This window comes from Meriones unguiculatus, chromosome 1 (assembly GCF_030254825.1).
Source record: "Meriones unguiculatus strain TT.TT164.6M chromosome 1, Bangor_MerUng_6.1, whole genome shotgun sequence".
NCBI lineage: Eukaryota > Metazoa > Chordata > Mammalia > Rodentia > Muridae > Meriones > Meriones unguiculatus.
The window spans coordinates 111,866,789-112,010,967 of record NC_083349.1 but is presented as its reverse complement, the minus strand read 5'-3'; the positions used below and the strand labels follow the sequence as shown (position 1 = coordinate 112,010,967).

General features: G+C 41.3%; 1 long non-coding RNA gene and 1 other non-coding gene across 2 annotated transcripts; one reads left to right on the top strand and one right to left on the bottom strand.

The window, feature by feature from the left end:
- Positions 1–73,904: 73,904 nt before the first annotated feature.
- LOC132646809 (uncharacterized) lies at positions 73,905–139,552 on the bottom strand. The gene is made up of 4 exons (XR_009585106.1): positions 139,348–139,552; positions 131,359–131,435; positions 130,648–130,785; positions 73,905–74,205 (listed from the first exon to the last, which is right to left on the bottom strand). It is a non-coding gene; the product is annotated as an uncharacterized LOC132646809 (long non-coding RNA).
- Positions 129,313–129,419, top strand: LOC132652060 (U6 spliceosomal RNA). Its single transcript, XR_009589552.1, has one exon. It is a non-coding gene; the product is annotated as a U6 spliceosomal RNA (small nuclear RNA).
- Positions 139,553–144,179: the final 4,627 nt, after the last annotated feature.

Below are 144,179 nucleotides of genomic sequence, written 5' to 3'. Positions count from 1 at the left end.
GAAAAAAAATCGGTGAAAGGTGCTGTGGGAGCCTGGGGTTTCAATAAATATAGTATGAGTCTACTTGCTGTTATGTTTGTTTTGTATATGATTCTGTGTGCCCAGAAGTTATCTTTGGATATAGCTAGACTAAGAAAACCTTCACCTTAGGTCTCTGGTGTTATGTTTGTCTGTGAATAAGGACCATCCATGGTTTTACATCCTTTCCCATCTGTGAGTCACTGAGATCCAGCCCTGCATTCTAGCTTTCCCATACTCCTATGATCACCAGCCCTGCAGCCCTGAAAAAAAAAAAATGAGGTCCCTACTCCTGGGAAAACTAGCAAGCCTTTAGCAAACAGAAAATCTTGCTTAGTAAAGGTAGGAGATTCCTCAAAGGCTTCTAACCCTGGTGCAGGCGAAGGGGCCAGCCTACATTGATCTACTATTAGCCATAGGATACCACCTGCCATATGTCTCAGCCCTGCCTCAAACCTCCAAACAGCCCTGGCTATCTTTCTTTCCTGAAGGCTAAGTCAGGTTGCCAAGTGTGCTGTATGATGATTTCTGGGGAGACACAAACAAGTGTCTCCTTTCACCAGATAGGGAATGGCAAACCAAAGAGATAATGACACCAAAGTCCAACTTGGCAAACCAATGAATTTAGGGGTTACTTATGGAAGTATAGGCGAGGGGTAATTGAGAAGGTGCTTACAGAGAGCACGCATGACTAGAATGCAGCTACATCACCAAAATTTCCACCACAACCTGGTAACAGCCCACAAAAGCTGACCCCTGTTGCTCTCTGAGTGACTTCCTGGCCTCTCCACAGATCTAGTAAATACCCAGGTCAGTAGATTGTGAGCACCAAGTCCCACTGCAAAAGAAGGAAGTCTTATATGAGCCTAGATCCAGCCCAAGTGATTATTGCTCCTGGGATGGGATGAGTCTGACCCAAAAGTAAGGCTAAGAGCATGTAATAAGTGGATGTGATCATAAAGTGATGGTTACAGAGGTCCTTGGCTCTTTTAAAAGACCCCAAGTTCTGAGGCAGTTTTTCCACCTCATCTCTGGAGCAAAAGCAGTGGCTTTCCACTCTGTTTTGGTAACGTCTTCTGAGAACCATTTGAAAAGTAAGTCATAAGAGAAATCGCCCTTTTCTCCTGGAAAAACCTAACTGAGACACACCCCTTAGAAAGGTTAAAACCAAATGTGACAAGTACTTAAAAAAAAAAAAAAAAAACAGCCTGGCCTGTGCCACTTGGAACAACCTGCTCTGACAGGCCTAGTATCCCACATCTGTAAAGTGGGAACAGCTGAGCAGAATCCACTGTACTTCGAAACAGCTGCTGCCAATGCCAGAGTCCAAACACAGGTATCTGCCACCCTGAGTTCTCACTGTGGGATCCCTGCAAAGAAGATACCTGGGGATCAAACAGCAGGTGCAAATGAGCTTTTTGCTTGCTCCACTGTGCCATGATAGCTTAAGGGGTGGGCCATTTCCAGAGGGAATGCTCCTTTGTCAAACTGACCTCACGGGCATTAAGTGTTCTCCCAGTATCCTGCCTTTCCTAATTTGGGGGCCATTTCTCCTTGTTGTTCCTACACTGATGACTAAAATTAATCCCTGGCATTTCCCAACAGCTAAATCATCATAATCAAACTCCGCAGCTGCCAGATCTGCTGACTCAAACCCCCGATGTATTCATATGGTATTTGCTGGGTAATTACAGAATAGAGGTAATTATATTCATGACTCCATTACTTTCATAATTCTAGAGACCCAGAAATCAAAAAAAAAAAAAAAATCAGAGCCCAGAGAAGAAATTCCTTCACTAGTTCCCCTCACCCACTTCCTTATCTTGTTTGGCATCTTCATTCACATTAACCTTTTTTTTTTTTTAATCTTCTCACTCAAAAGTAGCAGCTCCTGAGCCACTAGCATGGTAGGGTAGGGGTTTGGGGGAAGAGGAAAATGATGAATGAACCAAATAGCCTATGCTTATGTAATTTCAGACTTTAGATCACCTAAAGCAATATACATTTTCTGTGTTAACACTTCCTTGACTTACAGCTTAACCATGTGTCCCCCACAATGGGAGCTTCACCCAATGATTTCTAACCTTTTTTTTTTTTTGTCATGGTTTTCAGATGTTTTCATATGGTCATTCTGGGACCCAGGTTCCTTCCCTCTTGTGGCTCTCCACTCTGAAATGCTCAATGGTTTCTCCAAACAGTTGGCAGGCAAGGGTTTTAACTCTCCTGACTCAAATACAATTCTTGTCAATTCTAGCCACATTTCTATTGTCCACAGCTCTTCATTAGACCCTGTCTAAATGCAAGGTGCTCATGATTGCAGTTCTTGCCTTGACAAATACTTTTTTCTCAGTGATGGCTCTGTGAATGGAAAGAAACTCATGTGTTTTGGAGTCCAGCTGATTACTTCTGGTGGCAGTTTAAGGTTCATGGAAAATAAATGACCATCCCAGGGTATTTACAAAATAATGGGCTACGGCCTGGTATAGGTCAGGAAACACAAAGTGGTAAGACAAATATTCTAAAGAGACAGGCACAAAGAAATTTCACTGTTCCTCTGTCAATTCAGATTTTTTTTTAAGAGCCCATTACAATGGGTCCTTCCATCATGTCTGGGCAGGGCATTTAGTTCCCTTTATATCCTTTACTTCTGTACTCAACCCTTGCTCATGCTGCCAGTGGATTTGACAGTAGTGTCTCTCAAACTTCTTCCCACAGGAAGTCTTCCAAAGACTTCTGTCAGGCCCCTGCTATCCACAGTTACTCAGCTCAGCTAACTGAAACACTCATACAGCGTGGGACTCATGTGTCCAACAATGGGGACTAATACCAGCAAGGACTCAGCCACTGGCCAAAGGGTCAATCAGGACAACCACTGAACCTCTGCAAACTAGAGAAGAAGGTAGGGTATGGTGTGGTAAACCCAGAACTTGGGGATAGGGAGGCAGGAGGATTATCATGAGACTAGACTATGGAGTAAGACCCTATCTCAAAATAGCCTAAAAGAAAATTTATCCTTGGCTATGAGGGCAATGCTCAGTAGTCAAGATGCTGAGAAGGTCTTTCCCACCCAGTGCCATCCCTGAGGATTCTTGTCTCAAGCTTAATGGAAACAAAAGGCAGCCAGGTGGCCGGGAGGGATGCTGAGAAAGCGGCAGGGGGAAGGGGAGCCCGAGGAGAAATGACAGCAATTTGTGGACACTGAAGGGTTAAGCTCGGTTGCTCTTGAGGCACAGTGGCACCACAAGAAGCCACAGGGCACTTGAAGTGGGGAGAGTCAGGAGAAGGACAGATGAGCACTGAGGCCCAAAAGGGGAATTCACAGGGGGCCAATGAGAGCATGTAAGATGGGACTGCATGGAAGATCCCCAAAATGGGAGCCCCCCCACACACACACACACATGTGGAATACTCAAAAGCATTCTTTGCAGTTTTTAAAACTCAAACTTAATGGCTGTCCTAGAGTTCTCATTCTGAATTTTCCACTTCAGCAGTTTTCTTTCTGTTTGTTCCAGAAAAGGGATAGAATTAAGTTTTATTGTGCTTTTTACACTTGAAAAACCTCCACAACCAAACACAGCAGCCCCACCTCTGAGTATCTATCTTTTTTTGTGGCTGGTCTGGGCAGCCTATGAGTGGGGAAGCAAGGGGCAGCCTGCATACCTGACAGGCTATGGCCTGGGTGAGCGCCTCTCCAGGGCCAAGTTCTCCCCATTGGAAGGTAAGGAAGATAAGCTGAAAAAGGAGCATTTTCCGATTAGTGAACCATCTTCTGAGGCATAAATTGACCTTGTCTGGTAATCCTTGGGGTTTTTAAACACTAGTAGAACATCCTGGTTGTGCTCTATTGCAATTTTGTTTTGTTTGGTTTTCAAAATGCAACATTTTGAAGCATCCATCAATAAACAATCATAAAGAACAGGCCTCACATCTTTTTAAAAAATTCCTCTTCGGAAGGAAAGGAATGGGTCTTCTGCTGCCCCCTGCCTCCTTTTGGAGACTTATATTCCAGGTCTTGCTAATTTCTACAACCACATTATTCCCCACGTAGCCTTAACCGAACTACAACTGCAGCCACCTAGAGAAAAGGCCCTGAAAGGACACTAAATACCAGGTGAGTGGTCTCCTGGTCCACTCAGAGACATCAGAGTCATGATACTAACCAGCAAGCAAGAGCACCAGGCCTCTAGTTACACTTGCAGTGTGTATGTGTGTGTGTGTGTGTGTGTGTGTGTGTGTGTGTGTGTGCGTGCACAGTGTGTGTGGATGCATATGGATGAAACCCAGAGAACTATCTCAGGTGTCATTCCCCAGGAAGCATCTATTTCTTCTGATACAGGATCGCTCATTGGCCTGTAACTTGCTAGTTAGCCTAGGTTAACTAGCTAGAAAAATCCCAGGGCTCCACCTGTCTTTGCCTTTCCAATTCTGGGATTATGGGCAAGTGTTGCCAAATGTGGCTTTTTCTACATAGCTTCTGGAGACTGAACTCAGGTACTGATGCTTGTAAGACAAAGACTTGATCAACTGTGCCACTTCTCAATCCTGGACCTGCAGTTTATTCTTATGATTTCACTCCTCAGCCCATCACCTACCAAGAACAGCTCATGGGAAACATGGAAAGACTATACCAGGCAGATAGAAGTATCAAAGATCGGGAGTGATGAGGCAGGAAATCTAGGCAGTCGCAGTTATGATAGGCTGAGTAATTAATTCTTCAACACACAACTCCAAGACTTTGTAGGAGAGTAGAAGGCTCCCGGAAGGGTCTGACGAGAATGAATACCATGGCAAAGCTGTAGAGCAAGCTGGCATTTACACTGAGAGAAAAGGCAGAAGAGAATGAGGAGATGGAATGATAAGTGAAGCAGCCAGCTGGTCCTGAAATACCATCAGCGGGCCAGTGTGTTAAAGAAATACGTGGTACCTACAAGGTAGCATGGAACACACAAAGAAGGGGGAAGCTGTGGGGAGCAATGGCATAGATATCCCACAGCAACTGAAAATAAGTGGCTGTGAGAGGAGACGTCACACAAATGACACACCATAGGGTGTGAGGATCCCATAGCAATGACATAGGATCATGGGTGCTTAGAACAGGCAGAGCAAAAGGAGGCATGGGGCCTCAAAACCCACTTCCTGGTTTCCACACAATAATCCTGAGACCTGGATGGGCTTGGGAAGCTGCTTTAGTAACAAGTCTATGCAGTGCTGATAAGGCCGTGGCGTGTCCAGGACTGTCTTCAAGAGCCTATCCTTCCAACCCGGTGACCTCCCCTAGCTTCGGCTGTCATTTTTCCCCCACCCCTTCCTGTGAAGTTCCTAGCATCTGTCCTTGCCCTGCTTTAGGGTCAGCAGACTCTTTCATTACTCTGAGTTCAGCTGAAATCTGGCCTCAACCATTTAGCCTCAGCCAAAGCAGGCAGTAGGGCGCCTGTCCGGCTGGGGAGTTGGGAAGGTCTGTTAACCATGCTTTCAGAGCACTTTGCGATGCAGAGATGAAAGACGGCTGAAGAGAGCAAAGTACAGCCATTACAATCTCCATCTTCCTAATTGAGGAAAATGAGGTTATTTCCAAATCCTCTGTGATGCAATGGGAAATGTGCTTGATAGGCCCACATTGATGGCCTCTCCCCTCCCATACTTCATGCTTCTCAGCACTGAGATTGCTGGATCAGACCATGAATGGACACTGCACCCAGGTTAGAACACTGCCACTTGGACCTGCCCAGATACCTGGAGTTACTCGTGATACACTGGTCCCAAGAAGGGCACCCTCCACACAAGACATCAAAGTTGGGTGGCTTCATGTGGCATGGAAGTCCTCCTCCTCTGCACTGAGTAATTGGAACAAAACGACCCAGGTAGTTTAGCTGTAACATCAAAGCTGCATATAATAACCTCACAGATGAATTCAACAGTGAATACATTCGCAGCCACTGCTCAAGTTTGAAGTATGCTGCAATTTTTTTCAGCCTCAGAACCAAGCAAAAACGAAAAAGAAAAATCACCAGCCATAGCTTTCTTTATTAACCATCTGCTTCCCCTTTCAGGCTACAGTGAAACTGGGGGTTTATGGCCTTTGATGAATGAGGAGTGAGTCTGGGAATCATGCTGTAGAAGGGAATAACCAAGAATAAGACAAGGGATGGGGGAAAAATGACAAAGGTATGGATATGATCCCAAATACAAATCCTGGGCCTCCACAGACCACCATTTTATGACCAGATTCTTTAGGGCACAAAGAGATAAACACCAAAACATTAGTGAAAGGCCAGCATGTACCTGCCTAGTCTCACACCTGAACAATGAAGACACAGGGTCCCAGGGACTCACTGTCTAGCCAAACTTGCCAGCTGGTGACCTCAGTTTCAGTGAGACAATAATAGAGAGCAATAAAGGAAGACATTAATCTCTACCTCTGATGCACACACACACACACACACACACACACACACACACACACACAAATCTTCTGCCACATGATGATTTTGATCTAGCACAGTGGTTCTCAGCCTTCTTAACACCTCAACCTTTTAAAACAGTTCCTCATGTTGTGGTGGCCCCCAACCATAAGATGCTTTTGTTGCTACTTCATAATGTAATTTTGCTACTGTTCTGTATTGTACTATAAATATCTGATATGGCAGATGTCTGATGTGCCCCCCCCCAAAGGGGTTTTGATCCACAGGTTGAGAAGCACTGGTCTAGATGTTCAGTTTCGAGGATTTTCTTTGCTTTAACTGTTTTTACTTTATTGTGCTTACCGTAGCTTTATTGATGTGATTTTGTTTGGCTGTATTTTTCCTATCAGGGGTGAGTTCTTAAAAGCTTGTCAGTTAAATCTGATTATATCCTATATAAACCACAGTTACTTTTTCCCACTAATACGTAGCTAACTTGATAATGTGCTTAGCAGAAAGCTGCGCGCGGCTCACTTCTCTTCCCTGACGTGAGGGCTGCACTTCCATCTGCACTCAGCAGGTACTTGCCCCGTGCACCCTGGCGCCAGTGCTCACACACACACACAGGCATTAAGTGAATTAAATGCGGTGGATGATGAAAAAGCTCCTCCAACAAGTAAAGTATTCGGAACTCTATCAGCTTCTCTAGGGCACTCTGAGCCTCTCCAGGTTACCTCCGGAATGTAGGGGATTTACGAGGGATTAAGAGAAACTTCAAAATCTGTAAGAATGCAAGACAACAACCACTAATGACTGAGAAAATAAAACTTGTTAAAGTAGGTTAGGAATATGGTCACGTGGCAAGAAGCAGTTTTGAGTTCCTTTTTTTCTTTCCTTCTTTCTTTTTTGCTGTCAGAACACATGTGAAGGAGCTTTTGAGTTTGGAATGAAATCACTCCAATCTAGTGTACTTCTTCACTGCTTTATTACTAAAAACAAAATAGCTTGTTCTTTCCTCTCTGCCTCCACATTCTTGATTGCTGCTCTGCGGTCCAAGCGCTGATCTAGGTCAACTCCCTGTTCAACCTCACCTCGTACCTGTCTTTGTCCAGTGCGTCTCACCCTTGCTAATGCCGCAACCCTTTAATACAGTTCCTCATGTTGTGTTATCCCCCAACCATCAATTATTTCACTGCTACTTCATAATTGTGATTTTGTTCCTGTCATAGGGCATAATGTACACATTCTTGGAAACAGAGGGTTTCCAAAGAGGTCTCAACACACATGTTGAGAAATGCTGCTTTTCTCCATGGCTCTCTCTCCTAACTGCAGAAACATGGGGTGAGGGGTCAGTCATGGTCATCTGCCCACCTGCCACTCCCCCTCATCAGCACCTTGCTCTCTTAGGTGGCATCTTCATCTTCCCGATAGCAGGCAGGCTTTGTTTCACTAAATGATTCCCACATCCATAACATCTGCATCTCTTCCTCCTGTGATCATTTTGCATGTTTCCCAGAAACACAACACTATTCATCCTGTAAGGCTCAACTATCCCTTCAGAGGACACAGCATTTTTTTTTTCTGGCCCTCTTAAAGTAATCCTTGCTCTAAGCACCTGAAATTAGACCAAAATGCAATTCTCACAGAGTTAGAATTTATGATTCATGGGGAAATCTGTATTCTCTCACTGTCATATACTCTTTCTGTTTGTGTGTGTGTGTGTGTACACATGATCATTAACACACATGTGCAAGTATGTGTTTCTGTGCATTTAGGCACACGTGAGGGGCATTTGCATATGTGTGCAGAGCATGTGGGCAGCGATCAACCACAGGTGCTTTTCCACAGGATCCGTCCAATTTTGTTGTTTGTTTGTTTTGAGAAAGTCTCTCTTTGCGATCTAGGGCTCTCTGATTTGGTAAAGGTGTTTGGCCAGCAAGTTTCAAGAATCTTACTGTCCCATCCTCCCTAGTTTTGGGATTTCAAATGCATGCTCTATACCAGCTTTGTCTCAGCCTTCCTTCAGTTTTGCCTTTAGTCACAGGTTTTTTTTACCAGCGGCCTAAGACTACTATCTATCCCAATATCATAGATTGTTAAGGACAGGCTCTATGGATTTCTATCCTCCCAAACAGATTTGGTACAGGTTTGGACTCAATTAACATTTTGGAAAGAATCCACTTATTTCAAAAGTGCAGCTCCAGAGAAGAACCACTGCACTGAATGTCTTGGGGCAGAGAAGAAAAAGAACTTGCCCCTTTGGAGCCCCTGTCATTGTTCTTCAAGGGCGGATCCCTCAAAAGGACCCAAGGAAGGTTTTAGGGAAACACTGATAAACTAGTAATGCAACAGTGGAATACTAAGTGACTATGACAGGACTGTGCAAAGCTCCCTGAGAGCACTGAGGTTTTCATGGGAGACATTCCCACAGCACAGGTCCCCCCAACCACCGCTTCCTCTTTTAAGAGCCTCTGTTTCCTTCTTTCAGTGTTGGGCTGGCCACACCTAAGAATTTGCTTCTTAGGATTTCACTGACCCTGCCTGTCCACTGGAGGCACCATTGAGATACTGTGTGTCCATGATCTGACTTATTCAGGCTGCAGTAAGTTCATTGTTTCTTCCCACTGATAAATCTAATGTACTGCTGTCCATGTTCATTTCACTTTAAAGTGCTTCATCTTAAGAAAAGCTGTGGCCAAATCAACTATGAAAAATACCCATATATCATCACCCAAAGCAGCCTTCCTGCTGCCAGACCATGTCAGCTAGTCTCCTGATTGTTCAGAAGTGACTTGTCAGATAAAACAGCTCACCACTGAGGACCACCTTTATGTACCCAGAGACCTTAAGAATAGTGATTTATCAATCCTGGTTGCATTTTAGAATCATTTGGGGTACCTTAAAAAACTACACACGTCTGGGCCTTAACCCAGATTAATTATATGATGAGCTGCAGAGATAAAGAACCGACACGGTGAAGAATGACATTTGCAGAATCTTTGAAAGTAAAATTTTTCTTTACCTTGCAACAATTTTTTTTTAATGCAAGGCAACTGACCTCGAGTTCTCTATAAGCAAAATGAGAACAGTCATAGCTAACGTTTGTAATTTCTTTTTTTCTATAAAAAAAATGCCCCTGATCATCACACCGGGGCAGAGGAAGAAGCAAAGATGTGCACATGCATTGTTCTACACGGAGGGCTAAAGTGCAGCTCCATAAGGAGCTGGATTATGTCCTACTGAAAGCCAAGTGTTCAAGCTCTAAATCACAGGAGCTCAAAATGTGACTGTAGTTGAAGACAGAGTCTCCAAAGGCAATGAAGTGTGATGTCATTCTGGTGGGCTCTATTATGTGGCTGGAATGCCCTTAATAAGTGAAGAAAATTGGGGCTAGGTCACAAGTAAATAGAACATAATGATAAGGCCTGCCAAGGAGAAAGGGCTGGGAGGAAAACCTCCTCCTATACCTTGAGCTTGAGCTTTGACCTCCAGCAGTGTAAGAAAACTGATTCTGTGGGCTAAACTATTGCTCCATTCCATGGGGCATCATTCTAGAGGCCACAGAAAACTACAACAGCCCTTGTCTTCATGAAGCTAGTAACAGCCACAGGAGGCCCCTCCCAAAATACTTAGAAGGAGTTAATGACAAGACCTTGACTCTGGGAAATAGTGGAGACCTTTGTCCAGAGCTGGGAGCACACAGGGATACCTTTTTGTCAGGAATTCTTTTGATGGAGTCTTACTAATAGTGTCTTTCACAAAGAAAAACCCATTTTCTAAGAACCCCCAGGTCACACGCATCCCTCAGGGGCCTAAGAACATTAACTCTGTCCCCAAAGGGACTCCTGGTTTCCCTTGTAGGCCCCAGCCGTCCCCTGGACCTTGATGTGAGGAAGAACGCTGGTCCCTGTCTACCAGAGCCGCCCCCTTGCTCTCCAGAGATGAGCTCCATTCAGACAGCATTCAGCAGCTCCCCGTGTGGGGTGGGACATGAATGAATACTCTCAAAGGAGCGTCTTTATCCCAGAGCCTGAAACCCTAACAAAGAGGGCATCTTCACCTGTGAATTAGCTTGATTTTCCCAGCTGCCTGCTGCTGACTTCTCCACCAGAAGGCCCTGCCTCTATACATACTTCCTCTTTCCTCTCAAAGCCAAAGCAGCATTCTCCAACCAATAACGAGGTTTTTTTGGTTTTTTGTTTTTTTGTTTTTTAATATGGGGAAAAATGTTTTGGGTATGAAATGTCCTCTTTCAGCAGGCAACTTGAAAAACGCCCTTCCAAAGAACTGAGTTGTCAGTATAGACATCTAAATGGACCTTTATTAGAAACATAAAAAAAGGCTACTTAACACATAATTGGACCATTCTTCATGCTTAAATACACTGTTAAAATGGTGTCGATAGCTAAGTTAGAAACCCATGCTAAAAAGCAAATGTTTTATCTGCGGGCTCCATTTTATGGCCTGGTAAGATGAGAACACATCAATTTCCACATCTCTCAGGAGATGATGGATAGAAATGTGTCCAGGTACTTCTACACCATTCAATTTTCCCTCTCAGATTGACTGAAATTAGCTAATGGAAAAGTCACTCAAACAAGATCATCCAAAGGCTTGCTCCAAGTAGAATGGAGAGATGAACTCAGAGCCCCTTCACCCAATGTGATCCCATTTCCATTTCCTGCCCTAATCCTAATGTTCATACCACTGTTTATTATCAACCAGTTTATAGATCTCCAGTTAATATTTGCTCAGGGCTTATGTTGATTTCTCAATACATGCAATTTTCTGGTTTCATCTTTATCTTCAAGGATTAGATTGGATCGGGCCGCCTTGCAGTAATTTAGTTTTTATCTTATGCCTTACAGTTTTATGTTCTTGTAATAGCACTTGCTTTCCTTTTTTATTTAATTAAATATATCTTATTTCACAACTACAGCATTTCTGTTTCGAGTTTATTTATTTAACAGCTGGCAGGGTGCTGGTGTTTTGTAGAGGGAACCACGCTGGGTATTTTTAGACATTCAGAAGTTGGGGAATGCACCAGCTGAGAAGAGAGAAGAAAAAAAAATCTGAACTTGGGAGATGAATGCTTGGAGATTAAACTTGGATTGCTTTGGCTGCATGATGGAGTTCCATATATTATGTCCTTAAGGCAAAAACAGAAACAAAAATAAACAACCCCAAAGAATCTAAAAGTATGTCTAAGAAAAAAGCTTCAAAACCCAATCTTTGACTCTCTGTGGTATAGGTGGCTCTGTCTGCTGGCTTGGCCATTACAGAACACAGGGTATGGCTTATGCCTTGAGAAATTCATATATTCCACTTGTGGCTCTAGAGATCTGGAGGCTCTCCTGATATCTCTATCACACAGCTCCATTCAGCTCTGTGGGTAGAAAACTTGGGTGAACACAGATCGCACTCAATAGACTTATAGCCTAGCTGGGCATGGTGGCAAATGCTTTTAAATCACAGCACAGAGGTGAGCCTAGTGTCTGAGAGGTTCAAGCTAGCTAGAGCTACACAGTGAGATCCTATCCTAAAAGATGAGAGAGGGGAAAGAGGTGGTGAGTATGGGAGCCTCCAAGAAAGTGTTACTGCCTATAAATAAAAAAGGAAATTCTTACTCCAGGCTTGAGGTAATGGCATCACAATACCCCAGGGCCTAGGCAAATGAAGGAAGACATCCAGCAGTGTACCATTTAATGAGGTTCAGGTCTTGAACACTAGCACCTCATTTAACTCACCCTGGTTGTAGTAGCTGGTGGTCTTCTCCTGTCAGTGTTGCTTCTGCAGTCTTGACCACCTCTGAGAACACAGCTAAAAGCCATTTATGGCCTCCTGTAGCCCTCAAGCATTGGAGCATTGGAACCAATAATCTTCTTCGATCTCGACCAAGAGGCCTCTGCTCCACGCTATTCCTCATGAGACCCATTATCCTCTTTGGCGATCCAGGGAGGAAAATTGTGGAGGGTATGCCGATGTTTTCTATGTATCTGGTTGGCCACAACCTGAGTGTCCTCTGCTATGCCCTCCCTTTGCTTAGGAGCCACTCCTCCTCCTTGAAAATAGCACGGGACCATTATGTCTTACTGCTTGAAACAGAGGGCTTCATCTTTCCAGGCTAGCCCACCTTCAGGACATCCCCAAAAAATATGGTTTCAAAGCTCAGTCTCTGAAAACAGCAGCAACAATATCAGTTAAGGTGACCTCAATTCCATAGCCACATGAAACAGTACTCATATTTAATTAACCTTCCAGGAGGTACTGATGCTCAATAAAGTTTAAGTAGCACTATTTCAACGTAAACAGATAAAGCTGAAAATCCATGTAACTTTCTAGCTAAATGAAAAAAAAAATTGTAATTACTCTTTATGGTGAAGTTCAAACTTACAACCCTGGCTTTTCAAGTACTTTACAGTACATCTTCATTTATGTGTTTGGCCACATAACATGATGCACTTAGCATACCTCAAGTTCTAACCAGCCAAAAATAATACCTATATTATTTTTGTAGAATGATACCCATAGAAGAGTTCAAGGTCCTGGGGATAGATTAGCCATGCAAGAGCAAAAGGCTTAGGAGTGGGAGAAGAGTTGCACTTGTTGAACGCCACTCACAGCCACTGACTAATTTCCCTACAATGTGTAACTAAACAATCAACCTCCTCCCCACAAAAGAAAGAAAAATCTCATTCATCTGCTGATGAAAGTGAGAAAGCCAGAATGTCCACATTCAAAAGCCACTGTGAAGAATACAAATTCCGTGGCCTTAATTATTTAATGAGAAAGAAAACAGTCAGGTCCAAAAACCTGTCCTTGCCTATGCTACACTGAGCCCAGAGGCCAGTGCTTTCATAGCCCTCTAGAACCTAGAGCTGAACCAGCCCAAGCCCATCCTGCAGGTGCTTCAGTAGTTTTCTTTTTTCTCATTTATTTTACCTTTTTTTAAACAATTTATTCATTATATATCCCGATTAAAGCCCCCTCCCTCAACTCCTCCCAGTCCCACCCTCCCTCCTTCATCCCCCCATCCCCTTCTTCTGATCCACTAAAAGGAGGAATTCTCCTCCTCTGCCATCTGCTCATAGCTTATCAAGTCTTATCAGGACTGCCTGGATGGATCCTCTTCCTCTGTGGCCTGGTAAGGCCACATCGAGTCCAAGGGTCCTTCTCTCAAATGCAAAGAACCAGCAGCTCTGGTTTTGCTGACTCGGGGTGTGTAGAGTCAGCCACAGGGAGGACACAGGAGCCACAGGAGCCACAGAGCCTGGGGTAATCACAGAGTTTTCTCCAAAGACCCATCTTATACAAGTGTCTGACCTAGCATATGGGTCAGACACATCCCTCTGGCTTCAGAACATAGATGAAGTGGTCACATGAAGTTTTAGTAGTTGCAGAAAAGCTGCCATTTTCCTATCTTTGCATTCCAAACTCTGCCATGCACCATGGCCTTTTCTGCTAGAGCCCAGCATCTTCTCATTATGTAGGGGTGATGGGAGGAAAGGGAAGGGCTTGTTTTTGAATTTTGTTCTGTTCGACTCTGAGGTTTTCAAGGATGCTCTGCCTTTCAGATGTATTTCTGCAAGTTGCTGTTAATTGTGTTTTCAATTAGTTATGTTTAAAACATCTTGAGATTTGGGCAACTGAAATTGCAGTGCATTAATAATTATTAAACAGAGATTCTAATCCATTATTTATTGGATAAATTTTTAATACTAATGCAGAATCCATTGTCACTGCCACCATGAGTTTGGCCATTAAAGAAAAAGCTGACAAAAGGAAACTGAAGCTTTAGGGTTCATAAGGAAGGCCTGCAGAGTGGAGCTTCCTGGAGGAAGGATTGGCAGCTGCTTCTTTTTTATATCTGTTTGATCAAGGTTTTGTTGCCTAGAGAAAGGGGCCAGGAGTTCCCACATAGTAGGCATTCAGTCAATGTTTGTACAGGAATGAATTCACACATGCATCAATAAATGAATTTCAGAGAAATTAAGCAAGGAAAGACTCTTCAAGATCGAGGCTCCTTTCTACTTACATTAACAAGCACTTAGTGGTACACTCAGCTAGCTGCCCAAGCAACCTTGTGATGGATGAGAAAGTAATCCCTTCCCTCTATACCTGACAGATCATCGTAATACATATTTAAATATAATTATAATGCAGCAGGGTAATTTGAGTCAGCACCAAAGCTCATGTGAGGGTGTGACCCTAGCTTGGAGCAGTTCTAGAAGGCTCCAATAAAGAGATGACATCTCAGAGCCAGATGTTTCCAGATGTAAACAGTTAAAAAAGGGCAAAGCAGCAAACATATTTACCAGATGTGAAAAGACAGCATATCTGGTGCAAGAGTGCCTAGGTTTGAGATCACACAGAATTTGGTAGGAGAATAAGTAAGTGAGGTTGGAAAGGAGGATTGAAACAAGAAGGTGAGGACTTTGTTATCCATGATAAGAAGCTTCTTAGGAACAAAAAATGCAGGTGGATGTATGGTAGTTCAATCAGTCAGATTTCTTTTTTTTAATTAATTAATTAATTAATTAATTTACTTATTTATTCACTTTATATCATAGCCCCATCCCTCCTTACCTCCCAGTCCTTCTCCGCTATCCCCCTCCTCCATTGCTCAGAAAAGGAAAGCACTCCTTCCCATTCACCTCAGCTCACCAAGTAATATCAGGGCTGAGCATGTCCTCTGAGGCACAAAGTAGTGCCTCCAGTGGTGGAGTAATTATAAAGTTGGCAAGAGAGTCCACATCAGAGAGAGACCCTGCTCCCCTTACTAGGAAACCCACATGAGGCCTGAGCTGCCCATCAATTACATCTTTGTAGGAGGCCTACTTCCAGTCCAGGCAAGGTCCTTGGTTGGTGCTTCAGTCTCAGTAGGCCCCTCTTGAGCCTGGTTAGTTGTCTTTGTTGCTCTTCTTGAGAAGCTCCTGTCACCTCCTGGTCCTTTTCTCCTTCCCCCCACTTTTCCACAAGGTTCCCTAAGCCTCGCCCAGTGTTTGGCTGTGAGTCTCAGCATCTGTTTTGAGGCGTTGCCGAGTGGAGCCTCTCAGAGGACAACTCTGTCTGACTCCTGTCTGCAACCATTGCAGGCTATCTTTAATAGTGTCAGGGGTTGGTTCAGCCCCATGGGTTGGGTTTAGATAAGTCTACTAGTAGAGGGAGGGGAACACCAACCCACCCACAAAAACTTCGACTCAAAATTCACCCTGCCTACAAGATGTGCAGGGATAAAGTCAGAACAGATATAGCAGAGACTGGGGGAAGGTTCAACTTATGGCTGGCCCAATCCAAGATCAGTCAGATGTCTATTCAAAGACAAGCATACCAGCTTATGTTCTAGAGAAAAACGAAACAGTACGCTAAGAATATTGCCTAAAGATAGGAAAAAAAGAGGCAGGGTTGAGATAGACACTCTAACAAGAGGATAAGGAAGAAAAGGGTGTGCTTTCAACAAGGAGGGCTTGCTCACTATGTACACAGCTGGATTTATAGGCCTCCAGTCCTCATTATCTTCCATACATGCATGGTTCCAACAAGACCAGGGGGTGTGATGGTGGCCTTTTTAATTCATGTTTTAAGACCCCTTTGTTAAATTTAAGGCAGTTCTGGGATTCAGGTAGTATCAACAACCAATCCTCTAGCCCCAGCAGGACTCAATCACCAGCCTCATGTAGCCTTGCCAACTGGTAAGAAACAAGAAGATGGAAGGGAAGAGTGTGGTGCAATGCCCATGGTAACCCTCAGGCTTCCTAGGGAAGCCTTTCCTTTCTAGGAAAACCTTTGGAGTCCCTCGGACACCCAAAAACATAAGCCGAAGCCTGTGTCGCACAGATAAGCAATAAGACAAGATGGCATCTAAGATAAGAAGTGGCTGCTCCCCTGCCCCCACTTTGACAGAGGCCAGCAGACTCTAAAGCTAGGTTAGCAGGAGCAGGCAGAGGGAGTCACTGAGGAAGGTGCCCAGGAAAGAAGAAAGGGTGAGGTCTGAGGCAGGGCGAGGTCTGAGGCAGGAAGCTGCAACCATACTTCCAGCAAAATCTAGCACCCTGGCTTCTTGCAGTTTTTATTCTTCTGTTTGTCTCCTTATTGCTTTCTTAGACCTAAGCTTTTTCTGGATAAGAACTTGAGTTTTTACCTATGTATTCTCTTCAGTGCCTAGCTAAGGGCTAGGCAGATTGTTGGAAAAACACTTAAATGAACTCCTTTTAAAAATATATTTTAATTGAAATATAGTTATATTACTTCTCCCTTCACTTCCCTCCAACACAATTCCATGTCCCCTCACTCCAACCCTCCCATGTCCTCATCTCACTTTCTCTCAAATTGAGATACATATGCAAGCATGCACACACAGACACACACAACTACTGAGTATTTTTGTTGTTTGTGTATATATGATTTAGGGCTGACCACTTTGTACTAATCAGTTAGAGGGCTCATCTCTAGGAGAGATTAATTCTCTCTCTTGCTCTCTCTTGCTCTCTTAGCAGCCATTAACTGCCTATAGTTCTTTGTCTAGGGGGAAACCTCATGATATTTTCCTCCTCTCAGTTAGTACATCCACTGATACAGTCATTGTTCAGGCTTTTTAAATTTTAGGCAGCTACTTCTAGGAAGCAGTTTCACAGCAGACTTCCTGGACCTCTGTCTCTTACAGTCTTTCTGCTCCCTCTTCCACGAAGTTCTCTGAGCCTCAGCTGCAGGAGATGTGATGTAAAACCTGACCCTACAACTTTACCAGACCAGAGTAATGTTCTAGCACATTCTATCACTTATTATGTTATTATCACTTATTATCTTCATATATAGCTCCCGGCCCTCATGAAAGAAACTTTTCTTTACAGAAAAGGGAGACAAGTCTAGAAAGCCACAAGCAGATACAGTGCGGAGATAATGGGTCGTGGAGGGGCCCAGCCCCAATGGAGGAATGAATTCTTTTTTAAAAGAAACTATTTACTGCAAAATATTTGAGGGTTTTATAAATGAGTTTCATTTGCTTCCAATTCATTGTCAAGTTGACAATATAAATATAAAACAGTAAAATAGTAAAAAAAATATAAAATAGTACAATGTCAAATATTGCTAAACACTAGTATGTAATTTTCTAAATACAGTCCTCGTACCCAGGACAGGACAAAAACAAACAAACAAACAAACAAAACAACAAACAAACACCAGAGGGTCAAGCAGATACAAATTTGAAAGCCCTGATATGACTGTATGGCTTTTAAACTAAGTTTGTTTTATGGGTCAGTAATGTCCATGAATTCGTAAGAACCTGTTAAAAACACTCAGATTTTAGGAAAATTCTGTTTCAGAGGAAAATCTTCTGAACAGAAAAACTGTACTCAGCCCAATCAGGAAGATTCAAGATGGAACCAAAAAAATCAAAATGAGGAGGAGTTAAGTATTGATGTCACTGTTACTAATTCAGGAAGCTACATCTTTTTTAAAAATATTTTTATTTTTATTAATTACAGTTTATTCACTTTGTATCCCCCCTGTACCTCCCTCCCTTCTCCCCTCCCAATCCCACCCTCCCTCTTCCCCACTCATGTCCCTCTCCCAGTCTACTGATAAGGATGGTCTTCCTCCCCTTCCCTCTAATCCTGGTCTATCAGGTCTCATCAGAAGTGGCTGCATTGTCTTCTTCTGGAAGGAGAAGGAATGAACACAGAGTAGTCTTCATACAAATCACTACCTGGCAACGGAATCAGTTTTTGCCCATTAGCTATAGAGTATAGTAACATTAAGCCACTGCAAGAAACAGATCAATGTCACAGTTGGCATATACATCTAATGAGTTTTCAAATAATAACGACAACAACATGAGTAAAAAAAAATGGGATGATGATAGAGGTGTCACCTAATTTGACATTCACACCAGCCTTACCAAGTGACACTATCAAGATTACAAAAGTTAATCAGTCTTAGGTCTAGATATCATAGACACACCTTCTGTCAATGAAATATAACTGCACTTTCTTCTTTGTGTGGCTTGGGATATTTCTGATGAAATATTCTAGGAAAGTCTAGAAAATTGGTCGCTCTCATTCCTAGGTGAAAGCTGAGCTGGCTGAAGTTCTCCTTCACACAGACACGAGAGCTATGAAGATATTAGAGTCTCATTCACCCACATGCTGGAAAAAGGACCATGAGCCAATACTTGATAATCTACCTTAGCCTGCTCAGGAACACAAGCCTGAAGACAGTCACATGACTCCCTCTTATCACTTATATCTGCTCTTAGACCTCAGAGACAGAGTAGGAAGGAAAACCAAAATCCATCCAGGACCTAGGATACTCTCCATCTGCAGAGAATTTCAAACTGGCTCCATCAAACCTGCATACAGCTTCCACAGCAGAGAAACACCTGTTTGTGCTGGTTGTGTTTGCATTGTTCCACTTCTAATTAGGCCCATCATGCCCTATTACAGACAATGAAAGCAGTTCTCTTCCCCCCCACCCTTGACTATACTAAATCTCTTCATTTCTCCTCCTCTCCTCTGCAGTTAGTAACTTATGTCTGCTTGGTCCTCAATGGCCCAGTTAATATAGGCTGGATGGCTGGCCTTACTCAGGAGTGGTCCTTCCAATACAGGAGCTATTATACTTTGAACCACTTTCTGTGCAGTTTGCCATTTACATTTCTAAGTTTGGGAACCAAAGGGCCGGATTCTAAGGGGAGTCAAGATTGCTTTAAGGATGACCTTAAATGTCAGACAGTCCATCTTCCCACAGGCTTGGATGGATGAGCAAAAGGCTTATCTTATTTATTAAAGGGGTGATGCTTTTCCTGCTAGAGAATCACACTGAAATATTTATATATGAAATTATGTGGTTTATGGGGTTTGCTTCAAAATAATATGTGAGTTTGGGTGACGCTTGGGCTGTGGAAAGGGTGGGTAGTATGGATAACGGGTAAGGGGTGTTCAGTAAGAGATTTTTTTTTTTTAAATCTTTATGTATGCCCAAAATTCTCCATAATGAAGTGCCTCTTTTAAATCGCATGGCTCAGGCTTGGACGACTGAAGTAAACAGTCTTCATAAAAAAGGCAAATTTTTAAATAAATCCTAAGATGCACTTGGTGCTTTAATTCAGGCTATTTTTCATTCATTATTTAACCTGATTTTACTTACAGTCTCCATCAGAGGACTCCTTTGCATTCATCCTAAATCTTTATTTCAAAAACAATCCATCCAGGTCAGCCCCCCACTTGCAAGCCAGGTTGCAATTACAGTCTTTGTGTACCTTCCCCTTGAGCAGACTGTTTTCCTAAGCAGCCAACGAAGATCATGACTGACCCCACCATTCTCTCCGGTTCATTTTCCCCCATGTCATCTTGCACTTCTGTGTTCAGACAAGAGCAGCAAACAGAAAGGCAGTGATCACAGTCACATTTGTGACTTTAATCTCCTTTGAAAAATATTTCAATTGACTGGAATAAAAAAAAACACAAAAATCACTTTCTCCATTGACCCATACCAATACAGGACCTGCTGTTAGGACCCTGGGACTATATCCTGGTATCTCCGATTAACAGCTCATAACATACCTGAAAAGAGAGGCCTGTACCTCAGAGGAAGGAGGCTGCGCATGGGCCATATATAGCAAAGTCAATTATCCTAAACCACAGAAAAAAGTGGTTCAATGGAATTAACTCAGTGTTTCTTTCTAACCTGAGTTAATAGACCCTTCCCATCAACAGATCTCTGCCCATGTCTTAATCTGCCCGGGTGCCTTCCTTTTCTTGTAGAAATTTCAGCCATGAGAAATTTATTTCAGCCATGAGAATGTTATTTCAGTTTTAATCATTCTCTCTTCTTCTCCCTCTCCCCTTCTCTCTCCTCCCCGCTGTGTGTGTGTGTGTGTGTGTGTGTGTGTGTGTGTGTGTGTGTGCGCATGCACACCTGTGCTTATATGTATGGAGGATGGCGGTGGTAGGCTCTCTATTACAACTCCTGCACTTAAGGCTCAGGAAATAGCCTTAAAAAAGAGGCAGAAAGATTTTTAAGAATAAGAAGACCAGGAAGTCTACTATGAGACTGTGTCTCCTAGAAATTGTGGCCTAACTGACACCTTAATGATGACAATACCAATAGATATTGGTCCTTGCTTGATGCAAGGCTCACTGCTTGTCACTGAGTCTTCCAGGATAGCTGGCCCTTGAGTTTCTTGAGATTCTCCTGCTGTTTCCTCTCCTTTTGCCAAAGGACTACCAGGATTACAGCTGAGTGTCACCAAATCCAGCTTTACATGAATGGTGAGAATCCTAATTTGGATCCTCATGCTTGCCAGGCAAGTACTAAGCTACCTCCCTGTCCAGTTTCACATTTTATATAGTGAACTCTTCTCCAACAAAAATGACTTTTCTAAGATGAGTTAACATGCTAATTAAATGGGATGGTTTTTCAGAGAAATCTATACATACACACATGTACAAACTGGCATGTTTCTAACCTCTTAGAGTCAGGGTGGGCACCGACCATGAACCGGAGAATGGTGGGGTCAGTCGTGATCTTCAATCCAGCCACTTGCCATTCCATTCTCTGGGTTCACCCTTAGTGCCATGCTGGCCCCATCAGGAAGAGCCATAGTAGAAACTTATTTTATTTCTTTACTCTCCTTCTCCTTGCCTCACTGAGGATGAGAAATTGCTTTTAGAAGTGTTAAATGAAGGAAAATCACCAAGTCAGAGGCTCTGAACCCAGGAGAGAATAAGAGTAGAAAAAAGTATTTTTGTAACAGAAACAGACAAAGGGGACCAAGTTTCTCCTTTCAGACGATCTCTTCTCCCAGTTACATACAGCCTACCATCCACAGTAACACCCCAAGAAGGTCATGTTCTGTAACATCTTTTGGAAATTCTATCATGCACCCAGATCCTCTAAATCTCTCTCTCTCTCTCTCTCTCTCTCTCTCTCTCTCTCTCTCTGTGTGTGTGTGTGTGTGTGTGTGTGTGTGTGTGTATACATGTGCCTTGTGTGTATGTTACGTGTGTGTGTTTGAATTGTTATACAAGTGCCTGTGTACATGGATACACATAAATGTGGAGTCCAGAGGACAATCTTGGTGCTATTCCTCAGACATCATCCACCTTTATTTTATTTTATTTTTGAGACAGACTTTCTCACAGGGACCACCAATTTTGCTAAGCTGACTGGCCAGTGATCTTTAGAAAGCCTCCTATCTCCAATAGGCAAGTGCTAAATTGCAAACATACATCTCCATGCCTGGCCTTAAAAACAAAATCCAAACAATCAAAGCCTGGTCCTTACATTTGTGCAACCATCACTTTACCAACTGAGCTCAATCCCCAACCCCTGGGGAGATATATGCTCTATATCCACCTGGCACGGAAGTAGATAAACAGAAGAACCATGGCTGACCCTTCCTTGTGTATCAAGGACAGAGCCACATCAGCCTTCATCTTAGATTCCCATGACATGCCAATAAAGTCATTAGGTAAACAGCCTCCATTTCTGCCCCTGAAGTAGAGTCAGTGTGTGGTGTTTGGAAAGATGTGACATGCTTCAGCATCCCCTTAGGCAAGAGACATACCTCTTCCTGACCAAATGAGTTAATCCACTCTCCCTAAATTAAAGGATAAGGGCCAAGATGAGCCCCTCCCTCAGCTCTCACTTTCACACTAAGCCAACTTCCTTCGTATGGCTTATTCCCTTCCAAACAATTGCAGCCACTTCTGCTGCTGTTTGTGAGTACAGGGACTTGTGAGCATCACCTGGGTCTGTCTCCTTAAGGAAGTAACATTATTCTAAGAAAAAGCCAATCAGTATATCTGAGATTCAAGCTAAGAGACCAAGCCCCTACTCTTAAGCAAGGTTGGCTGACAAAAAAAGTTTGCACATTTTCCTCTAATTTTTGGTGATTATTTTTTATTTTTTTAATTTATTATAATTTGTTCACATTGCATCCCAGCTGAAGCCCCCTTCCCCACCCCCTCCAAATGTTGCCCTCCCTCCCTCCCTCTCTCCTCCCATGCCCCTCCCCCAGTCCACTGATAGGGGAAGTCCTCATCCCCTTCCACCTGACCCTAACCTATCAGTTTCTCATCAGGACTGGCTGCATTGTCTTCCTCAGATGTGCCAACTGGGATTCCCAACAGCCTATTTAAAGACTATGGCATTTCCTCAGTGGGCAAAGCACCTGCTGGACATGTACACTGGGCTGCAGTAGAACAGTGTAATCCAACAGCTCATAGGAAGCACGAGAGGTGGAGAAAAGGACGGTCAGAAACTCATGGTCCAGCTCTAGCTTAGCATATACAGTAGGAAAAAGTAAGCAGATCCTGTGGATGATGAGGACTGACCACCAAGACTGTAGTCTTGCCTGCACATGTGTGCTGTGATGAGTATCCACAGTTACATGCAACACACACACACACAGTACACATACACACAAAAAGGGGGTTGAAAAAAATATGAGGGAGCCTCGTATATCCATTTGGCAAGGGCTGAATTACAAACATATATCTCCATGCCTGGCAAGAAGAAATCTTGACACATAGTAGGCATTCAATAATTATTTTAGTTAATTAACAATTGAAAATAGGACAAGCAGAAAAACATGCTCAGTCTCTCCCAGTTCTTAGAATCCTGGTTTCTCCAAGGGCCACAATCCCTATGGGTAGTTATGGCCATAATTAAGTTTTTTTTATCATGGTAGTTCTATCTGATTCCATGATAGGTACTAGTGAAACTCACTCCTACGAAACCCTAGCAGAGTAGAAATAGGCTGCCCTACTCCTGTGCAGAAGCACATGTGCGACCCTCTTAGAATTCCCCTCTTAAGGTCCTGATGGGGATGAGTGCTTGGGAGTTTTCTGTCCTTCAGTGAGCACCCAGCCACAGGCAAAGAAAATCTGCCACATGATACCCCCCCAACACACACACATAATACAATGTAGGCTTCCAGCAATCATCCACTTCTATTGTGCTCAGAAACAAAACTCAGAGGTGTATTCAAAACCAGAGATCAATATGGGTCCCCAAGTCATGGAAATTATTCCTAAAATGATCACTGGTTCCAATTTAATTCCAACCCCACCAAGACCCTTCACTAAGGAAGGAGCGGCACCAAAAATAAACAAATAAATAAATAAATAAATAAATACATAAATAAAGCCCAATTATCTCATTATCTCTGATGTCCAGAAGGGTCAAATCATGGTTATATGTCTTAGTTATGGTTACTATTGCTGTGATGAAACACCATGACCAAAACCAACTTGGGGAAGAAAGGGTTTATTTGGTGTATACTTCCATATCACTGTTCATCAGAGGAAGTCAGAACAGGAATTCAAACAGGACAAGAAACTGGAGCCAGGAGCTGACGCCCACACCATGGAACACTGCTGCTTCCTGGCTTGCTTCCCATGGCTTGTTCAGCCTCCTTTCTTATAGAACCCAGGCCCACGAGGCCAAGGATGGATGGCATTGCCCCTGATAGGCTGGATCCTCCTTCATCACCACATCAATCACTGCTTAAAAAGCAATGCCCTACAGCTGGATCTTACGAATTTCTCAATTGAGGTTCCCTTCTTTGGGATGAGCCTAGCTTGTATCAAGTTGACATACAACTAGACAACACAGCATCTGTCTCGGCAAGAGAGCTGAAATATCACATCAAATGCTGCATAGCATTTGCCTGGGGATGGGGGTTGTTTTTCTGTTTTTAGGCAAGGTCCCTTATAACCCAGACTAGCCTCAAACTTGCTATGTAGCCAAGGCTGCTGCTGAAGTTTTGATTCTTCTGACCCACCTAGGGCAGGGATTAGGAGTGTGTATCACATGCCTGACTTATATGGTTCTGGGGATGAACCTTGAGTTTTGTTCAAGCTCAGAAAGTGTTCTACTTACTGGACTTCATCCCTAGTTTGGTGGTATTTAGGGTCATTTGTTTTTTTGTTTGTCTTTACAACTTAGCAGGAGCACTCCCTAATCTTCGCAGGATCCTCATTACCATCCTGTGTGGAGAGCAGGACAGGGCCAAGTTCCATCATTGTGTGCCACAACTGTATCGTTCAGTCTCACTGGAGCATCAGCTGTGGTCAAACATGAGTTGTTGATAAAGGTAGTTACAAATTCTGGTGGTGTTTCCATCTCTTCCTGTTGGAGAGTGCTTTGTCCTTCACAGCTACTGAGTTGCATTCTGGGCCATCTCTTGAGTGAAAGATCAGCAAAATATGCTTTTTCCCCCCTGCTATTTCTGCATTTTTTTTCTCTTTTTAACTTCCACAAGTGTTACTCTTCCCTGAAACTGGTCACCTGAGCTATCTGAAGAGAACTTCATAGGAATATTCACATATTAATGATATTTTAGGTGGGTTTTAAAAGTGCCTCTCATATGCACGGTATCTTTTTCTTGGTTAGAAAGTCTTCATACATTTCTTCTAATAGAATTAAGTTTTCATTTGCCTCTTACACATTCTTCAGTTTCATTATTTCCAGAAGTTAAGGCAGCAGCCTGAACTTGCCTTAACTTGCAAGACAGTGTGTTCGAGCACAGAGGACTACTCCACAGGACTCCTGAGGATTCCTTCATGCCTGTCAGGTGTGGTAATAGACAGGCTGGCTCACCTCACCGTTGGGAAACAGCAGTTGTCTCAACAACTGGCCATTATTTCCTCGTTCTCATAGTTTTTGGAAGAAATTTGTACTTCTTTTGTAACGTCCCTTTTAAATGATGCATTTAGGTGTGTGCATGCATGTGTCAGGGGTTGCGTGTGTGACACTATCTGTATGTGTGTATTAATTCCTCAGTACAGATGCCCTGACTGTGACTGATGCTAATAGAGACATCTCTTTTTTTTTCTTCAGTCTTAAAGAGAAACTGTCCAAAGGAGATATTGAATGCATACTGTAGGTTTGTAGAGTTAAGACTTCTACTCAGATAATTATGTTAAGCAAAATAAGCCAGATACACAAAGATAAGATCACGACCATCTGTCACACAGATGGGCTGTGAAAGTGTTGATCCCATGGAATACACTAGGGTCATCAGAGGCTGGGAAAAGTAGGACTGAAAAGAGAAGTTTGGGGAAAGGCAAATCCACAGATGCTGAGTCACAGATAGGTGTAAGAAGATGTTTGTGCTATTGTGATTGCAGAAACTATAACAAAGTTCATACTTTAAGCAGCTTTTAAAAAACACATTCAGTGCTTGCATTATGAAGAAGTAAGTTCATGTTAAACCTTATACAAACTATACTGAAATAGCACATAATATTGCATTAATATATGGGATCTCTAAGTTTTACATATGAGTTGAAATAATTTTTAAAAGACTTTTAAAAATCTTTTAAAAATCAGACTGATGAAATTTCTTTCTGTGCCTAATTTTCCAGGAGAGTTGTTATTATAAATCTGGTCTAAATTTTATCAAATGATCTTATCTTGAGTTTATTAATACAATAATGCTTTTTCTTTCATTTAATAATATGTGAGTCACATTAATAGATTCTCTGGTATCATGTCTGCCATTAAATTTACACATTAAATAAGGAGGTTCTGGGAATCTGCTTTCCAGCTAGGAGGCTAGGAGAAAGAGCTTTGTGAGTAGAGCAATGCTTCTGGACAGCTAGACAACTTTTCTGAAAATACACAAAGAAAAGGTAAAATCAATTTAGGACTTGAGGGCCAAAATCCTTGAGCAATGGAAAGCGGAGCTCAATCAGCCATGTTCCGAGGAAGGGAAATACACAATTTTGACACACATACCTGGCAGAGAACCACTGATAAGCAGCAAAGGGAGCAGCAGAGGTTTAGGTAATCTTGCAGGATTGGGTGGATAAAACTTGAAGGAAAAGAAGGCTAAAACATAAATGACTTGACAAAGATAAACCAGGCAAATACCATCCAAGAGAAGGCCGATAGTCTTGTATCAGATATAAAAATAATAATATACAGTAATTAAGGGAATGTAATTTTGGCACAAAGGTCAACAAATACACCAATAGAATAAAAAAGAAAACTTGTTGGAAGCAGCCCAACATGTACACAATTACTTGGCTTGGGACAAAAGTGCTCTCACAGAAGGAATGCTACTCTTTTCAGTACGTTATCCTGGACCAATAATAAAGCCACATATATCTCTGTGTGTACACAATCTAAACAATTAAAATAATAATGTTCCTGGAAGAAAGAAGAATTTTTTCATGACCTGAGAACAGATCAGACTTTTAAAATAGGATATTAGCATCACTAACCCCAATAAGAAAAGACCGAGAAGTCTGACTGTTAGCGTTAACAGCAGAGAGGTCACAGCATTTGTGTGCACAAGATGCACACAGATTCAGCCCAGACAAAATTCCAGGATGGAAAGGGGAGGTGGGTATGAAGCTTCACCCCCTAGCCAAATACTTATGGGTAGTTAACAGCCTCTGAGAGAGGGAGACTCGGTTTCTTTTAAGGGTAGAATATGTCCCAGCAGAAGGCCATACATGCAAGATTATATGGGTAGCACCAAGTCCTCTGGGATCTACTCCCTCTTCACTCAACTTTCTATTCTCTCTCTCTTACACACGCACCACCACCGCCATCACCACCACTGCCATCACACTACTCAGACTGATACACAGACACACTCATGCACACATAAATGTTAAAATGGAAAAGAAAAAAAATGCCAAACCTGGAAGTAAATGAAGAGTAACTCCAAGTCTCATGCACAGTAGACAAGAATGCAGAAAGCATAACTTCTCTGGGGACCAAAAAAAAAAAAAAAAAAAAAAAAAATGGTGGGCAGGATCTATTGAACTGAAGGACCTATAACTTTTACTCCTAGATAAATATCCAAAATAAATGCATGGTTGTATTGATATAAGCATACACAAGAGAATGTTCGAAACACCTGAAAATAATCCCAGTTCCAAAAAAAATATCAAACTGAGAAATAAATCTTAGCATGTCCAAACAGGAGTGAAGTAACTACTTATTTGCAAAATGATGCCAAAAGGCTTCTCATCCTTCCCCTGGTTTCATGTGGTGAAGAGATGCTCTCACCGGACTCATCATTGCTGGTAGGGTCCCTCTCCAGCTTTATTTAACTCCTAGAAGTTACCAGCTCCTAGCTCACACTCAAGCAGGTGTTCCAGACTGAGAACTGCTTAGCATGAGGTCTTGCCTCTTAACTGGTAAAACCCTATGGGTTACAAGTGTATAATACTTTAACTAAGGAACTTAACAGCTTCATCACAGATTGTCCCAAAGACATTACGCCTGGGGGAAGGAAGATGTTCTAGAACATTAACTGGGGATGCTGCACATACTCCCAAGGCCTCTAGACTCTACAGCCAGACATTCTGGAAAAAAAAAAAAATCTCTGACATGTCCACAAATCTGACTAAGCCATTTTCTCAGTAAGCACAGCTGCTCTCCATTTGGTTAATGATAGCCCATCTCAAATTTGGTGTATGCAAACAAAAGAGCCAGAAGGCCCAGCTCAGCATAGCTTGCCTAGGGAGGCATCTGAGCAGCAGACTGCCATGCAGTCCCTGATGGAAGCAGAATTGTGTGCACTGCATTTGCTGCAGCAAGGCTGGACTGTCAGGTGAGTGACAGGCATAGGTACTGGGTTTTGGGTAGGAGACAGGATGGCAGAGGGATTACAGGAAAAAAAAAACTAATGGCCATGCCAGCAGCAAATACCAAAGCCAGAGCAGAAAGGAAGAAAGAAGCACCAGAGAAAGACTGCAGACCACTAGTGCCAGGGTGAATTGTCATTATAGGTAATGTCCTTGGGTATCTTTGTGTTACCTCCTAACTTAATCAATACAGCGTCAATATGTCCTATTATAATACCTACTTGGAAAAAAATACTGTGTCTCTCTCTAAAATCTACCAATCTCTGTCCCCATGAAGCTTTCATTGAATCATTTGGACTTTTGTCCTTGTCTAGCTTGTATGCAATTCCATCTCATCACTGAGCTATAAAGGCATAAAACAACCGGAGGGGCCAGTTCCCCCAAACACCATTCCTATAGTGGAAGTGTCCATCATTGCCCTCTGTTTGATTCTAGACAGCGGACTGTGACCTAGAATTTTTAATTCCTTGCAAAATTGAGTGCTGATCAGCCTCCCATCTCTGAGCCAAAGTATTTCATTAACAACCACTGAGAATAGTCAGCATGGTGCAATCTCTTGAGGCTAAGCCTCTGAGAGGCTCCAATATGTTCCTTCAAATGACCTCAGACATTGCTTGATTAAATAAATCAGGTCTTTCTTTGAAAAAGAGATTATTTCTGGTGTGTCACATTTAACGCAAAAGATGAATCACAAACACTCCTTAATACAATAGCCATTTGGAAGTATCTTTAAAAAAAAAAAACTTTTCCTAGAAGCAGTATACTATTATGCATGCCACAAGGTCCAAATTCCATCAATACTTGAACATGAATTCCAGCCACCTCAAAGCACTTGCTACTGTACTCAATATTCTGTTGTACCCTTTGATGTTGAGTTCACGCCACAGCTTTTACCTGAAGAAACACTTCTTTCCATTTGTCAATGACCAAGTTATACCCATGTCAAAATCTATGTCATCCTTCATCCTGTCATCCTTCAAAGTAGCAATATCTCATTATTCCTCCAACTTCAATATCTAAATAGTTACTCCTTAAATAAGACACCATATAGAATATAGCAGAAAATACAATAAAACCAGATGATTTTTCCAAATCAACTACCTGTCATATATAATAGTAAGTACTTAACATTCTTTGATTCATTTAATTAACAGCTTTGTATATTTTGTCTTTTCCTAATCTTTAATGGCATCCTGTACTCTAAATAATCTTTCTCTTCTACAGTCCTTAGCATTTGGATCAATAAATGATCACTGAGTATGAATGAGTTGATGTAGGGATGTATGAACATTTGAATGAATGAATGAATGAATGAATGAAGAAAAGAATGAAACAAAGTAACCCTACTGTAGGCAGATTCTCTATAGACCAAGAGGCTGGGTTCCTGGGGTTTTATGCATATTATATATGACTTTTCTCACTCTATCCCAGATTCCAGAGTGTCACACAACAAATAACAAAACCAAGAGCTTTAATGTATGGATAAACAGTATGTAGAAAAACAACCTAAAGAGGAAGCCTATCATTCAGTTCTCTAACCAAATCAGAGACCAGCATGACAAGCTTCTGCCTTTCCTGCCTTCCATGCTCCTCTGTCAGAGCACCTGGAATCTTTATGCTTCCATTCTCATGGCCAGGGGTAAACTAATTCAAACAGGCAGGGGTATAAATGTGTCCTCTCCCAAAGGTACTTACAAGGCTTGCAAGTCAATGTTTGATGCAAAGAAGCTAAAGGAGTGACTTCAGACATCAGAAAGCTATGAAAAGAGTCTAACCAGATCTTACTGTGCTTCCCCTCTGTCCAATGTTCATATATCATTAAGTTTGCAAAAGTTATTATAGTAATAATATTAATATTGATTATTGTGTCCATATTGATAGTAGTTGTTATTAAATTATTGATATTGATATTAAAATATCTCTCAGTATTTTACAACAATTTTATTTGTATTATATCACTTAATGTTTCCATTAGATCTATTGAAAAGGGTACTCTTTCAGTCCTAGCTTAAGAAATGAGAAAGTAGCTACAGAGACTTTTCATTTATTCAAGATGTAAAGCTAGTAATGAGGATCAATAGAAATCAAACCCAGTACTTACAAGTGTGGTAGATTTTCAAAGCTACATGAAAAGATACTGATCATTTAGCAAATACAAAAGTTAGAATTTTAGATTTAACAAGCATTATTTCTAAGAACATGCTTTTTTATTAAATGTTACTTCAGTTGTGATGGCTTATAGCAATGAGGTTAACAACTCACAATATAGGTGCTGCTAAACAAGGATATGGCCTGAAGATGAGATGGTCCTTCTGTGTCCTAATGAACATCGGCTGCAGGAGTTTGCTGCCTTTCCCTGGCCAGCCATCCACTGTCCGTGGTGCTGAAGCTCAACACCTGCACATCTGCCATGGAATCAGACAAAGAAGGGTGTCTGAGATTCAGTCAGATCTTTTACAAATACGCCACTGTAACCCTAGAATCTCTCCACTGTCTCAAAACCTTCAAATTCAAGGAGGTAAAAATAAAGAAGACATAATAACTTTTGAATTTCATAACGCCAAAAGTTCTGTTACTTGGGAATATACCTAAGAAAAGAAAGCAGGAAATTTTATATTTGATAAACAGCAACACAGAACCAAATAAAACTCAAGTAAAAAGGAAGCTAAGACTAAAACTTCTAAGAGAGTTTGAAGCCACAGTACTGGCCAATAGAGAGTGCAGACACCAGAGCAGAAAATACAGGCTGGAGACAGAGTATGTCTTTATATCTGACACTGAATTGATTTTCAAGCCATAAAAATGTTAGTTAAGGCAACACTGACATGAACTAGGGCAAGAAATGGGGTGGGGGGAGCTTGGAAAATAGCAAGTGCAATTTCAGACTTATGAGAAATGGAATTAAAGTTAAGAGAAAGAAGGCAATCTATTGTTGTCCAGAAACTGGCAAACAGAGCGGCCACTGCATCATTACAGTGGCAACGACCTGCTGTGTTCATTTGTCTCTGAGCTGTCTGACCTAGGAGCTGGGTGATTTATCTACTCTCCACAGCTTCAGTTGGCCCAGGCCAGGAGGATAACTTGGAGAAAAGGGTGAGGGTGGGGGTGGTGACACCCAAACACCAAGCCAATGAACTCCATATGTCTTCTATTAGAGGGTATACTCATAAATCAGCAAACCTCTCACATTCGTTTCACACGTACTATAAACAAATCTCTGAGCTAGAAAGCTTCTGGTAATACAAAGATTGAAAAGGGCAGAGCCATTGGCCCCGAGGAGCTTACAATTTGGTGGCAAAGATTAAGCACAGAGAGGGAAAAAAATGGCAATATATGCTAGAGCATGGCTAGACAGAGGAGCTATCAGAACATGGAAGATCACTGACTTTCCTTGTTCAGAAAGTTCTGAGAGCAGGTACCACCGTAAATGAGTCTCAACAACAGGTAAGACTTATACAGTCAGGAAAAAAATGGATGTGAACATTCCAAGGTAATAAGGCTTTCACCAACGTCCAAGAGTCAGAAGTAGGTTAACTAAGTTTTCATGACAGCAGTATTGCCTGCCCAAAACTGAGCATCTGACTCAAAACATGGGTACAAGGTTAACAATGTGTGACTTATCAACATAAACCATGAGTTGAACCAGCAAAGAGGAAAAGGCTCTGTACATCAGGACTGAGGTGAATTGAATGGTTTCCAGTGTCAAAACTGAATTCTGAATTTTTGCTTTCAGCTGTATTGTTCCTCTAAGGTGGAAAGAAACATACAGATTTAGTGTCCCTTTACCCTCTGCTTCACCTGCCATCTGTAAAATGAACCAGCATAGCACTGTTTCCTCAACTGATCTAACGCTCATCCCAGCAAACAAGCAAATCTGGAATTAAGGACTAGAAATTAGACAGAGAACATGTTGCCTGCCTATACTAGATTCAGCAGTTCCAAGGAAAACTTGTAATCACAAACATATTATCATCCTATACCCATAATAGACCAAATGGCCTCACAAAGAAGACTCAGCGGTATGTCAATTTACAAGGCTGAAAAAGCAGATTGGAAGTAGAAAGGAAGGGGAAGCTCATGGAAGGAAACCTCTTGTTTCATTATTTTTCTATTGCCATGATAAAACAAGGCAGCATATGAAAGAAAACATCCAGTTTGGCTTTTGGTTTCAGAGGGTTAGCATCCATGATGCTGGAGAGAAGGATGCTGAGAGCTCACGTCATGATACATACCTCAGGGGCGCAGAACAAGAATGGGAATTACATGAGTCTTTTGAAACCTCAAAGCCTTGCCCCAGTGGCACACCTCCTCCAACAAAACCACACTTGCTAATACTCCTCAAACAGTTCCCCCGGGGACCAAGAGTTTAAACATATGAGCCTATGGGGCCATTCTCATTCCATCCACCACACCTAAAGAAAATTTGAACCCTGTAGAGACTTAGAAGTTGGTCATCTTTAAGGTAAATATGTGGAGTTCTTCCACCTACACGGACGCATCTTAGAGCCCATACTCTGTGTCTCTTCCCTTTCCTTTAACTCCAAACACAGTATCTATATTGTTTCTCTCTTCATCCCTCCTTGACCTTCACCTTGAAACAAATTAAACTGTAAACAAACTCTAACACAACCACAGCAATTATTGTTTACTTAAGACATGGATTCAATGGAGGCTTTGGCTCTTAGAACTTTAAAATACAATATTTGTACCACATCACCACAACATTTCTAAGTACTGTCATTAAGCATGAAGTCTTTGAATCCATACTTTATGCATTCAAATCCCACCTTTACCAGTATCATTGTTCTTGGCTATTAGGTAAATTACTTAATCTTTCTATGATTCTATATCCTTATAGTGATTTTAGCAAGAATACCTACACGATAAGGTTTTAGTAAGTTTTACATTTAAAGTCTATATCAGTTAGACATGAAAATATTAAATGTATATTCTGTTTCATTTCATATAGCACAAGTAGCAACAAATACTCAATAATACAGCAAATATTCAATAATTAATTAAGAATCTATATGCCTTGGTAATTGGGACTACAGGATGAATATAGAAGGTATATATTCACATTTATTAGGCTCTTGTGAAGAATATAGGCAAATAAGGAAAAATTATAGTGGTTGTAAGGGGCCTGCCCAGGACAAAATGAAGGAGGATGCCATGGAAACACACATACAAGAAAATTTAAAAATGTGTGAAATCATACAAGCAAACAGGTTAGAGTGGTTTGAATTTTTTTCACCTTCCAAGTTGCTATGTTGAAGTTCTGGCTTCTAATACATTGGAACATGACAGTATTAGATATGGGCTCTTGAAGAAATAATTAAGTTAAAACAAGTTTGCATGGATGAACCTAATTCTAATACAACCAGTGTCCCTATAAGAAGAGGTAATTAGGACACAAAACACAGAGAGACAATCATAAGACAGAAGGTAGAGATGGCTATGCAACCAAAACAAAGCAAACAAACAAAAACCTCATAGTAGTACATGTCAGTAATCACAGCACATGGGAGGCTGAACAGGACAAATGCAGCCAGTATGAGGCTGCTCTGGCTGCAAAGTAAAATCCTATCTCAAAAACTAAAAAAAACAGGGCCAGAATGGTGGTTCAGTGTGTAAAGGCACTAGTTACCAAAACTGAAGACATGAGTTCAATCCCCAGAACTCATTAGTAGAAGAAAAGAAATAACTCTGGCAAGAAGCCATCTGACCTCCAGATATGTACTATGGATCATGCTGGCATGCATGATTGCACACACACCAGCATGCATGCACACACAAAGTAAAACTGAAAACAAAACAACAAAGGCCATCAGTAAGCCAAAGAATGAGGTCTCAGAATAATCCAAGACTGCTGATAAGTTCATGCCAGACTTTGTCTTCTAGAAGCATAAGGATGTGAGTCACCACCTCTGCTTGTAGTACTTGTCACTGCAGGTCTAGAAAAGTCAAAAGTGGGGCAATAGGGGGCTTCATGGAGCTGTGATATTGCATGTGAGATGGAAGTGTGCAAGACAGATTATTTGGACAAGAGTAGAAGGTAGGAGGCTGGAAGATAAGGGTTGGTGCTACTCCTCCTAAGATTTTACAATGTATACATTCCAAATTCTTTGGGAACACATCCACACATATTATTAACTTCACTTGTCTTCAGAATGGCCTTGAGCTAATGGGACCAGTCTGCTTCATAAATGATCCTTGGTTTATCGAGATCTAACGGAAAGTCCAGAAAGTTAACTTGTCTTAATCGAATTGTGTTAATGCTTAAGATCTAATCAAAGAAATAAAACAGCTATATCTTCATATGCATACTGAACAGAACTCTGAATATTGATGTTACCAAACAAAAAAAAAATGTGTTTCCAGGGTGAATGCTTAGCATGAAAAATAAAACAGAAAAGCAGTTTAGCCAATAACAAACTAATGGGAACCAAATAATAACTGTCTGATTCAAAAAACACAGTAAGAATGATTCATATGACCCCCATGATTTAGTAAATAGATAAGAGAGGATGTGGTAGTGAAGAGTGTTTGGGGGAAGAGTGTGGATAGAAGGTGAATTTAGTGAAAACTGCCTGGAGGGAGACAGAGGTAAAACATGGCTCAAATCAATCATTTTAACCAAAGTCCTTAAACATCATCAGTCATGATCTGTTTGGTTCACTCTCCACACCAAATGCATCCTCCTTTAAAGTATGGGATATAAGCCTGACCGTGAGCTCCCTGAAATGAGCCTAGATGAAATTAACCCTTTCAAAATTACCAAAGTACATGTCAAATCATTACTTGGTGGAAAATAAAATAGGACATTTTCTGTTCTCCAACATCTATCTCTATCTTAAGTGAACTTTGCAGTACATAATGCTTCAGCAACAGAGCAACGTCCTCCCCAGAAAAGACCAAGACACCTGGCTTTGCTCAAAATCACTCCACCTCTTCTTTTGAGATGAACAAACTAAAGCCAGAAGAGCCTACTGATGTCAAATAAATACATCTGTGCTTGTTGCTGGAAAGTTCCTAATAAGGTTTCTAGGTGATTATTTGGTGATGGAAGGCATTTGGCTTACTGAGCCTGCCCTTACACACATCTCCACACTTGATGGACAACTGGCCTCCAATAGGGCTATTTCAGAACAGTCCACAGCATTCTTTATAGGGCTGTGAAAACAGCAATTACTCCTCCGGGAAAGAATGAAGACTCAGAACAACAATTATATTAGCTTCACCAAAACAAGGAGCAGTAGAGAGATGAAAGCTAGCATTGTCCAGAAGGAGAGGCGTGATTTTTTTTTTCTAAAATGTGTCAGGATAAACACTAGAGTCCCCATGGAGTTCCCGTCAGTGTGTTGTAGTTAGCTGTGTCAATGTAGGGGTGCCATGGGGTGTCACGTGTGGGAAATGTCACTAAGACAAAGGGCATCTGATTTTGTGCAAATAAGCTCGTAGTCACATCTGTATGACAGCAAAACTAGAGTGTGTGGGAGCATGGCATCGTTACATAGAATCTCGGGGATAGCCTGTTAATCACAGAAGAATAGCTCCCCGGGGGCCCCCTGTGCAGGGAGATGTCTTTCAGCCACATTGCGGTGTTGCTTTGGACTCTCACAGATTGCTTCACTATTCCAAATACTCCCTAGTATTGACACGTTACTTTTTTTTTTGATACATTGGTTGATTTTTGCTGTCGTGTTACCTTTAAGATTGCCAAAGAATTATTATTCCTTCCTAAAATTTATGTCTTCAGGACAAAAGAGAGACATCATCTGGATTCCTATGTCTTATCTGTCAAATCTCTAACTCAGGCCTGGTATTCGCCAATGCTCAGCTCAGGGCAAGATCCACAAGAAAATCCCATGTTAATATTGGAGTGGCTGAGAACATGTGACACTGCAAAAAGAAAAATCTCTCTTTATCTCAATGGTCAATGTCCAAGGTCCAGTGCTGTTATGAGGCTCTTTTTTATATACCATACTCCCTGTTTATTTAATCATATTTAACCTGCTAAGTTCATCAACATGGTATGCAATTTGCCCTCTAAAGTGTGAAAAATAAAGTGTCTACAATGATATAAAAACTCAAAACTCAAAGGACAGGAAGACAGAACTATTTTCAGTTAATGTCAGGCTGTTAGTGGTCAGACTAATGAATGCAAGAGTCTATCTGAGCACTCTGTTCATTTCCTTACCCACGTCACTGAATGAAGGAAACTAAGACACTTATGGGAAAGCAGAGATCTCTTTCATGATACAACACTCCCTCAGTCATAAACAGAGGCTGGATAATTGCAGATGTGTGTCCCAAACCATAGCTCTAGGTTTTAAAGACACACTGAAAATTAAGGATCTGACAAAGGTACCAAGAAGCCCTCAGAATGCCATCCACAGAGAAGATCTAGAAAAGTCCTTTGCATATCCTAGAGATAGATGAAGAGAAGAACCTTCGTGGTTTCTCTTCTAGGAGACATTTTTCTAGACATTTTCTCCTTGCCAGACTACACACACACACACACACACACACACACACACACACACACACACATGCTCAATACAGATTCAAAAGAAGCTGGACAAGTCTCATCAATCCTGATCCTACTCTTGCCTGATTACCCAAAATGAATAAAAGGCAATATATTTTTTACATTGCCTATAGTATTTATAGGTTAACTATTAATTGGAAAAATTTGAAATTAGTCATGTGCATTGTGAAAAAAAAAGCAATCACAGTAACATAGGGAATATGTATGACTTCTGAGGCATTGACAGATGGGCCCATCAAATGTCCTTAGCAACTTTAGGCACAAGTTGATTAAATTAGAACACTACTGAAAAAAAATATAGATAGCATCTTAAAAGGAAGAGAAACTTACTTTTCATGACCTTTACTATTGTTTTGAAATTTTGCCTTGAGCATGTATTGCCTTTCCAAACCCAAGATAAATAATTAAGACTACTAATTGACTAATTGTGGAGTTGCCTCTGTTTAAAAGCCACCAAGGCCCCGTCCTTCCAGCTAAAGGTTTGTTCTGGCCTGGGGATCTAAAAACCAAGGATTTGGTTTCATCCTTCTCATCAGTTTTTCCCTAACTTGTGCTTATAGTCCATAAACGCAGATTCTCTTTCCGCCATTGACTTCCCTGTCTTTGTCTGTTAAAGCCATGGTGAACTGGTTTTCTAATCTTCAAGGCTTACATACACAAAATGAATCCTAACTGTCATTTAATTCTTTCCATATATGTTGGATACAACTTGCTAGTCCTTTATTGAAGCTTTTGTTCCTATAATGACAAGGCATTTACCTGAACATTTGTAAGACATTACCTAGTTTTTGTACTAGGGTAAGGCCAACCTCATAGAACTATCCAGAAAATGTTTCTTCTGTTTCTATTTTTCTAAATGAATTGTGGTGCTGAGCATCACTCAGTGCTTACCATTTGAGCCAGCTGATTTCTTTTATCTGTTTTGAAAGAGTAGTTAACTATTATTTAACTTATCTAATAGGTACATAGAATTATTTGTCTTTGTGAAACCTTGGTAATTCCCATCTGTTAAGAAAGTTAACAAATAAAAAGCCCAGTCTCCAGCATGGATTACTTCTTTTGGAATTGTTGGCAATGAAATCTCATAGATTGCTTAAATATAACAGACTATTTGTACCACTCTTAGTTACCTCCAAAACCTTACAGTAAAATTCTCTTTCAGAGGACACCATATACTTGAGTTTTAGAACACAGAAAAAAAATCAAGCTGTTACTTACCTAGAAGAGGTATTGGAAGTGTATAACAGTCAAAGCAGTAGACTCTTGACTATAAGGAAGCAATGTCTTCTGAACACAACAGCATAGCTGCACATATGAATTCACAGTAGCTGAGACAACATGTAAAAACCCTCTGCAAGCCCAAGCCTCATCAAATCCCAGCATAGAAATGGGAGTAGGACACAGAATACTAGCTATGATGCTATTGTCAACTGTTATCTCCTGGGAATGGAGAGACAGTTTTCTCTAAGTGTAGCTGCTGGTAAGTCAACCACGCTCCAGTGGAAGACCATATATCTAAGATCATGTGGACAGAACAAATTGATCTTGATGTTTGTTTGTTTGTTTCTTTCTTTTTTAAAGAACATAAGTTTTGGAACGGTACAGATCTGGGAAGAGTTATGGAGTGAATATGATCAAAATACATATGGGGCTCTCAAAGAACTAATGGAAATTGACCCATTTTAATCAATATTAAATGTGTGGAAATAGTGTTTTACCAAGCGTTACTTTATCCTTTAAATGTTTATAGAATCAGGACTAGAGATTTTACCCATGATGGTTAAGAGTAAATACTCTCTTGCAGAGGACTTGAGTTTGGTTCACAAAAGCCTTGTTGGAATAGGAGGTCGCTCACAACCTCTTGTAATTCTGGCTCCAGTGGCCTCAGTGCCTCTAGGTTCCAGAAGCATCTACACTCATATCCACAGACTCACAGAAATATAATTTTATAAAAAATAAATGTTTACAGAATCAGTAGTGATGACCCTGTTTTGATTTTATTTTTGATAAATTCTCTCTCTCTTTCTCTCTCTCTCCTTACTTCCTCCCTCTCACTTTTGAGATAGGCTCAATTAGATGTTTGTGAATTTTATTGACATTTTCAAGAAATAAAAATTAGGTTTCACACTTTATTGTGTTCCTGTTCCATTGGTTTCTGCTTTAGTTTTCATGAATTCTTTTATCATGCTTGAATTAGGTTTTGATTCTTCTTCTCTCTATCATTTTGTGAGTAGGAGCCTACACTCTCAATCCAAGGCTTTTTTTTTTTTTTTTTTTTTTTTTTTTGTATCTAACATACTTTCAGTGCTAGAAATTTCCCTCCGGGCACTCTTTTACTGCAGCCTACAGATCTGCTGAGGTATATTTTTCCTCTTCATTTATCTCAGAATAATTTTTAGGTTCTCTTGAGACATTTTTTCAGTCATCAGTTATTTAGTGATGTTTTGCTTAATTTTCATGTATTTGAGTATTTTTCATCTGTTTTCCTATTATGGATCTCTAGTTTTAATCGTGTTATTATCCAAGAGCATATCTGATATAAGTTCTATTATTTTAAATTTGTTAAGATGGGTTTTGTAGCCCACAGGTAATCTATTTTATAATTCTCCATGTGAGTTTGCAGAAAACGTGGATTCTATTGTTATTGGATGGACTCTTCTATAAATGTCAATTTGAACCAGTTGATTGACAGTGCTTTTCCAATTATACCCTTACTAATTTTCAGCCTGCTTGATCTTCCAATTACTGTGAGGTATTAAAGTCTTCAGCTACAGTAATGGACTTAGCCACTTTTTCTTAAAGTTCTATTAGTTTTGTCTCTTGTATAGTGGCATTCTTCTGTTGGTTGCACAGACTAAATATTCTTAAGTTTCCTTTAAAAAAATGACACCTTTAAAGCCTCCTCCTATATTCCTCATATTTTTCCTTGTTTTATAGTCTGCCTTGAAATTACCACAGTTATCCTAGTTGTCTTTGATAGTATTGGCATGATGTGTCTCTCCATCATCTCAGCTTTAAAATATATGAATGTCTTTCTTTTAGGCAAAACACAGAGGAGTCTTGTTACATCTACTCTGATATGCTTTGTATTTCAATTTTTGTATTTAGATCATTGACATTTAAAGTAATTAGTAATATACTTTGACCAACAGTTTGTGTGTAAGTGCTTCTATTCATGAAATATGCACATTGTCTCTTTTTGTTTCCTCTTTTGTGGTTTTTGTTCTGATTTTAAATGAGTCTGTTGTTTTTCTCAATTTTCTCTACTTTTGACATATTATTTTCATCAATTGAGCAATACTTCCTATCAACTTTAGAATTTAGTGTTTAAAATTTTAAGTCCTACATTTATATCTGTTGATGTCTATATTTAAGTAGCACTAAACTACTTAGTGAAAGTAAGGTACCAAGCACATTACCAACAGTAGACATCAATCATCTAATTCTGAGGCCTGCAAGCACATGCCTAGTCTGTGTAAAACATGCCCAATGGTGTGGTTGTGGCATAGATGTTGGAATAGCCAAGTTTCCATCTGTTTGTTTGCATTGCAACTCTGTGACAGCATGCTATCCAGTGCTGTATTTCGTGGTTCCAGTGCCAGTGTTTTCTTCTGGCTTTTTCTATCCTGGTTTTCAGCTCACCTTAAGATGATCTGTGGAAATTCAGGCATGATGTATGGAACAATAGGAAAGGTAGCAATATGGCTGTCAGTTTGAGATGACTATGCATTGCCTATATATTTAATGTTTTGTTTTTGTTTTTGTTTTTGTTTTTAACAGAGAAATCAAAGTCCTCCAGAGATTTTTGTTTTGTTTTGTTTTGTTTTGTTTTTCTCTCCTGTGTTTTTCAAGCTTCCTTTTATATTAGGTCTTAAATGGAGTTCACATCTTGTTCTTTCACCTATAACCCAATCTTGACCTTTTACTAGTGCTCTGTTGCTATAGCTATAAAATGTGATAGAACAGAGGCATCCCATCCTCACTTCAGTCTTCCAAAGTCTGTGTCCTGCATTGCGACATTCACAACTTAAGATTTTTCTTCTTAGGTGAGACTGGACCTCTAGAGGTGACTGAAGCCAGACAGGCTCCATCCATGGAGAACATCCTTCCTAAAACCATTGTCTCTAAGAGCTGGATTTTCCTTAAATAGAGGATGCTTTCCACCTACAGTCACCAGAGCTGAGTTGTTACTTGATTCTTAACTTCCTACCAGGAAGGACTTCATAGAGTTCACTCAGGTAAATCTCCCCCAAAGTAGAGACCATCTATCTCAGACTGTGGACTCTGAGTCTACTGAAAGCTCCAAAAATTTATCAACATTACCAGTTAAGTGATCTCTTTATCCAAGGCAAAAATCTCTTCAAGCCCAGTGGCTCCACTGACAGCATCAAGCTTTACTTAGCCATACTGCACTTTACAGCTTCTTAGTTTCACCGGGCAGCTATTCTTTTCCTCAAGATCTGTCAAAATCCTCCAGTTGAGAGCAACCAGGAAGTTCCATTCAACTGGACAAGGTATCTCCCACTCAACTATGATCTGCCTCGATTCCCACCTGCTGTGAGCTCCTCTCAAACCATGTGGAAAGGCTCCCTAAAGCCAAGCTACCTCATCTTTGAAATAAGAGATATGAACCCCAGTGCCAAATGTGTGAATAAGTTCAAAGATTTGTGCTACAATCAGCCAATTCTTGTGCACAAAGGGGGAAAAAAATCAATTTTGGGCCAGCTTCTTTCTTGTGGGAAAGAAATCAATCATGGCTCTAGCCAATGATCCCATTACCCTCTAAATGCTGGGGTCCCTCCTTCACATCCCCCATTACATGTTGACATTAGCTGCATTGAACTACATTTCCATAATGTTTTTGCCTGGGTTCAAGATTAAACTACCTTTTACAATCACTTCTCTTCTTAGCATCCTTAGATCCTTCTTAGTACCCCACCCCCGTAACTACAAGTGCGTGAAGTAATTAGCTCAGAGAGCACAAGCTCCCTTAATGCCTTCGGAATCCTGCCATCTAATACTGATTTCTCTAGGTTCTGAGCTGCAACAGAGCCTCTCTTTTGGCTGTTAGTTTAATTATTCTTCAAGGTCAACCCTGTGCCACCCTTTCCACATTCCTCTCCTACTTTGCTTCTGTTTTTGAGCAGATTTTTAAATAGGCTCTACAGCTTGGCCAGTTTTGAGTCATTACTAGCTTCAGTCCCCTTTCACACTTATTACTTGGCCTATTTTTCTCTCCTGCCTTGCCTCATTCTCTGATACACTGGTAAGATTGTTTCTGATTCCCTCAGCATTATTTGCCAGGTTGGGATTGTTCTGTGTTTTGGTAACCTGTGTCCTGCGTGGCCTTGAATTGAGATTTGGACCTTCCTTCTGTGGTTTACAGCGCAGATGTGCCTTTCTTTTCAGCTGCTGATTTTAGCTCCATGATCCACAACATTCCCTTGATACTCAAGATACTCACTAGGTCAGCAGGAGCCCTAAGAAGACAGCATCCCAACCTGCTGTCCTTCAATAGCATCTGGCAGTCAGTGTTTCCAATCCGTCTACTGATTTATTTCTGTGTTCAGCTTTGTCAGAAACCAGAATCCCAAGGTGAAAATGATAAAACAAATGCAACAATTATCATAATAATGCCACCTCCCACTGGAGAGCATCAAAGGCTTTTCAAGTACTTTCCTATAAATTACCCAATTCAGAAGACATTACATAACAGACTTTTTTTTTTGCTTTCTCCTACCTATTATTCTAATTATTTTCTATTTTCTTCCAAACTCCTATTGTAGTTTCTGTCTTCCCCACTCACTTGTATTGTCAAACCACATCTTAAAGAACTATAGAAGGCACTTTAGAGATGGATCAGAATGCGGGAGGTGCTGAACATTGTCAAGCTACAGAACACAAAACTGAGCATTCCGTCTACCTCCTGGATATGAAGCCAGGATTTACAACCTGCGAAGCACATGGAGGAATAATCATAAAATCTATTAGGAGAGCACATCTAACAGAAGCTGGAGAAATGCTATTATTCATAGACACACAGAAGACCGAAATAGCCCTCAGTAATACCAGGCTCAGGTCAAGAAAAATAAGTTCACCCACAAAATAAACTCCATACAATACTAGTTGTCAGAATTCTTGAGTTCAAATCTCACCTTCAGCATTCCCAGATCTGTGATTTTAGAAAACTTCTGTAACCCAAACTCACTGCATTCCTTCATCTGTAGAATGGAAGTGCCATGCTATTTACCTCACAGAGTTCCATAAGGACAGAATGAGTTCATCTTAGTTACATGCTTCAGAGAGAATCTGACACCTGTTAAAGCACTAGTTAGCAATATTATTAGTTATTGTATTACTGTTATTGCCTAATGTCACAGGAGTTTCTTCAGGAATGTCTAGAGATGTAAAAGAAAATCCACAAGATAAGGACTGACATAAATGGAAGTGGATTTTTGAGACATAAACTTGGCTATCAGAAGGTTCTGCCAGGCAAATATCTACTGATACCTAATTCTAGGAAATAAAGACAGTCTTAGATGATGGATGGAGTTTTGTTATTTAACTTACACATATTGTTTGAAGCATTGACACCTTGATATTAAAAAAAATTAGGAAAAAAAAAACAGTAAGAGCCAATGTCTTAGTTTATTTTCCTGTTATCGAAGACACTGACAAAAGCAACTTAATGGTAAAAGATTTTATTTTTGGCTCAGAGTTCAGGTACAGTCATGACAGAGAAGTCAAGACAATAGGAGGTTAAAGCAAGTTGTTATATTGCATCCACCATCAGGAAGTAGAGATGTATGAATTGGTGCTCACTTTTTAGCTCTCTTTCTCCATTTTATATGGTCCAGAATCCCATAAAGTGAATAGTGCCACCCACAGTGGACAAGTCTTCCCCACAGTTTCCCAGGTGATTCTAGATTCAGTCAACTTGGTAATTACTATCAACAATCATAATTAGCATCTTCGGTCTCTTGAAGAAAAAAAAAAAACAGTAAACACATTTTCTAGGTGCTATGTGGGGAAGGAAGGTTTCTGCTAATATAGCCCAAAACCATAACATGTCATTACGTCAAAGTTTTATTCTGGATTTCTACATGTTCTTCTTTCATTACATAATTAGAAAACAGGCATGTTCTTGCCCCTTGGAGGAAAAAAAACAAAAACAAAAACAAACAAACAAAAAAAAAAACTGAAGCCAGGATAAAGTGGGTAAGAGCTAGAGTTCATGTTGGTGATGGGAGCGAATTATTTCAAGGACCTAAGCAATATTTTTTTTTTCATTTAGAGACAAAACTATTTGTCTAAGGCAAGGAAACACTGCTTCTATGATGAGGTAATAATATGAAGAACCAAATGTTTGGCCTTCAAATTCTCCAGTCTTCATTGCAGCCTGCATAGAAAAGGAGATTGAAGCTACATTCCCAGAAATATCATATTTATCGGCAGTGATAAATTTGGCAGAGTCTGAAGGGCTCATCTACACTTACTTTAGCAGCAAAGACTCAGAAAACGGGCAATTGCTTCTCCAACATGATAAAGGCATCCTGGAGTTGAGCAATTGATTGAAAAAAATGAGACTAGCCTACCAAAGATGAGAACTCTGGGAGCTCATTCATGTTCAGAGAAAGAATTCAAGCGTGGCTAAGAAAGGCAAGCTGACTGCTACTGTGAAAAGAGCTGAGTAGATACTGCGTAGTGCAGATCCAGTGAGTGTGCTCCTGGTGAAGTTCTCTCTCTTTTTTTCCCTCACTTAGATGACTAGGATCAAACCGCTTTGCTCAGAATTCTACTGGTCTACAGATCCATGTCTGAAGCCTTGGTCCTAATTCCATTTTTCTAAGGTTCAAGAGGACCAACCTGCCATTGGTTTGGAAGGGGAAAGAAAAAGTCTTTCAAGCTATTTTATTCCAACCCACTGAGAAGTTGGATCTAAGAAAATATTTCAATTAGGTCTGTACCTCTATCACTTTTCAACCCAAACAACAAAGTCTAAAAACTGTGATTAAATGTGGCTTCTAAACAAGAAAAAGTCTCTGTAGGGCCAAGAAAGACTCATACCTATAGATAAAACAGGTAGAGAGGACAACATATGTTATTCAATGGTTTCAAAAATCATTGAGGATCTTCCCCTTCTGCAGATATAAATTACACTGTGAGTGGCTCTGTGATAGATCTCATTTGGTAGACCAGTTGATTATCATCTACTTCACCTCTGTACAAACTTGGCTCAACCACATTGCTAAACCCAAGCTCTGCAAACTCAAAAGACCTGTTGACAATACCATTTTTCCCTTGTGTTATTATTATGTGTTGACATCCAGACACATTCTCAGGCAGGTCCTGAAGACTTCAGATTTTTACAATATTACAATTTCAGCAAGCTGGATGTTAAAAAATGGAAATTGGACAGACTGTTATCAACTTTAATCGACCATTAGAGCATCGGAGCCTGAAGGCACAGTATTTAACGGTTGGAATGCGGTGGTCAAGTAAAATGCTGTCTCTTTCATTTGGAATCTGGGAATAAAGCCAACCCAGATAAAAAGGGGGAGAAAGCTATTACTCTGACAGCTGTGGCAGAGCACAAGGATCCATGCAACAAAGGAGGCCAAGATGCAAATATTTCAGTACACTTGGGTAAGGTTTGTCTACTGAATTCTGGTTTGCAGATTTTTGTACATAATGGAACTAAATAAGCCCAAACATGAAATCATGACTGACTACAATGAAATTAATCAGGTGATATAAAAAAAAATGGGTCTTGTGACATCATACTGCATAGCCAAATTTGGCCTCCTATGCCATCATCTTTCTGTGGAAAGATGTGGAACCATAGTTGTCCTCTTAGAGAGCCGAATATTTTGTTGCCCTGGTTGGGCTTCTTTTCTTCAGCCACTGACATGGTCTTCTGTGTACATTTAGAAAATAATTCTAGAATTACCATTTTTAATCATATCTGACATCAGTAAGCCTTCACCTGTTGGCAGTCATCCTGAAAACAAAGTTATTTTACCGGAAGGTCAAGATTTCTATTTTCTGTCTCTGTTAGCCGAACCCCTGACATCATCTGCTCTGCTAATGTGATTTTGCGCATTATAAACTTTCAGAATGTTAAACTGGGCACAGTATTTTTTTTCTTTAAAACAAAATATATTGTTTATATAAGGAGTCTAATGGCCCATAGCAATCCAATTTACATGTAAAGTACAAGATTTCATATTGAATTAGTTTTATTACTTCACATATGAAAGATATTGAACAGTGGTAGGTATATTGTATTTGTATCAGAAAAATACGAGGGCAGATTTATTGGGCCACCACTTAATAACATTAGAATCGATTATCCCAATGAGAAGCAAGAAATCTCTTTGCTATGGGAAGAAAGATTATTTCCACCACAACACTGATGTCCAGTGAACCCTTTCCTGTCTCAACAGAATTCCTGTAGCTAAAGAGTTAACAGGATTTCCAAAGGGATTAACACTAACTTTCTATTAGCAGCAAGGGAATATTGTTGATTCCACCTGAAATTTGCTAACACATTTGGTGTGCTGAGCATTATACCAAACTTACAAAACACAAGATATTTTATCACTCGCTGCTTTGTATGCTAATTATGTCGACTTACTTGGCCTCTTTAAAGTTGTATTTAATCTCTTCCATGTTTTTTTTAATATTATGGAAACCTCAGATATGTTTTTTTTTTATATATTTTGGTTTTACTTCCTCTAAACTCCTATTATTAGCTAATCTCTTTACAAAGCAATTTTCTCTTATAAGCCATGAATCGTCTGAAATATTTTTGGAGTGAGCTGATTTTTCTATAATCTGAAAGGTTGTTCTGCAAGTACTGCTATTAACCAAGAAGACTTTTTGGATTGTTCTCAATGGCCACATTTTCTTTGTGCCATCCCTTTTGCCTTACCCCAGCAAATTTTTATTTAATATGATGGAAACTGTCCATTTATATCATTTAAACCAAATTAAAGCACAATGTTGATTTAACAAAAACCCAAAATAAAAAAGAAGCAATATTTTAAAGGTCAAACAACTTCACATTCCTACCTGCAGTAAATATATATATATATATATATATATATATATATATATATATATTTGAAATCTAAATGTTTTATTTAAAAATAAACAGAAGGTTGTTCAATGCCTGTTTTCTTTAACGTAACACCATGTTTTCCAGCACTAGTTTTTTTTTCTACAAGTGTTATGATTTCACTTTTCATTATAACTTCATGAAACTGCATTTTTTATCTATTAATATGTTAATTAGCAGCTAGTCTCCTTCCACCTCCTGGCTATTGTGAAGAGCTCAGCAGTGAACATAGGTATGCATGAAGACACTTACAACATAATGACTTAGGGTCTTTTAAGTAAATAACTGGAGTAGTACAGCTGGGTCATTTGGTGGTTTTATCTTCAGGTTTTTTGTTTGTTTGTCTGGAATGTTGCTCTATTTCCATAGAAGCTGCACAGCTTTACATTCCTACCTGTGGTCAATAGAGGTTTCTCTTTCCCACATCCTCACTTGTCATTTGTTTTCTTTGTGATAGTCACTCTGACTGGTATGTGATAAGATCTGAGAGTGATTTTTAACTTGCATTTCCCTGATAGCTAAAGATGTTGAATGATTGTTCTATGTTTATTGGCCACTTATATTTCTTCTTTGAAGGACTATGTATTTAGTTTGTTGTCATATTTATTAATTGGGTGATTTGGGTTTTTTCCTGGTGTTAGATATCAACTGTCTGATTTGCAGTTGACAGATGATATTTTCTCATTCCATTGGTTTTCTCTTCACACTGGTGATTGTGTCAGAAGCTTTCTAATTTCACATCATCACGTTTGCTAATTCTTGGGATTATTTCCTATGCTATCAGAGTTTTGTTTGTTTATTTGTTTGTTTGTTTTTTCAGAAAATCCCTATGCCCATGTCTCAGTATTTTACATGTGTTTTCCCCTAGCAGAAGTTTCAGGCTTTACGTTAAGGACTTTGATCCATTTTGAATTGGTTTTTATGCAGGATGAGCAATAGAGATATGATTTCATTCTTTTATATGTGGAAACTAAGGATACAAGATTTTTGTTTCATGAGTTCAGACACTGAAACTTATTTTCATCTTCTCAAGGTTGAAAAGAATATTCTTCCCCACCCAAATTTGGTTTGTTTGGGTTGTTTTGTTTTGTTTTGTTTTTTGTTGTTGTTGTTTTTTTTGTTTGTTTGTTTGTTTTTGAGTAACAGATGCTCCTTATTTTTCGGAGTCCGGTATAACAGGATTTTTAATTAAACTGCATATGCTTTGCATTACCTTTCACCGTCTAGCTACCCAGGCACAGTTCAAACAGATTAGGCAAGGCCAGTGCACTGTAGGTTTCTTGCACCAACCATAAACAAATAATACTTATTCTAGTACAGTGCTTCTCAACTGTGGGCCTCAACCGCTTTGGGGTCACATACCAGATACCCTGCATATAGGACATTTGCGTTATGATTCATAACTGTAGCAAAATTACAGTTAGGGAGTAGCAATGAAATATTTTTATGGCTGGTAGTTGCCGCAACATCAGGAGCTTTATTAAAGGGTAGCGGCATTAGGAAGCAGGTGAACCACTGCCCTAGAGAGACAATACCCATGGCTATATGAGTGTTTATAGTCCACAGTGTTCGTATAGACATGTGTTACTTGGAGTATGTGCAGTAAGGCCTATGAAAACACTACAATTACAGTCATTAGTTGTGTTATTTTTGTATCCTTTTAGAAGGAATAATATGCTTAACCCAAAGAGTAAGCTCAGGGTTTTGTTCTTGTTTTTTTTTTTTTCTACAAAAGCAATGTTTCCCCTACTTCTTTGTTAAAGAATCCCAAGCCTAGACTTAGCTGCCCAGTCCAACCCCAGTCAACACGAATGCTCACCAGGTAGCAAAGGAGTTAAAGCAGCTGAAAGCCTGCCAAAAGTAAATGAGCCCCCTGGGTGGGACATAACCACAGGACCACTGGTCTCCAAAATCACCACTATGTATCCATCAATCAAAGGAACCCTTGACTTCCTCTTTCTCTTCAGAGACTAGCCTTACAAAGGAAGGAGAGATGATACTCAATCATTTTATTTTTATTTTACTTTAAAAGACTCACGTCACACCTCGACAAAGAACTTCTATTTTTAATGCACTACAGTTTCTGTTCTTCTGTCTTAGCTCCAAGCTTTTCCACTGCTCACCATCTCTTGTCAGGTAAACATGTGTTTCACCTCTCCCATCACAAAGTTTTCAACACCCGGAATGCATGTTCCTTGGTCATTTCAGCCTGATTCTTTGTGGATCACTACTAATGTTGAAGCCAATAGACTGCTGTGTAGAAATGCCAATATGTACAGAATATACTTCTTCCAGTGGGGTTTGTTGACTCTTAGGGGTGGCAGGGGTGGTAAATTCAGTATTTGATACAAGAGGTGATTAATAGGATGTTTGTGTGTGAACCACTAAAATATGAAGTCCTTTTCATCAGTTCCACAATACTACATTTTTAAGTCAGAAAGGTAGATTTACACTACTTAAATATTGTCCATCATGACTGAGATAAGTACTCTCCTTTCGTTCTCTATATGTAGAAAAGTCAACCCATATGTTGCTATCTTCTATGAAGGGGGTGGGGAAGCATCAATATACCCTCCATTTTTATTTGAACCTGAAATTCTTTGGTTTCCCATTGACTGTTTCTTAATATGGAATGCATTTTCACAAAGAAAATGCAGCACTTAGTATAAATTCTACTTCAGTATTTAAATTTTACTTGTCAAGATCATAATAGCTATTAAGAGTGTTAAAAAAATCTGTATTCTGAGACTCATAACCAAACTTTAGGCAGAGTGCAGGGAATCTTATGAAAGAAGGGGGAGATAGAAAGACCTGGAGGGTACTGGAGTTCCACAAGGAGAGCAACAGAACCAAAAATTCTGGGCCCAGGAGTCTTTTCTGAGATTGATACACCAACCAAGGACCATTCATGAAGATAACCTAGAACCCCTGCACAGATGTAGCCCATGGCAACTTAGTCTCCAAGTGGGTTCCCTAGTAAGGGGAACAGGGGCTGTCTCTGACATAAACTCAGTGGCTGGCTCTTTGATCACCTCACTTAGAGGTGGGGGGTAGCTTTACCAGGCCACAGAAGAAGACAATGCAGACAGTCCTGATGAGACCTGATAGTCTAGGGTCAGATGGAAGGGGAGGAGGGTAGGGGCAAGGAGGAGATGAGAGAGGGCAGGTGGGATAGAAAGGGAGGAAGGAGGGGGTTACAGCTGGGATACAAAGTGAATAAATTGTAATAAGAATTTTTTAAAAAGAAGAAATCTGTATTTGTTTTTTGGCTAGTCGCTATGATAAAATACTTGAAAATGACAGCTTAAGGAAAGACTGGTGCATTTGAGCTCACAGTTGGATAGTACAATGTGTCTTGGAGGAGAGGCATGGTGGCAGGAGCTTGAGACAAATAATTAACATCAGGCCTCCAGTACAGAAGCAGAGGGAGATGAATCCTGGTGATAAGACCGCAGCCATAGCATGAAGCCATAACTTAGAATGGGTTTTCCCCACCTCTGTTAGTCCAATCTAACACCTTCCTCAAAGACATGCCCATGGGTGATTCTAGATGTTGTTGATCTAAGAATTGTTATTCAACATCCCACCACCTAACCTTTCTGCTACATTTCCAGTTTCCCTCTACCAAACTGTCATCTCCATCACTGCTTCCTTTCTTCTCTTAGGTGACAATCTTGCATACCATATGCTGTCAAGTTCCTTGAGCTAACCCTATCATCCCTCAGAATACTGTTTCTTGAGTCTACCTGTGAGATGCAAACAGAACATCTTAGCCAGACCAGAACACAAACTCACAGCATCTCAGATTAGAGGAACATTGGAAGTACCAAAGGTAGGATTGTGGAAGACAAGGTGCTGGGCGGAAATGAGCTCATCTGGGACTCCAGGGCTTTGGAATGCTCTAGCACTGTTGGGAAACATTGGTGTATCATCCCCACTGCTCAGTGTGCTCCTCAAAATGTGGCATCAGGATTTTCTTATCTCTTCATTTGAATATAATGCATAGAAAATAGCATGCAAATCATTTCTTAATTGATTAGCTAATCCATGCTTCAAGATTAATTAAGTCCCCCCAAACAAACTTCCATTTATTCAGTGGTCTAAACTAGAATTGAGAAGGAAAGAAGTTTAATTGAATTAGTCCACTCTGAGGCATAAATTATTAAAAATACATCCATCTGAAGTAAGACTTGGCAATGGTGTTTTTAAAAATATGCCCAGGAAGGTTTTGTGAGAGTACTGGCATTGGAAACTCTGCATGCAGGCTGCCCAGCTTCTGCTGAACCTCCTGCCATCATCTACTCCCTGTATACATGCCTCTGGCTCTGTTACTTCCGTGGTTGTGGTCTTCTCACATACCCCTCCTTTCCCATGCTTCTCAAATAGCTCACCATTCTCGCAGGAACCTGAAGGAGCAGTATTACCCACTGTCTCTATACCCAGCACCTTCTCGTTGTTATTCCCTCTTGCCTCCTGAATCTGATTGGTTTATGTCTTACACATGGATGCCAGAAAATTATGTTTCATTGTGAATGTGAATTAAATTGCCAGAGTAAAATATCAACTCTCCATGAAAAAAAAAATCAAAGGTTCTCTAAAAAGTTTAAGGACTTGGATGACTGAAATAAAACAAACAAACAAACAAACCCAAAGCTCTTAAAGAGTCTTCAGCAGCAGGTCATCACTGTGGCACATAGACTGGCTTGGTGTTAGTGTTTGTACCCTTCGTCTTCATGGTAAAAGGCATTGTTAAGTGTAGAAAAAGATCATCCTCATTGTCAAGGCCACGGAAACAGGCTGGGATCCAAAATTCCATGATTGCTAAAGTCTCCTTATCTTCTCTGCCATAAAATAGCCACATTTCCTGAAAACAACCTACTCAGTGCTGCTGATTTTAGTGTTTCCTTCTGATGGACTCAAACTTGTCTCATGTTGCTCAATTTCTACAAAAACATAAGTCTCAGTGACTCAACAGAGCAAGCATGGGGCATTGTTCACAGGCCTGAAGATAAATGCCTGTCATGAAAGCATGACAATTATATTCTCTGATGAAGGATCTACTGGACACATGAAATATTTAGAGCATGTTCATTTAAGATGATCTGAAATGCACTGGCTCCTTGTCTTCTACATGTATGCCTTTTTTGAGAAATTTTTATGTAATGGAAGATATTTATCAGGATTAATTAATACACAGGAGGAAAGAGCTATCTGTGGTTAAACCAACTTCCCAGGTTCATCATAAATATTTTATCCATTTCTGTGACTCTGCAATTCTGTCTTTTGTCCCTTAGAAAATAGTACTAGATATGAGACTCCAAATTCCACAGGAATGAAAAAAAAAGTGGAAGATTTATCATAATTCTTATAGCCAGGACTCCATTGGGGAGAGTTGAAGAGACCTGTGGAGCACTAGGCAAAAGGTGACAAGCTCCAGAATCTAAGGATTACCGCCAGCCCTTCATGTCCACGGTTGAGTCTGATTCTCCCTAGACAACATCCTGTAGGAGGTTCAGGAGGAAGCTTTGGCAGATGTTTCACAGCCCACAGAGAAGGAGAGGACCATGTCAGGATTCCTCACATTTTCCATCTCATGCTAACCCTGGGGCACTGTTGTTTTCCACATAACTACCCTCCACCATGTATAACCCCGCTTCATCCTTCTATCTGGAATCTGCCATGCCAGCTTGAAAATCAGGTTTTAATTCCTCACTATGGTGTCTTTCAGTAGTGTTTACATTCTTGGTAACTAGAAGCTTCCATCTGAGGAGGAATGATTTCAAGGATCAAGGTTTCAACCACCCAATGTTAACAAAAAGGAGTTATATTTTCTACTCATACCTCTCAAAGAACCTCAAGAAAGTTCCAACTATACCATAGGCATGTAGATTTAAACTCTTTTTTGTCAATTTCCTTTTTTTACTTTGAAGGTGTACTATTCAGTCTCTCCTTACAGAACCCCCTTTCCTCCTAAGGGTCATGAGCCTTGTTGTCTTCTTTTATTGCAGGGAAGATATTGGTTAACAGCCAAACACTGTCCTTGGGGTCTGGGAGAAGAACAATGTCTGTGAATATGCAAATCCCATGAATTTGTGCCTCATCACAACTCATATAATACATTTGTGTTTGAGATATTTTCCTGTGTATGTATTGATCCTATATTTTCAAATAAATTATAGATTCTCTAAGGAATGAATTACGTTTTATTAGCCTTTGTGTCTTAGTGCAATTCAAGCTCTCAATCATAGTTTGTAAAAAGAAAGTTTTTAAAAATTAAAAATATGCAAATATAAGCAGTTGGTTAAAATGAATGAAACATGGGTTTCATTAATTCCTTCTGCAAGTGCCACATACTATGCCAGCAATTACTTATGGCTACTGTTTATCAAATAGAAAGTCAATAATCTGAGTGAAGACGTTGGCAGTTGCTGGGGTTTAAAAACTCACTCCCAGGAAGATCTCCATTGTTTTCTGCTCTGACTTCCTGGTCTTCTGTATTTTCTTTCGGTCTAAGCCAGTGTGCTGATGCAAGGTCATGGAACTTGTGCCAAAATACTGTCTTCCTGGAGCATTTTCACCTGAGAGCAAAGTCTGTGATAATGCCTCTCAGCTGATGAATTCTAAATACCGGGAAGAGCACCAACTTTGAAACATATGAAACATCGGGTCTTGGGGGCTGTTTTCTCTACTTTCAGACACGGTCAAGAATTCCCTTCTAAGGTGTCTCCAGAGGCATTGGTGAATGCTCAGCGACATTTCGAAACCCTGCAGCACAGCTCCCTAGAACTCCCCTACCTCACTCACTGAATTCCCATGCACTGAGCAGAGCTGCTTCAGCTTCCACAGCTACGTGGAAGATTAGGGTCTGCTTCATCTGCTCTACTCAGATTTTTAGAACAGTTCTCAACATCACTGGGGCTCTTCTCTCCACAGCTGAACTTCCTTTCTTCCATTTCTTCATCTTCAACACTCTGGCACTTCTCCTTGCCAATAACTGGGAAAGCCGAAGATGTGAGCCTGCTCAGAAACTGCTGAGGTAACCTGCCACCATTTCAATCGATGCTGGCCAAAGACACCAGGCTTCTGGGGCACAGACAGAGGATTTCATGGCTCATGGGAGAACAAAGTAAAGTGCAAGTAAATTTTGTGCACAATCAGTGCCCCTAGCTTTCACATACACACACACACCACAAAAGTAATCCATCCTGTCAGAAATGACCTGTTCTGTAAATTATTTATGACCTGTCTGATATCTGAGTCTGTGACACACCAGGATCCCTACTCTCTAGAGAAGACCAATACAATCTAATTCACCTTTTCCATATGAGAAAAAAAAATGCTTCAGCAGGAACTAGGGATTGTATATAACATGTGCCCAAAGGCAAATACATGTATTCATAGACAAACACAGATCCTCATACATACATGGGAAGGAACCCATGCCCACGTAACTGCAGAAACCGAGCATGTGTTCTCCACCCCCACCCAACACACACATGTATGGACAATTCTATGAGACCAAGACAGTGGTCCTCAACCTGTGGGTCACGATGGGGTTGCATATCAGATATTTACAGTGCTACTCATAACAGGAGCAAAATTACAGTCATGAAGAAGGAACAAAATAATTTATGGTCGGGGGTCACCACAACATGAGGAGCCTGATCATTAAAGGGTCACACATAGCATGAGAAAACTTGAGAAACACTGCACTAAGATGAACCTGTAGCACATGGGTAGTAGACAGCTGCCTGGGCTAAATGCTGTCTGGTGGGGGCTGGGAACGTTTGCTGGGGCAGACAAGAGAGGAGAGGATTGCGCGGTGAAGGTGAATCAAGAGTGGGAGAATCTCCTAAAAGCATTGCTTCACAATCCAGGACCAGGCATTGTTCTCATGGAGCCCTTCAGGCAGAGGCTCTCAGAAGAGCCCAGAACCAATTAGCGGGGCTTTTATTACAGACTCAACACTGTACATGAATTTAGTATTTATTGCCACCAAAAGGCAACAGCAAAGGTCTTCTCGTTCTCATTTTGTGTTTAGGAAAATCAAGGCCAAATAAAGTAACGTGTCCAAGCTGCAAGGCTCAAAAGTGCTCAGGCCCAAACCTAGTGCTGGGCTATCTGATCTGGGCTCTGGGTGCTGTTCTGATCTCAGATAGCATCTTGAAAAACCCTGAGGTGCATCAACCACAACCATAGCCAGATATTACCCCTCCTCTGCTGCTACATCCATGTACAGGAAAGCTTATCCATTTCAAAGTAACACTTCCATGATCACCTGTGGTAGAGGGTAAAGCTCTGCCCTCTCCCCACATGGACAACTTCACGTTCCCATGTGATGTTCTCTGAGAAGCCTACCTTCTATGCCCAACCTCTTACCTAAAGACAAACATAGCTTCTAATTTTTGTGATTCACTTTTCACTTGTAGCTGATCAAGAAGAAGAAGAATGACAAGAGTCCCTCAGGGATGCCCTCAGGGATGTGGCTCATTTGGTAAGGTATTTCTCTTGATCCCTCCATTTCTCAGTGGTATTATTTTTAATAATTCATCCTATTTCAGCCTCAACTTCCTTATCTTTAAAATGGACATGATAAAACTGTCCAAATGAAAATGCTGGGAAGTTTGAAATAATTAATAAGTAAAAGACACACAGTGATACACACTAGTTCCCTCCTGAGTTGGCAGGGGGAATCTACAAAGCTGGGAAGCATGGCCCCTGCCTTAACACTTACATGTGAGTTCATGCATAGTATAGCTAGACAAACAATTAATTAGAATTGAGATGAGTGCTCTGAAGTAGTACAAAATGCAATGAGGGCATGTCCCACAGGTCAAGATGGATCAGAATCAGCTAGATCAGGGGCTGGTAACTGTAGCCTGGCGAGCTTTAATAAATAAAGGTTACTGGAACACATCATCTGTCCATTTACAGATTAGCTATGCCTGATTTTACCCTATTGTGGTAGAATTGAGTATTGGTGACAAAGACCCCAGATCTCACAAGCCAAAAATAGTTACCATCTGGCTCTTTAAGGAAAGTCAGATAACCCTTGACATAGATGAAGCAGGAGAAGGAGACAAGCCATTAAGAGGAGGTAGGAAGACGGGCCTAGGACTTAGAAGAGATGAGTAAACTTCCAAATCCAACTCCTGCCCTCTCATCGCAGGAAAACCAGCAAGCAAACAAATAAAAGAAGTCATCCCCCTTGACAACTGCACCCTCTTCTCTCTTCAGTTTCCTCCTCTGCAAGAACACCCCCTTCCAGTTAACCTGTCTCCTGCACTGTTAGCTCCTCCCCTCTCCTGTTCTCTTCTTTTTAGGACCAGGGTCTGATATGTATGGAGGCCAGTGGACCTTCAACTCGTGACTCTTCTGCCTCAGCTTCCCAAGGGCTGGGCTTAAAGGCATGTTTTATCACAACCAGTTTTCTCACAGACCCCGTTGCTCACTAACTTTCTCAGTTAAAACCATTATCACTCGCTTTACTCACACAGGGTCATTCTTCACAATATCTCCTTCACCTTCCCAAGTGTAACCCATTCATTCTTTATAATGTCCTTGTATTGTTCCCTCTATGCCTATGTCCACTGCCTATTTCAGGTCCTCTTTAGCTTTTACCATATCCCTGAGTACCTGTATTCCAATAACTAATCATCGTGGTTCCAAGGCCTTTTCATCTTGCCCTGTCTTCAGTGTCTCCATTTTAACACTCAAATGTGGCCATGTCACTCCACTCCCTAAAAGTCATCAAGGGTTTTCAATTGTTTAGGGTTAAGAATTCAAATTTTCAAATTCTGCATTTTTCCTGACCCATTTCCAATGTAATCCCATGTACAATAGTACCCTCCACCCTATAGCCACAATGATTTCTTTTTTCTTCTTGACTGTCTCATACCTTTGGACATGCTTCCATACTTAATAAGTATCTCAACTCTGAATTATCAGGATGAAGTACAAACCAGTAGATCATTTCCCCAGCCTCCCTTGCAGCTAGAATACAAGTTGCCTAAGGCAACCCAGGACTCACAAGTCAGAGGGATTCAAGTCAAACTCTAAATCTGAGACTAGGAGCATGAAGAAACATACAGGACACAGGGCTTGTTCTGTTGTGAGTTGAGCAGAGATGTCAGGGTCTATGACAGCACCACGACCAAGCACTATCCAACGAATAGTGAAAACCATCACTTCTATATTTATCAAAGTGGAGATGATGACTTCCATACCACACAGCATTGATCTGCAATTGTAAGCATAGCCACTGGATGCATAACACTAAGCCTAGAACAGCTTCATCCTTAGAAATTATAACTTTCTTGATCTTTAACAAACTCATTTTGCTGCTTAATCTAAGGGTTCACGTAAGTTTTCTAAAAGTAAAAGTTATAATATACCTGTGAAGTCTTTTCTCATATCCCATTCACACCCAGTGGAGAAAACCAATTTCTCCATCCTTTTCCACCTTCCATGCTCACTGTACTCTAACTCCCTCCAACCTACCCAACCACCCACACTTCAATGCATATGTGTATGCTTACCCTTCTCTCTCCACCTCCCTGTCTACCATTTCAACAAAAATTCATTCATTCATTCATTCATTCATTCATTCATTCATTCATTCAGCAAGCATGGTGTTTGTATAAATGACACACTTCTCTGTGCCCTGGAAATAGAGAAGATAACAAAACAGAAACAGTTCTGTCTCTATGGTGTTCATATACTAGAATGAGGAGGGTCACCTTCTAGCAGTCATCACTCAGTGCTTCCTCCAGTGCTGAAATCAGAGCATCTACTCAGGATGTGCTCACTGGATATGTAAAGGAGAAATGTGTCCTGAGCCCTAACTCCCATCAATTCAGCCTATTGGCTAAGAACTCACCTCATCATGTCTATTATCTTTATCCTGAGCTTTGCTTCACCAACAACACCCTGGCTGTGAAAATGGGGAGACTCCATGGTGTGTGTTAATCATGCTTCCCTTTTGATAAATCCATGGAATAACTACTGTATCCCCTTTAAGTCGTGTGAAGTAGAAAATTGGCTAATTGGGCACTCTGGTTATTGGAATTATCAGTAACCAAAGGCTTTGATGTACTTCTTTGTATCTTTTTTGATGTAACATATATGAGGATTGGAACATCATAGATATTCAATATATTGAGCCTAAAATAACTTGGTGGTTGAATACATGTGTGTACACACAGTATGTAGTATATTATATATGTAGTATATTATATACATACACATATCCACTCAAACAGAGCATTGAAGGGAGCTACGAGGTCTAATTTTTGCAGAAAAATTCAGAACAGCCTCTGATTAGTGAGTTTGCTCCATTTCCCAAGAAATCGTTTTAACCTTTAAACACAGAAGGTCAGCATCTCCTCTCTCTGCTCATGCATAATTCCCCTGCCCTCTGCTCTTCGGTGCTGCAGCTCCCTGCCTGAGAGAGAGGCCGAGACAGCAGGAGGAACAGCGCCGGTGCTCAGAGGCCCAGGCTGCCTCCCTGGGATTCTCTAAGCCCTCAGAATATGTTGTCTCATTTGCTACATTATTAATAAAATTGCAAGAAGTTTGGGAGAAAACTTTTTCCCCACCTAAAAAAAATTAGCATATATCCTACACACTGTGAAAAACTTAGGAGTAAGAACATTAATAAAACAGAGCAATGTTCCCTTTGAGTCTTATCTGACAGCCACCGCCAGGAGAGGACTTCAAAGTGAAGAGAGAATTGGGATAGGTCAAGTTGGACACTTCAAGGTGACGAGGTGATCACTGTGGGTGGGCCCCACATTGGCCAGAAGAAATCCAGCCACTCTAAGCATCTGCTCTGCTAGCACAGATGGTGTGGAGCAACGTTGGAAGTGGTATGGGATAGAGGCTGTGTCCACAGTCAGTGACTCACATAAGCCAGGGATGTAGAATTGCTGGAAAGAAGCCAACATCAGAAGAGCTGGAAAGGTATTGAATGACCTTCATGGACGACCCTGAAGTTGAATGAGGTCAGTGTATGTATGTATATAGGTAGATACCTCTGAATAAGACACTCTGGTGGGTGGAACACATTTTTCATAGACTTCAGGATTCTGCTGCTTCTTAGCAGCCATGTCAAGTAGTTGCTTTAAATAAATAAACAGTGACCATCATCTCATTGCTCATTGCCATGTTTCACCTTTCACCTTTACCTCTTGCTTGACTTGTGTCATAGAACCTACTCTTTTGTGTGGCATGGTATGGGCTGCAAATTTTAACACATTACACTATTAGAATGTAAACCACCTAGCAATGATGTCATATTATTCACTGCTGCATCCTTCACCTCTGGATCAGTACCAGGACCATAGATATTTATTGAGCTTAAAGATGAATGCAGTGTATCCTGAACTGCAACTCTTAAGTCATCTCACTTAAACCGCTTATGGGCCAGTATTATCTGGTCTATAGTTATGCAATTATGAGTGTCTCAGTGAAAACTGCGACATTTTATCAATTGGGTTTAGGGCCATTTTCAAGCTTTTTAACTCTCAGTTCTGACAAAAGCATAGTTTCTCTCAACCGATGTCAATTCACCCCAAATTGTGGCAGCGTGCCATCACCCTCCATCCAAATTGTTGATAAATATTGAATAGACTGAGCCTCCTGACATTCCAGCAAATATGCCCCCTCAGGCTTATATTAATTGTCCTAAGTTAATTATACCAAGAATTATTGAGATAAAGGCCTTCTTTTACTGAAACAAGTTTGGAGATCAAGTGACCAGATGATGCCTTCATTTTACACATGGGGGCCATAGGGCGGAGAATGATATGATAGCCTCTCTTTGGCATCACACCAAAAGCAATGATGAGTTCAGAGTCCTTGGCCAGCAGAACAAATGTTGTTCAAGGCCCGCAAAGAAGCTCTTTGCATTGAATCCATGGTTCATTAGAAACGAACACCCATGAGAGACAGTTAACCTTTATTGTCAACCTGACTGTAATCAGGCTTGCCTAGGAAGCCTACATATAAGTGCATCTGTGACAATATTTGCAGAGAAGTTTAAATGAGGAAAGACGACCCACCAGAATGTGGGCATCATCATCCCATGAGCTGAGGGCTCATAAATACAGGGGTGGGATGTGGATGCTAAGGAGCTCCAGAATGCATCTTTCTCTGCTTCCTAGGTATGGACACAAAGGGTTCTGCTACCTTGTGCTCATGTCCCCAGGCCTTCCCCACACTGATGGGATGTATCTCTTCCTCAAACTGTAAGCCAACACGAATCTTTCAGTTGCTTTTGTCAGGATTTGAGTCAAGGTGATTAAAAAAAAAAAAAAAGTAACTAGTGCAATGGACCAGCCCACAAGCTCACTAGGAATCATTTCTTCCAGATACATCAGATCCATGCACAAAGCTCGAGTTTTTCTCATCACTTTCTATCTCAAATGTGGCCTGTGCTCGGCCACTGTAAGGCTTGGGAAGCCTGTATAGAGCCCTGTTCTCTCCCATTTTCACCTTTTCCTTCCTGCTGTGTCTTCCATAGGAAGCCAGTGCTTTCCTGCTCTCTTCATTTTTCCATCCCACCGAGACTTGTAAACTTATTTAAACAGGGTGCCAGTGCCAAGAATACACTGGTAAGCCAGAGCCAGCAAATACTCAAAAACAAAAGAGAGGTCTCTTGGCAGCGCTGAAAGTATAAAATCCTTTGGCACTCCGTGACTAGCTCAGAATTTACAGAAAAAAAAAAAAAGCGTTCTGAATGATCCAGATTCAGGGATGGGGGGGGGGGAGCAAAAAAAAAAAAAAGGTCGGTCTTAGTGTGCATTGCTTAATGCATAAGTGAACAAATAAATGAATTTAACAGATGAAAGGTAAGTACATATAATAGGGAAATGAGGAAGAATCACATACAGTGCCTCTCTTCAGACGTTGAAGAAGCAGAAGCGATGGACAGCTGAAACCATCCTTTGCCTGTCCTGTTCTTTTCTTAACCTCTGAAGGTGTTCCCTAATGTACCACATCCTTCAGTATCCCTTTCCCAGGCTCTGCTTCAGTTGTTAGAGAGCACATGCTTACACAGAGGTCAGTACAGGGCCTTGGTTGAATCTGACCCTTACCATCCATTTAAACTTTCTCCCATATTACCATCTAAGACGTCTCCTGCTGCACAGCTCAGGTTTAACAGTAAAGGTGCCCATGATGGTCAGAACGGCTGGCCTGTCAAAACACTAAGGCTCTCAGGAGAAGTCTCCCTGGAGCCCCCATTTAGACACAAGGTGAGCAGCTCTGCTATGGAAGCCAAAAAAGACACAAGTGATTCAAAGCTGCCAAAAGGTGTCTTCAATTATAGGAACAGAACCTGCTGTTGCAGTCATTAATTATTTATGGACAGATTTGGGGAAGATGGGGAGGCAGGTGGCAAGACAAGCAACAGTGAGATGGGGACAGGAAGGTTCACAGGTGCACACAGCTCGAGCTCACTCGGTGCTCCCCACCTTGTGCTTCAGGAAAAGTGGTACTCCAGGCTGCTCTCAGTCTCAGCTCTCTGTCCTGGAGGCCTGGGGAGTCTGTTGAGATGAAAGCTCTGGTCTGTTGGCCAGCTCAGTTCTAGATTTGGAAAGATTTCTAGCAAAAGGCTCATCATGGTTCCTGACTGTGACATGGAATTAACTCATGGACAGCACTCCTCCAGGAAACCTCCTAGCCCCCTACTTCCCCCTTCCTGGAACCCTCCATCTATCCACCTCTTTTTTCTATTACTCCCCCCAACTTCCCCAAGAGGTAATTTCTTCTCCAATGTCACATAAAATTCAGAAGACAATCAGTGCAAATCTCTGGGCAGCCTTTCACATCATATCAGTGCACACACACATGCATATCACATACAAGTATTCATGAACTTCACATTAGAACATATATAATACAAAACATACACACACAACTAACAGTACAAATATCTCATGCCTACATCTCTACCCATTATTCTTCCATAAAATAGGAAAGGGGCAATCTTCCTCCTCATTCACCCAGCCCCATTGCTTCCTCCTCGCTCCCACATCCCCTACCTCTACCTCTACCCCATAACCTCTACATCTCCAGTATTGCAGGAACCTTCCTGGTAGCATTTTATTGTGCTGGGATTTCATGTCTTAAAAATAAAAAAGTTAGGAAGAGTAGCAATCATTAAGTCAACCTGCTTCCCCCTATGGAAAGTCTAAACCGGGCCAAATGGGCACCTCCTCTACCTAGCTGCAGGGACCAGGCTCCCTGAGTCTCTTGAACACATCTGAATAACATCACGTGCGCTAAAGAATCCCCTCCACTATCTTCTAAGGAAAGTCAATTTTGGCCTAATCACACTATCTTCTGATACATTCAACCTAATTTCTTTGTCAGCTTTTCTCTTTTCTTATCTTTAAAATTGGTTCTTCAATATTAGGCCCTACTCTCCTCTCTTTGCTTGCTCATTTTCACAGCTTCCGATGTCCATATGCCAATAGCCCTCACTTGGAACTAGAGCCCAGCTCTTGGCCCTATGCAAGCAAGAGTTTGCAACAACTTTCCTGAACCTATCCCTTCCTTGTTTTTTTCACTCTCAATGTTTCATAGTGATCTATCAACTCAAGCCAAGCAATTGCCACATATACAGAGACCTGGAAAACCTCCATGACCCCTGACTTTCAATCTCCATTTTAATTACTTAACTTGCTGCTGTGGCAAAACACTCCAAAAGAGCAATTTAATGATGGAAGAGTTTATTCTGTCTTACCATTGCAGGATACAGTCTACAGCCCATCACCATGGCAAAAATGTGAGATAGCTGGTCATGTTGTCTCAACTGTGGAAGCAGGAAGAGATGCATGCTGGTGCTCAGCCCACTTTCTCCTCTTTACAGTCCCAGGACTTCTTCCTGTAGAAGAGTATCACCCATATTTAGGCTGGATCTTCACACCTTCCTTAACCTACTCCAGATAATCCTGCACAGACACACCCAGGGATCTGTTTCCATGGTGATTGGTGATTCTAAATCCCATCAAATTGACAAGGAAGACTAATCATTATGTACTTCTCCCTCTCAACAAGGAAACCTCTGTGGGCTGTCTCCCGACAGTCCCTTGAGTCCATTTTCCTCCCTTCTTCCTAACCCGGTGTCTGTACTGTCTCACCCTTTAACATGAAATGGCCCTCTTCTAACATGGGTCAATGACAACTCCATTGCCTTAAATATGTACTGCAGCTGATCTCCTGAGACCCTGTTGCTGAAGGTCTCTCTATTCCTACAGTCCTTCTCCAGGAGATGCAAACTTTGAGAGGGGAAACTAAATGGAATTCAACAAAGCAAGAGGCACAGAATTTATTGATCCCTACATTTGCCTGTCCGTTAAATTATACATTCAGAACTGAGAGTTAGTCCTTATGTGACCCTCTGGATCCAAACATTTAGTTTTCTTGTTAATTTCCTTTAAATAATTTAGTTCTATTTGCTGTTATTTTCTTTAGTTTGTGGGGTTTTTTTAATTAGAAAAAAAGTCTCGTCTTCAAAAATATCTAAGTTTATCAAAGAAACATTCCAATAACTGCCTGTCTGATGTGCTATCTTCATTAGATGAGCCCAATAATATAAAACCCCACAGACCGGGTAGTTTAATCAGTAGAAATTTATTTGTCATATTTTTAAAACCAAGCAATCCATGAATAACATGGCCACAGAGCCAGTGTCTAATGAGGTTCATCTTCAGGCTTGCAAATCATTGTCATCGGTGCCCTTGCAGAAAAGAGAACAAGGAAAGGGAGACTTCTCCCTTTACTCCTCCAGCGGGGACACTAATATCACTTCACCGTCATTATTCAGGCCTCCCTGAGGCCCTGCCTCCTAACTCTGTCCTGTTTCAGGCAGAGCTTCAGCATTGAGGAGGCAGACAAATATACCTCCCACAGGACAAGACGTCCACTGTCTTATATAAGATGGGCACATGGATGCTTCTATGGAACAAGCTTCTATTTGTTCCAGAAGCTTCTATGGAACAAATTTCGTGATGGGTGGAAAATCAAATTAACACATGGTAGTGTCTAGCTAGAGTTAGTTCTAGCAACAACCATTTGAGGACAAATTTACCATTATCTGTCTACCAAGGTCACCCCAGTCTGAATACATAGTGAATGGTCATGCACATTTTCTTCACATACACGTTCCTCTGGGGAAGGAGCATATTGAGTCACTTTAGTTAGTTCTGGACATTCCTTCCATCTGGTCCCCCCCTTCTTCTCTACATCAGACTTCTCCTTGTTGACATTAAGGCTGAGCATCACTTCAATATGACCTTCTGAAACCACTGCTTCTAATGTGGCTGTGGAGTTCATGCTCCATTATGATGCTGGGTTTTAATCTTCTCTACGACACTTACCACTATTGAATTTTTCATGTTTACTTTTCTGTATTCCCTCATGTATTAATTTTCTATTGCTGCAAAACAAATTGCCACAAACTTAGCAGCTGAGAACAACACCCACTTGTTAGCCCACAGTTAGCTCACAACTCTGCAGACCAGAAGCCTAGGCACAGCATTTCTTAGGGCTCTGCTGAGAATTTCTAAGACTGGAATCAAAGCTGCAAAATAACTGCATTCTCATCTGGAGCTTCACATCTTCCTCCATACTTCTGAGGTGTGAGAGAGTCACAGTCTGAATGCTGCTGCTAATAGCACAGCATCAGAGGCTGGTAAGAATGAAGAAAAGAGGATTATTTTACCCCAAGAGTTCTGGTCCAAATCAAAGGACCACATCTGGTGATGATGGTCTTGCTGATAGAATTCCATGGTAACAAAACATGACAAAAGATGAAAAGTTGTGTGTATGCATCTTCTGGTCTATCCCCCTCATCTTCTCCTTTTTAACGATGTATTTGTTTTTATTATTGTTTTGGAATGTGCATTAGAGCTTTGTCTGCATGTATGTCTGTGTGAGGATGTCAGATTACCTGCAACTGGAGTTACAGACAGTTGTGAGCTGCCATGTGGGTGCCTGGAACTGAACCTGGGTCCTTCGGAAGAGCAGCCTGAGCTCCTAACTACTGGGCAATCTCTCCAGTCCCTACTGCCCTTCTTCTTGAAAAGCCACCACCATTCAGTCATGGCAGTTCTATCCTGGTGGTTTTATCTAATCCTAATACAAATTTCCCATTTCTAAATAGGAGACTGGAATAGTTTCTACTATTTTAATTTTTTATACTAGGAATAGAGTTTCAGTGCAGCATTTTGGAGGGGCAAGGCATATTTAAACACCACAGCAAGAAGATTTCAGTTCCTAAAGGTCATATAGGCCTAAGGTTTCTATGAGCTCAAAAAATGTCTTCGTTCCTTGCCAGAGTCGTCCATCTTCAAAGCTAAAAGAAAAAAAAAATCCTCTTCATCAAATAATCCAATTAAAAAATGGAGTACAGAGCTAAACAGAGAATTCTCAATAGAGGAATATCGAATGGCAGAGAAACACTTAAAGAAATGTTCAACGTCCTTAGTCAAAAGGGAAATGCAAATCAAACTGACCCTAAGATTTCACCTTACACCCATCAGAATGGCTAAGATCAAAAACTCAAAGGACAACACATGCTGGAGAGGATGTAGAGGAAAGGGAACCCTCCTCCATTGCTGGTGGGAATGTAAACTTGTACAACCACTCTGGAAATTTATCTGGTGCTTCCTCAGACAACTAGGAATAGCGCTTCCTCAAGATCCAGCTATACCACTCCTAGGCATATACCCAAAAGAGTCTCAAGTACACAATAAGGACATTAGCTCAACCATGTTTGTAGCAGCTTTATTTGTAATAGCCAGAAGCTGAAAACAGTCCAGATGCCCCTCAGTGGAGGAATAGATACAGAAATTGTGGTACATGTACACAATGGAATATTACTCAGCAATAAAAAACAAGGAACTCATGAAATCTGCAGGTAGATGGTGGGATCTGGAAAAGATCATCTTGAGTGAGGTACCCCAGAAGCAGAGAGACACACACGGTATATACTCACTTATATAGATATATAATATAGGATAAACCTACTAAAATCTGTACACCTAAAGAAACTAATCAAGAGGGAGGACTCTTGCTAAAATGCTCAATTCCTATCCAGAAAGGCAAAGAGGAAGGACATCAGAAGAAGGAGAAAAGAGGGAACAAGTCAGGAGCCTGACACAGAGGACCTCTGAAAAGCTCTGCCCTGCAGACTATCAATACAGATGCTGAGACTTATGGGCAACCTTTGGGCAGAGTGCAGGGAATCTTATGAAAGAAGCGGGAAACAGTAAGATCTGGAGAGGATAGGAACTCCACAAGGAGAGCAACAGAACCAAAAAAGCTAAGCACAGGGGTGTTTGTTTCTTGAGACTGATACTCCAACCAAGGACCATGCATGGAGATAACCTAAGACCCCTGCACAGATATAACCCATGGCAGTTCAGTATCCAAGTGGGTTTCATAGTAATAGGAACAGGGACTGTCTCTGACATGAACTGATTGGCCTGCTCTTTAATTACCTCCCCCCGAGTGGGGAGCAGCATTACCAGGCCACAGAAGAAGACAATGTAGCCACTCCTGATGAGACCTAATTGACTAGGATCAGAAGGAAGGAAAAAAAGACCTCCCCTATCAGTGGACTTGGGGAGAGGCATGCGTGCAGAGCAGGGAGGAAGGGAGGTATTAGGACGGGAGGAGGGAGGGAACCACAGGGGGGATACAAAGTGAATAAAGTGTAATTAATAAAGAATAAAAGAAATCCTCCTCAGGTGAACCCCTCACACACATAGAGTATCTTTCATCATAATCTCACATTGTGGCCACACTCAGAGGAAGATGTATATGGCACCTACATGCGGGAATAAGAATCCCAGAGACCATCGTAGAATTTCATGTACTATTCTGAAGTACAACTTTGCCTACCTTGCTCTCCACGAAAGTCTATGGTAGTGCTCCCGACTGTTCAAAGGGTACAGTGCAAAAATAAAACTACCACCGAGGACAGTGGAATAAGCCAAGGAGACTGCCCAATGGTCAGAGATGAGTTGGACCCAGAACAACGGCCAGCACAGATACTTCCTGCCACTCCAGCAAACAGACAAAGAAAATAAAAATCCTATGCATCTTAAGCCCATCGCAGCCCACCAATATCTGCAGAACATTACAGAGAGCCTGCAGGCTGGACCAGTTCCAGCACAGAGGTATTCATTGGATATTTTGTTTATTGTTTACCAGTGAAAAATAAAGGAGAAATTTTTCCTGAAAAGAAGAGGTGCAAAAAGCTGGAAAGTAGAGTATGTGGACAGAATGCAACTGGGACTATGAACCAATTAAGTGCCTCTTTTCTCCTTTCCTTAGGAGACCCACCTTCGCCAACACCTACCCGCGCCCACGGCCCACGCCACTTAGTATGCCCCAGAGAACCTCTTCTAATGCCCTAGACAGGTTCTTCGTACATAATCCTCACCTAACTCATTCAGCCTTTTGGGGGACTGCCTTTTGCTAGCTGTTTTTAATTATGGAACACAGACTCAGATGTCTGTGTCTTAACTCTCTCTTCTCTGTGTTTTTTGAGGAATCTGGCCACCCCACCCATGTTTGTCCCTGCTTAATGAGTGAGCATATTTTGGCTGTGAATATTCCTAAGAACCTGTTCAGCACCTTTCGAAACTGAGCAAGCAGATAGTGGGGCTTAGTCAGTGCTGGGGTAGTCATGAGGCAGAGTAGCCCAGGGAAAGAGGGAGAGGGATAGAGTATGTCACCAGTGTTGTGTAAGCAAAGGGGCACAGGCTGAGGGCACTGGTACTTCTTGGAGGGTATGAAGGCCTAAAAGTCAGAGAGCATAGAAGAGACAAAGAAGGAAATTGCCAAGACATAAGTAGTGATTCTGCCTCAAGCAAAGCACTGTTCGAAGAGGGTGATTATTTACATCCATCCAAATTATCAAGGCCACTCACTTTGCTAAACAACACACAGAGAGCCACAGGAACACTAGATCATCACAACCCTCTCGGTCCTTACTTCTGCAAGTGGCGATTGTCAGTACTGGTCCAGAGAAAATATGCGTTAATGTTGCTGGTGGGGATGACACGCTTTTCCCTGTACAAAAGGGAAATGAAGTTTGCTTGGTAGCTGGGAAGGTAAAAGGTGACCATTTTCCACTGGCTGGGTTATCATTACTAACACAAGTGCCACTCAGGTTTGTGGGTGGAAAAGTGTCCTTCTAGTTATGAATCCCAGAAAAGCTTTCTGTACACCCAAGATGGACTAGAAACTTACTAGACTCCTTGCCTCATATGGGCCCCCTTCCCACAGGGGAGATTAGCCCTCGGTGGGACTCAGAAGGCAGCCTCAAAGGTGATAAGCAGGCAGGCAGCGGGGTCTGGGAGGAGAGGAAGCTGGGATTATTCATCAGGGAAAGACAGGCAGGCAGGATTTCATACAATCTTCAGGTATCAGAATAGTTCTTAGGCAGTGCAGGCTAAGTCTTGGCAGTGGCTACTGAGGATAGAATAAGAAAAAGAGCTTAATCCCCAGCATAGGGGATTTAGGATAGCTATGGGGGAGAATTTCCTGATGGTGAAAGTTGTTAAAAGTTGCAATGAATGGTCTCCAGAGAGAGTCAGGACTGCTCTGGAAGCTTTTACAAGTAGAAGAGATTATCCTCTGGCAGGGCCAGCTTATCACTAATCCTGCCTGAAGGCAGGGGAATGGACACAATGACCTCAGGGTCTCCTTCAGACTGGTAAAGCAGGCCTTCACATCAGCAGGCCAGCTAGCGCTGCTGAGCAGGTGATATGCTTTAAGGGAGGCCCAGAGTGGTCCCAGAAATAAGAAGGAACTGAACCATGGGAGACCTCCTTTATTTTCTCACTACATTTTAGTCACAGCTGCCTTGCAGCAATGGCCAAGGTCCTCTATAATCTCACTTCTATTCAAGGGCACTCTGGACAAGAAAGCTAGCTAAGAGCATCCTAAACTAGACCAGAGGTGGTTTTCTCCCCAGACTGCAAAGTACCCAGATGTCAGGGACATGGCTGTGGTCTACTCTGCAGAGGTTTCTGCAGTTAGCAAGCAAACAGCCCACCACACAGAAGCAGTGGGGAACCTGAAGGCATCTTCCGCAAGCTGGTCAGGATGGCAAAAGAAGCTACTCTGCTTCTAAGGGTTCCCCCGTGATCTCCCACTGCTTGATAGTCAAGGGATAACCCATCTCTGGGGCACCAATCTGAGTCCAACCAAATGCAGAAAACTATACAACTTCATGTATTACACAAGGGACAACAGTGGAAGTGTAGTACAGGCTGAAAGGGTTAATAGGCATGCAGAGCCCCGCTGAGATGTCTTTAGAGGATTCTAGGCTCTGTGTGGCTTGAATGATGAGGAAGATTTGAGCAGTGAAAAGAATAGAGGTCGCTGAAGCATGTAGACTATGCTGTCAGTCACAGGAAAGACTCTGAGAGCTACAGTCTATTCAGTGTCTTTGATAGGTCAGAAAGGGAGAAGGAATGATGCTTGGGTTTCTGGAAATTGGAGCCGTCTCCATGCAATATGCAAGGATATAGTTGGAATATATACCTACTTTGTTGTAAGGTCAGTCTTCCCCTTGACCCAGAACACTGTTTCTTTATGGAGTCTTGAAAGATCTTTCTCACTATTCCTTTTTTGAGACAGTGCTTCTCTGTGGATCTCTGACTGTCCTGGAACTTGTTCTGTAGGCCAGGCTGGTCTATAGCCTCACTCAGAGTCTCACCTGCCTCTGCCTCCTGAGCACTGGGATTAAAAGCCTGTGACACCATGCCTTCTTCCACTGCTTCTTTGTTAAAGCACAGAAGGGGTCCTGGTGTCTTTTCTTGTCCCCAACATCATCTCTACTTCCTACTATTCAGTCTTTTACAACTCCATGACCCCCATTTTCTCACAATCGGGATCCTAAGCCTGATGCACTCACTTCAAAAATAGTTTTCCTTTTGTAGACTTAACATCCAGCCTTCTGGACATTTCTATCCAGACTGCACTGCCCTCAGTCAATACAAGTCTGGAGCTGCAGAGATAACCATAAATATGTAAGAGAAAGGAGCAGAGAAATGTATTATTCTATCCATCGCATATTCTAGAGGCAGACTGCAGCTTCTTGCAAAGGCATATTAAGCATGCAATCAGCAGCATTCTCACGCCCAAATAAAGCTATTTTCATTTCATAAAGCAAGAGAGCAAGTCAAGTCATTAGGGAAACAGAAATGGGGAACTTAAATGCCTAATTGGAAGCTCTATTGCACTTGCAAAGTACCTTTGGTTTTTCTAAAAAATTCAAGGGAAACACATTGAGCTTATAATTGCAGGAAGATCAATGCCATGTTCCTTCCTGCATTAGCACAGAAGAAAAGTCCCTTCCTGTGGGCTCATCCCCAGCCCAGCTACATTGTATAAACAGCCAAGACTCAGATAGAAACAAGGGGCTCAAAGAACTTTGAGAGGAGAATACAAGTCCTCTCCTTTTGGCCTAACTGAAAAAAAAAAAAAGAAAGAAAAAGAAAAAAATCAACATCCACAGCATCACTCTGCCTCTTGCAGTGAAATTCTTCCACAGTCCACTCAAAAAAGATTAATGCTTTTGATGCATCTATTGGGTAAATCCCATGCATACTTGCAAATTCAAGGCTAAACCATGTCTTCCAACCTCAGTGACTTCACTTGCAAAATACAAAAGTTAAATGAGGTCAGAAGTTTTCACACTAGGGTTCTACAAATGGACCTGGAGAGATGCTGATGGGAGGTGGTGATGCAGAAAATAGACAGATAAGATGGACACTCGCTGGCATAACTCCTTACACACACCCCTTACACTCTATCATGTCAGCGAAATGCCTCCACTGGTACCCTCATGTGAGTGTGGTGTCACACATGTAATTCAACAACCTTGATCATCGCTGAGGTCCTGTTCCTCAGTATTGCTGTGGTGTGGAGAAAAACCTTCATTCAACAGCCCATGAGCTTAGTAAGAGGGTATGCATCCTGGTAGTTCAGAACATAAAGCACTGTCAAATGTGCCTTTGGGAATTTGGGATTGACCTTGGTTGGCTCTATACCTGTAACTGTTTTGCAGCAGGCAAGAACAATCTCTGCATCCCATGCTTTTTTGTGATAAACTCACTGAGGTCATCTCTCCAACCTCTTCTAAGCAAAAATATGAAAATATTCAGATTCTCCCGGAGTGTCATGGGTGGCCCTTATGACTAAGATATTTTTATTCTGGGAGTCTCCTACTCAAGAGAGTTGTGGAGGCTTTTATTAACACAGGCAGTTGAGAGGGAGAATTAGCAGAAAGCACTGAGAAAATATTCACAAAGATGATGTATGATGTTTCTGGAATACCTAGACAGCCCTCAGTTGAACTGAGTCCTCTCCATGCAGGTGAGAAAGCCATTGAGTGCCACTGAGAACATTCATGATGACACTAGTAGTCTGCTTTCTTGTCCCTAACAAAATCTCAGAGGGGAGCAACCAAAAGGACAGGATTATTTTAGCTCTTAGTTTCAAGGGTAACTGCCCATCACAGTGGAGAAGACAGGGCTCTATCACGGTAAGAGCTTGTGGCAGAGCCTTGATTGACTGGGAAGCAGATACTCCAGCCTGAACAAGGAGTAGGTATAACCTTCAAAGGCTGCCCATGGTGGCATGCTTCTGAGAGCCAAGGAGCACTTCCCAAAGATACCACAGTTCTTCCTGAAACCAAGAGCTTCAGGCATGAAGCTATGGCATGTTGTTAGCAATTTACTCTGGGATTAAAACCTTCCATCTTGGAGGAAAGCTTCTTCAGATTTAGGATGTTTTTAGGAAAGTTAAACAACAGGATGATGTCTAAGGTGTATGTGGGGGGGGTAGCATTCCTTCTTGCAGGAAAGCTTATTAGGTTCAAGAAATAAATAGCTCAAAACAGTCTCAGGAAGTCCCTGAAACTGACCATGTATACTAGCTCCCTCACTAAACAAGTATAAGCAGTAAGGACTACTGGGGACATATGAGAGGCCTAGAAGCATAAACCAATTGAACAACCTGAAGCAGATATTATACATGTTGACCTGTGTAAAGGTTGTGCACTGTGCTCTATGCCCCCTCCTTTTTTTTAGTTTTCACCCATACTGGGGTGGAATTTTTAGTGCTACAACTATCTTTGAGTCAGTTTTGGTCCTGTGAGTAAGCCCTCACCAAAATTCCATACGTAAACCCAATAAAACTCATGTTGCATTTCGGTGGTACCCATACTTTGTTTGGTCCTGAGCTCCCTATCTGGAGTAGATATTTGTTCGTGTCTCTCTGGCAATAGCGTCATACAACACGGGCATAGTTCAAGTATAGCAAAGCTTATCATTCCCTTTATTTCCCTAACCCTAGGATGCGAGAAAAAGTTCACAATCCAATCTGGTGAACATTTCCCCTAGGCCATGGCTCCCCTAGGCCATGGGATGTCTGTCACTCTTTATCCTCCCTGGTGAGGAGGTAAGAAGATAAAATGAGAAACCGCATCTTGCCCTGTTCACTGGCAGTGACACACAGGCTTCAGGCTAGTGGTTCCCAAGAAGATGAGTGATGACGATGATGGGTAACTCAGTCTGATATGCAAAAGCAGGTTCTCCAACGTGTGTGATCAGGTTTCTCATTGCACTGAAAATGAAAACACAGGAATTCAGTGGATGACATCAGGCCGGTCCCACGCTACCACTGTATTCCAGCAGCAAGCTGAGCCCCATTCCTCTGTTCTTCAGCAGTGACTATTTACTGCTGACGTGATAGGCCATACATCTCTACTGCTGCCAGCCTAAGAGACTGGGATGTTTAGAAGAACAGAAACGACTGGTCAGTAGTGAACAGGATACAGGCTCCCCACAAAGACTGTATGCCCAGATGGAGATAGCACGTCACTGGAGAAGTGGAATCATTGGAGAGAGGAAGAAAAGAGACGTACAAGTGTAGTTAATGGCAACCAGAGTCTTGTTTGCTGAAGCAGTTATTACGGAGCAGTTTGACCTTTGACCCCATGTATTTTGAAAGCATCCACTTAATGAGCATTTATTAAAGTGTTTCCAAGTTGTTCTGTGAAAGAAGAGATCCTGACAGGCCACTCAGTCTACTGCAAAGGTGGGTTAAATGCTATTATCCCTGCCTCAATGATGGGGAGACAATACATAATGGATTACTTTAATTTCCTGGGGACATGCCATGAATTTATTCCTGTGGGAAGTGAAGATTTGGGGAGACAATGACAGAATCAAAAGCCAGGAGACAAGATCCCTTCCTAAGCATGCCAACCTACAACAGGGGAGAAAGGACAAGCCCGAAACCTTGGAGAAACTTGCTTCCATATCACCCACCTTCAGGAGCAGCAGATGAAAATGTACGGAGAGGTTCAGGAACCTCAGGCAAAACTGACGGTTCCCGGTCTGCTGTGCGCATGGAGAAGGTAGGGCAGAATCATCCAGATCCTAATTTAGTTCAGGGGCTTGTTTTCTTACACTGACAAATCTTTCTGAAAATGATTTTCTGATTAGAGTCAAACGGCTGAGGCCAAAACTCTGTGAGATCGGCGTGCCATCGGCATGCTAATGGCGTTCCTTAGCAACTCTTTCTCCACTCTTAGGAGGAAGCAAAACACCTCTGCCAGGATAGCAGAGACCAGAGAGCATGATAACCTGTGGCCGGGCCTCAGACTCAGACAAGGAGTATGACTCACTGATGGATATGGGGCAGAGTCCCTGGCAGAAGCAGACAGGCCTCAGGGCCATAGCGGCACTGACCTGTGTGGAGAAATGTAAAGGGACTGAGTGAGAGGCTTAGGGTGAGCTACCACCGTGTCACGGCATCTTACAGGCCGTGCAACTCGAGTGGGCAATGGTAGGAGGTGAAATGTAAAAAGGCGCACAGCAGTCTCTGCGGATCAGCTTGACACGACCTTCAATCTCTGTGTCTTTTTCTGAAAGAGCCATCAAAATAGCGTCCCAGTACCCACTTCCACCCACCCCACCACCACCACCAGGCTTATAGGTGGTCAGGAGAGGTTAAGTCGATGAAGAAAGAATTGGCTTTTCTGAGCTCATTTTTATTTTCTTATTTGTAAACTTGGAGCTCTGCTTCAGGGTTTTCAGAATTGGGTGGAAAGAAATGAAAACCAGGACTCTGTTTATCCATCGATGTTTTGATTTATTACACATTGACAGCTTGCCAGCTCAGTTCCTTTGTGAGCTTGCATCACTCCTTGTAGCAATGAACTCTGAAGCTGGAAGAGACCATCGACTCCACCAATCTCATTTTCCAGATGAGAATACCGAGCCCTTGTGAACTTGAGGTCATCGGTGGCTTGCTGACAGATCAAAAGCAGGCATCCAAGTATTTCCACCGCTACCACTAACTGACGGACCAGATGCTTCGAAGCTGGACTTGGATGGTCTTGCTTTGAGGAAGGGAGATGTGAGATTCAATTTGCCAATATTCTCATTCTTGGAGGAAAGGATACCTATCCTAAGCCAAAACATAGTGGTAAATTCTCTAATGTAGTCAAATGATGTCTCACTTTACATGATAAATGTTTCTAAAAAGTTGCACACAAATCAAATTTTTGTAAATTGAATTACTTTTTTTTAAAGCACAAGACAGATTGGTTAGTAAAGGAACCCTGGGCTGAAAATGAGAAATATTTCTCCAATTTAAATAATAACTACCTCCATAATTTATCTCTTCTCTAAATTCATAATTTAATATTTCTTGGTTTTGTTTAGCATCACTTGTTTAAAACAAGAACAATCTATATTTATGTAGCTAGTGTCACCAAGAAGTTTGCAGCACATTAATAATATCTAATTCATTCCTTACACACAGCCCTGAGAACTAATAAGAGACTAGTACTCCCATTTGGCAGATGAGCAAAGTCGAGGCAAAATGTTAAGGGTACATTCAATATTCAGGGAGGGGGAATCAGTTGTACAGATAGATGGCCTTACGTTTTCACATTTTAATCTAATCTATCATATTTTCTCCATAAGATACATTGGGCAGCCATTGTATCCAAGGGAGAAATTCCCCACCTATCAGAAAGAGAACTCCAGAGAAACTTCTAAACTACCTCAAATACTTGCACTTCAGTAATCCAGGGAGAAGTTTATATCTTTTCTTTTCTTGTTTTTATATGCATATGCATGCATGTGTATATGTGGAATTTATGCATGTGTTTACATGTATGTGGGCCCATGTGTAGAGGCCAGAGGCTATTGTCAGTCATCTTTATATACTGAGGTCGAGTCTCTTGCGAGCCCAGAGCTCACTGATTTGTCTAACCTAGCTCACCAGATTTTCCCTGGGATCCCCTCTCGTGATCACCCCAGCAATAGCATTATCAGGTTGGCTACCACCATACCAGCCCAGCATTTATCAAAAACTCTGGTCCTCATTGGCAGATGCATTATTCACCAAACCATCTCCTCAGCCCCAACTCCCTCTGTTTTTATTCACTCAGGAAACACCATGAACAATCAGAATTCTTGAGGACTGTGTCCAGACCACTTCATGAATGTGTCTTCCCTGAACCCTCACTATGCAACTACTTCCGCCCACAGAAGGAGGAGGTGATAGTAAGACACTGCCCTCAGGACTCATGTGCTGGTTAAAGAGGTAAGGCTCACATACAAGATGACATGGCTCTCCCTCACTTGATCATGGACCCCCTAGCAGGTAGTCTTCACCTTTGCAAGCCAGCATCTTAGCTTAGAAAATGACAGTCCTGGCTTATGTTTGGATCATTTAAATTATGAAAATCTGGAGAGTTAGAAAGTATATTTACTGCAAATATCTGAAAAGCTAATACAAATATTTTTTTTTAAAGAACCATATTGTGTGTATCTCCAGAATAAAAGAACCTCATCTTCAAAGTGAGGGTAGTAATAACACCAGATTCAGGGACTTGTGATAGTGCCTGGGTGGCACACCCATTCTAAAGTGTATTTTACACCCTTTGGCACATGGACAGCCTCAATAATTTATACAAGGCTTAAGCTTTTCCATGTGCAATGACATTTCACACACACAAAAAAATTTTAGTGACTACAGCCTAAGTACATACAAATCAAATATTTATGATAACAATCATAGAAATAATTCTTTTAGTGTACATTTAATTTTACTGTTAATCAAAGATTAAAGTAATTATGAATACCAATGAGAAATGAGTGGGTTTTTTATCCAAGTAATTAAACCTTGGCTAAATGTTTCACACTTTCAGACATAGAGTATATTCAATGTTTTTCGGACTTGATCAATATTTTTGTGTTATTACTGTCTATCTTGAGAGTGCCGCTTTGCAATACATAGTGCAAAATAGCAGAAGGATGCTTAGGGCTGCTTCAGAAATCCTTGGAAGTTTGGTCCTAACCCTAAACCAAAAGACATTTAATGAATATCTATGAACCTCAAGTGAGTAACTAAAAAAGCATCTTCTAAAATCAAGCATCATGACACAATGTAATCTCCAGGCACACTAATTTGATACTTCCTTGCTGAGGAACAGTGACAGGAAAAGTACTAGAAGTCTTCTTTTTCTGTAATTATGACATGATGTTTATTGAGGAGCAGAAAATTGTGTGTCTAGTGAAAGCACAGTACAGTTCATAGCAGGCAACAGAGTCTTAAATCCAAGCCAACGTGACCCTGGAAGTATTTATTGGCATTGGATGGCTTGACAGCATACAGTGATGCAAAGTGGACATGTTTGTCTGGAAGCAAGGCTGCAGTGAAGCTACAGAATGCGTCACAGGTAAGCACTGCCAGAAGTGAGTGAGTCTTTACATGTCTTACTGCAAGTCAGTGTTCAGTCATGTGCACTCAGAAGACTTACACGGGTGCCGGTCCTTCACACCCCTGGCTTCAGCACAGGACCCAGAGCTTAAGAAGTTGTGATTCTCATGGGTACTGTGGACTGCAGCTAAGAATACATGGCAGATCCTTGTGAGGAGCAACTTACCAGGATTCAAGAAGGTGAGTATGACTGGGGCCATCCTAGGTATCTAAGAGGCTGTGTGTTATTCACAGGCAATAAAGGCCCCGTGCTTAGTTATAAACCTGGTTGAGAATCAGAATAAGACATAGTGTGTCACTCTGCAGTCTAACAGTAGAGTTTGGGTCAAGCCTAGGTGCTTTAACAGTTTTGGAAAGGCTCATGAATGTCTATTGTTTTCCAACATTTGAAAAAAATTAACTGTTTGAGAACAGCATACGTAAATATATTTTTAAATCACATTTATCCCATTCACTCCCCAACTTCTCTCACACACCCCACCACTTTCCCACTCAATTTCATGAGTTATTTTAAATCCACAGGGTCCAATGTATGCTCACAATAAGTGCAATGATGATGTAAGGCCATCCACGGAAACACCAGGAGAAAGAAAACTCTCTCTCTCTCTCTCTCTCTCTCTCTCTCTCTCTCTCTCACTAGCCATCAGTTATCAATAGCACCTCAGCTAAAGGTAAGACTGTATGAGTCCCTCACTGGTCTGTGTTGAGATTCTGGTGAGCTTCATCTTGCACAAGTCTTATGCATACAGCACAGCCACTGTGAGCTCATAAATCTTTATTTTATTAAACACCCCCAGTGATTTTTATGTAGTTGATCAATTTGGCTTCTAATCATCTAAGCTTGAGTACTGGCTACTTCAAGAACACTTACAGCTATGCTGTTGTTTACATGTAATTTGTGTGTCTACAAAAGGCATGTGTTGAAAGTTAAGGCACATTGTGGAAAACTAACAATAGAAATGCACATATACAGACACATACATATGCATACATGCAAACTAGTGTTACGGTGCTATGTATCTCCCTGAGATTTTGCCAACAAGAAGGTTATCACTAGGTGCAAAGCCTCAAACTTGGACCAGAATATCGACCAAAATAAATTCTTTTCTTTAGACAGTAATATTTTGTTTCACTAATATAAAAATAAACCAATGCAAGTTTCCTCCAAAATGTATGTCTTACTTGGAAATTAAGCATGGTATAAGGAAAAATTATTGTGTTGTCTATTGGACTACACCTGGAGTTAACTAAAACCCAAAGAGCTGGATACACTGTTGAGGGCTTTTTCTTTAATCAAATCATTTGAAGTAGAAAAGCCACTTTTAATCGGATCTTCTGAGGTGGAAAGACCACTGTTAATCTGAGCCACGCTTTCTGCTCGCAGCCTATATAAAGGACACAGAAGAAGGAAGATTTCTCTCTGCATGTTTGCTCTTGATCTCACAAGGAAGTCCATTTCTTCACTGTCATTAGAGCCGACTTCTTTGGGATTCTGGGGTCTGCTGATGACTAGCTGAGACATCCAGCCTCATGAACTAACTGAACAGCTACTGGATTCTTGGAACTTCTATTGACAGACAAGCAGTTTTGGACTAGCTAGGCTACAGCCTGTAAGCCATTTTAATAAATCACCTTTAGGTATATAGATAGAAAGATAGATAGAAAGATAGATAATAAATAGGTAGATAGATAATAAATAGATCCATTCTATATATTATGTTATTCTAGAAAACCCTGACTAATATAGATTTGGTACCAGGAATGGGGTTGGAACCTACACAGACATGTGTCCATTGGTCTTTGAAGTTCCTTAATCTGTTGAGGGTAGTATCATAGAAAACAATACAAATTCACCAATTGGAAAAGACTGAGTTCAAACCATTACTCTATCATTTCCTATTGATATGATATAAAAACACAAATAACCCTCCCAGAGCCTCAGTCTCCTTGTCTATAAAATACAGAAAAAAAAATTAATATACTATACAAAGGTTCTCAAGTCTTTCAAGCATATAATAAATCCTCAATATTTATGAACATAGAAAAATGCCTCCCCTGTTGTGAGCTTGATGAAGAGTAAGGACTCTTTCTCACCACTAACTGCATCTCCTGTATTAATAAGGAAAATTAGTTCACCTAAACAAGCAAGACAGATAAAACGGTAAGAAATGTGAGATACCAGGAGATGTCAAAAGTCATATAAAAGAGCTTAAAAGATTTCCCAAAAGAAATAAGATCCCCCAAACCCCTCTATTCCTTAAGTTTCAGTGTAAGAGTAAAGAAGTATGAAAACATAATAGATCTTTGTGCATTTTATTGTGTCCACTTAATCATTAAATTTGCATTTAGAAATATTTATATTGGCTAAAACCAAGAGCCTTGGCACATAGGAAGAAAGAAAAGAGCCAGGGATGGGGGTCTAATCCATCATCAGGGAGCTGTCACACTGACACCTAGGAGAATTGGAAAGTTACAAAGTACCAGCACCAAGAAGCATCAATCACCCAGCGATGGTAAATAAATTAATCAAAAATCATTGGGTACCAAAAGGTCTGGGGGAAAAAATAAAAGGCAGAAGAAAAAAAATGATCAGGAGCAGCAGGTAAACAAAATACCAGTGCCTGAGCCTGTTAAAGCTGAATCCCTGTGCCCTGGCATATTTCCAGCCACCCTGCCTTTGAGACCTCTAAGCGGGTTACCAAGCACAGCTGTGTTTAAAATGACTTATATGAGTATCATTTGCACCTGTGACCCCTCCTACAAGGGGTGGCAGAGCTACATAACAGCAACCCTTGACCTCTTGCTAAAGGATAAGGCATTATTCCTGGCATACAATCCAACTTGAATACTGCTTTGCTCAAGCTTTCATGTTTATGTTTTTTAATTAAATTCATCAACTCCAAAGGCCTTGGTGGAATACATGATTTCTCCTTTTGTGATACCAAGGACCCTTGCTGACCTAGAATTATAATGAGCTGGGCTTACCCTCCCCTCCCCAACCTACCTCTATTTCTTCAATCAGTTAGCTGTCCTCTTCAGGGAAACAATCGTCATCGCAAAGGTAATTGGCCAGTTATCAGCTTTTTCCACTCTGGCCATTTGGAATTCATATCTGTTTCTCTAGGCTGCGATAGGACACTGAATATATGCCTGAATACTGGATGGAGTCACACAGGTCATGAAATATTCTAGAATTTAATATATAATCAAGCTTAAAACCCATCTTTAAGAAATATGGGTTTGTGCATGATATATCATACATTTCCTTTAGAATTTACCAAAGAATAATGGTTTATCATTTGTTTTCATTTAACGTATTCAATAAACACCCATAGGGATGATATAGGAACAAGGAGAACTAAGTTTCTGTGTTTTGAGAGTTCAAAGGATACCAAGAGAATCACAAATAATAACAACCTGTCTGTGAGATACATCCATTGGTACAATAGTGGCACAAATGTTAAAGGAGTAATCAACCACTTTTTTTTTTCTACTAAATTTAAGATTCACCCCATGAGATGAAACCCATACCCTTTACTGTTAATGAGATAAAAAATATGAACTAGATAGGTCATGGGCCCAGGGAAAAAAAACATCCTATTATTCTGCTAAAAGAAAATTGCAACAAAAATATTCCTAATGACATATAGATGTACCCATAGATTAGTGTATCACTCAACCCTCATCAGAAAATCAGAAAAGCTTTTTTTTTCAGTAAATAGTACTTAACTCAGAGACCTATAATGGAACAAGGCCCAGAGATTGAGAGATTTTAGAGTATTCAACACAGACTAGGGTGTCTCTCTTAAACTCCTCCCCTCAAGGCCATGAATCTGTTTTTGAAGAGGAGGCAGAGAGATCATAAAAGCCAGAGGTGGTGAATGACCAAGAGAGCAGTGCTTTCTAGACACAACAGGACAGGTACACATATGAACTACAAGAGACTACAACATCATGCACAAGATTTGCATAAGCTCAAGCTAAAAAAACATCACAGCACAGAGAAGGATAAGTGAGTGCAAAATTCCACCCCTAGCAAAGAAGCTATTCACAATTGATATCTGATAGGGGAGAGGAAAATCAGGCATCCCCTTTCTACAGAGTCATACTGGATATATCAAAGACACTCCAGTGCAGGTTCTGTGCTCAGAAGTAGATGGCCAACACAGATCAGACTCCATGGTTTTAGTTTTTGTTTATGTGAGTGTGTGTGTATGTGTGTGCGTGTGTGTGTGTGTGTGTGTGTGCATGTGCTTAGTTAGTTAGTTAGTTAGTTAGTTAGACAGTCAACTAGTTGGTTAGTTTGGTTTTGAATATTTTTAAGAGAGAAAAAGAATTTGAATTTGAGTGAGTAGAGAATAGAGGAGAACACTGGAGAATGGGGAAATATAGGATTAAAGTTACACTGCATAAACATTTCAAAGAATAAATAAACAAAAAGAAAAGAAACCCTTCCTTCTTTAAGCAACATTTCTGGGTAGCTACATTGCCCCCCTCAATGTAAGCATAACATACCAAGTGTGTTGCTCCGGACTGTGTCTCAGGATGAGTGTAAGGCGAACAAAAAGGAAGAGTCTAGCAGGAACTCTTACAGATTCCAGGGTAGAGGCAATCTGGCACTGACACTCTTAGAAAATGACAAATGTACAAAGTTAAACATTTTCTTGGTGAGTTGGTGGGTTGATTGTGAGAACCCTAATCCTACATCCCTTCACCAGAGTGACCTTTCCTGTGGTCAGCTATATTTCCTCAGTCTACAGGATCTTGGGCCCACCTTTGTCCCTGTGTCTCATTCATCCCTCACTTCTCCAGCAGAATTTCTTGGGCAGCTGGTCCCATGCAGATCTTTCTCCTCTGAAATTCCTGAACTCTATAATAAACATACATGCTGGGCCTGGTCACACCTATAGACCATTTCTAGTGCAGTTCTGGATTGGGAAGGAGGGGCGGGGGAAGAAAGAGGAGAAGAGGAAAGAGGAGAGGAGAGGAGACTAGAAGAGAAATGAAGAGGATTCAGATCCTTTTGTACCTTCGGATTCTATCCCCTGGGTCCACCAAAAGTTCAAGAACATACACAAAGCTCCTGGACTTTGGTCTTGATCATGGGGATCAACCTCTGCATCCTTTTCTATCCCAGGTGTGGAGGGATAGCTAACCAAATGTTAACACCTTTTTTCAAAAGGTCCATTGATAAATACCTCCTTTTTTCTACCTTTCTTTTTATACCATGGAGATGGTTGATATGTTCATTCTTGCAGAATGATTTGAGGTGTGATATGATCCCCTTTCAAGTTCTTTGTAGATAAACTAGTAAAGCACTTTAATAAGTGAGGGCAATTGGCATATCTTTTCCTTATACTTGGGGCATGCACTAAAATTCCAAGGAACCAAATAACATGTTATTTGCTATCCTAGTGTATGACTATGAATCACTGATGTACAGAGGTTCAAGAGCACCAAGAAATAACATTTTGTACAGTAGAAGACTGATACTCCCTTTCCCAACATACACTTCCTGATTACCCCTATTGGAGTTTAGTAAAAGCTGGATAAAGACTGTGCAATCCTTGAAATAAAATGGTTATTTCTAGCTGCTAGGGCAACATCTCTTTTTGTAAGACCAAAATAAGCTTTCCTCTCCCAAGATAAAGAGCCACTAAGAGAAATAGCCACTAGGCAACATGGATATACAAACCTGGGGAGGAATTAACCCAGGGAGATTCGTCTTGTCAATTATAATGAATAAGCTGAGATATCAAATAAAGGAACACAAATTCATTACTTATCCATGCTTAGCTTGGAATTCCATAACTAAATACTGCAAACAAGATCTACTTTTCACAGTTTGGAGTATAGAAATCCCAGACCTAGACACACTAGTGTTTTGTTCTGCCAAACCCTCCCTTCCTGGCTGGAAGATAGACGCTTTCTCAATATTCTCTCCCATATCACTTTTCAAAGCATCAGGGGAAGGAAACACAACAGCATTCTGATGCCTCCTGTGTGTGTCATGGCATACGTACAAAGGATGTATATATGTGAACATCAGTGTCAAGTGTATTTCTCAATTTCTTCAATGGACTTTCACCTTACTTTTTGAGAAAGAGTTTTTTATTGAGCCTAGAGCCATCCTACCTGGTCAGTGAGCCCCTGGAATCCTCTTCTCTTCTCTCCATGACTAAAATTACAGGCACTTGCAGTTGCATCACCCAGCTCAGTGTGTACTTGGGTATTAGTAATTAAACTCAGGTCCTCACATTTGAGCAGCAGTCACTTCACCATCTGAGCCATGATCCCAGGCTCCGTGTTTTGAGAGGTCAAAGGACACCAAGAGAATCATAAATAAGAACAGCCTGTCTGTGAGATACACTAACACTATCAGATTATGATCATATTTGATCTTAATTGTTCCTCCATAGACATTTTCTCAAATGTAGACACATTGGGGGACTGGGCTTCAGCAAAGGAATTTGGAGAAACAATTGTGTTCAAATAACTGCCCAATATCTATGTGGGCTGATAGATAACCCTATCTAAGCAGTGATGCAAGGATCCATACTGCTCTTTTTATGATTCCACCTCATTACCTTGAGGCTGTCCTTCAAGGCTGTCAGGTAGCTAATAGATGGGGAGAAAGAAAACATGAGTAATCAAGTGACTGCTTATTCAACTTGGCCCATATTGTGTCTGCCCACATCTTGTTGGCCAGAATTAATCATATGGTAAGCCTAAATCAAGGGGGTCTGAAAAAGCAGAGAAGCCTACGTCTGAACTAGTTCCTGAACATTCATTATACTGTGTAGAAAACAGCTCTTCTGCTTAGTTCAGAATTAAAAACACCCCTTGCTTGCCTAGAGACCAAGTTATTCCTCTGCTGGGATTTAATAGAGAGGAATATTGTATTCTGAGTCACAGGCCATATGGAATTAAAGCCAAGATCACAGACTCGCATGAGAGTGACAGCCTCCAAATCCCACTTCCGTTACCTGCTACTTGAGTAGGCTAAAGCAAATTGTTTATCTTACATAGGGGTTGGTAGTATCTACCTCAAGGATATCAACTAACTATAATATAGGCTAAGCACCCCTTATCGGAAATGGTTGGAACTAGTCGTGCTCCTGATCTCAGACATGTTTTTTAGACCATTCCATCTTAAGATATAAATGATGGGTTTATACAGTATGCATGAGATCTAAGTCTAATCATGAAATCCATTTGTTTCATGCACACCTAATACACACAGCTTAAATGTAATGTTAAACAACATTTATACTGCCCCTGTATCATAGAAGATTAGATATAAATTTCCAAAAAGTTTTAGATTTTGGAACATTTGGGCTTTGGCCTTTCAGAATAAGGGTTTTCTGTCTATATATCTATAAGACTTAGGATGATCTCATGGCAATGAACTTGTTATCATTTTATTGGCCCCATAGCAACCCCTCTTTTCTCCATTAATTGCAGTCACTCATCGTATAGGAATTCCCTATGACAGCACTTTACTGGGGGAGGCGAGAAGACTGTAGCTCTCTGATTCGTGAAGAGGAAAGTCCCCATCTTCTCCTAAGCATCCACCTCCTTTTCCTAAGTCCAAGCGTAGTGGTAATAAAGCCTTTGCAATCACACTGTAGGCTTGTTGATATGGTCCATGCTTCAGTAGCTGACTGGTCTCAAACTAGCCTTCAGCGGCCTGCAGCTCTCTAAAGCAGGAACTGTGTACTAAGGGCAGGAGTTATTTAGTTTTCCTGCCTGACATTCTAGCTGACTTCTAGAAACAGAGAAGCTATTGTCACTATGCCAGGACATGACAAATGATGTGGGGTTATGATACAGCCATCCATCCATCAGAAGCCAATACCACAAGGGGACAGAAAAGAAACAGGGGAATTGTTAATTGTGTAGCTTTAAAGCCTTCCCACTCAGAGAAACTTGAGTGGGAAAGGTTTTATCTTCGGTGAGAGAGGCAGGATACACTGAACACCTTTTGGTGGTATGCTGCCAACTAGTCAGGGGACAGGCCAAACTTGGGATAGGGGACTACACAAGAGATGGCGGAGTGAGAAAAAACAGGAAAACTGCTGTAAGCAGCCAACGTGGAAAGCAGTTGTCTGATGCGCTTGGAAAGAGAACTGGGCCATTTTACGGCCCCATCTAAGTCTCTTAACACTTGAAATTGCCAGGATATGTAAATTAAGGTGAGATTACTCTGTTTGCCTGAAGCCAGGGAGTTATTCTGGAGGACCCTCCAGAACCCAAGACTACATGTTTCTCTAAGCATTTAATGCCATTTCTTTTCTTCAATTTTCTTTGCCTTTGATTTCAAGTTCTTTATTTGTCAGGAGTGAAGTGTGGGATTTTATGGTCCTGGATTCCTTCCAATTCACAAACAGATATGAGTGGAATAAAGGGCATACACACATTTAACAAATCCTTTTATGCAAAGAACCTCTCTCTGGAGTACAGGCTCCATCATCGTACACACATCTGCCACACCTTGAGGGTGTGCTGCATGACGTGAGTTTTCCTAAGAGTAAAGTTCCAACCCATGACACACAGCCTTGATGCTTTCATTCCATCTAGACAGCAACTGACGCTTCCTTGAAAGAACTATCTCTTTAACCCTGCCACGAAGTCTGCAAAGTTCATATCAAAGCAACAATGTAAGATTCTGCTTTTGCAAAGCGAATAAGAAGAAATTTGATCATCTGTATTATTCCTGTTTCTTGTTGCTTTGACCAAACACCTGACCAAAAACAACTTAAATGAAGAATTGTATGTTAAGCTTGCAGTGTGAGAGTGCAGTCCATGATGGAGAGAAAGATATGGCAAAGGGAGCTGTTCATTATACAATGGTTAACAAAGCTCCTTACTTACATTAGGTAGATCAGAAAAGAGGAAATATGAAAATCCTAGTACTCGCTGTCTTTCTCCTTTCTCCTTTTATATTCAGTCCACAGCCCGTAGGATGGTGCCACCAACATTCAGGCTAGGACTTATCCCTTCATGTAGTCAGCTCTAGAATTTCCCTCACAGATACACTCAAACATACACCTCACTAATGTCCTAGGGATTTCTTAATCAAATCTGGATGACATCACATTAATCATCACCGCATCCTCCCTGAAAAAAAATAAAATAAAATGAAGCAACAGCTATATGTGAAGCATGGTTGCAAGACTTGGGCATCAATGAAGCCTGACAGAGGAGGAGCAAATGAGAAGAGACTTACTGATGTCCCCCAGTTTACAACTTGAGTCTCTAGGTCATGAACTGTGGGCAGAGAAAGTAGACAGAGTCTAGCAGGTTCCCGAAGTTAATCAGGCAGAGTTGGAGGTCTAGGAACACTTGAAATTTACTATCACAAGGTTTTCTGAATTGACTTAATATTATTTGAAAGCAGGCTGTGATAATTTAAATATATGTTCTAAAAGCTTTAAATAAACTACTAAAATAATTGAACAAAGAATTGTAAGTATAAGTAGAAAAAAAGATATAAAGTCATTTTTATAACCCAATCCAAAATAAGTTACAAAGACAAAAATACCTAAAATCAAAAACAAAATAAGCACGATGAATTTAAACTTAACCATATTAATAACTGCATTAAGTATAAGTGATCTAAACACTTCAATTTTAAAAAGTGGAGATTTAAAAAAAAAAACAGAGAAGACAGTACCAAAAATGTCAAAAGAAAAGAAACCAATATATCACATGAACTTATACACACATATACACACACACACATACACAAACACCTTAATAAAATGCTAGAAAGACAAATCTAATGACACATGAAGATAACTAAGTACCATTGCCAAGTGGACTTATTCCAGAAGTACAGGCTGGAAACACTGAAAATTAAGTCTGTTGAAGCCATGGAACCAACACGTTAAACAACAAGTATTATATGAATACATGAAATAATATAGGAAGGGGACTTCATAAAATTTAACACACATTCATTATTTAATAGAAAAGAACCCTCAACTTAGAAATTGGGGAAAATCACTTCAACTTAATACTGAACATTTGCACAAAACTCACAGATAAGAACATGTTTAATGGCAAAACACTGAGTATTATAAATGATAGCAAGTTAATGATTACTGGAGGTTTAAAACAGAGAGGATGTAGGATTGGAAACCCAATCCTCTTTTATTCCTTAATTATAGCAGGAGACACATGAACCTCCATTCCTGAAAACTTTACATTTGAACAAAACATATAAAAACAAGAATAAACTCAAGTAAAATTTGGAAAATGGAAACAAATTTCATGAATTGTATCAATGTCAATTATCTTAACAGTGATAATGTCCTGTAGTTTTACAATACATCACAAAGTGAAACTGGACAGAGGATGTCATGGTTTTGTTAAATACACTTGATGCTTACCTCCAAATCAAAAGTATTCGTATTCTTATATTAGAGATCCTAAGATTTGATTTAAAACAGGAGACCAAGTGTGTGCTTCCTTTGTGACATATATTTTCAAGGTAACTACATAAATAGGTTAATAGCAGAAGAAAATTTTCTTTTTCTTTTTTAAAAATAAGGTCTCCTGTAGTCTAGTCCAGGCTGGCAGCAAACTTTCTAGGAAGCTATGTAACCTTACATTTTCTGAACCTTCTGCTCCCACCTCTCCAGTACTGGGATAGCAAGCATGAACCACAGCCAGTTGTAACTGATTCTGGGGACTGAATCCAGAGATTCCTGTGTGGCAGGCAAGCACTCTACCAACTGAGCTCCATCCACCCCGAGTGAGGAGATGACCTTTGTGAGGTAGATGCTTTTCACTCTGTGGTGACACAGTATTTGCTTTTAAAATGGAAGCAGGGCACCTCTAGCCTTGGCCTTTACCACAGAGCACTGCAATGGCAAAAACAAAGCCTGGAGAATGATGCTGGATACTTGTTTATGTAAGAAGATTCTTTCACCTGGCCTCAGTATAAAGATTATTACACAGAGAAATCCAAGGTTTCTACAGTTGACTCTGTGCTTCGCGTATGGCAGAGGCTCAGTAGCCTTTGTGGGGAACTGTGCACAGCTTTCTTGTCACCGTAGCCTCAAAACACACTAACTCCTTGCCAAGGGGAGTGAACAGGAGCCAGGGATGTCAGCTGAGTGGTGGTGTGTAGATCACTAAACCTTACTTCCTGTGTCATTCGTTTATTTATTTTATTTAGGGAATAGGATCATCATAAGCCTCCCAGGCTCTTCTACCCATGTGTCCTGATCAAACCTCCCATCATTTGGTTACAGGTAATTTCTTCTGCACCTCAAACTCCAGTCAACTGGTTTAAGCAAGAAAAGTCAATCAGCGGACAGCCTTAGAAGTGGATAAGGATATTAGCAGGAAGCCTGCTGTTTCCAACAAGCATCAGACAGATAATGATCAATAGTTTTTATCTCCTAATGACTACCTAGTGATTGGGTAGCCTCCAGCTAAGAACTTTACTCATGAGCCTAGTGTTGTTTCTAGGAGGGAAGAGAAGTCAGTATTGAAGAGACCTGAAATCTATGTCTGCCAGTAGACAGGGACCTCTGTCTCTGAAGACTGTCTCCAGCTCATCAGGCTTCCCTTGGAGATCCTTAGGAAGGTTCCTAAAATAAGTCATAAAATCTCTGTGGTGAGGATGGAACGTCATTCAATAGCCGCCTTCCAGATCCATTCCTCCACAGTGGCCCACCTTCCCCTTCTCCTTTGTGCCTCAGTCAAGACAGCAAAAGGCATTTGCATTCACCCCACCCTTTGTCAGCTCTTTTCTCCTTGCCTTTCTAAAGCAGTAATTTTATTGTCTTGAGAACTCCGTTCACAGGTACTGCATCCACAGTGCTCCTCCTTCTTCCGTCTCCTTCCTCCAGCCCCTCCCTCCCATGGCCCCCTTCCCAAACACTGTAATTATTATTGTTGTGTGTTTTTATGCTGAATTGGCTATCTCCAGGGACCAAACTTTTCTTAGCTGTCCATAGCGGTTGTTTTCATAAATGTTTACTTAAAAAATCTCCACCATAGTGGCTATCTTCACCTTGCTGTGTGTGTGGGGGGAGGGGAGAAGGGGCATCATGCAGGTATATGAAGGTGCTCTCATCCATGCTGGCACTTGCGGAGGCCAGAGGTTAATGTCAGCTGTTTTCCTCAGTTGCTTCTCCACTTCTCTTTTAGTGTTTAAGGGAGGGTCGCTCAGAGAATCTGGAATGACCGGCTGGCAAGCCACCAGGGTTCACCAGTGTCTGCCTTCTACCCACACTGGGGTTGCGTGCTCATGCCACCATGCCAGGGTTTCCCACCTCATCTCGATGACCTCTTTCCTCGGTGCCCTTCCCTACTTCCTCACACAGTCTGCTGTTATATTTCCCAAGGACTACACAGCTATGCGGTTGTTGACGTCTCTTATAGGATGGAGATTCAAATTAATTCCCCAACAGAAACAAACAAGTGTGTCTTGGTCTCTTGGAACACAAAGTATGTGTCAAGCATGCAGCATGTGTGGCAAGCCGTGGCTATGAAAAGTTGCCGAGCCTAAAAGATGGCACCTGCCGGATGTACTGACTGCTGATAAACAAGTCCATATTTGGTCAAGGCGAGTGTGGCACTGGCCCATTGGCTGCCTGCTGCAGGTCCGATGAGTGAGCGTGGTTGGCTGTGATTGGCTGATGCGGTTGCCTATATAACTGGGAAGGGCCTGGGGTCCTGGGGGAGAAGAAGCTTACAAAGGCCTGAATAAACTGCTTGAGGAAGAGCTGGTGGTTGCGTCTTCCTTGCTGGTCGAGGCAGTCGGAACAAACATGTTTGTGGATAAACACACAAATCACAATCTCCATGGGTCTGCCACACAGCTTCAAAAGCATCTCCAAGAGCATGCCAGGTCAAATGGAAGGTTATTTTTTTTCAGAATGTGGACAGATACTTTTAGTCAAGGTGTTCCACCCTGAATAGGCATGATAAACGTTATGTCAGAAGATTTTACTTCCAGAAGTCTGGGTGCTTTCCATGTAACCAAATGAAAAAAAATCTCTCTAACAATGATATAGTACATGTGATTTCTAAATCACACAAGGGTGGAAACCATCATTCTTAAGTATCTCGTGCAGCTCTGGAAGTTCATGAAGCACTGTTCGGAACATAGATCCCTGAGACAGTCAGCGTAAACCACCAACTCACACAGGCTCACCTGAGTCCTCTACAGAGGAAGATATGACTTCAGTATACCCAGATTAACAAACCACACCACATGTTTTCTTTCCCTAATCCTCACACAGTCTCAGAGCATTATATCAGTTTGTGAAAAGCAAAAGGGAAAAAAGTCAAAACAACTGGCAAGCAATGAAATCAAAATTATTATCCTGTAATGAAATTATAACATAAAACACCTTTCAGCAACCAAAGTGCAAAAAAAAAATGGAATTATATATAAAAATCAAATTGTACTCTTACCACCTGCTCAGCAATCAATACACCATTACCTGGTCTATGGACCAGCCTTGTGAGTAGCTCTTCCCAGACAGCAATGATAACAAGGGAAGGACTGGAAAATTGCACTGAACCATTTACCAGGCCAAACTGAAAACTGAGGGTTCTGAACGAGCACCTGGAGAATAGTCTGCAAGACCCAGGCTAGGAGCAAGCATAACAGCTCCATTTGGTTAGACTTTTAAGCCTGTGATAGAACAAACTGAATTCTTTTCTACCTAAAGAGAGCTAGAAGCAAGATACCAGGCTAGAACCTCCTTGCTTGCTTACTCTAAATTATAAAAGTATATGCTCATTTTCATAAACATTGTATATCCTCCACCAAGAAATAAGATAAAAGCAGTTAATAAGCCAAATAGCACATATTGAGAGATGGTTCCAAGGCTAATGAAGGGTCTGAGGTACAGGATCCAGATCCAAAGGACATAAAAAGGATTAGCCAAAAAAGACAACCTTATCATTTAAAACAGTATCTTTCCATGTCTGAACAGCTGTATGTCAGAGAACTATTCGGGTCATCATTACAGCAGTAACAAGGAGATATGGGTAGAACTTCAAAGGAAGAAAATGTTTCGACTCTCTGTAGATGTCAGCAAGAATATTTCCTGTTAGAATCTAAAAAGATATCCTTGGAGACCGTTGTGTGGGTTGATCAAGGTCTGATCACCTTCCCAGGAATTGCTAAGGTATTTGGTTGTTGGCGAGGGACACTGGCACCTCTTGAGTTTCCTTCCCAAGGCAAGGTGGCTGTTGGCTGTGCTTCTCATTCCGACCAAGATGAGCAAACATACCAGAGAAGGTTTGGCCTGGTGATCTACACTGAAAGGTATCCATCGGCATAAATTTGCCATGAACTAGCTCCTGGGCTGAGAGATAAACAAGGTCCAGCATAGCGGTTTGTTTGGAGAGTCTGTGATTCTGTGGAGGATGGAGATAAATTCTCCCGAGCTCTGAGACCGTACTGCCAGCTCCTGTGAGTTAAAAACCACCTTCTTTTCTACCACTGTGTTACCTCTGCTTAATGGAAATGGGGAACGTTCTATCAAAACAGCTCTGTGAGTCTACATTTTGACATCGTCGCCCTGGCTCGAGACATGTAGTAATGATACATTCAAAGCAAAACTACAGCCCAGCTCAGGAACAAGAAAATAAAACAAAAAGTAACAACAAAAAAAATGTTTTAAAGAATCAAAACCAGAACAGCAACTCCAAACTATAAAGAGCTTCAACGTGGTAGACTGGCAAGCTTCGGGGTCAGACCAAGGTGGTGAGTCCTGCAGTTCTGCTCCTCTGCGGTGGGACTAAGAAGCAAGCTCGGTAGTGTTACAGGACAGAGTTCTTCAAACCCTCCTCCATTGTTAGGCTTGGATGTGAAAAGTCCTCCAAGCCTCACATAGTTAAGCAGTTGGACCCCAGATGGGGGTACTGTTTGGAGAGGCTGTGGACTCTTAGGGAGGTTGGACTGAACACCAAGGAAATAGGGAGGTGCGGGAATAGGCTTTGAGAATGATCGCCTAGCCTTATGTGCATGCTTCCCCTTGAAACAAGTCTCTTTTCTTCTCTGCTGCAGACAGGAGCTGGTCCTTCCCCCACTGAAAACTGAAGTAATATAAATCCTTCCTCCCTTAAATCTGTTACTCTCAGGTATTTTGTCATAGTAATGACAAAAGTGACTGATAGCCCCATAGATACACATGATTTGAGAAAATAGGAAGAAAGGGGGCTGCCCCAGCCTTCTTCAGAAGCGAGGAACTCTGACTAGCCATGGAGCTAAGGGGCACAGAAATACAGCTCCAGAAACTAGGAACCAACAAAGGCACCTTCTGGCTTCCCAACATTCTCAATAATGTCTGCAGTTACAGAAATGAGCAGGTAACGAACACACCCATAATAGTATCTCTTCAACATAACCACCAAGGAGTGAGCATGCTCAAGAGAAAACAGATGGGATAATAAGGAACACCCAAATATCACTCCTGAAAATTATGTCATAAGTCAAAACTCCAAGCCATTTAAAAAATATACAACAGTAAGAATGAAAACAAAAACAAAATAAATAAGTAAAATTCAAAAGCAGCCCATAGCCCTTTGAAGAAGTAAATAGGTAGCTGCCTACATGATTCACTGAAAGGATAACCTTATTTCAATGGGCAAAATCCTACACTGAAAAGACAAAAAAAAAAAGAAACATGAAAGCAAGCCAGTGATGAGACTCACAAATAGACACTATAGTAACAAACATTTATGATTTCTTCAAATCAATAATGGGATCAACTCTGGCCTGAAAACAGAGGGTGGGAGCAAACTAATGAAGGAGAGGCTAGGCTGAGAAAAAAAGAAGGAAAAGAAATACAAAAGCCCTATTCATTAGGACAGGTGAAGGGATGTACTGAGAGGTACAGCGTAGGCTGAGTGAGAGCTCCAGAAGAGAATGGCGGGAATACTACAGAAGTTCCCGTCAGAGGCAAGTTTTATGGAATCAGAAAAGGGGAATCTTGATAACAAGATATCTTTACTTATCAGATGAAAATAAGTTTATTGCTAATCATAATCAGAACATTGAAAGAAAACCTTAAAACTTTATCTTTAAGACTATCCAACGCAGATCAAAAGCAAACTTGCCACAGTGAACCCCAGATACCAGGGCAGAAGGGACACATTGTGCTGACTATTGCATAGTGTGCATTATTGTAGGAAAAATGAAGCCTAGAACCACATTTCAGACATAAAAACAAATTGAAATGAGATGTAAGATATGATATATAAGAAACTGTTGTGTGGTGGACAGGAAAAGTTGACTAGATATTCTATTAAATACACTTTAGTTAATATGCACTGCGAAAGTACTTTCAGTGTTACCCTGCAATGAATGTTATAAATAACAGAATATTTCCTTCCCACATCCTCTCAGGGAAATACTGGAAGAGAGGTGACTCCCCTGGCATCAGTGGGACACTGAATTAACAGTCTCTGTGACCCACTTTGTAGCCAGACAGGACTTTCAGTGGAGAGAGGAGCATAGCAACCCATTCACAAAACCCTGGACCCAAAATGTGTCCTGCCTACAAGATATGCAGAGATAAAAGATGGAATGGAGATTGAGGGAACGTCCAACCAATGACTGTCCCAACTTGAGACCCACCTCATAGGAGAAACCCAACCCCTGACCCTATTAAAGATATCCTGCTATCCTTATAGACAGGAGCCCAGCACAACTGTCACCGGAGAGGCTTCATCCAGAAGATAATGGAAACAGATGCAGAGACCCACAGCCAAACATTAGGCAGATCTCAGGGAGTCTAGTGGAAGAATTAGGGGAAGGATTGAAGGGGCTGGAGGGATCAAGGTCACCACAAGAAGACATACACAGCCAACTAACCTGGGCCCATGGAGGCTCATAGACACTGAGCCACCAACCAAAGAGCATTCATGGGCTCATCCTAGACCCCCTCCACATCCGAAGCTAATGGGCTGCTTGGTCCTCAAGTGGGCCCCCTATCAACTAGAGTGGGGGTTGTCTCTGACTTGGACTATGTTGCTTCCCTCCGGATCTCGTTTCTCTTCTCTTGCTTCAGTGAAAGAAGAGACACTTAGTTCTGATGTGACTTGATGTGCCAAGGTGGGTTGATACAGGAGGTGGGGTGGGAGATAAGAAGTATGGGGGAAACGGTTAGGGGAATGGGACTGGGAGGGTAAGAGAGAGTGTGGTTAAGACTGGAATGTAGAATGAACAAATAAATAAATTAATGAAGAAAACAGTCCCTGTGGCCAGATGGTTAGGTCATTAGCCGCTTACAAGGTGACTGGGAAAATAAGTGAAGTAATGCCATACAAACCAAGTTTCTTGCTGTAGAGAACAGAATGGGAGAGACCAGAATAAGCAAGTGAGAGTGGGCAGTTTTTAGAAATATTGATGTACACTGAGGATTTCTATTAGATAGATGAATTCACCTTACACACTGTAGCTACACACAGGGAGAGACCCAGAGATGTAGTTCTCTCTGCTGAAAAGTCCTAGAAGCAAAATAAACCAGGAGCAATGAGCACGTCCAGCACTGAGAGTCAAGAGTTCCTGGGAAAATGGTTGATTATAGGACGAGATAAGCAATGTGTGAGGCTATCTTTTGTTGGAATGAAAGAGAAAATGTCCAAAATCCACAGGATTTAATTAGCTATGAGTCTCAGGACGAAAGAGAAAGAAAGGAAAGGAAATGCTAAGGCAAACATGGTAGCACGCTTTGGAAGAAAAGACACAAAAGGATACTGAATGTCTGGGTGGGGGGAAAAAAACACTGAGGAGGAACCAGAATCAACTCAGTTGACAAATCGCTGATGGGTAATTATCAAGTTGGTTTTGAGCCAAATCATGTGGCTGTCTAGAGAAAGAATGTGAAACAGGAAGCTGGGTGCTCGCCGCCTACGGTGGCTTGAAGCAGAAGGACTTCCACCTTCCACACAGCAGGCATTGGCTACATGAAGCCCTCACTCAGTTGCTCATCTCAGCCCCGTCTCAGCCGGTGTCTTCCTTCATAGCAGTTCTTCCTAAGGTCTTCTTGCTAACTCCTCATGAAATCCATGGATAATATAGCCTACCCATGTAATTTTTAAAAAGAGAAATACTATGTCTTACTTGTGAGCCAAAGGAGAGATCAGATGGGATATCTAGAAGCCGCAAAAATCATCAGATAGTCCCACCTGAGCCAGGATAAATGTCATGAACGGAACACCTGAAGAGGATGACTCTGATCACAGCTGCTTAGATGGCTGGCTCAGATTGTTTAGGACAGTGCTTTCTTCCATCGGAGAACTGACTTTTCAAACTAGTGAACAACTCTTGGTAAAGGTTTCAACGAAATAACCACTGAACTCCATCCACCACTGCAACAATATTCTTACATAAAAGCAGCATTGATCAAACACATTAAAAAAAAAAAAAAAGAAAGAAAGAAAGACATTTGTGTAACGTCCTAAATCCAGTGTGGTGCAGAAATACATGGAAAAAAGTACACGGTAAAACACATTTCAATTTTTCAGGCCTCCAGAGCATGACCAACCTGGAAGCCATGATGAAGTGGCTGGACATTGGCAGCTTCACATAAACCCTGTAGGAATGGTGAAAAGGAGTATACTTTATCAGTAGGAAGTCGTGAGACAGCTCCAAGGCCAAAACCAGCAGCACCTTGGGGGATCGTGATTTTTCATAAACGGAACAAGGTGAGCAGTTCTTTGTAAATTCCTGAACAAAACAGTACCCAGTCATCTCTCGGTCTCTGTGCACTGGGAAAGTCAGTACTTATCCACAATAACACGCCAGAGACACTGTGGTTTACGTGGTACAGTTAAGATCTGGGCTCTGTTAATTAATGTAATGTCTACTTAACGGAATGTCCATTGAGACCTCTGAGATTTATACAAAATAAGAAAGAATCCTTCACACACTAGACCCATCCCAGGGCCTTCCTTCCCACATCACCGTGTCAACTGAATACATTCACTAGTTACCAAATATCCACTTAGAACTACTCTATCCATCAAGGGGCCCCATAAAAATGACAAAGCAGTTGGGAAACAATGGCAGGAGGACATGTCGATACAAAGATCTGAGGGCCTCTGCTCAAAAGTGTTCCACCCATGTTCCAAAAGATACCATTAGGAAAGAGAGTTGAAGACTTCAGCTCAGAATACTTGCTTTAAGTCTCCCGCCACGGGCAACTGCTAAAACTATAAATGAATGAATGAACACGTCATTTTTTTGTTTTAATTTGCTCTAACAAATACAGGTGTTATCTGGAAAGGGGTCAGGTAATAGAGAGAGTGAAAAAACAAAACAGAATCACACGCTTTGATGCACAGTTAGAAGCAGTTGAATGGTACGGCACAGAGCCAGATCTCAAAGGCTTCTTTGATGCAGCTGCTATGGTCGCTTCTCTGCTTTTTGCGTGGCAGCTACAGCTTACTGGGGTTTGAGGGTCTGTGCCAGTTCTGCTCACACGCTCCACACAAGCTTCCCTGGTTGAGCTTCTTGGTCAGCTGTGGTCCTGAATGTTAACTAGAGAATCCTTACAGAATAGGAGAAGCAAGGAGGAACATTCCCAGAATTCCCTGTAACCTGCCTACATGGATATCACTGAGCTCTGAGACTGATCATGTTGGTCTGTGCAATCAGAGTCCTCAGGAGCAGAATCGCCAATTCATCGTTGCTCAATTTGATGTAAAATTGGAGTGTTTAACCCAGTGTAGGTGTTCAAAACTGCACGCATATGATTGTTACTGTTTCTATAATTTTCTTTCTATAGACAAATGGAAAAAAAATCAATACCCTCCCAGCTATTTCCTAGGCCTTCAAATTCAGTATTTATAAGACAGAAGTGGGTGTGTCAATCAGTGAAGATGATTTTCACCTGATAAGCATTTTATTGTCAATCTTTTCACATCTTTTACTGAATTGTTTAAAGCGCAGAGAGCCCATAGTTATCTTGGCAATTAAGTTCACTAAACAGAATTCATTTCCCAAAGGCAGAGCTAAGAAGATTATATGCATTGACAAAGGATCATAGAGTGGAACCCTTAGAGACCTGCTTCCCAGTGAAGAGCAGGGATGCCTCCCCTGGGAGTACTTCTCCAAAATACTTGGTGTCATCCTTCCACAGGCCCCACGCCCACCTCACAATTCCATTTAGTTCCAGAACCTCTGCTACTAATGCTACTTTTCCAGAATACAGGAATCCACAAAAGACAGTCCAGTTTAAAAAAAAAAAAAAAAGACAGCCCCATTGGGATGCAGGTGATGGTTAAAGCATGCTGGTCTATCATGAAGAACCCCCTGGGTTTGGTCCCCAAGTACTACAACATAAAAGAGTTATGTAAATAAAGACTTAACCTGGCCTTGTGGTTCAGTAGTATAATGCTTGCTGGGTATTATATGGAGCTACTGGCTTGCATCCCAAGTACTGAAGGGGGGAAAAAAGGCACTGTTTTTGCTGGGCATAGTGAAATGAGCCTATAATCTCAGGAGGCAAAGGCAAGAGGACCATAAGCTCAACATCAGGCTAGGCTGCTATCTCTAAGAAATTGATGTTCCCTGCATCCCACTTCCGCAGAAACCCCCTGCATTCTATGGGGCATGAAGACCAGTGAGGAAGGCTAACCCAGCAAAGGCCCTTTGCTTGTTTCTCTGGGGCAGCTTTGCGCCAACAGGACTCATCCAGACCACTGGAAGATAGTGTCCCCCGACACTCTGCTTCTTCTTCTGTATCTTTTATTCCTTCCATTTTCCTCTCCAAGATGTTCCCAGACTTTAGAGGCATTGCTATGGATGTCTCACTTATGGCTGACCACTCAACAGCCTTAAGTTATTGCTTATACTTCAGCAAAGAATGTAAATTTCCATTAAAAAAAATAACAAAACACCTCTTTGCTGGAGCCGGAGCCCAAACACTGTAGGCAACATTCAAAAGGAACTTACCAGGGATACAACTGAGTCCCACAACCCTGATTCAAAACAGACCTTTATTTCTTCATACTCAGGTTCTGGTCTTCAATATAGATGTGAATATTCCCTTTTCCTCTTCTATGTGCAGAATTTTATTCACAGCTAGACCAGTTAGGCCCAGCCCGTGAATGAATATAGGGCTGAAGATTCAATCATGGCAGGATCCAGGGGGCCAGTTCTCCAGACTGACAGTCCCCATCACCCAGCCTCATGAGCATCATCTGGTGTGTGTGTGTGTGTGCTCAGCTCTGAGAGAAGATACGCCTTATGGAGCTCTGCCTTCCCTGCCTGCATAACTCTCTACACGGGGAAAAACATACACTCACAACCTACATCATATTGAACAAAGGAATGAATGAAATAAAGTACTTTTGGCTGTGTTCCCAACTCTGGGAAAATAACTCCCAGCATATGTCTTCCCAGCACACTTGCTGAAGTGTCTCTGTGAGATTCAGATGCTCAGAGCTGAGCCCACAGACCCTCGTGCCTCTCCCTCCGCGCAGAGCAGGAAGAAACCAGGTGTCTTTGATGACACCGGTGCCAGGAAACGAGGGGTGGAGTATCAGCAGATGTGCCAACTGACCCTGAGAGAGGGAGGAGAAATTATTGAAATAAATGAATTTTGAAAAGCATCTCGCAAATGCACAAATGCTCTCACGCCACCCCCTCCCGCTTCCGGGATGCGGCAGGTGGCATATACTGTAATTACTGCAGACCACACACAGGCGCACACATGCGGAATGTCAGGGCACATGAAGAGTGCCGATGCTACTGACATACCAGGGCCAAATCTTCAAGTCACAAAGACTAGACGTCCATAGCCAGGATATCTTCACCACACCAAGAAATGTGCGTCTGGATGACTCCCGCCCCGCCCATGGACTGAGTGCAAACCCATTTTGTATTCACTGCAAACCAAAGTGCATCTTCACTCTTAGATCTTGAGTCTAAGACCTTAAAAGTCATGTATTAGGCACATATGGAGTTGTCTAGGTCTGCAACAAAAAAGGCATTTGTAGCAAGCACTACTGACATTCGAATCTACCGTGGTCACTGTTAACAATGAGGCTGTCAAGCCAAGTCTTCTTTTGAGTTCATGCCAGCTGACTGATTAGGAGAAAGATTTAAAGAGAGATAGGTAAGGCTGGATATGAAGTACAGCAGGCAGCCTGGGGTTTTTGTATCCACGAGAAGATGAATCTTCAGCAGCCACAGCACAGTATAATCAAGGTGGTATTTTATTTTGCTTTAATGTTGTTTTTCTCCACTAACGAGAGAAAGACTTCTCTAGGCAAAGGGCCCTGAAAAGGAGATGGCCTGAAGCAAAATTACCAAGGGAATCCTAAGGAGATCGTGTGTGCTCTGGGAAGAAGGGAAATGCTACAAATATTCAGGAAGACAATGGAAAATGGAAGGCTCGGTACATAATGCTTATAATTCATACAAAAGAATAAAAGAGGAATTAGAGTGTGCCTCAGTGGTAGAATGCTTGCCTAGTGTGTGTGAGGCCCTGGGTTCAGTCCCTAGATGAAATATGTGCATTAGGCTCTGAAGATAGTGTGTATAGATAACTCACTGGGCACAATGGCACAGCTGGTAAAGGTGCCACCAACCCTGATCACCTGAGTTCGCTCCCTAGAACCCCAACAGTGGAAGGAAAGAACTGATTTCCACAAGTTGTCCTCTGACCTCCACACTCATGCTGTAATACACACGTGTATTTGGAAGACTCACACATAAAACGAATCAAATATACGTTTAAAAAAAAAACTTAAGAATATCGGAAATGAACAGGAGCCTTCTCCACCTGCGGCTGCTGAGTGGACGAGACTAAGTGGCAACCCTCAGGGTTGGGCCCAGAGACCATTTCTGTGCAGCGTGGGAGTGATGTCTAAAAGTAATTATAAACACGTCTGTTAGCAATAATTCCATTCTTGGGGTCCAAGAACTCCTAACTCCCTCCCATAATTGAAACCATCCTGTCCACAGGATTTGAGAAGACTCCACAGAGGCTTCCTGTGGCAAATGGAAACAGTGGGTTTGGCACATCAGAGAATGTCAGAAAACACTGTTTTTTTTTAGTGTCATCACTAAGAGACACTTGTCTTGGGTAGCCTGAATGCACATATCCAAGAGAAGATATGGTTTTGATTCGGTTGTCCATGAAAATGCCTCATACTGTCTCCTACTATTCATTCTAGATGACTGGCTCTAAAATTTTACCTCTGTTAGTTTCTTAACTCCAAACACCACTGTTAGTCCAAACACCTCAAAATAGACCCTGCCCCAAGAAAGAAACATATAATAGGCTGCCCAGACAAAGGAGCTTCTTGCTGGCATCCCCTGCTGGTCTATGCAGCAAACACAATGGATTTGGATTCCCATTGGTAATCACAAATGGGACTCATGCTTGGCCCTCCCCCACAGAGATAAGTAATGCTGACTTTACACTTGGAAGATAGAATGAGGGAGGGGGTGGGAAAATGAGCAGATAGAAGTGTGCTCATGCAGGTTTGATAAGTCCCATGTATGGAATCTAGCTGTGTCCTGAAGAGACAGAAAGCACTATTGAACAAAGGAGATGAAGAAGGGCCTCTGGTCTGTGTAAAACTGAGAGTAATGAGAAAGAAACCAAAACAGCTCAGTGCTGGAAGGCCTAAACTAGGCACTCTGAACCCTGGATGTGCATTAGAGTCATTGGAATGTTAAGGGAACAAAGCAACCCTGACTTCATTCCAAAGGAATTCAATCAAAGGTGGGTGGTGTCCTTTAAGAGTGTTGTGAGTTTTCTGAATGTGCAACCACACTGAGCCACTTTTTCTAGCTACAGAGCCTACAAGATCTCAGAGAAAAGGTCCCTGAGAGGAACAGGGAAGACTTCACAAAGGACAGGTGGAGAAGGGAAAGACAACCAAGGTTGTACAGAAATGAAAGACAAGTACATTTGGAACATGCTCACTCACAGAAGCCTTGAACAACAAGTCCAACTGTGTGTGCTTGCTTTGATTAGCAGGAGGATATAGAAAGGCCACACCTCCAAAATGGGTTGGTCTACCTCCATTTGCACATGCTTCTCTTCACAAAGCACTCTCTACCGTGATTTCTTGTTTTGTTTTTGATGCTTTCCACAACAATATGAGATAGGCAAGCAGAGAAACAAACATCCATTTTTCAATGAGGAAATGGAGACTTGGGGAGTTTGAGTGACTCAGTAAGAGCAGTGTTTTCAGAACATTAGCCCAGTGATAGCATGCAGTGTGAATTACAGTGTGGAGGAGAGAATTCCAGGATGCCCTTTAGAAGACAGGTACCTTTGCTGCAAATGGGAGGTAATATCAGTCCATGGCATGGCAGAGGCCTTGGGAAACACAGCAGAGAGAAGAGCTAAGAGCCACCTTCCTGCTATGCATCCCTCTATTTGCCTTTGGTACCTGGGCACCAATGTTTAACACAGTAGGGTAAAGATAGAGTATTACTGTCTGCGTTATGAATTTGGAGGCTGCAGAACAGAGAGGGTGGGCACTTGGAACCAACAGGACTGAAAGAAACTGGTTTTTCAGCAAGAGAAACCTGCCTGTACAATCTAACTTGAGGAAGAGAGATGGGTATCTACAAACAGACTGTACATGGTTGAGAAGTATTGTCCCTCTCCCTCTCATACGACTGCTTTATTAGTGACTTTTCAAAAAATTATCTTAGAATGCTCTCATTTCATTGCATTTAGGAGCCAGCTAATCCTCATAGAGCAGGAATTCTGCCCAAACACTGACATTGCCAGTCTGCTTCTGTCAACCTGCTCCATCCCAGGACTGCCTGAGCTGGGTGGACAACTACATCTCATCCTGGGAATTTGATGAAGTTATGGCTTCTAACTTAGCTTCTAGAGGTAAAGTATTTGGGATCTGTCCTTACTCCTAAATTTATAAATTACTCAGCACTGTAGCAGAAAGAAAAGAAAACCTATTCATTGGGATGCTCCATCAGAGACCCCAAGAAGTGACAATATCATTGGAGGTGGGAAACAGAAAGCCTTGGCATAAGTCTCATGACATTGGCTGCCTCCAAGTGGAGGCTTTCTGTAGCCAGATGAGGAAAAGGGCTGGTGACAACCCTCCAAAGAATTCAGCAGCTTAGTTAGTCTACCCATAGGCCCAGTGGGTGAGACTGCCTTTGAGTCAGCTCTAGGATCCATCCTGGCAAATACCATGAGGCACAAGAGAGTCCAGATTCTGCAGGCATCTTGTTTAGTTACACTCTGTTGCCTCCATCAAATGCATTCATCCAGGCAACCCAGCAGAAGATTGGCAGACTCTGTCCTGTGATGTTTACAACTCTGATGTTTAAACTCTCGGTTTACAAAAACCAAGACAAATTATTTTAATATCTTTTACCTTCTTAAAAAGCTTAACAATCCCAGTGATTACATGATGCACCTTTAAAAGACAAAGGTGGTAAAGGATCTTTATTACACAATTTTGCAACTCAAGTTCCTTCAATAAGGTTAAAGCCTATGCCATTTAGAGAGTAGGGCCAATGTTCATTCTCAACTCTCTGGAGATCTGTAGATTGAACTTTTACATTTATATATTTTGTTTTCCTTTGAGAGACAAGCTTTTCATGAGATCTTGAACTAAGCTGAACAATCTTGGCCACCCAGAGGCCGCTGCTACCATCTTGCTATGATCAGAAGGAAAAAAACCCAATCTGTTCAGTATTGGATCATAACCTTTTTTTTTTTTTTTTTTTTTTTTTTTTTTTTTTTTTTTTTTTTGCCATATCACTGCCATTTACCCAGGACTCTTAGCTCACTTGATGTCCTTAACTAAAGAATGAAAGCACACATTCAGCCAGTTAAGTGATGTGATAGGTTAAAAAAAAAAAAAAGGGCACATTTTGGTTATTATGGGGGTTTTTTGTGTTTTTTTTTTTTTTAGAAACAATTTCTACTGTTAATATTTGTTTCAGTAATTTGGTCCCAATTAGCTCATTCCAAAGCTCTCATTTTAGCCTACTCTGTGCAGATCTAAAAAACCTGACTAGGATTCAACCAGCTAAATGAAGCTTCAGCAACCCAGGTATTTCCAAACACATGTATAACCTTATATTATGACCTGGATGTTAAACATCTCCCCCAAAGCTCATGTGTTGAAGGTTGAATACCCAGAAGATGGAGTGTTGGTAAGAAGTAGAGACTTTCGGAAGTAGAACCTTGTTGGAAAAAGTAGGTCACTGGACATAAGTTCCATTGGACAGAGTTTGGGGAATCCAGGCCTTTTCTGCCTTGCTGCCATGAGCAAATTTCTCTGCCACACACTTCTGTCGCCATGATATTCTTAGCTCATTACAATTCCAAAGGCAACTGAGTCAAAAACAAAGTGAAAACCTCTAAAACTGTGAGCCAAAGGCAGTGAAACCTCTAAAACTTTGGGCCAAGGAAAGTGAAGCCATTTGTTCATTCATTCCTCTGGTTAGAGAATATGCAACACACCAGGAATTGTGTTGGGAGTTCAACAGAGATTCAAACAACTAAAAGTATCTTGTGCTCAAGAAGCCCATGCATGCTCCAGTGATAGATAGCCAAAGGAGAAACAAGCATACAAATAAGATGAGGCAGTGGGATTTGATTTGACAAAAGATAAAGATATATCAAAGTATAAACAGTGATAGAGAGTCTAATGAGATGACAGTTGGGCAGAGACCTGAAAAATGTGGAGAGACAAGCAATGTTAGTATTTGAAAGGTCATACTTCCATGCGGGAAGAACCCCTCACTCCAGGGCCAAGACAGGAGATTAAATTAGATATAAAGTAAACAAAGCCAAGATTTGAACAGCTGAAAACAATGGCATAGAGGAAATAAAGTTGGAGACAAGACAGATATTAGGAGAGGAAGGCCTCCTGACAATGCTGAGCTGCATTGTTGGTGTGATGGAAGCCATTGTCCATACAAACTCTGAAGCATTCCAAGAGCTGTCCTGGAAAATAAAACACATTGTGCATGGCCAAGAGTGGGGACTGGAAGCCCAGGACAGAGTGTCCCTTGCTGGTTCCTGCTTTTTCCTTTGTGTCATCTTCCCAGCTTAACTGTAGCCTGTTCCAGGGCAGACTGTTCTCATCTATCTGGAAACCCTGCTGCTTGGCTCCAAAGAACCTCCTAGAGCCAAAAAACAACTCCCTGCATCCCCCCAACTGCTGTGTTCTCCTTTCCTTTGCAACCCTACCAAATAGACCCACACCACTATTTCCCTGGCTTCCTTCCTGTCTTCAAGCACTCAATCTGTCTGCTTCTATGGTCAAATTCTGTTCAGATGGTGCCATACTAGCTAACTAATCTTTCACACTGATTCTTGCAAAGGTATAAATGGCAGGTGTAATCTCAAAATCTGCTCAAGGGACATTTCTCCAGTACTTATTACAAAAGCATGGATCTCTGGCAACATCTGTTCAGAATTCTCAACAAATATCATACAGAGTATAGAGATGGTACTGGACCCTTCAGAAAATAAAAAATGAGAACATATATTATGTGACTTTTTCTAGGAAGAGATGAACAAATGTTTCTTTATCCTAGATAAGGCACCATGGAGGGGACAAAGAAAAGATTCCACCAAAGCCTCAACTGGTTAAACAAGTAAGCCTACCCAGGTCTCTTACAGGGTCAGAGGTTACTCACAGAAGCAGGGGTGAGTTAAAAGCAGCCACATCACCAAGTAGTCCATTGCCAGTGTAGACCATGCTTCTGGGAGTTCTATCCTTGGAGCTCCCTTTACAAATTTTAGGTAGCTCTGTCAGTCAAAATCTCTTTTTCTCTGCAACTGTATAAACAGCCATCACTGCTTATACAGTCTTGGAGAGAAGCCTTGTGAATCTACTCAATTTCAGGAGCTTCCTGCGACTTCTAAGATGGTTTACTTCCTGAGTCTTAAACTTGGCCTCTTCCCCCCCCCCAGGTAGAAATGTTGCAGATCATAGGAAAGAGCTACATGACAACATTAACGTAATTTCAGATACATCCAGTGCTTTGGACGGCAAAGTGATAAAGGTCTGTCTCACTGAGACAACTAACTCACTTTGGGGAGAGAACTGAGGCCTCCAAAAAAAGGTTTGAGGCAGAGAACCTGACAAAATGGGTTTATCCTAAACTATAAAACTCCAAAATATATCAGGAATGGTGGGAATGATATTGATAAGTTTTATCATTACTATTATTGTTTCTGAGACTTCTAGAAGCATCTTCTCCATTGCTTTTATTCTCTTCCCCTTTGGGAAATCTACCTCCCATGTTTCAAAGCTAACATGGCTTCTAGAGCCAGGTCTGCAGTGCATAAGTAGATATAATCACACAGATCCACATTTTCCTTTCCCTAACCAGTGGACTTCACTGCTAAAAGAGATACAATTTAGCTTGGAAAAATGCTGATAATTTAGTGCACTGACCCCAACATCAGTGCCTGAGCATGTTTGCATACAATCAGCAGGTGAACTAGGAACATTTGACTTGCTATTCACTGCTGACATACAGTTTTGAGTTATATTTTTGAAGTAAGTACTCTGATCACCTCTAAGAATCCTGTCCCTTTCAAACATTCAGAAACAAAAGGAAGGCTGGGTCCTGTGGTCTGCAGGCTGAGGAATAGCGGCACCAATGAAGCAGCAGATCAAATACTTTTGACATTTCATAAGCAGAAAACAAACTGTTCAATGAGTTCAATGAGTGACAGGTGCTCCACAGATGCCACCTATTAAATAATTAAAATAAAGTAGAAATTAAAAATAAACAGAGGGGATGATTTACAACACACACAGAGACAAAGGAAGCAGAAAGAGTAACCAGGGAATGAAGAAGTAAGTAAAATTAGATTTGAGGCATTTCTGAATTCAATTGTGTCTAGATTAACTGGCTGACTTTCTCCCATTGTCAGCATGAAATAAACACTATCTGAAGCTGAAAAATCCTGTAAATAAATGTAATAGTAATACAGCAGCCACACTGAAACTTCTGATGGACAGGTAAGTGCCCATTTGCTGAGGAAAACAAGATGGGCAAATATAAAGTGAGATACAAAGAAACAGAAATAAAATAGCTTCGTAATGGTTAGCAAATGCTGTGTAATGAGCAATCACAGGCTCAGTTACAGAAAAAAACAAGTATTTCTTAAATCTGTAGGTATTATGTGAATTTGTTAACCAATTTTGGCTTTGGCTAGAAAGCTCTAGAGTATGCTGCAGAGAAGGATGTACCTCAAACATCTCAAATAAGGTTTGTGCTCTGGTTTGTTTTATTTGTGTTCAATCTGGGTCCCAGGCCAAAACAACAATATCCATCCAGGGGAAACATGCATCATACTGATGATAGAGCATTTAGGATGGTGAGTAGAGGGGCTAGAGAGAGGGCTCAGTGGAGAAGAGTGTATGCTGGGCAAGCATGGGAACCTGACATCAAATTTCTGGCACTTGAGTTAAAATTCAAACATAACTATGTGCACCTGTAACCAGCATGGGTATCATTGTGGGGCAGAGACAAACAGATCCTAAAAACTCACTAGTCAGCCAACCTAGCCAAAATGGCACCATTTATTTCTTTGTGATAGCCACCTATTTGAGCCTAAGGCCCACTTAAGAGGAGTTAATTCATTCCTAGTACTCTAAACCCAGCCAACTACTCATGGCTGGTAAGTCATGGGCCCTACAGAATAAATAATTACTACAATTTTCCTAAACCAGTATAATCCCAACTTCATTCTAAATAACTATCCTTATATTCACAGGCAAGTGTAAATCTTATTCCTTACCAATGGAGCTTCTTTCTACAGCAGATGGTGAAATCCCAACTAGTCAAAGTGTAAAGAACTGACCATGAGGTGCCCAGCCCCAGTGAATGCATCTAAAATACAAGCATGTAAGGTTCAGGGAATCAGGAAGACTGTGAAAGCCATCGGACCAAAAGGCCTCCTGTGAGACAGTCTTTTGTATATGACAAGGAAGCTGCACCCATAAAATCTCAACAATAAAACCATATTGTTTAGGCCTAAACGAGACCTACACAAATCATAACACCAGTTGACATGGTATTTTTCATGGATGGGGGAATCTTACAAAGCTCCACCCTAGATGAAGAGTTATAGGCAAGAAATGGATGCCAAGAGATGAGGTCTTCTCCAGGGACAAGCCCTTAAGAGGTTATCCAATCCTATGTGGTCAGTCCTAAATACACATACATACAAGAAACACTAAATGGAGTCATCAGATTGTATGTGTGTATGTCTGCATGCATGCGTGTCTGTCTGTGTGTGTGTGTGTGTGTGTGTGTGTGTGTGTAATAATTAAAGAAGTGGTCATGAATTTGAGAGGGAGGGAACACAGGAGGAATAGGAGGAGCAAGAGTGACAGATGGAAATTATGTAAACATAACACTCATAAATTAAATGTTCAAAAAATTAATTCTAAAAATTTGGTGAGATTTACGTTTTTATTTAATTTTTTTAATTTATTCACTTTACATCCTGATTGTAGCCCCCTTGTCTCCTCCTGGTCCCACCCTTTCTTCCTTTCCCCATATTCCTCTTTCCTAGTCCTCAGAAAAGGGGAGCTCTCCTCCCCCACCAACTGACCCCAGCCTATCAGTCTCATCAGGACTGCTTGTATCATTTTCCCTCCCACCAGGGGAAAGTGATCAAAGAACAGGCAACAGAGTCCATATCAGAAAGACACGCATGGTATATACTCACTTATAAGCAGATATTAACCAATACAGGATAACCATACTACAATCCTCAGACCTAAAGAAGTTAAATAACAAGGAGGACCCTCAGGAGGATACTTAATTCTCATTCAGAAGGGCAAACAGAATAGACACCAGAAATAACTGAAGAGAAGGAATAGGACTGGAGCCTACCATAGATGTCCTCTGAAAGAATCCACGCAGGAGGACATACGCAGATGCTGAGACTTACAGCCAAACTTTGGGCAGAGCTCAGGCAGTCTTTTGGAAGAATGGAGGGATAGAAGGACCCGGAGAGGACAGGAGCTCCACAAGGAGACCAACAGAACCAACAAACCTGGGCCCAGTGGGCCTGCAGGGACATCCACATCAACCAAGGACCATCCATGGAAAGAACCTAGAATCCCCAGCTCAGATGTGGCCAATAAGCAGCTCAGTCTCCTTGTGGGTTCCCAAGTAAGGGGTTGTCTCTGAGATCCATATTTTAAAAACTGTCTGTCTCTTAAGCTACACACATATGACACAAACAAGAGGAAACCCAGCTGAGGTGAGATAATTTTTGCCTAGTCCATCAAGTTAAATTTTCTGCTTTAAAAAAAAAAAAATCTGGAATTGGAGATGACTGTTAAGAGCATATGCTGGGGAACTTGGAAAGATCATCCTGAGTGAGGTATCCCAAAAGCAGAAAGACACACACAGTATATACTCACTCATAAGTGGATATTAGACATATACTATAGGATAAACACACTAAAATATGTACACCTAAGGAAGTTAATCAAGAAGGAGGACTCTGAGTAAAATGCTCAATCCTCATTCAGAAAGGCAAAGAGGATGGACATCAGAAGAAGGAGAAAACAGGACAGGAGCCTACCACAGAGGGCTTCTGAAAGACTCTATCCTGCAGGATATCAGAGCAGATGCTAAGACTTACAGCCAAACTTTGGGAAGAATGCAGGGAATCTTATGGAAGAAGGGGGAGATAGAAAGATCTGGAGAGGACAGGAGCTCCACAAGGAGAGCAACAGAACCAAAAAATCTGGGCACAGGGGTCTTTTCTGAGATTGATACTCCAAACAAGAGAGACAATGCAGCCAGTCCTGATGAGACCTGATATCTAGGATCAGAGGGAAGGGAGGAAGGACCTCCCCTATCAGTGGACTTGGGAGAAGGACATGGGTGGAGAAGAGGGAGGGAGGGTGGGATTGGGAGAGGAGGAGGTAGGGAGCTACAGGTGGGATACAAAGTGAATAAAGTGTAATTAATAAAAACAATAATAATAATAAAAGAGTATATGCTGCTCTTGCAGAAAACCTGAGTCTGACTGTCTGCACTCATATCAGGCAGCTCACAATCACCAATAGGTCCAGCTCCCATGCATTCTATTCCCCCAGCATCCATGGGCACTTAATTCACATGCACATACTCACAAAGAGGCACACACACACACATACATAGTTAAAATATTAAAATGCATATTTTTAAAAGTACACATAAACTATATATATGTATAGCATATACACTAAATATATATATAATTATATTAGAAAACTTTCTTGAAAGACAGAAAAAAAAAGTACCCGCAGAATATCCTAGATAAAATTTGAAAGCAATCACTAGACGCATTTAAATGCAACAAAATGGAGGCAGACCCAGAGATTACAGAACGGATGTTGACATTCAAGGAAAAATTACCTTAAATCAGCTGTTATAACTATGCTCAAAGAAATAAAGAACCGTGTTTACCAAGTAATTAAAAACAGAATAGCTCAGCATGAAAAAAAAGACAATAAAAAGGAACCGCATGAAATTACAAAATTGAAAATGTACGTATCTGAAACAAAATGCAGAGGCTCCTTAACTTAGGACAAGGTTGTATGTGTTAAATACAACTACTGTAAACTGACAACCTAAGAACCTGAAAATGGCAGCGCCTTGGTGGCACACGCCCTTAATCCCAGCACTCAGGAGGCAAAGGCAGGCAGATATCTCTGAGTTTAAGGTCGGGCTGGTCCACAAAGCTAGTTCCAGGACAGCTACAGTTACACAGAAACCCTGTCTAGCAAAATAAAAGAAAACAAACAGATAATAATAACAAAAAGACCCTGAAAGTGCCTCTAAAATAGCTAGCTTACGTAAACATCACAGTTTAGCAGCATAACAGAACTCCACCATTGCCCTAGAAAATGGGAGAATTCAAAGCCCATAGTACAGCTTCCACCAAATAAATGTGTATAACTTTTGAACCACCATAAATCTAAAAGCTCATGACTCAGACTTCTTTGAAACCAGTTACAATCAGTCCATAGTCACTGGATGGAGTTAGTAGACTATTAGGGAAAATCCTACCAAAGCAGGAGGAAAACTTACTAAAACAAACACGGTAGAGGGTATATGCTCAGTTTAAAAATCAGTTGTATTACATTTGCTAGCAATAAGTAGCCATTTCTTTAAAAAAAAATCTAAAACAATATAATTTACGGTGGCAACTGAAAAATATGGAATTCTTATAGATGAATCTGAATCAACACTGTTAACATCTGTACACCAAAAGATACAAAATTTGGGTAAGAGAAATTGAAGATGATCTAAAGAGATGAAGATGCTGTTTCAACACTGTTTCATGAGTTGGAAGACGTTAAGATGTTAAGATGTTAAGATGTTCATTCTCTTATAAATGATCTATATATTTAATATAGTCCCCTTAAAACTGTAGAAAGTTTGAAGTAAAAATTTAATTGTGAAATTTCACAAAAATAGCTCAGTTGAGACAAGATCTAAGATTTGTATAAGAATTAAAGATTATAAAATGCCAAAATAATTTTGAAAAAAAATCAATATTTAAAAGTTCATACTACCAGGTCTCAAAATATAATATAAGGTATAAAATTCAGATTTCTGTTGCTATAACAAAATTACTGAAGTAATCAAGTTAAAAGGATGAGAGGTTTATTTTGAAGGCTAAAGTCCATGACCAATGCTTTTGGATCTTTAATAATGTAGCCCATTATGGTATGAAATCCTCAGTTAAGCAAAGATGCAGTGGAAGAGATAGGCCCTGAACATCTCTTTCAAAGGTGGGATCCTATACAATGATTTTAAACCCCTCAAAGGATTCTACCCCTCAAAGGTTTCCACCTACTCCCATTTCCAAGCAGCAGGCAAAGCCTTTATTTAACACATGAGTGTCTGAGGGGCATTCCAGCCCCAAACTACAGCATAAAGCTATAACAATAAAAGAGACCCTACAGGTCAGGCAACATGACAAGTGGACTTACAGGCTGCCCTAGATTATTCAGGAAAAGATCTGCACACTGATCATTACTGTGCTGTAGAAAAACACCCAGTAGAGATAGCCTTCTCTACAAAGGTAACTACATGATTAAACCTCAACATGCTCTGATTAAGTAGCTGATTAATTTCAGTCCATCAGCCCCATAAGCTTTAACCATGACGACTGAATCATACAAAAATGGGGCCTAAATCTAAAACTCTAAAATTATAATTCTCTCGGAGAAGAAAGAAACAAAAGGTTTTATTTAGCTTGGTAATGACATAAAAATAAGAATCTACAAAAGATAAAAATTGATAAATTGACATTTATCAAAAATTTAAGCAACTACCTCTCAATGACACTGCTGTTACAGAAATATAAAGACAAAGTACACACTATGAGAAAATACTTGCAACACAGATTTTGATAAAAGACTTGTATCAGAATGCACAATGAACTCTCAAAACTCAATAATAAGAAACAAAATAATGAAAAATAGCAAAGTATAGAAGCCAACAATTCAGCAAAATGATGTATGAAACGCACAAAGCACATTCTGGAAGCTCAACCTCATTAGCTGTTAAAGAAATGCAAATTTAAGCTACAATGAGATACTGTTATATGTCAACCAGAATGGCTAAAATTAAAAATAATGACCATTCCAATGACAAATGACAGTGGGGATGTAGAGCAACTGAAACTCTCATCTATTGCTGACTGGTGTAAAATGCTGTAAAATCACTTTGGCCAACACTTTCGCTATTTCTGAAAAACACACCTAATAGATGTGAGCACCACACTTACTCAGTTCTGGATATTGATCACGAAAAAGGAAAGCATGCTTTCCTTCAAGGACTTAAGCATATTTCTAGCAATTTCATGTGGAAGAGCCCAAAACTAAAAGCAACAGGCTTAGGGACAAACACATGAACAAGCTTTGATAGAGTTTCACGATACAGTATTGTTGCACGCAGCAAGTGAATGAAGTATGCACACACAAATATATGAAGTGACTGTATAAAACTTTGTAAGAGAAAGATACAGACAAGAGAAGGAAACTGCCTCATGCCATTTTTATCACATTCAGAAGATGGGAACTCGTCAATAGTGACTGAAAATAAATGAGTGCTTTCTCGGCGGGCTGATGGGGGGATAAAAGAGAGGTGTGACTGTGCAATACAAGAAAGCTTTGGGGATTGATGGCTGTGTTCATGATGGTGGTTTTGTGAGGTGGCTGTGTTTGGCTGGCAGAACCTAGCAACGTATAGACTTTGTGTGAGTGTAGTTTGTTGTGTTTCATCTCTGCCTCAATATGGCTGCTAACCAACAGACCAGCCACCAAAAGTGCTCAGCCATATACTGAAGGGAAGAAGAGTTTACAGATAAGTGATTAAACGTTAACCACACTCAAGGGCAAGGGGAAAACTATGAAAATGATGAAGAAAAGGATCTCTTACCTATGTGACACCATCAAAATGTCATCCCCCCAGACAGAAAATAACAAAACCTGAGAAAATGAAAGCAGACCATCAATAGTTGAAAGAAGTAAGTGTTGAAAAATCTCCCTCATTTTGTCAAATATGCCTTTTCTGCTCATGAAGCTATGCCGAACAAGAAAAACATTCACACACAGGGGAAATAATGCAGAGAAAAAGTACCAGTATTAGAAGAAAATATTTGGAGACCATTCATCAAGTAAGAGATTAATTTCTAAACTACATAAGCGGCCTACTGCCCAATAGCTGTGAACGTTTCTGAAACAATTTAAAAGGGTAAGGGGTGTGAATGGCAGTTCTCTAAAGAAAGCCCTAGTGTTCGATTCACAGATACAGAAAAAGGCACTCACCCAGCACCACCAACTAAAGGGAAGGCAAACCCAGACCACTGTGAGATATCACTGAACACTGCTTAGGACAGCTATTTAATTAAAAGGACAAGTGCCACCACACGCACAGAAGTTAGAGCCTTTGTCTACCATCAGGAACAATGTCAAGTACCCACCCCTGTATTTGTTGCAGTAATCACAATCACCAGGATTCAAAAATAGCCCAAAAGACTATGGCTAGAGGATGTGAACTGTGGCATATACACAATGGGGTGATAGCTAACCTTTTAAAAAGGAAAAAAAAAAAAAAAAAAAGCTGTTACTCCCAATATCACGGACAGACCAAGTAGACTTTACAAGTTGGTTACAGAAGGGGAAACATTGCGTAATTCCCCTCATTTGAATTATTGAAAACAGACCTATCGATGTTCTTATAGAAAATAGAATGAGACCACGTGCTGCTCGGAGAAGAAGAAAGTACGACGTTCAGTAGCTATGAAGTTCCACCTGCACAGAACAAACATGCTCCAGAGGTCCGTTACACCATGTGGAATAACTAGAGGCCCCATCTTACCACAAACGAGAGGGAAGAACCCAGAGAACCGGAGAACAAGGTGGGTATGTTGACATACGGTTATAGTGTGGGCTCCTGGGTAGATGTGCACATTTGAACTCATCAAATTTATACATTAAATGTGTAGAGTTAGTGAAGCTGTGGTCAGGGGATAAAGTTCAACAAACCACAAAGAGAATAAATGTCATGAAAATCATGTAAAGTGCATGGTGGCTATGTTTGTGAGAACCAAAGAAGGAGAGAAAAGGTGCAAAGTGGACAAAAACCAAGGTACATCACACAGTGAGGAATTTTGATGGCATCCTGAATTTCATGCAGGACATGGTGGCACTCCCAAAATACTGAAAGAAAAATCTGCCAATACGGAATCCTAAACTGAGAAAAAAAAAATATCCTTCAAGGATAGAAGCCAGATAAATATTTAAAATACATTTGTGTTGGTTCTTTGAGAATTTCATGCAGTGTATTTTGCTCAAAATAAACATTTTTTTTCAATGCAGTTTATTCAGGAACCTTGAACAATCATCTGACCCTGGGGAAAGCCAGCCCACAGCTTAAATAGCCTCTGGGTAGCCAACCCCAGCGTGCCATGTGGGCAATGCAGATAGGTCCACATACATGGAAGCAAGCCAGATCCTCAGCCTTAGCCAAATGTGGAATTGTTCGTGACAGAGAGCACTCACCATCGGGAAGGTAGAAGGCGGAAACCAGCTCCATCTTTAAGGCGCGGCATTCCGCAGCTCTCTACAGTTCCCCCTTTTTGTTTTAGATGCATCAGGCAAGAGTAGAGGTCTGATCTCTGATATTAGAAATAAATTGTGACTTTGTACTGATGTTCATTTAGGTGTCATCCACCCAAAGAGCATCAGACCCGTCCGATACCTTTTTCTCAGAGGCGGGACCTGGGGCATCAACCCGCATGCAATCAGACATGCTCTTCTCTGGGTCCAAAGCGTCTGACCCTGAGTGCAGTACTTAGCCTCGCATCCTGAGCGTAACATTTTAGCTTTTTATGGTAGCCAACCAACAAAACTAAGACAGTATGTGGCCAGAATGAAAAAAAAAAAAAAAAAAAAAAAAAACTCACCAAAGAAATTGTTACACTGTCCTTTAAGTCCAGAAGAAGGGACACCAGATGAAAGCTTGGATCTATAATAAGTAAAGAACACTGGAAGTTGCCCAGTATGGTGATAGACATAATGACACTTCTTTTTGATTTATTCAAAATAAATATAATTATGTGAATCAAAAATTACTATGTGTACATAGCATGGAGAATTGCAAGAATGCATGTACCTCTACAATTTCAAACTTATTTTCATGAAATGAACAGTAACTTTAAGCAATTTATAAAAATTAAAAATGTGCATTGCAATTCAAGGAACAATATTTCTCAACCTCACCACTATTGATCTTCAGATGGTGTTGTGCAATGCCTCTGGCCTCTTCTCACTAGATGCCAGGAACACTGTCCACTGTGACAGTGAAAAGCCTGCCCAGATATTTCCAAATTCCCCTAAAGAACAAAATCATCTACAATAAAAAAAACACCACCAAAACAACAACAACTAAAAACCAATCATATAAAGAAGGGTAGCTAAAGATCCAATGAAAGGAATTCAAAATAATTTCTGTGAGATATTGTTTAACTCAAAAATAATTCAGGAAAGAAAAACCAAAAGAACCAAGAACTAATCAGACAAAAATAAAAAAAAATAGTAAAATATTACATGTGAATACAGCCATGCTGACAATTATACCATATTCCACTAAATAGCAAAGTGATCAGAATGGATAAAGAAGCAAAATTCAACCATCTACTGTTTGTAAGGAATATGCTTTAAAGGTAAAAGCACAGAAGGATTGGAACTAAATGGCTGACAAAGTGTTTCTCACTGAGCATACGAAGACTGGAGTGTGTGTATTAATAGCAGGTGCTGATTTTAAAACACAGATTTTAAATTCACAAAGAGAATTGGTTTTGTGGAAGAGTCAATTTGTCAGAGGAATGAAACAGTCATGAATGCCTCTCGGTCTGATAACAATCTCAGATACACAAGACAAAATCTTGTCATAATTAGAGGGAGAAATGGACAAACCAGCAATTACACTGGGGCTTTCAGCACACCATCACGGCAGATGATAGGAAGGTCTGTTGCTCTCTCTGATAAGATGGTTCTCATCAGGAAACAGCCTGCACAGCTATCTAGTAGAGACTCAGATGGACAGTGATCCTGTTACCTGTACAGCGATAGATTAGTGACTAGAAAATTGACAGTTTTAATCATTTGTGAGCAAGCACTATTGGGTTAATCACTTGGAGTGTATAACAATGGTTTTCTGCCATGAATGCATCTTAAAATCCTATAGCAAGGTTTTTTTTTAAACCATACAGATGATGGCTTCTAAGAGTAAATCATATTTTAATATGTCATCATTATATTGAGTACAGTACTAGATTTTTTTTCAGTATATACCTCAGCTTGGCACTGTCTCCTTCACCCTAGTCACAGACATGTAAGGTTCTTATAAAAGTAGTTTTATATGTGTCTATGTCAAATCCCATTTTGTTACAATCCACACTGCCAAAATCCTCTAAGTCCCCCTCCTCACTCTAGTCCTTTGCTTTGTTTAATGTGAAGAGCCCCAGATTATCTTTCCCAACCCAGAGTTCCCCATATTGCTAAATTTGGCTGGCAAATGCCATGCAGAGGGAGCTGCAGTGAGCTTTCTTGAGTTGCTCCACTGTTTTGCACAGTTTTGATGGATGTACCTCAGAGAGGCACAGCCCTGGGGCTTCATCTCCAGATTGCTTCTTGCTGCTGCTGTGCCTTCTCATGTTTGTCATTGCTATATTCCTCATATATCTAGCATGGTGTGATTGGACATGTGGAGACCCTCACTGCCTACCGTCTGGTGTGATTGCCTCTTGGGGTACAGTACACTCTGTTGGAAAATTTTTCTACAGATCAATACGAAGATGAACTTTCATAAAATAATATTGTTTGGATGAACTGATAATTTTTACAGAGTTCCTGATTTGATTTAAATGGTTTTGGGGAGTGAGGGTAGCTGATAGAAAGTTTAAGAGGATGGTTTAGGTTGTTTTGCCAGAAAGATATAATAAAACTTGAATTAAGAGTAGAGTGTACCCCCTCCTTATAGAATAGTGAGGGCTGCATAGGTTAGAAAAGGAGTAGAGTCAGATTTCATGCATTACAAGCACACAATTATACACGAAAGAAAAAAAAATAGGCTTGGGGAAAGTTCATGGTCAAAGAAAGAATTTCACTCTAGTTGGGTCTGAGTTCTTGGATCTTGTGATCTCAAGATATGGTCACAGGTTTTGGTGGAACCATGAAAAGGCAGGGTTATGAACAAAGAATAAATAATTCTGACCATAAGAATAGAGAATAGATGATTAGCCAGTTTAGTAGAACAAGACTTCAAAAATAAGATATACAATGATCTGTTTCTTGGTAAATACAAATTGTCATCGGCTAAGCACAGGGAAAAACTTACTACTATAGATTTGGCTTGCTTAAATTTTGTTGATCAAAGGCAAAAGTATTGTTGCTTTAGGGAAATGGTGAACTTGTGTAGAGAAAGATATGCAGGAAATGTTTAATTAGGTATGAGTTTCAAAAGAAGAATACGTAATCAATAATCCTGTTGTGATTTCCTTTTGTGTAATGGTTTTAATTTTTTTTTTTTTAGAGAATTTGTTTCTTGTGAGGATTGTTTTTGGAGAATATGTAACTTGTGGCTATGAGGTAATCATTTTTCTTACATTGACAATGTTTGTCTTAGGTAGTAGCAAAAGGCTAAGAGAAAAAATAAAGCTGTTGGAACTTGCTCATTGGAGCTTTGTTCCATTCACCAAATGTGTATATATGTATATATGTATGTATGTATGTATGTATGTATGTATGTGTGTGTATGTTTGTATGTATTATACGGAATGTTTGGAGCTTGTTGAAGCCTTGCTTTCATCCATTGTGTCTGTGTGTGCATGCATTTTTCCTTTCTTTTCTTCCTTTTCTTTCTTCCTTCCTTCCTCTTTCTTTCTTTCTTTCTTTCTTTCTTTCTTTCTTTCTTTCTTTCTTTCTTTTCTACCAGCCCCAGAGAATTAAGTTTCACTCCCTCAGAAAAAAAAAAATGTCTGCTGAGTGATTAATCGCCAACTCCACATATGCCCTCGGCACCTGACATGGGGAAGCTAACCTTCGGTAGTCAGCCCATCCTACCATTACACAAACCCTCTCCATGTGTACATAGGTTATGCCTCAGTTTGAACCAAATGTCTGCTGTCTCTACCAACAGATGCTCTCCATTATTCCATATCTTCCAGAGACCTTCCGGCTCCTACCCTCAGCTAATCCAGCCTTTGCCCTTACTTCTTGAATGTAAGGCATCCCTCTGCCACCACACAAATAAAAAATTAGATTACTTTGTGTCTGAAATTTAAGATCTAAAACAGTTTATGAATTTCTTTGATTTTTATGTCAGACTGGAGACATTAGGTAACAATAACTTTTATTGTTACAGCCCTGTAACTTTTATCATTTACAGAAAAAAATGAATATAATGTCAGCTCTTTCAACATCCTAATTACATACTGTTAGCCCAATATTAAAGATGAAAGATTTGATAATTGAAACTATTGCTGGCCCATGGTTAAAAAGAAACATAACTCTGGCCCAACTATAGATCTTGGGATTTAAGGATTGGTTTTTTTTTTTTTTTTTTTTTTCTAATTTCCCACTAGATAGATGAATAGACAGACAGATAGATGTTGATATATAGAGATATGCATGTATAAATACACATACATACATACACACACAGTATTGAAATAAGGTCTCACTAAGTTCCCCAGCCCAGCCTCAGACTGACCTCAATGGCCCAGGATGAACTTGAACTTGTGGTCTCCTGTTGGCCCTCCTGAAATGTTTTTAAAGCATTTCACACTCTTAAGGTTTAATTAATTAAGCGGACTGCCACCTGTATTACCGAGACTTCATTGCCTCTCTGTGATAGGTAAAGGTGTGGGTATCTCATTGTCAGCCATGAACAGTCAACATCACTAGGTATATGCTAGGTGTGCCCACCTCCAGATGTCCAGGGATTTCCAACCCTAACCTAAATCCAAAGTCCCCAGCTAGGACCTGGTCCCATCTCATAAGGCTATTACTGTTGTAATAGCCTTGAGTGAACAAAGGCAGTTTCTTGGTTGTCCTTTGGTTCATGCTTCCACCGGTTTCCTTCCACATTTGATGTGGATGATGAAAGCAGTTTCAGGAAAGGTGGAATGTCAGGTGAGCCTTCACGGACAGTTAAATGTGAACACAGAGATAAAATGTACTGCACCTGAATCATGAAGAAAGACTTTGTAAAACAAAACTGCTAGTGTGGCAAAGCCAGGAGTAACTCCTGGGATTGACAGCTTGGAACAAACGAGAGTTGGTGGGGGACTAAAGGCCACCACCACCTTCTCTGCAAAGGCTTCTTCCTTTCCAACAGATCGTAACTCAGAAGACTTCACCTTGCCCATGAACTTGAACAAGGCTTTACAACAGAGTTCTGGGAACAAGAGGGATGCCTGCATATGTCAATGTAAAGTCAGATAAGGTCTATAGATCCCATGTTCAGCTTCACCCTTGACTGAGGTAGAGCTCCATCCTCAACCTTTACACATATGAGTACCCCTTAGCATCCTCTAGTATGTGACAGAACACCCCCTTCCAAATAAATAAATAAATAAATAAATAAATAGATGCCTTTACAGAGTATCTGAAAACAAAGAGATATCATTGGGAAATACCTGTTTATGTAGATATCAGGCTGTCCCAGAATCACTGGGGCCAGTTTTTAAATAGATTTTCACATTTCTGCTGTGGCCATTCTGATTCCCAAGGTGTAGGAATGGCTTCTACATAACCACAGACTCCCAGGCTCTAAACCAAACAAGCTAAATCGAAGAGGTGTGGGAACTGAAATGTGGAAGACATTCCCGGAAGCTTCTACAGTGTAGCATTGCTAACAACTGCTGAATTAGAGTATTCTTTTTCCATCCCAAGTCTCTTTTAGCCTCCTGTACCTGTTGCTCCCAGCTCCAACCCATGTGGCTACCAAAGGATCCAGGAATTCCTCCTGAATTTCTTCTCAATGTTTAAAGAACAAATGCTGTCATCTTCCACCAAGTCTTTTCCAGACTAAAAAGAGCATCTGGGTGAGAAAAAGTGAGTGATTTACCTGCTAGGAACCACTAGAAATTAGTCTCAAAATAGCATTTGCTTCAGGAACATTTTTATTACTCTTCGGAAATAAAGCATTGAAAGTGGAGGGGATATTCAGACTGATTTGTTTTACCTGCTCTCTGTGTTCAAAATGCTGGGAAGCCTTTTCTCTCAGAGTAACTTTTGCTTTGGCAAGTGACCCTGTAGAAAAATCAAAGATATTAGCAATTCAAGCTGTTCCGCGGTTGGCCCCGCAGCAAGGCCACCATTTGATAGGTACAGGCTGCTAGTTCTTCTAGGCAGGCCCAGATCCCTGTCCTTCAGAGCAATCCCCTGTGGAGCTAAGCGCCATGAACGAGATGTCTGGCTTCCTCAGGGTTGGGCTCTAGACATGGGAAAGGGATCATCTCCAGATCCAGGGCTTGGTGGACTAGTTGAAGAGCAAGGCTCGGAAGGAAAGCCACAGGCTGCAACGTATGAGGTTTACCTCTCCATCGAGAGGCTTGGCTTGTGAAAATGAACTGGGAAGTACGTGGAGCACACAGTCTGGAGACAGGAACGTTCTTTACCTGATGCAGAAGCTAAGATCAACAGTGATGTGAACAATAGAGACCTGTACCCTATGATGGGTTTATCTTTCCATTGGTCAAAGACAAGTGAAGGGGTCAGTGTCTACGATAAGCATCCCGTGTGTGTGTGTGTGTGTGCGCGCGCGCGCGCGCGCGCGCGCGCGTGCATGCACACACCACATTTCTTTACGACAAGCTCTGTGTTTCATGGGGGTTTACTACCAAATGTTGGCGAAATAAAGGTGTAAATGCACAAGTATGAATACGACTGCCTATGATTGGTGAAGACAGCCAGTCTAAGACTGCTGGGCCTCAAGTGAAGGAAAGAAGGAGACGCATTAGGAATTCCCAACACAAGTATGATACTTTTCATCTAATACAATCCCCCAAAACTCTCTGGTCTGTCTGCCTTCTTGTTCTCAAAAATATCAGTTTCCAGTGTGCACATAATAAAAAACTGTAAGATTCTGAATGTAAGTGTATGATGCCAAAGGTAGCACAGGAAGGAAACAGCTAAGCCAATACTCAGATTTCAATTCAACAGCTCCTGGCTGAAGAGTTTTCTAAAAGGAAATAATAAAACCACTATGGACCAGAGAACACCAGGACTGAGAGCTGCATACACCCTCACTTTGGGTATTGATTGTAATAGCACTTCCTTGGCTGTGGGTGACATGACTTCACTTCTGAGAACCGCCAGGGTCAGAGTGTAAATGAATAAGCTAAGTCCTAAGGAGACAGCCTCAGCCCTCATCTTGCTGTTGGCAACTCTCACCCAAGATTTCTAGACCTATAGGCCTTGCATTAATATTTATGTATGCAGCCAGGTGTGGTGGTGCAGGCCTGTAATCCCAGCACTTAGGGAGGTGGAGGCAGGCGGTTCTCTGAGAGTTCTAGGCCAGCTTGGTCTACAAAGTGAGTCCAGGGTAGCCAAGGCTGCACAGAGAAACCCTGTCTCATAAAACCAACCAAACAAACAAACAAAAGATTAGCATGTGCTATAACCTCTCTCTCTCTCTCTCTCTCTCTCTCTCTCTCTCTCTCTCTCTCTAAGATTCAAGGGCAAGCAATGCAGCAATATATTCTGGAGGGGTAGAGGATACAGTTGCCTCCATCTTGGAATATTTGATAAGAGAGGTTAAGAGCAAGCAGGGTTGTCCACTTAGAGCTATAAATGGGGATGTCAGGGCTTGAGACCTTCAAGGAAGTGATCCAGTTCCAGTAGGCCTGCCCACCAGTGGAAACTGAGCCTGAAGGTGCACTGCAGCTTTTCTTAGCTGCGTACGCTCCCCAGTAATGGTTAAATTCCCCCAACAGATCTCCACAGTTTCTAAATGGAAATCTTAGAGACAAACTAAGAAAAGGTGAGGAGGAAAAAGGGATGTTGTGAATGGGGCCATGTAAGGAGAGGGCAGTAGGAAGGGCTGGAGAGCTCGGCGGCATCAGGCCTAGCCTGAGGGTACCACAGAAGGCGCTTGCTAGCCAACATGGTGACCTCCTGTAAATGAGAGAAGAAAAACAGGCCTTGCTTTCTCAAGACACTTTATGGCCATCTGCTGGAAATTGTTATAATTATGATAAATTTAGGATGGGTGTGCATGTGTGTATTGCTCTCTGGGGTTGTACAGACTGCATGACCAGGAATGGAGCCTGCCCTCTGCAAGCTCAGATCAGTATCATCAGGACGGGCCCAGGAAGCCTGGGCTTATAACCATAACTGATTAAGATAATAGCACCTGGGACCTGGGGAAGTTCAAGCTTTCACACTAGGAGAGCAATCTTTGAATATCAGAGCAATTTATCCCAGGAAGTACTTGTGGGAAGTACCTGTGCAATGGGTGTGTATTTTCAAAGTCTTTGTTTCACCAACCTTTCCTTCTCCCAGTCTGATCTGCTAACACAGATTATTGGCTCTTATGCCTATCTAACATTCACAATTTCCCTTGCTAAAACATAGAAAAAGAAGTGCTTAAAAAAGCCAGATAAATGAGCCTGGTGGTTTGTAGCTACAATTCCTGAACTCAAGAGGCAGAGGCAGAAAGATTCACTGGGAGTTGGAGACCAGCCTGAGCTACAGAGTAATTCTGTCTCAGAAAACTGAAGAAGATAAGGGAAAAAGGGAGAGGAGCAAAGGAGGGGGAGAAAGTGGGGATGGAGATCGCAGTGAAACAATGTATACTAAAACAAAGCCACAAAGATGACAATAAACACTACAATGGCAATACATCATCCTAGATCTTGATAGAAAACAGGAAGGAAGGGCTGGGGTCCATCTGTTCCAGTCCTCTGTTTTATAGATGGCTGCCTCTGTCATGAAAAGACATAATGAGAGAAAGCCAGTATCATATTCTATTCCTTAATTTCCACTGATAAGAAGCCAGAATTAACTCAGGTCTCTTCGTCCTGACCAAGGCTTCTCCTTGAGAAAAGGATAATGGAATTTCAGTGTCTACCAAGCAGTTCATTCTGAGAGAGGTGTAAGCTTGATCAAAGGCACACGGGAGTCATGAGCAGGAAGGACTTGGATGGTTAAGATTCATGGTTTCAACATGACCACTTACAACACACACATGCATACAGAGAGAGGTAGAAAATATGCATAAAATACAAGCAAGTAGAAACTAATCAGCCAGACCCAAATAGCACACAAGCATGTACACTACTTGATTGCACAGGCTTGTAGAAATAATAATAATCTGCTCACATTTTGATGAACTTCTTCAGTCATCAGGCCCTGTCTTTGATAACATCTGCCATCCCATCCCTCCACCCACAACAATCACTCTTGTTAATCCCACTTCACAGTTGTGAGACCGAAGTTTGAATGGTAAGTAGGGCACCCAAGTCAACAAAGTCTATGGTGCAGGTGTGACAGAAAGAAGTCTCAGAGGGCCTTGACCCCACAGTTCAAGTTCTGTCATTTATATCATCTTGTCCTCTGGGTATTTATGTCACCACAGTGGTAATATGTATCTAGTACAGACAATCATAATAATAATACTAACTTGAAATAATTACAATAATGATGGCAATAGCTAACTTCTCATGGTATCATTTCTAAGCCATTAATTTTTCTAAGGTGTTTATTGTGAGTTAACTCACCCTACCCTCACAGTAATGCTATGAGCTAAGTGGTATTTTATAGTTGAAAAAAGCAGCCACAAGAAAATCAAGGTGAATTTCTGGAGACTGCACCACTGGTGGATGTCAGAGACTAAGTTTAGCTAAGCCACGCTATCTCATGTGGATTCAAACCAGGAAAACACGGGATTCAGCCCTGAGAACAGTCTCTTCTGCCCTTCTGAGTGGGTTGTCTTAGGAGGAGTGGCTCTCAGAGGCCTCTGTCCTTGGCCCATCCTTGCTGAATTTGCAGCCTCCATCAGCCAGTTCAGATGCAGTCTCCTGGGTCGGGAGCGTGAAAGACAGACAGCAAGGCTGGCCCGGCAGTTCCATATCCCCAGGGGAGTAGGGAGAGCCTGTACCTCCTGTTCAACACCTGAGGGCTTTAGGTCTCTGGAGTACAAAAGCCAAGGCCATTCTCCAAGTGGCTGAGCTTAGGGCCCAGGAAATGGTACATTGCTGACTGGGCTGTCCCCATCACCTCAGAGAGCATCTGACTTCACCGGCCCATCCCATCCTCTCACCTGGCCTCCCATGCTTCTTGTTTCCCAAACCTCCCCTTTTCCTTGGAGACAGCCCCTTTCCTAGCCCCTCTCTTTCAGCAGATCAATCCATTTTTTTGTATGAGCAGAAGAGTGAGGAAGAGATCAAGTTGCAGAGACTGAATGCACAGCCCTGATAAGAGAAGCAAGAAGAACCATCTGTGGCACAAGGGGCTGAGCAGGGGATAATAGCCCAGACCCTCTGCTCTGTGTGGCCACACAATGGCCCGCATTCAGCAGGCGCCCTCCTGGTCTCTAATCTAGCAGGAAGGGCACATGTGCAGTCTATTAGCATTTATTTTGCCTTTCTGCATTGTACTGATAACCCAGTTTCTGACCCAACCTCTCGCTTTTCTTTTCACTCCACATTATAATTCTGCTTTCTTAAAATCCTATTCAGCTACATAAAAAAAAAAAAAACCACCTCAAACTCTCTACCTTTTCAAAGAACATCAGTAAATTTTTTTTCCCCAACTGAACCAAGGTGACTTCTACAAAGAATTTACCCTTCTGGATTGTACTGATGGTTCAAGAGCTGGGGGGACAGGTAGCATTCCTCAGGCTGTATTTATATATTCACTAATAGGAATCAACATAAAAGACGAGCCTTGCTGGTGACACACACAGCTGTTGCAGAAGCCCAGGACCCGAGGTGGCAAACGCTTCTAATCAGCGCTGCTTTCCAAAGAGCTGGACTCTGAGTGCATCCCAGACCGACTCAGGCTATGGCATCCCGTGATCTTCTCTGTGGTCAGCACTGTCATTTGCCATGTTGCTTGTATTTTAAACAAATTTGTCAGATGGGAAATGGGGAGTTTAACCGATAACTAATGATGAAAAGGGGGAAAAAAAGACATTTCATGGAACCCTCTTCAAGGTTTTCTTCTGAGAAAAGCAGCAGATTACTCACTGCCATAGAAAGTGACTCCATCGCCAATGTCTTGTGCTCATTATTGGAGCCTCCCAGACAGGCGCTGAACATATTGATCATTGGAATGTTCTGAAACAGCGGCTGGATAAATGAGAAGACAGCTGAGATGCGACCGTGGTATAGAACCTGGAGGTTGACGTCAGAGTCCCAGCTTTCTGTTATGCATGTGCTAGGTTTGTGTTCTCTATTTGTATTCCTTCTGTGCCTCAAAAAAAAAAAAAAAAAAAATCACCTCCCAACATAACAAAATGAATAGGCATTTCTAACCCAAGGGAAATCTCCTAGACTCCACAGCTACGCACTATGGTTGTATAAACATTGAGAGAAATTCTGATTCGCAACTTCATCTTATAGAGTAATTTCTCACAGAAGGCTGACCTCCTGCCACCCTTGAGAAATATAAAAATCTCTGGGAAATCAGCTACGTATATATTGAAGAAAACAAGAACATGACATGAGTGACACTCTGTTCTGATCCAGATGGGCTTTTTCTTTACCTGGAAAGGTCCTAGCTTCCGGAGCAAGGCGGAAATTGATTTCAAAGACCTACATGCCTGACGTTAGTGTTGTCTTGATCCAGAGATGTGAAGAAGAAAATTGTCCGGTTTCAGGGGCCACTTGGACCATGAGTTCTTCTTGTCAATGGGTTATAGCACTAACCATAAACCAGAACTTAATTTTGAGTCAGTTCCTTAAGAGTAGAGGCTGTGGTTAGTTAACATCTGCCACTTGTTTTCTCTCCAACACGGGTGTTTGAAAATGCTTGGGACATACACAGGAAATGTAAAAGATACCACACTCTGTTTGACACACTCAGGCCAAAAATGGCAACCAGGCACTAGCACTCAAATTTTTACAGGGCTATGTGGAACTGGAGACTGATCTATGCCACTGGGGACTGGAGAACTTGCCTCTTCAGTACACATTCTTTAGCCAGGGTCTCAGTCTCAGAGGCCCTCAAGAGCCAGGCAGTTAGTTTCCTTGGCAAAGTGAAAGGAGTTGATGAAGGTCCTTCCTCAGCTAACTGGAAAGCAGCCCTAGGGCATCTACGTGACACTAGAAGGGAAGGTGAGTTCTATGCTGCCTGTTCTCAGGAGATCCAGAGAACTTGTCTGTTTAATGTTGTCAAGTAATTAAAACAATAATGTACTGTGCAGATAAGGACCTCAGTAGGACAACTTGATCTAACGGATGTTAGATTCATGACCTTAACCATCACCAAGCAGATTCCATTTAAACCAAGAGCTTTTGTCCCCTAGAGAAATTAGATAAATATTTCTGTCTCTCAGGGCATGGTGTCTCCTGTCTAGAAAATACTTCACTGCCAACTGCAACTTTGCAAGTTGTCTTTCAAGGTTTTTTTCAGCTATCCGGAACCAAAGCACTAAAAGATGCAAAACTGTCTGTTAGGGATCTCGACCTCCAGCTAGGCAGATGGTTCTGTGAGTGGAATGCTTGTGACACAAGCCTTAGAACATGAGTTCACATATCTAAAATGCATTAAAAAAAAAAAAAGAATGGGAAAGGAAAGTGGTCACCTAAATCTCAGCTCCCAGAAGCAGAAAGAAGAGTAATCCCAAAGTTCCTAACCAGCCAGTGTTGCCATTGATGAGTCCAGATTAAGCAAGAAAATCTATCTCAAAAAAATAAGGAGGAGAAGGTGGCTGATAGCTCAGCAGGTAAAAGGCGCCTGACACCAAACCTGATGACATCTGAGACCAAAATGGTAAAAGGAGAGAACAGATTTCCAGAAGTTGTCCTCTGGCCTCTACAAGTATGCTATGGTACATGCATACTCACATACATGTTCACACATAAAAAGTAACTAATTAATTAAAAGGCAAATAAGTTAGAGGGTCTGTCGAGGTGGGTTGGTGGTTAAGAGCACCAGCTCCTCCCTCCCAGAAAATACAAGTTTGATTGTCAGCACACATATGACTATTTACAACCATCTGTGACTGCAGGGCACCTGTTACCCTCTCCAGCTTTGCACACACATGGTATACAGATAAACATGAAGACAAAACACTCACACACATAAAAATAAGTAAAAAAAAAAATTTAAAAATGTAAAAACGGTAAAGAACAACTGAGGAAGATATCTGGTATTTAGTTCTGAGATTCACATTCAAACATAAAGCTGTACAGGTGCGTGCACACACACACACACACGCACACACACACACACACACGCACACACACACAAGGTTCTTCCTCTCATAGTGCTCATACTCTAGTAAGGCGAAGACTAACATAAAAGCTAATGGACTCTCCGGCCTTCTCAAGCATCAGATACATGTGTGGTATCCGCAACTACTTGTAATAATGTCAACAATTACAACGTCCAGTGCCAAAGTGGTGCAGAAGTCAGGATTCATGCTCTATTGCCAACAATACCTCTGCAATGTTATGCTAATTAGCCTGGGGCAATCATGCTCAAATGATGGACTTTAAAGGACCGTGACTGCTTGGGCTTTTAACAGGTCTGTTTGTGCATCTTACGGAAGAAACTGTTGCTTTCCTTCACCAGGAACATGCCCTTCAGTTAGCTCTCCCTCCTTTATTGAAGACCAAATATGAATCAAAGAAGGTAGCTTTGATGCATAGCCCATCAAAGTGCAAAGGGCCAACCTGCCTGTGCCCAGACACAGCCCTCCTGAGCCCATCTCAGGTGAATGGTCACATGCCAGAGTGTGGATGGCTACACGTTCATCTTGATTAAATGGAAGTTATTATTACACACTATGAAAAGTATCTCGTCGTCTCTGGTACTGTAATCATGCCTACCTTTAGTGTCTCTCCCGAATGGAGCTCAAGGTTCTACAGCAGTCTTTGCAGTAAGTGTGACTCTTGAAAGTGTTCACATAGTCTTCCCTCCTAATTTTCTGAGCCCAGCTATCTCTCCAGCTGCCCTGTGTGGTTTCCTGTAGGGCTCCTAGAAAGACAATATGGGTGCCAGAGGACAGGGGAGGGATGGAGCTCTACATCCAAACAAAGGCTGAATAAGCCAGCAGAAGAAGTTAAACCCCAGACAAAGAAAAGGGGGTTCTGACAGCAAATGGTTGATGAAAAGCAGAGCCTTCAGACCAGTTATCACCATATGCAGGAATAATAAAAATAAAAGGCAACCTACAGCACTCTTCTGATTTATGTCAATGTTTTCTTTCCCCAAAGAGTGGGTATAGGCCTAGCAGAATGGAACAAGAAAATTCTTTGGTCTCCACTGTGTGGCTTCTGAACCGGTTCAAGTCACTGCTCAAAACCAAAGAGAAAAACTTGCTGTATTAAATGTCACACCGTCAAATATCAGGTGGTTGAAATGAACATGTTTCCCAATATTGCTTTCCAAATGTTACAAGCAATGACCTGGAAAAGTAAAAAACTTTTATTTTAAGAGAGAGGATGTCTTCATCAGTATGAATGGGCTTTTAGATGTCAGAAGAGCAAAGGGGCCTTTGGTTGGAATAAAATAATCACTTGTTGTTCAGATATAAAACTACCTTCATTGTCCCCAGTGAAGGCTTCAACTCAGCAGAGGAATAAAACAGACATAATTGTCCAGGAGTTAGAGTTGTGAGGAAGTGCCATTCCACCTTGAGATTAGACGAAATATAAGAAATAAGATTAAACCTTTAAGCCTATTTGAGAGCCAAGGGTATCAATAAGCCAAAATGAATTACATTTCAGAAAGAACACAATCTTTCCGAACATGTGAGAACACATGAGCTACTTTCATTCTTACTGGAACTGTAGAAGGAGGCACGCAACATGTGCAAGAGGAAGGAAGGACCACTAAAGCCTCTCCTCTCATAGTCATGTGGGAAATGAGACATCCATCGTACCACTCCCAGTGGGCAGCTCAGGTCTTCCTAATTGACCTACCCTAAGTTTATGGGAGCGGTACACTAAAGTTCAGGGGTAGGGTATAAAGATAGTTCTCACATCACAAGACATATGAGGATTTACCTCAGTGCAAAACAGTGTGACATGGTACAGGTGCTGAGGGTCAAGGAAAAAGTTAGCAGAAACTGCCTGGGACACCCTGGATTATATCCAGCACCCAAAGCAGCTGAAGGATGGTACAAGGCAGGCTGAACATCTGGGCAAACATGAAATATCTTCTGAGAGTTTTTACACAGCACATGCCAGCACCCCTAAAAAGCTGGGAGTGGGGTAGCATGATGTAAAGAGATCTCTCAAAGGAGAGAGGCAGGAGGACTGGAAAGGTAGAGAATTCTTTACAGTGACCCCAAATGTTGGCAGGCTAGCTATAAAAAAAGACTGTCTTGTTTAGAAAGACATAAAGATTAGAGATCTCTCCAGTTCCATCTCCTCACAGATCTAAACCCTACTTCCAGGAAAGCTTCAATTATACTCTCAAAACATTCAGCAGTAGACAAGAACTCAATCTATCCAAACCTACAGCAAAGCTTGGGACCTGTCCAACTGCATATTGGGTCAACTTATCTTTCCATACTACTAACTTAATGATTAAAGAAGTTTTACCTATTCTCAGTGAAAGTTCATTTATTTTCTTTGTCCTTTACAAGTATGTTCTTGCACCAAAATATGACCATGATCAAAGAAAAAGCAATGGAACAAAATTTAGAAAAGATACAGAGCTTAAATCTATTTTATAGGGAATTTTAATGCTATGATAAACATGTTTTCAAATGCTATAGGAAATAGTGGACATTATATGAAAAGATGGAGAATTTCATTAGGGAATGGAAGCTACAAAAGAGAACAAAGTAGAAATGCAATAAATAAGAAATACAATCTCAGAAATGAATGATTCATTAGATAGGCTTAAAAATTACATTCACTACAAAGGGGGATGTGTGAACTTGAAAACAAGACAAGAGAAATTACTCAATCTAAAATATATAGAAAGAAAGCTGAAGGGTGAGAGGAACCAAGTATATGAGATCTCCAAACAATATTGAATGATACAACATATATGAAATTAGAGTCCCAGAAGAATAGAAGAAATAGAATAAATCAAAAACAGAATATAACAGTCGTGCTCGCTTCGGCAGCACATATACTAAAATTGGAACGATACAGAGAAGATTAGCATGGCCCCTGCGCAAGGATGACACGCAAATTCGTGAAGCGTTCCATATTTTTAAAAATGTCCAATCCCCATCCGGAAAGGCAAAGAGGATGGACATCAGAAGAAGAAGGAAACAGGAAACAACCTAGGAACCTACCCCAGAGGGCCTCTGAAAGCCTCTGCCCTTCAGACTATCAAAGCAGATGCTGAGCCTGATGGGCAACTGTTGGGCAGAGTGAATGGAATTTTAGGTAAGAAGTGGGAAATAGTAAGAGCTGGAGTGGACAGGGTCTCCACAAGGAGAGCAACAGAACAAGAAAATTTGAACACAGGGAACTTCCCAGAGACTCATACTCCAACCAAGGACTATTCATGGAGATAACCCAGAACCCCTGCACAGATGTAGCCCAGGGCAGTTCAGAGTCCAATTGGGTTACATAGTAATGTGAAGAGGGACTGCCTCTGACATAATCTGATTGGCCTGCTCTTTGATCACCTCCCCCTGGGGGGGAGCAGCCTTACCAGGCCATAGTAGAGGACAATGCAGCCACTTTTGATGTGAACTGATAGACTAAGATCAGAAAGGAGAGGAGAACCTCCCCTATCAGTGGACTTGGGGAGTGGCATGCAAGCAGAGGGAGGAAGGAGGGTGGGATTGGGAGGGGAGGAGGGAGGGGCTTATGGGAGGGGATGCAGAATGAATAAAGTGTAATTGATGAAAAATTAAAAAAAAAAAGAATATAACAGTCAAGAAGCCAAATGGGAAGTTCTAAAAAACCAAGAAATTAGATCATGGTAAAAAAACAAACAAACAAAAAAAAAGAAGAAGCATCATCATCTTGACAGCTAGACAAATTATCAAAAGTCAAGGTCAGCAAAAGGAACGAAAAATGATCAAAGATGGTACTCACTACATACAGTAAGCCCAGTGTACACATGCATCACCAATACACTCACAGTGGCTGTTTACATGGAAACAAGAGTCCATAAAACAAAGCAATAGCGTATCTTAAGTCACTCTTAAAACTGAATGCTGCTAACCTAGACTTCCATATCCAGAAAAAAAAGTCATTTAATACTAAGGATAAAAAACAGACTTTTCTAGACAGACAAAAATCTAAGAGAATTTTTGTCAACACATTTGTACTAAAAAATGTATTTAAAGAAACATCTCTGGCTGCAGGAAATGGAAGCCGATAAAAGCCTTGGCCTTTCCAGGACTACAAGATGGACCATCAAAGCTAAACATATGTGTAATTATTTCAAGGCTTTTTCCAATCATTCTTTTTCTTACATACACACCCAGCTTTTGTTTCCTCTTCTTCTTCGTTATCAACTCTTCTCTCCCCTCCTCCAAGTATTCACTCATGCATACATACATGTGTATGTTACAGTTTTAACATCCACAGACTATTTCAAAGGTATTGCGGGGCGTATAACCTATATAGATGTAAACACATAAAAGAACAAATAGCAGGGAGGAAATCTGAAATTTAATCTTGTATGTTCTTTGCATCATTCACGGAGTAATAATTAGTTGACAGTAAACTGATAACAAGGATGAATAGTGACATATCTGGGACAACTATTCTTCAAGTAACAGTAACAAAAATTTGTTTAAAACTCAACAGAAAAAAATAAGATAGCATACTAAAAATGTTTCAGTTACACAAGCAGAAAAAAGTGTTAAAGAGACAAAGATACAGAATATAATGAAAAAACTGCAAAATGATGACATGATAGACTTAAAAACCCACCATACCTGTATGTATATTAATGAAATGTTAATACTGAAATTCTAAATAGGTAAGATTTAATAGAAAGCATAAAAAGCTCTATTTTGCTCACAATGAACGTATTTTTAAAAATAAAGACGCACATAGCTCTTAAGAAAAATATGGAAAACTTCATACCATAGAAACAGTATACACAAATAAAATGATGTCTAAACAAATATAAGACAAAGTAGATTTCAAGATACAAAGGCTTAATGGAGACACAAAGGACACTTACCATTATGAAAAGTTCAATTCACTGAGGAAATAAAGACATCTTAAATGTGTGTGGCTCTAAAAATTGCTTCAAAATACCTGGAGAGAAAGGTGGATGGATAAAGAGACTAAATAGACAAATTCACAGTGATAAATGAAATAAATTATCTCTCTTGCTTGCCCACCAGAACTGGATAAGACACCATTACTAAAGGTTCCACATGCTTTGGATATAGGACACGGAGAAACCAAGCTGGAGCAGAGCTGTAAGCTTCCTCCCTGCTGGCTAGCCTTCATGTTTCCAGAAGGTGCTATATAAGGGGAGAAAATGTGCCAACGGCTTTACCTAGCTGTGTGCCCAGCATGCTACAATATCAACCTGCCAGGCAAGACGTGCCTACTGAAGCAATAATGGCACGACTCTTTAGAGAGTGACCAATGGCCCTTTTATTATACCTGAGGCCCATTGTGTAGGAGGAAATACATGCTTCATACTATAAAGCTGACCAAAACTTTTTTGTGGAGGTCTCAACCCCTAAGGAAGAAATGTACTACTAATATTTTGCTAAATGGATATGCAGTCAAACTGCCTTCTAGATACATATGTTTATACCCATAGACTGGTGTTTCCTTGGTCAGGGGAGCTTCTTTCTTCAGAGGTAACAGTTATTTGAGAGACTCATAACTGGTAAAGTGCTGAGGATAAAAGATTTGTGAGTGTTCAGCCTTAAATTGGATATCTATATTTCCCCCTGCAAAGACCCAGGGACATCTCAGAAAAGGGATCAGAGAGGCTGTATAAGAGAAAGAATGGGGAAGAGTCTTATAAATTGCTGTCTCCTGAATAACATGCAATCAGTCAGATCACAAACACACCACAGCTGTAGATTCCTGTACAGGACCTGAACCTGCACAGAAGTATATAAAGGTTGGAAGGGGACTAGTCTCCAAACCCATCTTAGGGAGGCTTTTTTTTTTTTCAAAAAAGATTCCCTTTTCCCAGATGTCTACATTAACATCAAACTGACAAAACCAACCAGCACAGTAGTCAAAGAAGAAGTCAAAGAGAAAACTTATAAAGTATTTCAAATGAAGTGGTAGTGATGTAGGGATATACAGAATATATATTCTATATAATATATACCAGTGTAGCATTGTTTAGGTAAAAGTACGTAGCTTTAGTGGTCTATAACAAAAATAGATAAAGGCATTAAATATCTAAGTCATCATCATAAGCTAAGAAAAAGGCAAATTAAGCCAAAAGTGGGCAAAATAAATAAAATGGTAGATAAGATTAAAATCAGTGCAATGGAAAGAGGTATGCAACATGAAAAATCAGGCACTCTGTGGCTCTTAAGAGTGTGAGTGTTCCCCAATGAGTTAGAGCTGGAGAGGTCCTTTCATCAGCATGGTCTGCAAGGTAACCTTTTTGAGGTAGCTGGAACCAATGATGTTACACTGATGGATGTCTTCCAAAACTGGTCAGGAAACCAAGATGATCTGGTGCTTGAGTTCACAGGTCAAAACCTAAGGATGTATCTGCACAAGACATCTCTACCAGGTGTACCAACTGAACCCATCAAGAATCTTGTGTGCCGGTTTCTAAGAGGCCTAGATTTTCTTCACACAAAACTGTACTCTCCATTAAGACATGAGGCCAAAGGACAATCTAGTGACAAATGGTGGAACAGTCAAGCTGGCTGATTTTGGCCTATGAATCTACAGCTACCAGATAGCTCTTATACCTGTGATTATCATACTCTGGTACCAAGCTCCTAAAGCCTGCAGTCTACATATTTAACACCTGTGGACATGTAGAATGCTGGATGACAATGGACATAGAGGAGTCTGGCACACAGCTGTGCTGAAGGTGCTGGGGTTTAAGTCTCATAAGAGAATCCCTGCCTTCTGAGCCCTTCAGCACTTTATCTGCATAAGGAAGAGGATTGTATGGACCAAGCGGTAAAGAGGCTGCCCTTTCCAACAACCTGTATGCTTGACTGGAGACAGCCCTATTGAAAAAGTGACCCCTATCTGCCTTTGAAACTGTGAGGACTTCTTCAGCTTTTACTCAGAACATTTTAAGGCTTAAGTGGCATTCCCTACCCTCCTTTTGAGGCTCAGCCTTTTGTCCTACTATTTCTCCACACTTGAAGGTATATCCTCTTTCTTTTCTCTCACTGGATTTTTTTTTTCATATAGAAAAACAAAATGATACAAATTTGTAAAAGGAATAGGAATGTCCAAGAAGCATATGAAAATGTTCTTTATACCATTGGGCATTAAAACTACACTTTAAGTCTGTAACAAGATGCCATTTTGTATCTGCTAAGATGCCTGAAAGCAAAGCTGACAAACTTTTTAGAGCATGAGAACAGCTGGACCCATATTGTGCTAGGTTTGTAGCATGACACTACCATTTTGAAGAAATGTTTGCCAGTTTCTTATAAAAAAAGAAGCATATCTCCACCCTAAGACACAGTAATTCTATTCCTAAATATACACTCAAAAGAAATGAAGACATATGTATACAATAAGATTTATGTAAGAATTTTCATAGCAGCTGTAGTCATAATAGCTCAAAACTGAAAACTAGCCAAATGTCCATCAGCAGAAGAATGGATGAACACAGTCTGATATATTCATATAATGGAGCATTATTCATGAGAAGAAGGGCAAGCTACCAATACTCACAATGACACAGATGAATCTACAAAAGCATCATGCTAAATAAAATAGTCCAGAGGCAAAGGAACAGCTACTGTATCATTTTACTCATATAAACTACAAGAACGAGCAAAAATCAATCAAAGATGATAAAATCCGGAAAAGATTGCTTTGGTCAGAGAGTATTGGATGGGGAATATGATAGCAGCTTCCTGATAGGACTCTTTTACACATTGTTTTCAATGGTAGATCTGCTAGAGTATAAACCTGTCAGCATTCATTGACTCAGACCTTAAAGACATAAGCATTTCGTTTTACATTAATCAAATATCAACAAAATATAAGTGGGTGGAAGTATGGCAGAATATTATTCAACACATTTATTGGACAACTTCGTGTGACAGATACTACACACACACAAAAAAAAAAAACCAAACAGTGAGAGCATGTGTGTGTGTGTGCGTGTGTGCATGTGTGCGTGTGTGTGTGTGTGTGTGTGTGTGTGTGTGTGTGTGTGTGTGTGTAACTAGAAAGACAATAATGAGAGAGGAGAGGAAAGAGATGTTCAGGTAGATTTCCAAATCTGGTGCTTTCTCAGACAATTGGGAATAGTGCTTCCTCAAGATCCAGCTATACCACTCCTAGGCATATATCCAAAAGAAGCTCAAGTACACAACAAGGACATTTGCTCAACCATGTTTGTAGTAATAGCCAGAAACTGGAAATGACCCAGATATCCATCAGTGTAGGAATGGGTACAGAAAGTACTTTTACATAATGGAATACCACTCAGCAACTAAAAACAAGGAAATCATGAAATTTTCAGGCAAATGGTGGGATCTAGAAAAGATCATCCTGAATGAGGTATCCCAGGAGCAGAAAGACACACATGGTATACTCACTTATATAGACCTATAAGATAGGATAATCATACTAAAATATGTGCACCTAAAGAAGATAAACAAGAAAGAGGACCTGGGGTAAGATGATCAATCCTCACTTGGAAAGACAAATGGGATGTACATGGGAAGTAGGAGAAAACAAGTAACAGGACAGGAGCCTACCACAGAGGGCCTCTGAAAGACTCCACCTAGCAATGTATCAAAGCAGATGTGGACCTCCTCCCCTTTCATCTGACCCTCATTTATCAAGTATCTTCAGGACTTGGAAAGGGGCAAGGAGGAGATGAGGGAAGGAGGGTGGGATTGGGAGGGAATGAAGGAGGGGGATACAGCTGAGATACAAAGTTAATAAACTATAAGTAATGTTTTAAAAAAACTATTAAAAATAGTGGGGAAAAAAAGCAGATGCGGAGACTCATAACCAAACTTTGGGCAGAGTTCAGGGAATCATACAATAAAAGGGGAAGGCAATATGACCTGGAGAGGACAGGAGCTCCACAAGGACAAAATATATCAGGGCATGGGGGTGCTCTCTGAGACTGTTTCTCTAACCAAGGACCATGTATGGATATAACCTAGAACCCCTGCTCATGATAGTTCAGTATCCAAGTGGGTTTCCCTAGTAAGGGAAACAGGAACTATTCCTGACATGAACTCAATGAATGGCTCCTTTACCTCCACCACCCCCTCCCAAGGGAGGAACAGCCTTGCTAGGTCACAGAGGAGGACATGGCAGCCAGTCCTGAAGATACCTGATAAACTGGGTCAGATGGAAGGGGAGGAGGACCTCCCCTAGCAGTAGACTTGGAAAGGGGCAGGGAGAAGATGAGGGAGGAAGGGTGGGGTTGGGAGGGAATGAGGGAGGGGGTTACGGCTGAGATACAAAGTAAATACCCTGTGATTAATATTAAAAAAATAAAAATTAATAAAAAAGAGATGTTCAGGAAGGTGGGAAGAACAGTGATAGAAATGCACATGTGTAGGGAGTATATTTTATTTCTGAGCTGTCGCCCACTCGGAAAATGTGTTAACTCCTTTCCTTTCATACAAGAAATAAGAGTAAATATTTTTTTTTATCATATGTGATTTTTTTTTAATGAGGGACAAGAAAGGAGTGGTAACCAATTTACAAGAATGGCTGAGTTACTCTGAGAGGCACGGGGAAACATGCTGTTGGATCTGGTTCACAGGTCTTCTAGCAGCTATCAGAAGCTAGAGGCTACCTTCTAGAAATCAAAGACACCCAAAACCCTATGTGATGAGTATTAATTATCAAAAGGCAAGAAAGAAAAATGAGCCCCCAAATTCAGCTATAGCCCTTCATCCTTTCCTCCTCCCCCAGAGCTCTACCCTCATTCCACAGAGCCCCTCCAGAGAAATTCTGGTGACTGAGATGCCAGCTGTATCTCACTCTGCTTTCCAGGGACAAACCTTGTCTGCCCCAATCACGCTTCTGCTTGATGAGAAAGCTGGCCTCGGACTCCATCTTCTAGGCTCATACCGACACTGAACTGATATTGGAGACAATGGTGAGGAGTTGTTTTTCATTACTATTGACTTTTGGCATAGGTGTTTTCCTAATTGTTTTTACCTAGGTTAATTTATGTGATCCTCACAAAGCTCTAAATGGTAAACATGCATTATCATCCTCATCTTACAGAGACCAGAGAAAACACTAACTTGCCCAAGGTTGTAATAGTTAGTAAGGAAGAGAATGATAAAACAAACCCAAGCAGCCTGGTTCTTGTCTACTTCCTAATGCCCAAGCTCTACTTTCTCCTTAATATTAAATGAGATCATTTCCGCAAGCATGGTAGCACAGAGCCTCTGACCACATACAGTTATGGAAGGCTCAACACCCAAGAGGAAGCTAGAGATGCCAATTATAAGTGCAGGCTGGGCCTACATGTGGGAACCACAGTTTGCAAGAGGCCCACTCTGTTCTTCCATATGGCTCCATAGGGCTTCATATAGCACATGTGACCATATGTGTGCCTGTGCACCCTCAAGTGTGCAAGGGTCCTACTGAGGCAGCTGACAGTGGCATGCCTACTACCACTGCCATGTGCTGGAAAGGGGAAGAGAAGTCAAATGTCCTCATCTCCCTCTGTCTCTCCCCAACTCTCTCCTATCCCGGCAGTCCTTGTTGATACACTAAGAGATTTGTCATGGGATAATGAAAAACTGAAATGTGACGGATTCAATTACAATTTATATTTTCACTTAACAATCAATTACCTTCTCCTTATTGAGGGAACATCATTAAGCCATAAAACTACTCTAGAGAGAAATTCTTTCCAGGAGAAGAGCTGGTCCCAGAGTATTATATGAAGTTAGGCTTTTGGTCTCCCAGGATCTAGAGAGATGGGTGGGGGAAGCAAGAGGTCGATGCAAGAGGTGTGGGGCTGAGGAACAAGCAAGGAGTAGGTAGGAGTAGGGAGAAATATCTGCCTGTCTGTGCCTGTATGTAGCTGTGGGCGCAACCCAGGACATAAAATGAACAAAGAGTTGAAGTCACCATGGCTTGTCACCCAGAGCAGTGGAACTCCGGTGTTAAACACTTGCAAAGCAGGTACCAAGGACTCTAGAGGCAGCACTCAGCAAGAGGGGCCGGCTGAGGACCCAGGAAGAGTGCACTAAGCAGGCGGCTTCTGGTGTGCAGCTGCTGAGATCCTTCAAGGGGTTAGGGAAGATGAATGCGCATTGTCTTCTGCAGTCAGGTTTTGAGGAGCCCAAGAGCCTCTCCAGGGCAGAGTCTGGAATGCAACAGTAATAAGCCCTGCACAGAGGCCTCGCAGGAGCAAGGAAACTGAAATCGCTAGTCCCATCCCTTCATCTCCCTCTCCCTTTCTCACCATCTCTCTCTCTCTCTCTCTCTCTCTCTCTCTCTCTCTCTCTCTCTCTCTCTCTCTCTCTCTCTCTCTCTCTCTCCTCCCCTACAGAATGAAGCCCAGACTGAGAGTGGACTCCCAACATCTCAGGCCACAGCCAGGATGCATTTTTCACACATACAAATATGAGCATGTTTTTTAAAGCTTAAAATCTCTCCCTCTTATATCATAAAACCCTGATCCCAAAGCATGGTATTTGAAGTGTATCAGAGTATGACACCCCAAAATAGGCCACCCACCAGGAATATTAACTGAAGGCAGAAGGGGTTCACAGACGCAGAAAGAATTCTCTGCTCCCCTGTATCTGCTTGCAAACAGGGTACCAATTATCCCATCATGTTCCGGAAGGGTCAAGGTACTCATTTCTGGAGAAGAAACTCAACAGGAAAAAAAAATTTTTTATAAACAGAATTAGCCCCTACCTACTACTTCTCCCTACATATTTGCTAGGCATTTTCCCTACAATTTATCTTCGTTTTGAAACCCAAATTCTCTTTCCTTTGTTAAAATAATAGTTGAACCCTAGAGTCTTCCAGCTTCTTTGGTTTCACTTCTTTTCTGTGAATTCCTGTTCACTCCACTCTCAATAAAAGTTGTACACCTATCTCTTTTTTATTATGTATCCCTGGAGACTTGACAAGTTCAAAGCCCTTCCGGACCTTGCCTCTATCTCCTGCATCCTCTGCTTTCTTCATACACATATCTCCATGTTCCGGTCTGAGTCACCTGTTAACTGGTATCTGAAATTTATACACATTCTTCATTTCCCCAGCTTTTCCACTTGGCCCAACTCATATTGAACCTTTTAAGTCCCACCAAACCTGTCCCTTTTCTGATTCTTTCCTTCAACACCCTAGGAAACCAACGGCTGTTTTCATTCACTCTTGAAGAACTTCTTTGCTCATACATTCTCATAACAATGGCACGAACAAAAGTCCACAAAGGAGGGAAAGCCCCAAAACCCTGGAGAACAATGCCAGGCTCAAGGGCCGTTTTCACTATGTGTGCGCAAACTGCTAAACCAACCAGAAGGTCAAACTCGCTGGCTGTACAACAGGATCTGTCTAGGGTTAGTTGGAAGCATTAAATAAGTTGCTAGATGCTCATACCTGGACTGTCTGCCTGATACATAGCAAGTGTTAGTGGTTATTTGATTCTGGGTAAGCTGAAGGTTTTATAAAAGTATTGGTTAAATCTTGATGATCTTTGTACCCACTGTAAAAAAGTGTATCCAAAGTCTGGTGTTTCCTATGCTTTCAAGAGGAACAGTTCACTGAATGAAGGGACCAGCATTGTGTATGGATGCTGTGAAAGCAGGAGTTGTTGGGGTTGGAACTGAATACCTGGCTCCGTGGGACATTTCAAATGCTGATCTTGTCAAAGGTGCTTACGGGTAAGTATTGTGAAAACGTTTTAAGGGCTGATACTGTCAAATGTATTGAAGAACCACTGTGAACGTTGACACTGTCAAATGAGGTGTCAAGTACAGTTATGTGAAAACAGTGTAAGAGCGATGCGTGTGACGTATGGATCTATATAAAAGGGACTCACCAAAGAACAAGCCTGAAGCAAGTCTTGATCCAGAGGCCCTTCAGACTTTCTCTCCTTTGCTCGCTGTCTTAAAACTTCTGGGAATCCAGATATTTGGCACATGGTAATTTTCTTTTCAAAACATTGCGTGGTCCATAGTAGGAAGAAGCCACGCCAGATGCTCAGTGTAAGAGAAGAAGCAAAGGTCTCCTGATGTGCAGTGAGAACGGGCCGCCTGCATGAGATGACACCTTTTAGTAAAACTCTCATGAGCTGGGAACAGTGTGAACAAGGGGACGGGTGCTGTCTGGAGGCTCAGGTAACAATCTGGGTCTTTAATTCTTAGTTGCCACTGTTCAGGACTTAGGCCAGTCAGGGGATGCCAGAGGTGACATGCCCTCTGTTTCTTGGCATGGGTATCTGAGTTGATATAACTGTGGGATTTTACAGGGTGGCTTGGGTGGTATAACCCCAGCCACACCATACCCACAATTCCACAGCGTTGCTCTCTCAATCTCTAGAACACTGCAATCATCTCTCATGTAAGATAAATCACTCTGCTCCTGAAAGCTTTTGAAGGAACACAAAAGACAAGATGTCTTTGTATCACATTAATTTGTATCTAAGAAAAAAGAAATTATAATTCAGTTTACCTCTGATAGTAACATCTTACCTGAAATCAAGTCCCCAAGCTAGAAAAAATACCAATAGAATTTAACAAGATCTTGGGCAGTGTATAAAGAACAAACTGTTTCTACATTCCTCTGTGATGTTTACATCCTCTCTCCCATTAATTCCAAATTTGGGACTTATGCCCTAGAAACTTATATATAATGTGATGATTATGCTGTACAAAGATATTTTTTATTATAGCATCATTTATTATAGGAAAAAATGTGTAAGTGAATACGGTCAACATCCAATAATGCTAAAAAGATTAAGTCAAATAAAAGTATATGAGTCTCTCTCTCCCCCCCACCCTCTCTCTCTCTCTCTCTCTCTCTCTCTCTCTCTCTCTCTGTGTGTGTGTGTGTGTGTGTGTGTGTGTGTGTGTGTGTGTGTGTTTTCACCGAAATGGAGTTCAGGAAAAGGTCAGAATATGAGGAAATGTTTCTGCTAGGATAGATGAAAATAAAGAACATAAGTTTTATATACAATTGATGCTTATTTGTATTAATGATATAAAGTAATTTGATGGTCTGATCTGGATAGTGATAATATATATGATTTATAGTCCCTCGTGTTTATGGCATTTTCTATGTTTTCAGGACTTTTCCTTGATGCTGATCTTCCTCATGGTATCTGGTAGTGTGGGCTGGTGGTGTGGTTTTCTTTTTATCTTATATTCATTGTACACAGTGATAGATTTTACAAGGTAACCTCATTCCTGTATACCATATACTTTGACTAGATTCCCTCTCATGTACTTTCTCCTCTCTTTCTCTCTCCTCTTCCCACTCACCCTCTTCTTTTTATTAGAAAGAAGGTTTCACTTTCACATACACATATATGTATGTGTATGTACATAAATGATTTATACATATATAAAACCTAAGACCCATATAGAAAAAAGATATTTTCTTTCTGAGTTTGGCTTTTTTTTATCTTAACATGATCTCCATTTCCACTCAATTTCCTCCAATAGACATAATTTCATATTTTTTCCCTGAGGCTTGGTCTTCTTCATTTATCATTGTTTCTAAAAAAAAACAACAACAACAACAACAAAAAAAAAAAAAACCCTCCACTGTTGGGAGGCACCATCTTGCTAAGGGATGTACGTATGTGGTTGGGGCAGGCTTTTGGAGTTAAAAGCCTCATGCTACTTCCAGTTTGCTCTCTCTGCTGTGTGCTTGTCATTGCAGATGTTCTAGCTGCTGTGCCTGCCTGCTGCCATGACTCCCCGCCATAACAGACTGCCATCCCTTTGGAACCAAAAGCCAAGTCATAAGTTATGCTCTTCCTTCTGTAAGTTGCCTTGGCCACAGTATTTTATCACAGCAGTGGAAGGTAACTAATACATCCTTTCTCCCCACCACCAATCTAGGCACAAGAATTGCCTCTTAAATATGGTTGAAAGTGAATGAGAGACTTGGGCCATGTTTTCTAGAGGACATGGGCTGCTACGGTGACAAAGAGAAAGTGGGTTCTACACAGTTTAACTAAAACTGATCACAGGTGAGGAAAAGGAAGGAATAAATTTCCCAGAGAGGACATCAAAGCCACCTACTAGATATAGGAGCCTAACAAATTCTTTCATAAATACTTCGTGCTAAACAAGTTGTCTACAAAGATCCAAGCATTTCTTTCTTCAATATGATGTGGCTCTGGCCATAAACTGTCGCAACCGGACCCCCCAACCACACCTTCAGTAGTGTCACTGCTCATGGTGCCTTGTGAGGGTCACGACCACGCCAGGGAAGTGCCACCACGGGAACCAGTGACCCAGTCTGGCTCTGTAATCCCATAGCCAAGAAGGATCTTAATAAGGTGGCTCAAAAGGAAGAAATTCCATGGGTCGGAAGACACGTGGTGGAGCGGCAAGTATCATCTTCAACGTTCTGCTAGTCGTGTGAGAATCAGTCAGTGTGCTTGCAATTTACAGCAGAATATTTTGCTGCTATGAAGAGGAACGGCTGTAAGCCTACACTCATGGCTAGAGGGACTGAGGTTGCATCTGTAGGTATGAATGTGTCCATGTAAAAACATGCACACTGAACACACTGAACACATCTGCCAAGAATCCAGTTATTATGTCAAAAAAAGGAAGGGCATTGAGGGATTCCAAGTGTGTTCTCATCTTTAAACTTTCTTTGTTGTTTCCATAGCAGGGCTGTATCTTAAGACCTCTTTCATAGACAGCTCCCAGCTGTTTAGATATACTCCCTGATACTGGAAGTTTAGAACTCAGACAGCACCATTGGCTGTCACTGATCTACCTGTTCTGTAAAATTCAGCTGTAACAGGTTTCCCAGAACTTTTCTGTGTTGAGAAGGCTCTTCTTGTCAGGTGGCAGCTGCTTGCTCCCTCTCTAGAGTCTTCCCACTTATAGATGCTTTTGCAAGCCTGGCTTCAGTTCCTCCCTGTGGGACATACTTTACTCGTGTAATAATCAATCAGCATTCAGTGAACACATGTGCAGATCTTGACCCCCCTGTTTCTGTGTCCTGGATGATGTGGTGATGAAGTCTACATTCTGGCAGGATGCACTCCGGGGGCCTTAGGTAGCTGATGCAGATGAGGGGACCCAGAATATTCACTGGCAACTGAGGGCAGTCCAGAATAGAGTGGAATGATGGACACTTTACCTTAGCTACATTACAGTATTATAGAATGACTCTGTGAGCATGCCAGATGAAAACAGACACCTTCCCAACTCTCTTCCTTTAATCAAACACCTCTCCCATTCCCATCCTTTAACAGCATGTTCATCAAATTTCATAACTTTCTGATCACTTGTGGTTATTAAAAGTCACATATACGGCTTAAAATTTCAACCTCAAGCATAATTTAAATTTTATCTTCTCTCCTCTGCCACTTCCAAACAAGGCTAATGGGGATCCTGGCAAATGGAACAGGGACTCTGGCCCCTCTGTCTTCCTACCCTGTCAAGATCTGGATGTTCTCCTATGAGGATACAGAGCACAAGCTTTGCTATTCAGTTCTGTTGACCTCAGCTGTCAACAAGGAACTTCTGAACAGAGCCATTCTCCTCTCTACATTGTCCCTACATATGAGACAGGCTCCTGCTCTTGTCTTTTGTCCAACCGCACATCCTAGTCTTTTGAGGCTGGGTGTGCAACCTCCAAGGAGCAGGTGATATAATAGGTGTGAATGGGACATCTCTGTCCCAGCCACCTTCCACAGCATGCGCAGAAACACAGACCTGTGGCCTCTTCTCTAGGTGATCTGTGCCTACCCCACCCCCCTTCTTCCCTTTCTGACATTGAAGACACAGGACCTGATCAGAAAGCTGGTGACTGGCAATATGTAAGGCAGAAATTAGAACAAAAGCTGCTGCTGCTTTGGTTGGGAGCATTCTGTTGTCTTGAGCCTTTTCACTTGACTTGGGCATAGAAAGTGGAAGGCTGGAGATTCTCTCCTGCAGTGCACAGTGCTGAGCTGACATCAAGCTCATACCTTCTCACTCCTCCCATCTCTCGTACAGAGACTGGGGAGGGGCTTAGGACAAAGCTGGTGGCAAAACACAAGCGTTGCCCCTAGGTATTGGCAGGCTCACTAGCAACCACTGGGCTTCTCTGTCCCCTCTTTTAGCCTGGGCACCAAATTTGGAGCAGCAGGAAAATCCAGTAAGCTTTCTGTCATCTGTATGCATTCAGACTACTATGTCCAATTGGAACCTCGATTTCTTTTGGACTTAGTTCACTTAGTTCACAACCAGTGTTAGTTACGGTTCCATGTGGTCCAAGCTTTTGTTAAAATGTGAAGCTCCAAGGCCAGCGAAAGAAAGAAAGAAAGAAAGAAAGAAAGAAAGAAGGGAGGGAGGGAGGGAGGGAGGGAGGGAGGGAGGGAGGGAGGGAGGGAGGAAGGGAGGAAGGGAGGAAGGGAGGAAGGGAGGAAGGGAGGAAGGGAGGAAGGGAGGAAAAGAAGTGCCAATCAAGCCCCCCTCAAAGCCCAACTACAGAGGATGTGCATAGCGTGGAGAAAGAAGAAAATACTAGTAGAGCCCCAATCTGTGGCCCCAAAGCAGCACAGTAGAGGCATCAAAGCTCTATCCTGTGGCAGTAGAGTTGGGTGAAGAGAAGCATCAAGATTTTAATATGCAAGGAGCCAGTTGGCAGGAGATCTGGAAACCCCTAGTCGCAGCATCCAAATGAAGGCGAAGGCAGATG